Consider the following 117,511-nt stretch of genomic DNA (forward strand, 5'->3'; position numbering starts at 1 on the left):
TTATTCCTCTTTTTATTTTATTGTAGAATCAACTCTCGGCAGCGGCCAGTAGGGCGGCGGTGTGGTGCTTGCGTATGGGCGCCGTTCTCATCCCTATCACCTTCGCCGTCACTTCCCCTACCTCTTCATATCTTAAATCATTCTTGAGACAGACTGAAGACTTAAGTGCCAGCTTAAGTGACAAATTTAAAAAAAAAAAACATACTAACTAATTGCAACATAAACACTGACTTAATCAGTTTTAATTCGAAAAGATGCCAACGAAAGAAGAGAAGAAGTGGGCTGCTAGGGTGGAGAAAACAAGAGCTGCTCAGAAAGAAGCAAGCGCATCAACCTCTGAGCAAACGAATGATAAATGTACGGAGAAAGAGGATGAATACTATGAATGCTCAAGTCAAGTGTATTCACTGCACGTTATCACGCAGTGCGCCGTTACTGGTTGTATTATAAATATTGTAAATCGCCTTGGATATCTTGTAAGAGCCAATCTTAGAAAGTTAGTGCTTTAAGTTAATCTCTTGTTGGTGTAGCACTTTCTTCACCCTTTAGCCGTAGGATAGCGCCCTAAGTTCGTAAATTCTATTTCCCTGAGCGGATTTATGAAAATCCCCTTTAATTTAAATACGTGTTTTTAGAGGATAAATTAGAATCCCTTAACTAATACCTACTCCCCAGTAATAAGTTGCCAGCTGTTTCACAATTAGTAGCTTGTAATACAATGCACAATACAAATATGTTCCCAAAATATAACAAAATGTATTGACTAAATTGAAAAAATAAAATAAAACTATTTCTAGTTAAGTCCAATCAAAATTCCCACATATTACAGATTACAGAAATTAGAAAACTCACACAAATTGCAGTATTTTTACCCTTCACAACAAATACCAACAGGTTCAAGCAATGTACTTCATCCATCCATTATCCAACCCGCTATATCCTAACTACAGGGTCACGTGGGTCTGCTGGAGCCAATTCCAGCCAACACAGGGTGCAAGGTAGGAAACAAACCCTGGGCAGGGCGCCAGCCCACCGCAGGGCAATGTACTTAAACCTTACAAATGTACTTTCAACTGTTTGCTTTTACCAGCACATTAAACATCCCTCTGTTAAAGAAAACACAATAACCACATCTATAATATGAGCAAACTTAACTACTAAAACCTCACTTTAATGTAATAATTTTAGTGGCACACACCCACACACATACACAAGACAGAAGCCACCAAAATAAAAATAATATTAAACACAAACTCCCCTCATTGAAGGCCTGGTCGACGCTCGGGAACGTGGTGGCCAAAAACACTAAGGCCCGTTAACTCTAATGAGTCAACATAAAAGGACACAGTACTCCCAAATAAGCGGAGTGAACATCAGTGTCCATTGCCCACACTGTGGAAAAAATGATGTAGTCGTCCTGCAGGTAGGCTCACAGCAAAACACTGCAAGCAAAAAGGAGCTAGTCTGTCCAAATGGGGTGAAACTTGTTGTTTTTCCTCGTTGCGCTATCCAAAATATACCGTGCCTCTTCGCAGGCTAACTAAGCTAGTTTGCTTGCAATGCTAATCTCAACTCCTCCGCTTCTTCGACAATGGCTTCCTCCTGTCCTCACGTCCAACAGGTTCTCGCTTGTACACCACCCGGAGCTCAAAAGCATCTGCAACAACGTAAAACTCAAACTTTTGTTTTTTATTTAATCCTAGTACGAGCCCCGCCTGTCCTCTTGCCCACTCAATCACATTACAGAAACATTGACATAACTAAATAATTGTAATTATCCTTTTCCAAGGAACCAGTAAGCACTATTAAAGGGAATTTTACTTGAGCCTAGGGCTACATTAGTGTTTGCTAAATTTGAATAGAATGGAATTTTGTTTCATAGCTATTGTGAAAATGAACAGACTCGACACATTAAAAAAGGCTTGGGGCAGCCACCTGTATAATATTCCTGGCTGCAAAAGGGTTTTGAATATCACAGAGATGTTCACAATACTGAGTCCAAAACAGAACAGCTGAGGGTTTGCAAAGATGGCGGCTTTAAGGGATCAGACTAGAAGTGATGCGAGGGAACCGGAAGTGATGTTCTTCTGATGTCAGATTGTGCACCGGAAGTGACGTCGTTCTGGCCGCCAGAACCGGACGTGATGTCGTCAGCTCTGAATCACACAGGTTTTCTGGCAACTGGTCTGTAGAGATAACAGGAGAAGGTTTAGTGCACCCCGCCACCCCCTGACCTGGCGTGGAATTACCTTTTCTTGGTGGTCCACACAATGTCCTCCTACTCACACATGTGTGACACTAGATTATGGTATAGCCTTTACACTCTGTAGTTAATGTGAAATAGAACCTTCTTGGCTATATCTGTAATACAGTATGTTAATTAACTCTTTGAGGGCTGAACATTTTTCCCCAAACAAACGCAGTTTTCTGAAAAGCACACAATGCAATGGTTTCACACAGAAAATCAACATCAAAACATCTGTTGCTTCATGCTGTGGCTGCCAGTTCGCTGTCTGTTTTGGCTCATGGCAGGCTGGCTGTCATGTGGCAGGGGTGCGGTGTAATGTGATCTGGTTCATCCCGGCAGACATCGTAAGTGGCAGCCCACCGAGGTAAACACTACCATAGGCGCGTCAACTACACAAAAGCGTGTTCAGCACCACAAACAATTGGAGAGCAATCAGCTGATGCTGGTACCTCATTTTCATTTTTGATCCCCAGATCACTTACATCAAAATCGGAGCCAGACAAGTCAGATTCCAACTCGGAGATGATATGCCGAGTATTTTGCCAGGGCATTTGCATTGATCTCTCGTCAGATGTCAATGCCATTTTTGCCAACTGTTTGCTCTTCACTACTCATGTGAGCGCAGGGAGTCTCAGTCACACCAACCAAGCTAACCTTCCTCTCCAGCAAAGGGAGTCAAACTAAAATATAAATGGCAGGTTTTGTCACCGTTTACAGTTCACTATCACCCTAAACCCCTACAGTTGACAAAGGTCAACATCTGCCCTGAAAGAGTTAAGGAAAAAGAAACAACTAAGGGGCCTGAGTCAAGTTAATTAAAACTAAGGCAAAAGAAGTTAATTAGCAGCCAAAACTGGTCACTAATTAAGAAGATTGTTAGAATGAAAACCTGCAGCTACTGTGGCCCTCCAGGACCAGAGTTTGAGACCCCTGACCTAGGGCCTGCTTTTCTACTGTAACTAGGTTCTGCATTGCCATCTACTGGCTGGGAGATGTTATGTCCTCTGATGAGCCCTCCTTTGTCTCTTTCGTAGTCAGAGTCTATACAGAACCTTCCATATTGTCTGAAACAAAGGCATTTTTCCTTCATTTGCCCCTGTGCTCCCAATTTTAAATTTTGTAATCAAACAATCTACATGTAGAAATAACAGCTGTGACGCTAATACAGTATAGTACAGACAGATACTGGGGCAAGATTCTCAAAACGTTTTAGGTTTGAACCGCAATGAGCAATATGCCAGCGAGTTTACAATGGGAAAAAAAATAAATAAATAAAAATTTTACTTTAACAATATTTTTGGATTACCATCAGATTGTTGGTTTCGGTTTTTTTTTAATTCTTTTTCTTTGTTTCGGGGTCAAGCCTCGCGCGTAACATTCCATTTTTACCGACCGGTGTTTTAAAGGTAGCGCCGAAGCTAAACGGTAACAGGTGGCTGGGAAGGTCGAAAGACAGCTATAGGAGGAGTCCAGGTTGGATTAGTAGTGTACGTGTGCCGTAATGTTTTCGTTTGTATCTCAGTAACCTCGACTTTAGGTATAAATATTTTGTTGTTTAGTGTTTTATTATGTGTATTTTGTTGTCGGATATTTTGATTTTTTACCTTGACGCGGATGATTTCCCCGGCAGGCCCGAAATGGTATCTCCTTATGTTTAGGCAAACCGACCCTGTGCATTGAGAAGTCTTTATAAATACAGTTGTGGCCGCAAGAGGGCGAACGATCGTTCGGAGAGATTTGAGAAGAAGGGTGAGGTAGTGAGAGGCACGCCAGACTAAGAGGTGCCTGGTGGCTGAGCTGCTGGTTGATGTACAGGAGTGGGACCTGAGGACCAAAAAAGGCTCCTGAGATTTTTTTTTGAGGAGTTGTATTTTTGACCTGTACTGAAACCGTGTCCAGTTTTCTGTTATATGGAGTACATGGAGTTATGTTACATGGAGTAGAAGTAACTGTCCAGGAGTTAAGCAGGTTAGAAAATGACTGACGTGATAATTGCATTGCCCTAAACTCACAATGGCACTAAATTCTATATTTGCATAAAATTATTAAATTTGCATAAGGGAACGCCCCTACAGCAACGCTGCATATTTCACCTATTTACACACGGCGAGAAACTAAAATTTAACGATGGTTAGCAAAATAGATTGTCCTTGTGTTCTGAATGTTTTTTGTGGTTATGGAAGGTGATTTATGTGGAGTTTGTTTTTCATATATTAGTGAAATGTAGTACTGTACACTCTATATAAAGAAAAGCAACGTTTCCATCTGCACTTGACAACACGTGGAGTTGTGTTTCTTATACATGAAATGATTAGAATAATTGCCTGTTGATATTTTTTCTGAGTATAAGTGACGTTGTTAATCTCAGGCAGGTAAATGAACTGTTATATGGAAGTACCAGTAACGGCGTCGTGCAGTGAATACAATCGACTTGAGCATTCCACGTTTTCAGACTCTTTCTCTGTACGTTTAGCATTCATTTGTTCAGAGGTTGATGCGCTTGCTGCTTGGTGAGCAGCTCGTTTTCTCCACTCTTGCAGCCCGCTTCTCCTCATCTTCCGTCGGCATCTTTTAGCGTTAAAACTGATTAAGTCAGTTTTTTTGTTGCAATTACTTAGTACTGTACGTTTTTCTTAATTTTTCAATTAAGCTGGTACTTAAGTGTTCAATCTGCCTCAAGAATGGTTTAGCCGTACGCATGCGCCGCACGGCCGACCTGCTGCAGAAAGTTGATCCTACAATAAAATAAAAATAAAAAAATAATAATAAAAACCATCACCCCGAAAGCGGACAGCAGAGGTCACGTAGTAAATGTGTACCAAATTTCAGGTCAATAGGTGAAACGGTTTGCGAGTTACATGTGATTTAAAATCCTGGACAGACAAACGGACTGCCACGGTAGCGTATTATTTACGAAGATTTTGTTGTGCATCCTTTTATATCAGCAACTGTTTTTTTTTTCTCTTCTCTATCGCGGAATAATAAAATTAACTCTTTTTTTAACATATGCCTCTCTCATTACCCCCTCAGTCCTGGTCGGTCCCAAACTAGGCCATCTGCTTTAGCAGACGACTTGCGACAACAGCAGCAGTTTTTATACACGGCCTACCCTTGACTATTAATATTTTTAGGACATTAATAGATATTGTTTAATGTTCATGTTTGTTTAATTGCTTTATTAGTGAAGGCTTGAATGATCTTTCACCATTTACTGTTGCTTCTAAGATTTTGATCACTTTTGGAGTCTGTTGTTGCCAGTTTTCAAAACGAGGACAAGAGCTGTAACAATGAACGTCAACGAAGCCATTATGAGGCTGAAAAACGAGAATAAAACACTAAGAAACATCAGCCAAAATTAAAAATGATCAAAATCTATGAATCCTAAAGGATGTTGGCTCAGTATGGAAGTGCAAACAGCATGACTCATTGAAATGTTTATGAATGGGTAGAGAGGTGTAAAGCGGAAATAGCAAGTGTAACCGACAAAGCTTGAGCTGGCCGACTGTCAACTTAGCACACACAAGTCCATATTGACATGGTGAATGTCTTCATCAGGGAGGACCCCAGCAGATTATGTTGTCTGTTGTTGCTGCTCATTTGGATATCAGCTATAGATCTGCAGATGGCATAGTGCATGATGATTTGTGGTACTGTAAAGTTTGTTCAATATGGGGACCTAAAAAGCTTACTAATTTGCCCAACCAACACACTTCAGAGAATTTCAGCAGGTTTCACTCCTTCTGCCCAAAGAAATCTCACTATGGCACATTATTCAACGACGGTGCAGTCCTGCAGCGGAGCGTCCATGTTCATTTAATCTTGGCTTCAACTAGACTGATGGCAGAGTGCTGTGTATCACACCTTCAAACCACCCATAAGCCATCGTGAATGTGTTGTTGTCATATAAAAATCTGAGAATATGCACTTTATAATCTCATGTGAGCTGTTTGATTACAAATTTAAAATTGTCATGCTCGGGGCAAATCAAGAAAAAACGTGTCTTTGTCTCAAACATTATGGTGGGCAACCATATTTCCATATCAGAAGTTGTCAGATCAAGTTTACACATATCAGTTGCCCTGTGTGTGTTTCTATCTGGAGACTGTCGTCTTCCAGGGGAGATTTTGAAACTAAACTCTTTCGCTTGGTTTGTGAGGCAATATCTGCTAGGGACCGACAAACTAAATTTGCAAATTAAAACTTCAAATATTGCATCTCCTTATAAATACCAGAAGGATTATAACAGGGATTACACAAATTCCTAATGTGTACTGTCTTGTAACCGTAGCCTCCACAGCGTTATATTTACCCCCCCGAAAACCAGCTGAAAGTGCTGAATTTTTTTCTACAATAAAAAATGCAATTAAGCATAACAGAAACATGTAAATACCGAAACATCAACATAATCACAGTAGGAAAGGTTTGTCTAGTTTCCACTGTTGTACTGATGCACATTTAGTGCACATCCATCGTGTGATACATTCTGAAACAATCAGCAATGCATATACACTCTTAAAAATCAAGGTGCCAGACTGGTTATTTACAGCAGTACCATAGAGGAACCATTTTTGTTTCCCAAAAGACCCATCTAAATGAAGGTTCCAGAAAGAACCTTTATTTATTTAGATCCATAACAGGCTCCATACAGTGAACAGGTATAAATAGATGATAACAGACCTGTGAAATACCAACTAGTCCTGAATTTAAAAGAGAATTCCTGCATACAACCACACAGGCCAAGTTCGGGTTTTCTGAATCGGTTAGATAGCCTATCATACCGTAAAGATTTCAATTTGTTTTTCAGCATATTAGGAAGTTTTTCAAAGCACAAAGAGCCAGGTTCATAAGTGGAGAACGTTCCCAGAATTGAATGGTGTTTTCTCAAGCAGTAGTTCTACGTGTAATCACACAACCCAGTAAAGAACCATAAAATGGCATTAAAGAACCAGCATTTTGAAGAGTGTAGGCACTGTCTAAGCAGATGTCAAAAGATGCAATATTGTAGATGTACCCAAAGCTTGCTTCGCACATTATGTAGAACTTGATACTGAATTGTCCCGGTTAGGATCAAGCCTTTCTTTGAAACCCATGAGACTTTTGCCAGTACTTGTGTTACGATCAGGAATATACACCTTCTGTGTATTTTTGATGATCAGCAGATACATATCCCTCAGTTTGTACAATTTTGATGCTGGGTGACTGGCTTCATCATAGTCTTCATTATTAGGGAAATGTAGGTATTTCATAATGAGTGAAAAATTACATTGACTCATAACTTTGCCAAAAATAGGTGTCTGCAAACACCAGTTTGTTGCTCCATACTATCTCTGGATTGGTGTACTCACTATGCCTTACAGCAGGGGTGTCGAACTCCAGACCTGGAGAGCCGCAGTGGCTGCAGGTTTTCATTCTAACCCTTCTCCTAATCAGTTTTCACTGCTAATTAACTTCTTTTCCCTTCATTTTAATAGCCCTGATTGTAAGGAAGGGCGGCATGGTGGCGCAGTGGTAGTGCTGCTGCCTCACAGTTAGGAGACCTGGGTTCGCTTCCCGGGTCCTCCCTACATGGAGTTTGCATGTTCTCCCCGTGTCTGTGTGGGTTTCCTCCAGGCGCTCCAGTTTCCTCCTACAATCCAAAGACATGCAGGTTAGGTGGATTGGCGATTCTAAATTGTGCTGGGTGTGTTTATGTGTGTCCTGCCGTGGGTTGGCACCCTGCCCAGGATTGGTTCCTGTGTTGGCTGGGATTGGATCCAGCAGACCCCTGTGACCCTGTGTTCGGATTCAGTGGGTTAGAAAATGGATGGATGAATGATTTTAAGGATTCAGTCCTCTGAATTTATTCCTTTCTTCATTAAATGACAGAAATAGAAATGAGATGTGCAACGAGCCAACAGATGACCAGCTAAACTGAAATTTCAAACTCCAACCAATCCCTTAATGAGAAGCCCATTCTTGCTGTTAATTAAACTCGATGTGTAATTCCATGGCTTACTGCTGCTCTCACTCTCCCACTGCAGACATTTCCAAAACTTTTTGTTTTTTCTGACCTGTGAGATCAACCTTACAGAGACTTTCACCTTTATTTTCAGATATTGTATGATGGGCACAGATAAACTGATCATGTGGCGGCTTGTTTAGCACCTCATTATTGTCCATCCATCATCCAACCCGCTATATCCTAACTACAGGGTCACAGGGGTCTGCTGGAGCCTATCCCAGCCAACGCAGGGCGCACACACACACACACCAAGCACACACTAGAAGTTAACCTGGGTCTCCTAACTGCAAGGCAGCAGCACTACCCACTGCACCACCGTGCCACCCGTCTCACTATTGTTTGGCTGCTAATTAAGGAAAAAGAAACAACTAAGGGGCCTGAATCAAGTTAATTAAAACTTAAGGCAAAATAAGTTAATTAGCAGCAAAAACTGTTCACTAATGAAGAAGATGGTTAGAATGAAAACCTGCAGCTGGCCTTCTAGGACCGGAGTTTGACACCCATGTCTTACAGTATCAAGAGGTGAAAAAAAACCCACATTATCATCTGTAGTGACAGCCAGTGACTGTCTGCAACAAGTAAACAGTTTACTGTGACATTTCCGACACTGTTCAGCATTGCGGTTCAATTCAAAGACTATTTTCTCCCCCAGTGTGTCACTGATGAATCATAAAAAGTCCAGATAATCATGATCAACAGAGATTTTTTGTTTCAAAGCCATGACACCAAAGTACTGTATGCCATTCCTGATTTTGTTTGTTGGTGTGTAACACTAAGTATCAGTAGTGTTTACAAGAATCAGATGAAATTTTACACCTTCTTCGCAGCTTTTGATCAATAAGAAAAGAGGTGCTTTAAATTACAGGAAAATCAGAAAGTGATGAAGTAAAGTACTATTCAGAAATGAAGATTGAATAATTAAGAGCAGTACCAAAGTTGTCCACTAGATGGAGATAAAATTGTAAATAAAAATAAAACAAACATAAAAAAAAAAGAAAAAAAAAAGACTAAACATGAGACATTATCTTTGACGATGGGATGGCACTTTGCATTCACTCCCCTTGTCTGAATGAGTTGTTCTCTCAGGTAATTGGTGCAATTCTAGATGGTCCCAGTGTTTGTGTGAGAGTGAGCCATGCGATGGACTAGTGCCCTGACCAATGCTCGTTCCTCGCTTGTGCTTAGTGTGGTCAGCATAAGCTCGGGATACCGTCAACCTGAACGCTGAGCTGGATTACAGTACCAGTTAAACGTCTGGACATACCCAGAAATGATTGTATTTTTCATACAATTTAAGACCTTTTTATCAACATTCCATTAAATTGGTTAAAAATACAGTTGAGATATTTCTAGTGTTACTAATATCTATTACTGCTTGAAATAACTGATTTTAACTTTTTAATTCACGTGTCTGCAAAGCCCTATTTTCAGTAGTCAATCCTTCTTAATCTTCGTCTTCTTTCGGCTGCTCCCATTTGGGATCGCCACAGCGGAGCATCTTTTTCCATACCTTCCTGTCCTCTGCATCTACCTCTGTCAGAAGATGTGTCTGCAAAGCCCCATTTTCAGTAGTCACTCCTTCCTCATAATCAACATCATTTAGTCATGTTTAAATGCTCATTCATTATTAGAGAAACCTTTGAAATTGCATTAGCAATAGCCTTTGAAATGTACTGGCATTAGCAGGCTGAGGTTCAAAATGCCCGAAATTAAACAGTGTCCTCAAAAAAATTTTCACTTTTAGGGTGCTGCTGGGACAACTCCACACTGGGAGGACTGGGGGAGCAAGTATGGTCAGAGTGTTACCTCCCCCAAGACACTAGATGGCAACCCCCCTGGGCTGTACCAGTGCCTTGGACTCCCACAGGGCTACATGGGAGTTGGAGTTTGGTGCATCCCTGTTGAGATCCACAGGCGCCGCCAGGAGGTGCTGCAGCAGGAGCTGCTGAGCCCTTATGGGCAGTTTTTCCACCACACCCAGAAGTCATCAAGCACCTGGAGCACTTCTGGGTGCCTTATAAAAGGAGCCAGCAGCCACTACTCTGGGAGCCAGAGTTGGGAGGAGGAAGACAAAGCTTGACCATAGGAAAGAAAGAGAAAGGAGATAAACAGAAGAAAGAGAACTGTTTGTATGTTGCGCTCATGCTGGACTGTGTTTGAGCTTGTGGGAACATGGAAGGCATTGCCCACAAGGTAAAAAAAGAAAACGAAACATCAGTGTGTACCTTGAACTTGTGTCTCGCGCTTGTCTGTGTCAGGCTAAGCTGGCAGTGCCAGCTTGTTTTTTCTTAAAGAATGATGAGTATTCCTTGTGACAGATAAGACAAAAATCTGAAGATTTCATATAAAGGTGTCTGTTATTTTCTTGAGAGAAGAGGGAGAACGGGATCTAACTAGGACAGAAAAAGAAGAGGAAGGCCCAGATGGACAACTTCATAAGAGGATAAGGGCATTAGAGTAAGTAGTGTAAGGGTGGGAGTTGTTTTTTTTTTTGTTTTTTTTTTTTTTGGCATGTGAAATGTTTTTCATACTCAACTCCTAGTTTTTACATGGTGGACTGGGGGATTCCTCTTCCATTAAACCAAAAAAATGTATATCTGTAGAACCACTCCTTGTTATGAACTGGTGAATCTGCATAACAGGATTTCCAGAGGGGTTGTGATCTATCCATTTAGAAATATGCCTACAATCTAATCACTGGAGTGAAATGTATGACATTTTTTGTTGTGGGGAGGCAATCTATATAAAGTTTGATTGTGGCCCTTCAACCAAAGCTGTGATCAATGGCCCCCAGAGCTATATGTTGTTGTGGGGGGGAGATGCACTAAGAAAGATCCCATCCTGTGCAGATTTAGCGGGGACATGGCCTTGCCAGCCTTTCCTGAATTTAGCAAACCATCTGCTCACTGACTGTGGGGAGAGGTCCTACCAATCCCTCTTCCCAATACTTCTCCCCTGCACATGGCACTGATATCCATTTCTCCACAATTTCCTGCTTCGGGCAAGGCAGAGGTAGCTTATTTGCTTTCCTGTCTACATCAGCATGCCAGTTGTATGGAACTGCTGATCTGAAACTCACCTAAAAAAAACAGAAAAAAGAAAAACAAAATACTGCCACTCGGCACCACCATGCACCCGCTCCTTCTAAATGATCAGAGATCAGCAGAAAAGCAAATAATAAAGCGTGGCTTGAGTCTGACGGCTCTGCTTTTTTTTTTTTGGGGGGTGGGGGGGGTTTGTTTTTACATTCCACCCATGGCACACAAAGGCCAGCCCACCCCTTTTTGCGCTTGCTTTTGTAAAATGTAGCCAGCTGTAGGATGAAAAGACAGGGAGATCCTTTGTGTTTCCCAGCTTGATGCACATCAGCACAAAACCCGGAAAAGGAAAAGATTGAACACTCGCCACAGTGTGCCGACACAGCGACCAAGCCCTGTTACCTAAGCAGGGGACAACGGAGGGGTCACGCTGCTGCTGCTAGGCACTCCAGAAAAACCCATGATATCCAAGGGGAGATATTAAAGGGCACCTATTCCATTGTCATGAGGGGATATGGGGAAGAGACACATTGTGTTATTTATTTTGTATTTTATTCCAGAGAGGATTTATCAATGATATATTTGTTTTGCCCGTTTTATTGAAGAGATGACTTTCTGATGTATTGACTTTTTTCTTTTATCTTTTTGCTTTGGGTAGATCCGGCATTATATTCCATCTGCTAGTAGGAGGGATATTTAATTGTGTTCTATTACAGTTTTAAAAGATGTTGTAGGAAAAATTGAATACTTCATTTTCTTATTATCTGGGAGAGAATATTTGATACATGTCTTTAACCACATGATATTCCACTTTGATTTATCAGTTTGATTATAGGGCAAGTCAAGTCAAGGGGTGTTATTGTCTTATCGTCTATACACAGTGTTATAGCATACACTAGTATGAAATAACATTCTCCAGGACTGCAGTGCAACATATACATAAACACAGGACAAGTTCAAGACAAGTAATGAACTATATTATACTATAAATAGATAAGTAAGTAAATAAATGGTAACTAAATAGATTTAATAAATAAATAATAACAATAATACAAAAACAACAATAATAGCAAATGTAACAAATGTACTTCAGATAAGTAAACTACTAGGTGCAGATCTGAGACCTGGAGTGCAGCACAGATTTCAGAGTTCAGATAGCTGAGGGGTAGAAGCCGTTGCAGAACCTAGCAGAACAAGTTCAGATGCTATAGAACATCCTGCCAGATGGAAGTGGGACAAAGAGGGGAGGGAGTGGTCCTTCACGTATGAAACACTTGACACAGAGGTCCCAGTGATCTTTTCAGCTGTGCGCACTATCTGTCTTGGGACCAAGCAGTCAGACACCCTGCAATTTCCAAAGCAGATGGTGATGCAGCTGGTAAGAACGCCTTTTGAAGGAGCCCCTGTAGTATGTGGTGAGAATAGAGGTAGGTAGGCTTGTTGCCTTTCTCAGCCACTGAAGAAAAATGGAGGCACTGTTGCACCTTCTTAGCTATGGAGGTGGTGTTAATTGACCAAGTAAGGGCAGTTGCCAGGTGCACACCAAAGAATTTAGTGCTCTTGGCTAATTCCATCACAAAGCCCTCGATGGCCTTCGTGAAGTCAACAATTGTCTCTTTTGTCTTATCTATAAGACATATTGTTGCACTTACAACAGTCTGCCAATTACTGTATCTCCATTCTGTAAGCTGACTCTTACCCATTGTGTCATCAGCAAACTTAATGATGGTGTTAGAGCTGAACACAAGTGCAGGCGATTTCAAACAACTACCATTAAGTTCAGTACAATGTTTAAAGAAGTCTCTATGAACTGCAGAATTTCAACATAAGTCCTACAGGTAGCTCTTCCCATTGGAAATATCAAAGTACATGAGTCTACCATGAGAAAAAGGCTGCACAAACAATATCTGCACAAGAGGCGTGCTAGAAAAAAAAACTTTTGCTGTCCAGAAAGATTACTCAACTTTCTCAATGAACAACTACACAAAGACCAGAAGTTCTGGAACAATGAGCTCTGGGTAGACAAAGAAAAGACAGTGTCAGAATACATGTTTGGTGGAAACCAAAGACAACATTTGAACAGAAGAATCTGACGTCAAATCTAAAGCATTATTTTGGAAATGTTATGGACAGCTCACCATCATAGTGCCAAAAAGGGTGCTTGAGTATAATGTGAGACTATCTGTCGGAAGACTGAAGTTCAACCAAAAGTGGACTTTGAAACATGGCAATGACCCTAAACATAGCACACTACATGTACCAAATAATGGCTGAAAAGAAAGAAAAGTAGGGTTCTGGAGTGGCCAAATCAAAACCTGCATCTGAATCCCATTAAGACTGGGACTGAAAATGGGCTGTGCACTCAAGACACCCCTTAATCACCTCACATCTGAAAGAATTATGAATGGAGGTGTGGGGAAAAACTTTCAGGGGCTGCTAGGTAGTCAGAGTAAACACCATCTTGAGAGGACAATACCAGCTCTTTGAACTAAGGGTGGTCCAACTTATTCCGCCAATGGAAATTACATATCTGTTCATTTTTCATTGAATAAAGAATTGCAAAGTCAAAAAGTCCTTGTTTTCAGTTGCATCACTTTTATCTAAGGATATGGTTTAAATGAATGATTAAACTTTCATATGTTCACATATTTTAAAAAAGGAAAAAAACATTTCTTGAGGTGTATTTACCTTTTATATGACTTTATAATCTCTTTATCAATATGAACAGTACACAGATTCCATGCCTCTTGAGCTGTGAGGAAACAGTGCTAATCCCTGCACCACTGGGCCATCTGTCACCTACTACTTCAATTTATTCTTGTATAGTGCTCTTCTGTGGCAACAGGCTCGGACAGATTTATAGACATTAAACATTAATTTGTCTATCTATTTTTTGATTGAATGCTAAACCAAAAAGACAGGAAGTATAGCATAATGAATAAAATACTAAACGTTAAAACACAAAAGTACAGGTTCAATTTTCAACTCTGTATATGCAAACAGTGTGACCCTGAGAATGTTACTTAACTTGCCTGTGCTCCATCGGGAAAAGGGAAATAAACATTTGAAACATACCTTGATCTTGGAAGTTGCCTTGGGTATAAAAGTCAACCAAACAGATAGTAGCAATAATTAAAAAAAATATATATCATACAGTATTTACATATTGTATACATCTCTTTTTAACTGTACAGTAATGAACTAGTAATAAGTTGGGAAGAGTGTGGAGAAAACCGTCACAAATGGTGGCAGAAGTGGGGTAGCTTTTAGTTATATTGCCTTACTGGGTTTTGATCTTTGTGTTGTGTTTTTGTTATATTTTATATTCTTCCATTGCTAGGGTGCATTTTTATCCTGGTACTTCAGTTTTCATTCCGAATCCAAGACCTGGATGTTGGATTACCAGAGGTTTCTGAAATGACTCTGTGCGAGTTTTTTTTTTTTGACAGCATTGCCACTTGGCCACTTCTGTTGAAAGGCAGGTGCCTTGAAATCCCTGTAAAAGAGGGCTTTTATTTTCTTGCCAATTATATTGGTAGGCATTGAGCTGTAAATTACAGAACAACTGTTTCTGGGTGAATCTTGGGTTAACTCACAGGTTCAAAGCACTCCAAATGATTTTTATAATGTCATGCAAGTGGATAATACATTTAAAGCTGCTTCAGTCTGACTCAAATAAAATCTGCATAGCATCCACAGCATATATTAAACAGCAAAAATATTAATTGTAATTAATAAAATATACAGGGTATACCCTGAAAACATTATATCGAATATTTTATGTGATTTTTATACGTTTTTGGGTGCAGAATTAAAAAATGAAAGCCGTTTTTTTCCATCGTGCAACTTTTTTGAACATAACACATTTTAGTTGTCAATTATAGCTTTTCTATTTTTTTTTATCTCTTCCTACTGTATAATACAACACAATGGTTTAATCTCTTTAGAAGAAATAAAATCTTGCAGGAGTTTTATTAACTGCCTATGAGTCCCTGACTGTGTGAAATATCTACCACCCCTCCATGCAATTTTTTTTCAGTTTCAAGAAGTTTGTGGGTTTTCTTGCTTGTAATGTACATTTCAAAAGCCCCCATAAACTCAATGGGCTTAAAATTGGTGCTTGGACTAAGCTAGTCTATAACCCTTCATTGCTTTTTTGAGCCAATCTTGGATGAGGTGAATTTGCTAGTGTATTTCAGATCATTATATTGTTGAAAAGTTCATTACTGGTTTAGTTTCAACTCACAGCCAAATAGCCTCACATTCTCTTCAAGTACACTTTGATATGACGCATTCATAATTGACTCAATGACTGTAAGCTGTTCAGACCCGAAGGCAGCAAATATGCCCCAAACTGTAACATTTCCATCACCATGCTTCACAGGTTCTTCTTCTGAATTGCTGTCTTCAATCTGCGCCAGACTCGTCAGTGATACTGTGGCCAAACACCTCTATTTTTGATTTGTCTGTCCAAAGCACATTATTCCAGAAGGCCTGGTCTTTGACTAGATGTTCAAAGGCAAACTCTAGTCTTCATTCTAATGTTCTTTTTGGATAACAAAGTATTTTTCTTGGCATACCTTGCACAATACTTTGCTACCTGCAGATCCCCTGATGAAATTTTGGGGTTGTTGAAACCTTCTTTTTGTATCAGACAGTCAGCTCTTAGGTTGAATTTTCTGAGCTGCCCGGTCCTGGACAAATTACCAGTCGTTTGAAATTTACAGCACTTGTATGTGATTTTCCTTACAGTGAAATGATTGATTTCAGATAATTTGACAATCTTTTTCAATGACTTGCCAGAAGCATAGGCATCCACAACCTACTTTCTGAGGGCACAGAGCGCTCTTTTGAATTTGGTATGATGATATTACATATGTCAATAGCAAAGAGAACACCAGGCATATATATCTGCAGTTTATATGTAAGTCAGGGTCCATCTGCATACTCAGTAAGGAGGTCCTAATTATTGCCACCTAATCTGGAACACCTGACTCTAATGTGATGATTCTGAAGAGGTGACAAATGTAGTGACAGACTTACTTCTTCCATGTAAAAAAATCTGAATTTTGGTTAATTTGGATTATGAGGATGGAATACACCATCAAAGTATATCACCTTTATCTGTAGGCACTGTTTGCATGAAGATCTACTGTCCTCATGTTAAAATTTCCATTTTCAACAATTTATTTTTAAAAGAAAAATTATTTCAAAGGAAGACTGGGGTTAAACCAATACAAATAACACTATAGCAGAAATTATGTTCGGCTGAACATGATCCTAAAAAAAAAGACTTATTTATATACAAGGTTGAAACTATGCAGTAGATGCATTTACTATAATGTACAATCGGCGGCTACATACACTCACACCATGCACCGCTCTTTTTAATGCGTTGCTATAAAAGGGATAGACCTTACAGAAAAACGGGGCGAAACATCTTAACACTCTGCTTTAACGGCTACTTTACGAATGAAAGAAAGGTTGAGAGGGTCTGAAATGTGCAGAATCTTACGGTTTGATCTCCGAAATTCTGAATCTAGCGATGTGGACGCCAAGAGTCATTGTTCTGTGTTGGCTGTTTTCCAAAAGGCGCGGTACCCTTTAAGAAGGCGTGACCAAGCTGTTCATTTGACAGAAAATCTAACCAATCGTAGCAAGAGCCGAGTTGCAGTCGAGTATGGCTGTAGCCCGAAGGCCTATGCCGAAGGCATCGGAATTTGGGCGGGGTTCCAGACAATCAGTTTACAGACGACCAATAAGCTGCGAGGGAGGTCGTGCACGAACTAATCGGATGCAAGCATTTCTAGTCAGTCATTTTTTTAGGAAAGCAATCAGCTTTGAGAGTGACTCGTCAATCATTTTTTGCAAGTCTGAAGGTCAAAAAAAAACCCACACAGCGGCGGCTTTTCTTACAGGAGAGCGAGAGCGCGCGCGCGTGTACGCGAGGGGGGCAGGCAGAGCAGACACAGACCAAGCACTAAAATGGCCGACCAGCCCCGGAGAGGCTCCGCAGCGGTTTAAAAATATATAGCCAGCCTGCGCCGGACCCCCCAGAGCCGGGGATTTATTCGCAGCGCGTCTTCTGCACACTGTACGGGGGGTTTGGGGGAGGGGGGTAGGCTTTTTTATTTTATTTTTTATTATTTTTTATTTTTGGGGGGAGGGGGCGTGAAAACAATTTCTCCCCTCTCTCTCTCTCTCGCTCCTTTTCTGTCTGTCTCTCCTTTTTTGTGTTGCCTCGAATGCCTCATCTTGCTGGACTTTCGCACTGAAGCACTTTATCAATATTATTCCTGAGGTAAGTAAGTATCTTTAAAACTTGGTTTTAATGGCGAGTGTGTGGTTTACTGTATAATTAAATACAAGCATAGATGCAGTAAATTAAAAAAAAAAGTATTTGTGTGTCAGTAGGCTTGCAGCCTCGGAGTGCGTTTGCCTGTTGTCGTTCGCATTGCTATATTGCATATATAGAAACATTCAGCCGTCGTGTATTTGTGACCGTAGTTTTTATCTATTTATATGAGTATTCTTGGGGGCTCGATACATTTTTACTTAAGTGTTTTTACCGCTGACTTTATTTTGCGTATTGAAGGTGAATAGCTTGAACCTTCCCGTAGTTCGAAAGGTAGCCGCACACCGAAGTTCTTCACGCCCTTTCGGCTGTGAGCTGTCAGTCCAGAGCGGTGCGGAAGCGAGGCCTTGTTGTCGGTTGTGTTTGTTTACTGCGGTTGACGGGAGATCCTTTACAGTAGGTGACGGTTGTGCCTATCTACCTTTCGACACCTGGGTCGGAAATAAAACGTGCCGTACGAATAGGCGGGGAGGCTGGTGCAGATTTTATCCCCTCCTTTGCCCTCAGACGTTGGTGTTTACTTGTGGCCTAGGTCTGGCGGAAGCGCTACTGCTAGGGGCCTAGTAGGCCTGTAGCTGTTAGGGAGCCGTAGCTAGGAAACGCAAATTTCAAATTGTTAAACGGATGAACCCAAGGAAAGCCACACCCCGCAGTTATTCCTTTGCACACCTTTTGCCTATTCATTAAATATCCGTAGTCCTTAACAAGGGGGCGGACTGTGATGCTGAGTCATAAATTGTTTATTTGGATTTCCTTACGCGTCTGGCCAGGAGGTCATTATCTTGTGTTTCGGAAGTTTGTGTGTATGTGTTTTTGCATAAGATGAAATTGCCCCCGAATTCTAGTTTAGTGTACGTTCATTTAGGCAAATCCCTGAAACCTGTCTATAAAAATGTTACATCTAAAAGAATAACCGGTTTATGGTGCCATAGCCCAACGAAGCGTAATGCCGCTGCAGTGACACTTGGCTAGCCTTAATCTGGACGCGAGAAATGCGTCAGACTAGAGTCATGTGAGCGATCTAATATGTCTTGTAGTTACTAACTGATGTTTGTCTTCATAGAAACAACTTTCACAACGTCTTCTGGATCCGTAAGTCGTTTATCATGAGAAATTTATGTTGTTAGCGCCACAGGCGTGCGTTAAAATAAGACATTATTAGATTAATGATATGAAATTCATTAGACCCATGGGTTGCCATTGCAATTCTTTTAATTGCTTGGCCTTGCTCAAGCCAGAAACCAAACCTGGACCAAACATCATCCTAAGACTGCTACTCGCATTGAATAGATGTCTTTTGCCCTAGCATGCTGGTTTGTACTGAAATGGATAATAAACCAACTGTGTTGATTGACAAGACTGTGGTTTTATTTCAAAATAATCGCATCAACTGTCACGTGTGTGTGTGTGTATGTGTATGTGTATATATATATATATATATAATCTGCTCCCAAATCCAGTAAAGAAGATGGAAATGAGAAGATGAACTTAGAACTAATCATTATAGCAAAATAAGTAAATAATGCTAAGCTGGGCAACACATTGTATCTTTGCAGTTTTCTTTACAGCTTTTCCTGTTTTTGCACCCATGATCTGCCCTATACAGTGCCTCATTCTGCTGCTTTTCCTCAAACACTTCAGCTTGCAGCACAGACCAAATATCTTCCTCCCTGTACTACAAATTGAGGTCTCTGGAGTGATCCACCCGTAGAGGAGACCCTTCCTCTTAGGGGCACTCTGAGAGCCCTCTGACTGCCTATTATATGCAGACTGCTTGTTCTTCTCCCTACCATAGCTTAGTCACCAAAGCAGGCTAAGAATGCATGATGGGGAGCTCCACTGGATAAAGGACACTCGCTTCCTAACATAATCATGCTGTCTAACAAGTGTAATGGGGGTCATGCCTTGTGTTGTAAATGCTGAAGCAGTGAGAGAAATATGTCAAAGCTGTCTGTTGAGTACAGACTTTACCTGTAATCCCGTGCTTTTTTTGTATTTGTTCCTTTCCGCTAGGCATTTCAGTTTTAGGTGCTGAAAATAAACTGGATGTGCTGCCAATTTGAATGCCTATTGTCATTCAGCAAACTGTGTTTTACATTTATTTATTTAACATCTGATCATTAATATCCAAAATAACAACTGAATTAAAGTTATACTTTTTTTGCATTAGAGAAATGCATCCTATCTATGTCTTTGCATTATTTTCTTTAACTCAACTACTTAACTGTACCAATTGGTAGTTGAAAAAAACTTTTTTAATTTGAGTATCAATTTTAAAATGATAATTCAAATTAAATGGTTTATTTGGAAAAGTCGCTCAGCCCTAGGTTCTGTGTTTTTGAGTTTTCAATTGATGACTGGTTTGCTGGTAAATTGACAATAGTATTAAATGGAGCACCAAACCGGTCATACGAGGAAGGTTTAGAGCAGGATTTGTTTTCCACTGTAAGTTGTCCTTTCTTTGGAGCCATGCAGTTTAGTTTTAGAAATTATCAAGTAACTGCGTACAAACAAAACAAAAACAGGAAAAAAAATATAAATAATGCTGACTTAATCAAAAATACTAAATAATAGTTACAAGATTTTTTTTTTAACAAATTACCTTCATTTTCTTAATTTTTCTTGCCTTTTTGAGAATAAACTATAGGTCGCTGGATATTTTATACACTAAAATACTAAACATCTACAAATAATTAAAATACTTAAAGGCCAATAGTCTAGAGGTCAGTAAAAATATCTTAAGCAGCATACAAAAGATGCAGGACTGGCTGAAGATGAGACAAGATCTGCTGTGAACAACAATATCAATTATCTACCAACCTTCATTTTACAGGTAGCAGTCCAATTCATTGGTGCCTCAGGTATTCTACATAAAGAGCCAGGCTGCTTCAGTTTTCAATAAATGAGTACTAAGTATCCACCCCAATGCATAGTGTAACTATTTGCAACACTACATATTAAAGTTGGGAAGCAGATTTTTTTTCCCCTGTATAAAATTTCTATATACAGGATGCAGAATAAAGTCAGCACACATATTGCTTTTATGTCCCACAATTCTGTTTTTGACAGGTCTTAATGTTTTTCCAATGTCAGAGGTTGGGCAGTGGCAACCAAATGCATGTATTATCCCTTTACTGTTCTAATTAGAGCATTGTTTCAAAGTAATACAGATATAAATGTCTCTCTGATCAGCTTTTAGCACATTATAGCAACAGCTCCATATTAAACATGGAAAATGACCCAATTTGTAATATGTTAAAGGGTTAACAGAAGTGTAACAGTAAGTTTTTGATGCAAGTACATTAGGCTGTTCTTTGTCTACTATGACTGACAGTGTATTTGTTGGTTTATGCAGTTATTAATATAATTTATCTCACTGGTCAGAATGTTTTGATGTTTTGCTTTAATATTTAGCATGTCTTCTTCCTGTTCTGAACTTCTTTTTGTGATTTGAACCCAGCATACTAGTGCTGTGAAGGGTGTAGTGCTAAAAATAACACGAGACCTTAGACTTGTATTTTCTTGTTTGCGTGAGTCGTAGTGCCTAATAGTCAGGCATCCAAGGTGAGTGTTTCTTTAGCTCAGTTGGACCAGGTACTTACTGTTAGTTTGTGATGAGTGGTGTTAAAGCATTCACCCTTTGGTGACAATGCATGTCAGTACCAGAAGATTTTGAATGGAAAGGCATGCTGCCTCATCAGCATTATTAGCATCTTGGGTTAAAGAAATATGTTTTGAGTTCATTAAGCGATACCACTTGCTGATTGTTAATTATGGCAGAAGATCGGCTGAATCTTGTCCACAAATTTGACCACGACAGCATTATTTTCACATACACAATCAAGTAGGAACGTATAATACGTAAATAGAAATGTGATTTGCTCCTGGATGCAAAAGTCAAGGTTTGTGAGTAATTAAGCAAGAGTAGTAATCAGTACTTGCATTTAGAGATGAAAGATGTAATTAAACCAATACACACCAATAAATAGTTAAGTCGAAGAATTACATACACGTGTAAAAAAAAACCCACAGCATAGTTTAAAAAAAAAAAAGAAAAAAATTACTCATTACCCATATTCATGTTAGTTTCATAAACATTAAAATACAGTATGTATAAGATTATGAAATAGGGAAAAAATCAGTCTGAAATATTATGAGTAGATTCAAGAGTGAAGCTGAGACCCTTGGATAATGAATATACATTTGTGATTTTTCCTTTAATTTTCAAATTGCTGTTCCAGTCATTCAAAAGGTACCATTTTAGAATAATCAATGTGTATTTGACATATGATGTAATCTTTTTTTATTTGTCCTAAATCAGTGTAAAACAAACTGTTATATGACAACCAAGAGTAAAATTCAGTAAAAAAAAATTTCAAACCATTAAAAACTGTGTTCTGTCACTAACAGTCTACCCCATGTATTGCAGATTTGTAATCGTAAATCACATTAAAACCCCCACTTTCACCCAGGGCAGAGAGCTAATTAGTAATTAAAAAGATCCCCAATGTTTTTTATAACCTTTTATTAATTAAAACTATAGGAGTTTATCTAACTTAACTTTCTAATACTCGCCAAATTACTTATCAAAGACAGATAATTGAGTAATTTTCAAAATATTTGATATCTTTTACCCGAGGTGTACCTTATACACCTCTGCTTTGTATTCTCATATCCCCTTTAGTATGTTTCCGTAAAGCCTGTTTCTCAGACTATTGTCCTTGCGAGGTGCCTTGTTCTCCTCCTGACCACTTCTTGTCTTTAAAGACAACTATTAGAGTGCCTCTTGAGCCTTTGCTCCTGATTGTGTGTCTCACACTAACTCTTACTCTTTCGATCATGTCACAAAAGCCGAAGTGACCAATCGCATTGTTTGGAGGAACCGGACACACGCACAGGCAAGTTGCTTAAAGCTGTCTGTTGACTTTATTTATATTTTTTGTTGAAACTGGTTTCATCGGGGCAATATTTTTTTTCAAGTAGGTTTTTATTACCATTGCACCCACCCTGTCCTTTATTCACTTTCTGTCTGGTAATTGTCTTAGGTGAATTCAAAATCCTGTTTAATGCAGCACTTGCATAATATTTATAAACAACCTATGATATGCATACGTTTGACAGCTTAATTGTAATATTTAATGAATGTCTAAGTGCGGTTTTTTTTTTGTTTTTTGTTTGTGGGCTTCTTGGAAATTATATTTACCATTCTACTTTTTTGAAATTTTTTATATTGATATATTTAATTTGTAAGAGTATCATCAATAAAATACTTATTTGATATTTCATGGATCACATTCTAGCTGGGCTTTTTGCGATTTTTGCTGTGGGGGAAAATTAATTTGATCTGTGTTGGAATATACCAAAAATTGGTGTGACTAAACAGCTGGTGTAAATATAGCTGAGGAAGCTTGAAAACACTTGTCAGCATGAGTAGGTAAGAGTGCAGCTGAAATGAGAGAAGCTGCTGTACGTTAAAGCTTGGCAGGGTCCTTCTTTAGAGAGTGGAAGAACAGCTCTAATTTAGAAGAGAGAGAATGTGGTTCTGTAGAATTGTTTTAAATTATAAATTTGATGGTATTGTGTGAGCACATCTAGGTGCTTAGTTCCAGGGAGTAGGACCCCAAAACCTAAAAATATTCACAACAAATTCTGTAATAAGGCTTCAGGGCAGTAAAATTGGTGTCAGATCTTGATCGCCACACAGGCTTAGGTGGGGATATGCAGGGCAAAGTTGCATTCTAGCAGTGGGGTAAGTTACTGGCAATTATTTAATGATTATTTTAACAGAAAGCATTGTATTTTTTTCAGAAGAGGCATATTATTATAGTAACTCATTTACTTTTGTATTTTTATTTATGGTTTTATGTTTTAAAACAATATAAAGTACTATTTTCCCTGTAGCTTCCCTGAAATTTGGAATGTTAAGCATTCAAATCCCACATCTACCTTCCTTTCTAACCCATAAGTAAACGCACCTAGTGTGTAAAATACTTGCTGCAGCAAATAGCTGCTCTCTCTACAAGGATCCATATTGATTTTATGTGAAGTACAGGTGAATAGGTCATAGGAAGACAGTGTAGTAGAACAGCACATTAATATAGCAACATTAGATTTTAATGAGAACAAGTTAACACACACTATTAAGTTTATGGCTTGAGATTTCAAGTATAACTTTTTGAATACAGTTAATGAGATGCTTTTAAACAGCTTGAATAGAGATTTTGTAGTGCCACATAACTGCTTGTACATTCAAAGTGTAACTCATTTATTTCAATAATGTACTAGACCCAAGAGGTACAATATACATGTTACTCATTTTCTTGCCATGTGACCATGAGCAGGTTTATTAATTCTCTCATAGTTGCATGTCAGATAATTGGTGTAGATTAAACTACAGTCTGCAGTCACTATACTTGAGCCAGTTTGGTCACACACCAAGGTTTACCTTCTGCTAGTAATGTACGTTTTACCAAACCATATCCTGATATCCTTTGGCTCATGGCAGGAGACAGACCAGGACACTTCACCATTTAGTGCATCCTATTGCTCACTCATTCAAATAATCACATGGGGCCATTTTGAAATTGCTGGTTAATCCAACCCATTTTGGAGGATGCCAGTCCATGTACTGTCTGTGTATACTTTGCATATTTATATGTATTTATTTCTCTAAGCGCTGTTGTGTGTGTTCAAGTAATTTCAAAGTCTCTTAAGGAAGATTTCATCTTGGGATTGTGGGAACTATGCCAGTCGACATATCCAGTACAGTTTAAGTTAATAAAGTGAGGAATCACACTTTGCGATTATTGCTTTGATACTATTATAGAATTAGTTCAAAAATAAAAGTATTTGCTTCATGCATAACTAACATAGCGTGACAAACCACCCGCAAGTTAAAATAGTTTTAACTTGTGTTTTTCCATTGAGTGTTTGAATTGAAAGTGATAAATTAATTGCTTTTTAATGAAACACTATTAATATCTTTGATAAAGGAATGAAGTGAATACTCATCCTCTGTATGTAATGGACATGACTGCACTTTTTCCATTAAACCATATCCATTCTAACAAGTTTGTCTACACGGGAAGTAGGTGTCTGTCCTAGCTGCACTTGATAGTGGTACAGTCAGCAACAAGCTGTGGACAGTGTGCTGGTCTCGCATACATCTGTACTTGCCTATATGGGGCCACTTTAGTGTCATTAGCCTTATTTAGTGATTAAAAAGTTTTACATTGACCAATGAATAATGTGGCATAGCTCCTAATGCTGCTTTGAAACATGAGGCAGATTGCTTTGTGATACAATATCTAATGCAATAATGGAAAAAGGGAATCTCACAAACATGAATGTAGTTGCGGCTAAAAACTAATTGGCAAACACTAAATATGTGTCATTTGTTGGGTTATTAACGCCCAAAAAGTTTTTATTATTGTAACTAAAATGTGAAAAACTCCATGAGAGCACATGCAACCCATATTTGAAAGGTTCAGGAATGAATGGGATGCCGTCTAAAATTACGAGTAATTACTGCAGTTAATGTTAGTCCTGTTCAATGGCTAATTAAGATTAAGTCCATAGTCGTAAGCAGTAAGATATGCAAGGCACCTTAACACTAGAGCACTTTGTTTTAAAGGAAGTTTGAGATAACCTGCTTGCTTCACTTGCCCACCCCCGAGGATGGGCACCCGCTATCTTGCTGCTGAGCCACTTGAAGGCTATTGCAGCCTTCCTCCACTAGAGCAAATGATTGTATTTAAAGCAAGGGTATATAGAAGAGTATGCAGTGGAGCACGGGAGGAAAACGGTTTGGTCTTTATTGTAGTTCTTATAGAAAATCGGTTACTTGAGTAATTCACTATTGCTGTCTATTTTAAATACCAATGATTAAGAAATTGTAGTAAAAAGTAGAAGTAAAAAAGTAAAATTTAATAAAAAGTAAATAAAGTAAATAAAATGACGACATTGAAGTCCCGTCAAAAACAATATTATGAATTACTTTATCCTCAACGTTTTGTATTTGTGTTCCTGTGTTTGGGATATTTTTCTCTCTTTCGTTAACTGGACAGTTTTCTTTGTCCTTGATTTTTATTATATACAGCTCTCATTTTTTGACATTCTTTATCAGTTCTTGCCGTTCTTTTTCCTTCAAGGTGTAATATTAGAAGTTCTTGAATAGATCATTTGCTTTTCTGCCTTGCCATTATAACCAACTGCGTTGAAGGGAAAGTTACTAGTGAGAGTGTCACGGAGTGGTATGGAGAGAGGATGTGCGAAGTAGAAGTAATGAATGGGTGAGTGGTGCAGAGTAGAGTGGTCAAGGCTGAATAATGCAGACATAACAGAAAACATTTTTAATATAATCTAAAGAAAAAGTTGATTTCATAAAGGTAGCATCTGAGTTGGGATAAATACAGACGAAATAAAGAGAGAAAATTAAGGCATTTGGGTATTTATGACATTTGTTTTTATTAACTCATCTTTTCCGTTGTAAGCTTTAATTAAGTCTGATTTAACAGTTATGTTTTCACCATATACTAGTGCAAATATAAATTGCACAACAAATACTTCAAGCCCAACAGTGATTTTTCTAACAGAACTAATTTGGAAATTTTGTGTTAGTCCTCCTTAAAGAGTTTTTGCTAATAAAATATTGTAAATAATCATGGTTTGCACCCATATGTGGCAGGGATATAATAATGTTTGAATTTTTGTTTAATGTTAGTTTTAATATGCATTTTTCCTGTTACAGCCCAATAGTATTAGCAAATGACAAGTACTGTATATACACATGTTAAGGTAAATCACATTTTTCCATAATGACCATATCATGCTTTGTAAAGACCGTGTTAAAATTCCCCTAATTAATTGTTAATATTAAGGGACAATACAAAATTTACATTGTGTGGATGCAAACGTGCTATGCAGTGAACTGTGTCCAGGGTTAGTTGCTTCCTTGCACCTGATACTGCAGGGGAAGGCCCCCAGCCCCCTATCATTGAGGCCCTGAACTGGATTAAGCAGATTCACTTACTCCATCCATCCATTTTCCAACCCGCTGAATCCAAACACAGGGTCACGGGGGGTCTGCTGGAGCCAATCTCCGCCAACACAGGGCACAAGGCAGGAACCAATCCTGGGAAGGTTGCCAACCCACCGCAGGACACAATTACTCAATAGATTGGTCAAATACTTTAGTGCTTTTTTTTTTTTTAAATTGTAAATGATCATAGTGATGCAGATTTTTCTTGAGGTATATGTAGATTGCTTAGTGTATTTGATGGTTAAAACAAATTTTCAACAAATTCTTCAAATAAGGCAGTGTTGCAGCTTGGTGTCCTTTAAATGACATGTTTCAAGGCATTTGCACAACCTTCCCATTGAGATAATAATTATTGAGCTTTTATGCATACCGTAATTGCATTAGCAGTTTTGGTATCTTCTGTCACCAGTAATGCTAATCCTTACTGGCATTTGTGTGTGTTGAGGTCATCTAATGAACTGCATATATAGCATTTTGGGGTGTTTTTTCTGTTATGAAATTTATTTGGACTGTGATTGTTGGTTGTAGGCATCAGTGGGTTGAGCAGTGCTTTCATGCCCTGTAACGTTTTTGGCGATACAAAATCACATGGATCCCCTGGTGGAGACTAATGTATCAACAGCATTACCATTTGCCAAAGTTTCTCTTTTGGCTATGATAGCACTTTACATTGCTTTTATAAAAATCTAAAAAAAAAAAAAAATGCCTGAAATACAAAATACTCATATAAATGGGCATAATGTTTTGTTACTGTGATGAGCAGAGAAGTCTCTTAGTTGCAATGCTGATGGACAGGTTGACAGACGAGATTAGACAGGAGTTTCCGTGGACTATGATGTTTGCTGATGACATTGTGATCTGTAGCAATAGTAGGGAGCAGGTTGAGGAGACCCTGGAGAGGTGGAGATGTGCTCTAGAGAGGAGAGGAATGAAGGTCAGTAGGAACAAGACAGAATACATGTGTGTAAATGAGAAGGAGGTCTGTGGAATGATGAGGATACAAGGAGTAGAGTTGGCGAAGGTGGATGAGTTTAAATATTTGGGATCAACAGTACAGAGTAATCGGGATTATGGAAGAGAGGTGAAAAAGAGAGTGCAGGCAGGGTGGAATGGGTGGAGAAGAGTGTCGGGAGTGATTTGTGACCGACGGGTATCAGCAAGAGTGAAAGGGAAAGTCTGCAGGACGGTAGTGAGACCAGCTGTGTTATATGGGTTGGAAATGGTGGCACTGGCCAGAAAGCAGGAGACAGAACTGGAAGGTGGCAGAGTTAAAGATGCTAATATTTGCATTGGGTGTGACCGGGATCGATAGGATTAGAAATGAGTATATTAGAGGGTCGGCTCAAGTTGGACGGTTGGGAGACAAAGTCAGAGAGGCGAGATTGCGTTGGTTTGGACATGTGCAGATGAGAGATGCTAAGTTTATTGGGAGAAGGATGCTAATGATAGAGCTGCCAGGGAAAAGGAAAAGAGGAAGGCCTAAGAGAAGGTTTATGGATGTGGTGAGAGAGGACATGCAGATGATGGGTGTAACACAACAAGATGCAGAGGACAGAAAGATATGGAAGAAGATGATCTGCTGTGGTGTTCCCTAATGGGAGCAGCTAAAAAAAGAAGAATTGTGATGAGCAGACGTTAGAATTTATGTTTGAAGATTTACATAAAAAAGTATCCCAGAGACTGAGGCCTAGTTCACACTAACACAGATAATAAAACTTTTTTTTTTTTTTTTTTATTCATTTTGGCCTTTTATCCACATTTCGCATTTTCAACAACTGAAAAGATTATCTTTTACAAAAAATGATCTTCAAGTCGTATAATTGTAGAAAACCACAACTGCTGTGCTGGAGAGTAGATAGGGCAAACTGAGCATTTTTTTAAATGCTAATGTATGACTATCTTCTAATCTATCACAGACTTTTTGATGTGATCATTTTGTCTCTGATCACATCTTTATTAACTCTGCATTAGCTGATGGATACAGTGCCTGGAAATACTCAAATTTGTGTTAATTTTGGCAGAACTCCCAGTTAATATCTTCCATGGCTTGTGCTACCTATTATACCTGCTATAATAATTTTGTAACCTTTACAAGCAGTAGTACTTCATCTACCCAAGCAAAGAATTCTAGTTTGGAGCTCTTTGTTTTCTTAATGCTTTTAACATTTTGATTTACTTCACGTTTTCTTGTTTTCCCCAGTAGGAAAGATCGGTTTTAACATGTCAGTATAGATAAACATTCTTAATAAAAAAAAAAAAAAAAATGAAAACAATACCATAGCAGAAAAACTTTGATAATGAGCATCATTTTCAATTTTTTCTTTGCTAGTGTGGATTATGCATGAATGCCATTAATCTCTAATCTGGGCATTTGCCCATTCTTAACCTGTGGCAGAATGACAGTCTGTGTATGATTGCTGAGGTACAGTATGTAGAGTTGAATGACATTTGAAATAATTGGAAACATTGAAGTAATAGTAGAGCGTCTACTGCCAACAGTCTTCTGTTTGTAGTGTTATCATTTTAATACCATTTATTTTACTAAAGGTATTTGTGTTTAAAAAAAATAAATAAATATATGCACCAGGTTTTAGCCAGTAGTCCAAAATATTATCTTCAGGGCTGAGGAGTTTCAACATTGGACACCCTTGCAGCATTGGTACTGGCATTAAGGGAGAAATTGCCATCTGCAGTAAAACTGAATGGTGTGCTCCCCAGTTGTAGCTGTAATGTTGTTTTCTAATGGACCCAAGGTAATTTTTGTGGGCTATGTCTGGCAGGAGCTAGTCTGTACTAAAAGTATTAAATAAGAAGCTGATGTATCTCAGTGATTTTAAAGAGACTTTAGTCTGATTTAGTAGTTGTAAGCTATTGTGGCGTTCATGTTTGGTTTTGCAGTGCCAGTCATGCACCAAAGTGATACATTTTACAAATAAGAGTATTTACACATTCAGCATGCAAAGCTCAGAGAAAGAGATTGGATTCCTGCCCATAACATTTATCTTTAATCCAGCATTTCCCTTTTTGTTTTTGTTATGGCTCCAAGCCACCAGGGTGGGAGTACATTGTGACAGTGTGATCAGCATTGTTTTCTGTTGTAGTTAGTCAGATTTTTGACACAACTTTCTCTCTTGTCTCCTTAAAGTGCCCCTTAACCCCTAGGGCGGAGAGGATAGAGATTGGAGCAAGTGGAGTGGCTATAACTCCATAAGCGACTACATTCTTCTAACAAATTAGGATCATATTTAGTCTAAACACAGTAATTTATATTAATGTAAGATTTTAAGAAATACTACAGCAGTCAAGGATAGTTTGGGACTATGACAAAAATTGTGAAAGACGTGCTTGATTATTTAAAAAATAAAAAATGTAATTGGTGAGAATCATTCCCTGAATAAAATGTAAGCATGCTAACCTTTAAAACACAAGCAATCGTTTAATTAAGATTTTTATCTCCCCCTCAATGGTTTACTAATCCCTAACAGATCAAGTATTTAAGAAAACAACTGCAGAATGATAGGTCTCCTCATTAAGCAAAGTAAGATTGACTGTCTGTCTGGGTACATTTATTCTTGCTGAGCCAGATGTACGATACATACATCTTGATACAACCATGAATACATTTTGCTTAAATCTGGGTGGGCACAATAAGGCTGCTCACTGAGTGTCATTTCCAGCCCATTCACCACCTTGAAAAGGTGACATTCACGTTGGGGTGGTGGTGTTGATCTGCAAAGAGCTGTGTTGCTCTTGTTAACCTGATCTGACAGAGAGGAGGTTCCAATCATGATCAGCTGTCCAGAGTCTAAAAGACCCTGATTAAATATATAAATTTCTGTCATGAGCAGAGAGCTCATTGCATGTGTTTAAACATAAACATAACCTATCACAAGCATAAACCTTTCTCTCAAAAAAATCAGTGGCCAATTGGTAGAAGTGAATGCTTTGTTGCTGCAGGCGTAGAGTGCGCTCACTGGTGTTCAGTTATGACAGTAGTGTAGTAGTTGATGTAAGATTGAAGGAATTGGCAGCTGAGTTGGTAAAAATATGAATTACAAAAAATGTATTTTAAGTTGATGTGTAATACCCTGTGAAAAGGAGGTGAAAAGATCTGCTGTTAAGAAAACTGATATGAAGAGCCGCAGTTCATGCAGGTTTCAGTACTAAAAATCAACTAATGTGCCAAATGACACCAGCAAAAGCGCCCACCTTCTGATTGCATATTTAAATGAATAACGAATGGAAGGTAACCTGACTGTTACTTTGGAAATGCAAACATGCCATGCCAGAATTTACATAGCTGTAGCATTTTAAAACATAGAATATAGTTCGACCACAGTGCTTATCTAAGATCTTTGCTATTAGGCCATGTGTCTTTGTCTTTGTTTCAGTGCTCATTACAATGTACAAATTAATCATTAGACGTCTGTTCTCTTACTGAGATCTTGAATTGATAACTGACATTTTTGGCTTTTATTTTCACTCAGTGTAATGTGTTTTGCTCAGTTTCTTTTGCCCTCTACTTGAAACCCTGGTTGCGTAAAGTACACAAGCTGATGGGATCGAAGGCAGGTGTTTTACAAAGAAGCTCAATAGGCGTAGCCTTTGCAGCGGCAGATTTTGCTGCTATTCATTTCAAACTTTCTAATGGGCTATCATTTGAGACTCACATCTGGTCACATGAGTAGGGTACATGCAGCTGTGGCTCTATTAACAAGATCAGTTTGTGTTGCAGTAAATTTACTGAAATTAAAATATTACACAAACATATAAATATGAAGTTTTATAAAAGAGATTCTAAAAGTGGAAAAGCAAAACTAACATTACACAGCAAGGCATTTTTCACATTCTGCTGGTGTTTATTGTATTATTTGTTCCATTTCAAGCTTCACTGTGAGAGTATAATTTAGTGCACTCACGGCCTTTGAATAAAAGCTGTTTTTTAGCCTATTTGTCCGTGTTTTTATTGTCTTGAATCGTCTGCCCAAAGGCAGCAATTCAGACAGAGTGACCGGGGTGGGATGGATCTTTAATTATGCTCCAGGCCCTTTTCAGGCAATGGGAAATGTAAAGATCTTCTAAAGATGGGAGAATACTTCCAGTGATCTTCTGGGGAAATTGGTGACAACCCTCTGGAGCGCTTTCCTCTCAGATTTGGTGCAGCTAGAAAACCACGCACAGATGTAATAAGCCAATATGCCAGGGGTTCTCAGCGTCGGTCCTGGGGACCCCTGCGGCTGCAGGTTTTTTTTCCAACCAGATTCCTAATCGGTGACAACACCTTATAGCACTGATCTCATTTAATTAGCTGGTATTTTTTTTCTTTTATTCGACATTCATTAAAGCATAGCAGCATGATTTTTACATTTATAAGACATTTATAAATATTTCTGCTTTTGCTATAGATTTAAATGCTTAACTCTCTTTTTTTGTTGATTTCATTATACTTTGTCTTTTCTCTGTGCAGTTTTTCCCCCTTCATTGTAACTTAATAATGACAACTTAAAACGAGCAGAGCAGACACCCAGGCAAACACTGAATAATCAAAGGCTGCAACTACTTTAGAGTCAGACCCACTAATTAGTAAATAATGGATTAATTAAACAATTAGAACACCTAGAAAAGTAGAATGAAAATCAAGATGAGAATACTGTTAAAAAGAAAAAAAGTACATTATTCCTATATAACTGCTTGGTACATTTTTTTTTTTTTTTTCTTCTAAGCAAACTTAGTTTTCTAATTAATATATTTTTCCTTAAACACAGAACTTGGGAAATATCAGTTCACTTAATTAGCCCAGGAGTTCAATTAAAAACAGAAGCTGGTTGGAACAAAATCCTGCAGCAGCAGGGGGTCCCCAGGACCGACGTTGAGAACCCCTGCAATATGCTATCTATGGAGCAACAGTAGAAGTACTGTTTCCTGCAGAGGCATTAGCTCTCTTGGAAATGTGTTCTTTTAATATTGTGGCTTATTAAATAATTAAACAATATCATAATATACCAGAAAAGGTGATATCCCTCCCATAGTGATTACGGTACAAGAATCACATGAGACAAAATATCTTTTAGCTTACATTTACTGACGTTTTACGCAGTTCCAGACGGGGAGGCATATGGACAGACTTTATCCAGGTGGGAATCTGGATCAACACAGTCAGCCATTTTCTCCGTCCCTACGCTGGGAGGTTTTTCAACACACCTGGTGTCGACACAGCCTCGAAGGGTCTGGCCACTGTCCAGACCTTTTATATGGTTCTTGCTTCATTTGCTGGTCTTCTCGTTTCCAAACAAGGGCTGAATTCCTCTCCCACAAAATACAGAAATATCATAGTGCTTACATGTCGATTCTCATTCTCCCAAGAAGGAAAGAAGGTTTGTGCTTATAGAGGACAGAAATACCCTAACCTGTGTTTAAGCTGACTATACAAGCCTCCAGTTGTCTTTGGCTATCTAATCCAATGCTTGGTCAGCAATTCTAACTGCTGAGCCTCTGTGTGCCACAGTTAACATGCACATGTGAATAAAACTCATAACAGTATTGTCCAGATACAGTGACATAAAGAAAAATGTAGTATTACAAGTACATAAACAGTTTTTGGGTGAAATAGTTTTTCTTGATTTTCTTCAGGAAGTTAAATCTCTACTGTGCCTTTTTTACCAACTCTTTAGTGTTAACACTCCAATTCAGGTGGTCTTTTATGTGCACACCCAGGATATGAAAGTTTGAGACTCTCTCCACACAATGCCCTTCTAAAGTTGATGATCAGCTTCTTGGTTTTTGTTGTGTTGAGAACCAGATTGTGTTGTCTGCACCACCCAGACGACCGTTCCACTTTGTCCTGATAAGTGGACTTATTAACCTCACCCCCAACCCCCAGAGATGAGCCCCCTCCATGGTGGCATCATCTGCAATGGTGATGCTGTTGCTCACATGTGTAGAGGGTGAAGAGAAGGGGGCTCAGCACACAGCCCTATGGAGAACCAGAGCTGAGGAGATATGGGGGCCTACTCTTACCCTCTCCTAGCGATCAGAGAGGAACTCCTGAGGCAGATGGAATGGAACAATCCCAGATCTGTTAGTTTATTCACCAATTTATAAGGGAGGATGCTATCAAAATACTAAGCTAAAGTCTATAAAGAGCAGCCTAGTATAACTCCCCTGCTGCTCTAGGTGGGTTAGGACAGTATGGAGAGTTGGAGCTATGGCATCCTCTGTAGACCTGTTTGCCCTGTAAGTGTATTGGTGTGTGTCTAATATTGGTGGAAGGCTTGAAATGATGCAAGTTTGGACCAGTTTCTCAAAGCACTTCATGATCACAGGAGTACCTGGACGGTACTCATTTAGGCTGCTGGTGGTAGACGTTTTTGGCAGTGGAACTATAATAGAGGACTTAAGGCAGGGTGGAATGGTGAACTGGGATAAGGACTGGTTGAAGATCTTGATGAAGGCTCCAGCCAGCTGATCCACACTATCCAACAGCACTTGACCACAGACAGAATTAGGTCCAGCAGCCTTCCTCGGGTTCACTGTCCTCATTGTGTGCCTCACCTCATGCTCTTCCATCACAAGGATGTAACTGTTGTGGGCTGGTGTATGTAAGGTAGCTCTGGTGACTACCTCGAAGTGGGAAAAGAAGTGCTTTAGCTTCTTAGCCAGCGAATCATCACCTTCAGCAGCTGAGGGGTTGCTGGATTTCTAGTTGGGGAAGTGATGAACCCCCTGCCACAGCTACCTTGTATTGTTACTATAGAAGCAGTCCTCCTCTTGTAAACATCCTTAGCAGTTTTTTTTTTTTTTTTAAATGCCTTTTTTCAATTTGGCTCTAGCCGCGCTTATATTGTGCCCCATCACCAGACGTGAAAATGTTTTTTTTGTCCCTGATCAAGCGCTGGTGTACTTTTGTCATTCTGGGCTTCTGATCAGGATAGACCCGGACGCACTTGTCCATACTTGCCATGTATTAATGGATAAATATTTTTTTACATATTTTTTAAAGTATGTATTTTATGGTCACTGTACAATAATCCTACAGAATTTCATTGTTAATAAAAAAATGAACAATTAACACCTATAATCTATAGTTTCATTATACAAACAAATTTTAACATAGAACATAAAACTTCTATTTACCTGGTAATGCAGGAGATTAGTGTAAAAAGTTTTTAAAGGAATTAAAAAAAAAAAAAAAAATCTGAATCGCTTGTTCAAGTAACATAAAATCAGTGATCAGTATCGGCCTAAAAAATCCTGATCAGCGCATCCTTAATATTTTTCAACAATTTCATTGCTTGATCTTATCTTGCAATATTTGTGAGAACACCATATACATTTGCTTTCATGGAAAAACTGAGTAAAATGCTAACAATTTTAATGGCTGCAGCAAACCCAGGTGTGTCACAAATGGATGCTTAGAAGAATAGCAATTCTAAGCATAGCAGATTTCAATATATTAGCCAGGCATATTTATTCAGAATTGTATAACTGGAGTGAACATGTGTCAGATTCATAATGTCAACTCAGCAGTAAAATTCTGAGGCATTTTTGCCATTTTTTAACTAAGCTATTTTCGATACAGACTATAACACACATCCACAAAGCAGACAAAGCTTTTTATTGTACAACTATTGGCAAGAAGCTTCAAATTTGACAGTATTAGTTTGACACATTTGGCGCAACATAAACTATTCTCATAACAGTTCGCAAAGTCACCACAGCACAAATGTATTTGGTCACAGATCCCTGACAGTTTTCCATTGTTTTCACAAACTGCAAATGCTTAGGCTCATACTGCACAACTTTAAAAACATTTGGCATTGTATGGTGCACTTCTCATTTGACTCTAACAAGCTCTTAAAAACGGTTGGTATACTGTATTTATCAGTAAACTCAAAAAGTTACTCTCTTGCTCTGAACCAAGTTCATAAGATCCTAATAGTTAACTCCAGGCATTAAACATACTTAACATACTTAAGACTTATAATACTTTTAAAAGCTTTTTGTTGGAATTATTCAAGAAACATTCCTATATTGTAATATCATTGTTTGGAAAAATAATTATACCATGACTGATATACAATTAAAATTTTATCATTCATTCCTTCAACCGTCTACTTGCCCAAATAAAATACAGTACGTTCAACGCAGTAGTCTGTAACTGCTAACCAAGTCAAGCTGCTATTCACTGAAAACTTAGGTTGGCTTGAAGTAGACAGAAGTGCTGATAAAATCCTTCTAATATACTGCAAAACATGAAGTTTCCTTTGCAGTAGCTTCAGAGCAGGAGTCCTAAGCAAATTTTATGAAGGGCTGGTGAAATGTTAAAAACTGCACTTGTTTTCATCACCTGTCAGCAAAGCGTCATGCATTTGCTTATGGTGAGCGATAGTTAATCTCTTTGATAATAGTTTATGAATGGGTTAAATCAGCTAGCCAGTAGGCTGGCTTATGTTCGCATTGGTGATGACAATGAAGATGTCCTTATGAAAAGTTCTTAATGTGCACGGATTACACTAAACCTTCCCATATTAAAATGTACACAATTCATCCAGATCTTTATTTTAGTATATTGCTTATATTTTGACTAATTTCATATAATGAGAAAGAAAATCTGTTTAATAATTTAATACATTTGTAATTTTGCTTCTGTTTTTGTTGAAACTAAAGATGCTATGCACTACTATGATGAATGTAAACACTTTTTTTTTTGTCTTTCACAAAATATTCCAAATTGTTTTTAAAATGTTCTTAATTTCAGTTGGTGAGGGCAAAAAATTGCCTCTTAAATTATCTCCTACTCTGATTGCATATATTCCACTCCCACACACCAAAGAATGAAAGCAAACAATCAATGAGAATATGTGTAGTTTCTTGCATTATTCATTGGTCAAACATTTACATTCCCAGACAGATCGAATGTTATCGCATCAGAGTGATCTGCACCTGTAGTTCCAAACAAGAAAGAACATTTGGTCCAAATCCAAACTTAAATGCAACTATTAGTTTTTCCCTTTGCTTATGTTTGTACTTGTAGCCAGAGTAAAGAAGAGTGTCACATTTTAAAGAATGGCCTGTGTCAACTTGCATATTTATCAACCAGTTTAGTTAAGCTCATGTAGTTTTTGAAAGGTTGAAGTCTGTATTAAAGGTTAAGTTCATTTTGCTGTTGTGACTTTCACTCTGACATGCTACAATGCTTACTTAAGCCTCCCTTCTCCCCATCTTATGTTTAAACATTTTTAATATTGCTGGGTCTCCTTTCACTGGTTATAGAAAGGCTACAAGTGTGTTCTGATTTGAAAGAGGAAGTGTAGAGTTACAGCATCATGTAATGCAGGGAAAAGTGAAGCCAGCAGTTTGGTTTCGTGGATATAAATAGTAAGGCATAAAACACATGATTAGTAATGCCTCTGTGATTTAATTAATACTGCATGTTAGAGCTTCATACATTGGTGTAACAGTTTAGTTCTTGCCTTTTACTGAAGAATTTCATTACATTTGATGGTTGCCAATAACTTTGTATTTTGTTTGTCTTGCTCCTTCACACACTTTTGTTTTTTTTTTTTTTTTAAATAGGTTAGCGTAACTTACAGTCTATTCTGGCACATCATTATCTAGTGATCTCATTCACAAATACTATAGTCAGAACATTCACGTATTGTCATTTAGAATTACATTTAAAAATAAAAAAAAAAGTTGCATTTTTGTGGGTTGAAAGATGACTTTTATTAAATCTTATTCTGTAAAATGTGCAAAAAAACTGAAATTCAGAAGTGTAGAAAGTATGATAAAAATTATTATGATGAATTATAACAAAAATATGAACACACTGCACATGTGTGAGTTGCGTGAGTCCCAATTTCGGATTCCCAGAATCACTGTCAGTTTCACTGGCTGTTTATTTTACTGCCTAATGACAGATTCACTTCATCATCACTGCTGATGAGAGGTGTTTCTTACAAGACACCATTATAAGTCTAGGAGGAGACGCATTTTTACCATTGCTCAGGTAGCACTAGGGCCTGATGCTTACACAAGACATGCCTTCCTTTTGACTAACGCTTTTAGCACTGTTTTTACAGCCTAAGTGTTGTTCGGGACTAATGCTAAGCAGGTTAACCAGCCTCACTAGAATCTCGGATAACTGCTGTATGTAAATCTGTAGTGTTATGGTTATGTTTACAGTGGTCTTGCAACTAGGGTTATAAAAAGTATTGGTAAGATCAATTTTAACATTTTAAAATTACTTCAATACTCGGTTTTGATAATTTCAGTTCTACAACACATTACGAAATCATTTCCAGTTTGGTCTGACTTTTCAAAGTTGGGCTTTGTAGACTGTCAATTGGCATGGCTTAATTTGTAGGTGTTAATAAGATGTTATATTCAGCACCGTCTGAGTTTTCACCAGCATGATTAATTGATAAAGAGGGCAGCCAGAGTGGCGTCTGAAAATACTTTGACTTCATGACAAATGGGGACAGAAAGCTGCAAAACACATGCAAATCTGTATGCAAGATGTAAGATTTGGTACTACATAATATCAGCCAAACACATGAAAGACTCAAGTATCAGTACAAAACATTTTGAGAGGTATCTTATTTATACTTGTATAGATAACCTATAAATTGTTGCATTAAAAGTAAAGATGTGACATTTATTTTTTCAACAGGTTTTTTTTTTTTTTTTTGGTCAGGTAACCATTTAACAAATCATGATTGGGTTGTGCAGTTATTTTTACCTCCCAGGACAGTTCTATTTTGTGCTGTTCGTTCAGTACTATTTGGCAGTAGAGCACAGTCCCTACCTCAATTTTTATTCCCTTGCCGCGAAGTGTGCTGCCATAGTGTGTTACTTTTTTTTATTGTGGTTGATTTTAAAATTGTATTAAATCACATATACTGTATAATGTAAGGTGCTGTAATTTTTCAGTGCTCAGTTGTATAAATATTGTGCTTCAGAGTGTGTAATTAGTATGTCAGGACTCATTTGCCGGACAACTAAATAACACTTCACAGAAGAGCACATTAATAGGGTAGTCTGTCTTGGGGGGGCCGGGAGAATTGAAAGTTATAAAGACGTAGATTATTTGTGTGATTCTGTTTATGAAAAACCTTTAAGTGTGTGTGTTCAGAAAATCAACATACAAACATGTCACTGTTTTTCGTAGAAGGCCACAATGAATGTGTAAAGCTTGTTTTAATATTTCTAAGTATACGGTTTACAAAAGATTGCAATACTTGTTACAAATGTTTCTAAATGATGATTGAATGTTTCATATTTTAATGTTTTATACTTCGTATGTACTACCTTAGTAACAGTATTTTCATCAGTGGTTTAAAAAAAATAAATATTCACTGGATTTATCTTTACATTTTATTATTTGCAGAGCTTTATTATTGCCTTTTACAGAAGTTTGAACTAGTTGAAGTATTTTCTTTTAATGGCTAAAATTTCTTTGTTTCTGTCAATGTTAAAATTTGAATGATAAAGAATTGTAATTTTATTTTTTTTGAGTTACCATTTTCAATATCTAATACAGTATATAATGTATCAAATTTCAATAAAGTAGTATCTTATTAAAGTTTAACATTTTGATGATATGACAGCCCTACTTGGGACTTTTTTTTTTTTTAATAAGTTTTCATTATATTGGAAAGTATTAACTTCTTCCATATATCTGCATCCGGATAAATCCTGGTTATGTAAAAGTATGCTGCTGTTCATTTGCGTGATCCCGTCATTAAAATGCCCCCTTAATAATTTTGTTAAACTTGTTCCTTGATGAGCTTGATACTAATTCCATGGCTTGCAATAAGGGAGCCTTCCTCCTTTCAAGTCAAGCAGAAGATTGTTTAACTCGCATAGCATCATGTTTAACCAGCACACCTTGTGGAAACTGTACACAGTGTAGATGTGATTTCTGTTTGGAATTAATTTCACATGCAGCTAATTAATGTGCAGCTTGGTGTACATTTATTAATAGTGTGTCTCTTAAAAGGAAAATGTAACAGAAATGAGATTTGACTCATTTGTGTAAAGCCTTGGTGGATTTTTTTTGTATGAAATATGTGAATGTTAATGAAGATATCCAGTAAATTAAAATTGTTTGAGTAAAGTGAATACAGATAGCTATTCTGTTGTGATTTACTTTGTTGGGCGAAATTGCAGCAAAATTCACTCCTCTTAAAATACCTGTCATTTTTATGTCTCCTTTACCTGGATTCCAAGATAACATGCATTATATTCATAGTGGTTGTTTGAAGGTTTTCCTGCCGTTTAGAAATAGTTTGTCAAGAGGAGTGTACTCGTAAAGTTTTAGTCCCCTTTCTATGCTGACTTTCTCTGTTTTTGCCCATTGCCTCCAATATATTATTTGACAATTGAATCCAATAATTGAAAACCATATGATTCTTCAATTCAGACGGCCTACATCATATATGACTGAAAGCTAATTTAGGCATGCTCCGATCGTTGGCCGCTGATCTAAATTGACTGATTTTCACTAAAACACTCCATGATCTGTAATTTCACTGATCACAAAAAAACTATCTTTTCTGTACCTGCTTTTCTAAAATCTTAACAGTAGTTGTAGTGTTCCTTTACAAATGAGGTATTATGGTAATTGAGCCAGATGTGTGTGTGTGTTATTTTTCTCTCTCCAGCAAAATTCCTGGAGCGTCAACAGAGAGTGAGGGATGATTGGAGTATTAGCCATTGCATTAAAGAAAGTGGAGTAATACAAAAAAAAAAATTGGAGAAGTCATCTTGTGCAATTAGACAAATGGAAAGAAAAGCTACATTAATGAATTCAGACCTTTTTTATTTTGTTTTTTTAATTAAAATGGACACTTTCAGTTTGGACAGCAAGCATCTTTCAAATGCAGCAGCTTACATTTTTAATTGGAAAATGAAAAGATGAAAACAATTTTGAAATTGCCACTTAGTAAGCAATAGGCTTGTTAGCTTAACAGCAAAGTGCGTCTATTACTTAAACCTATTGTGCATGTTAGTCTTGTCGTCTTGATGAGCAACTTATGAACATTTGCAATAAAGAAAAAACATGCACCTATATAAATATAGTAAATGTGTACTTTAACAGTTTAAAAAAAAAAACCAAAAAACTGTAGTGCAATTATGTAAATAATTAAAACCTGTAAGTGCAAGTATATTTACATTTAAGCTGTGTTTAATTGCCAATATCAATTGACTGTGTGAGTGGAGAAAATATTTATACATACCCTCTTTTTTGTTAAAGAATTGGTGAAAACTACTTTTTTTTTTTTTTTAAATTAAGCCTTGTTTTAAATTAAATGATAGATGGATACTTTATTAATCCCCAAGGGGAAATTCACATACTCCAGCAGCAGCATACTGATAAAAACTATTAATTAAAGAGCAATAAAAACGTAGTGCAAGTTAAAAAAAAAAAAAATGCAAGGTGGCGAGTGTGAGGCAAGTATAACAGTCTATAATCTTGTGTAGTGTTAATGTTTACCACAACCCACCCCCGCCCCTAGGTGGAATTGAACAGTCGCATAGTGTGGGGGGAGGAACAATCTCCTCAGTCTGTCAATGGAGCAGGACGGAGACAGCAATCTGTTTCTGAAGCTGCTCCTCTGTCTGATGATGATACTGTTCAGTGGATGTATTGGATTCTTCATGATTGACAGGAGTCTGCTCAGCGCCCGTCTCTCTGCCACAAATGTCAAACTGTCCAGCTCCATGCCTACAATAGAGCCTGCCTTCCTCACCAGTTTGTCCAGGCGTGAGGTGTCCCTCTTCTTTATGGTGCCTCCCCACCACACCAGCGTGAAGAAAAGAGTGCTTGTCACAATATAACAGCTTTTAATTATGAGAAGCCTTTTCTTCAGTGCCATATGTGTTATGTATACATATTAGATAAAGTATGAATTTTAAGGAGATTTTATTTATTTTGGTATTTTTTCTGGTCGTTCAACAATGAGCCTACAGAATTTAATTTTGTTAATAAAAAATGAACAGTTAACTCATGTCTTTAGTTTAGTTATAAAAATACACTTTACTATAGTACATAAGGCTTCTATGCATTTGGTTATGCTGGCACTTAGTGTAAAACGATCAAGTAACATGAAGTTGGTGATAGGTATTAGCCTTAATAAACCTGATTGGAGCATCCCTGTCTAAGATTGTATTGGTTTGTGTTTTTTGATACAAGAATTCTATCAAAAGTAGTACCACTACTTTGTTTTTCTTCATGTGGCTAATAGTTGGGAAATTACAGATTTTAGCAACATTCTCTCTCTTAATAGCAGTTTGTTCAGGCTTTTTATGAAGCCTATGTTTTTCCTCACTATAAGAAACAAAAATCTCAGTTCATTTGCTTATAAATGATCTCACTATTTTAGTGCAGGGTTCAGCTTTCCCCTCTCCACACAGTTTGTTTTCTCCTTAATTATATAGGCTGTATGTACTTAAATAATACCTACTACCGTATGATGTCCTGTTAGAATGCTGGCATATGGTGCAACTGATAAGTTTTCTTATGGAACAGAATTCTAGAACATGACTTGTGTTTAGTTTGGCAAGTTTTATTATTACTTTTACTATTTATTGGAACTATTAAGTTGACCTAGGTTTTTTGCTCAGTTGTAGGTGGTAGTGAGTGACCTACTTCTATGTCATGCTCCTAAGACGCTTTCTGATCTTGGAGCATTTTTAAACAAACCTATATCCGGTTGTTTCTGAGCAGATGTGTTGAGCAGCCAGGTGATTTGCATATATATTAGTTTGGTAGCATATTTTAGGAAGTGGTTTTCTGTGATCACTTGAGAGTCTTCACACAAGCTTTTGTTTCACTGTTTTTTTTTTTTTTTTCCCCTCTCTGTGCATGAGACACTGGCTTTTGCTTTTGATCTAATGTAAATCTTTTGCTGCACTCTGTTTTATTTGCAATTAAGAGATATAGGTTGTTTTATACCAAATATGCTTATGGGAAGAATTTTATTTTGTTTATGCATTCAGTTTGTGACCAGAAATTATCTAGAAATAATGACAAGTGAGGCCGAATACCATTATTATAAAATCTAATAGATGGAGCCTTTAGTGTACTTTTTGCTGTGAGCATGACAAAAATCGGACAGGAAACATTCGTTATGCTCTCTCCTTTAATAATCCTGCTAAAAACTGGTTATAGTAACTTAAAAGCATTTAGCTCCTTTTGTTTCTCTTCTCAGAAGTTCTTTGTAAGTGAATTCTGACAATATGCCATTATTAACTGTTACCCATACTCCTCCCAATTCTACTAATGTTATAGTGACATTTAAAGTTTCCTGTGTGCGCTGTTTGTAATAGTTTCAGACTATAGGTAAATACAAGACTGAAAGCTTACAAAATTGAGTGTCAGACTATTTTGTAGAAATGTTTTATTTTAACTAATGTTGCTGTGTGTATATATAGATGATGATGCATCTTTAACCATGCTTAATCAGATTCTGGGCTGTGGATATGTTGATAATCTCATGTTGATTATTTCAGAAACCAGGTTCACTGCAAGTGCAAAGTGATGAAATCAAAGTAAAAGTGCAGCCATACACGCTGGCTCCTACCTGTAGTACTTGTATGAAACCCAGACATAATTGATTGTGATTATGTAATTGCAGTCATTAATAGATTCCCCCTTTCTCCAGTTATGCTTCATTTTTGCTAATACAGGGTAGAATACAGGTAGTCCCCAGGTAACGGACATCTGACCTACGACTTACGAACGGGGCTGCCGCTGTGAAGCATGTTCCTCAGTAACTGCTGCTCCGTCGTCTTTGGCCTGGGGACACTGCAAGCGGTGGTTGGATGGAGGTTGGGCGGGCTGCGCAGTGTGATATCCCTCAGGCAGCTCCCGTGCTCGCCCACCACACACGGATGCCCCGTTTCTTTTTCGGTTTGCAAACTTGATGCTGCAAGCGGTTACCCATTTGAGGTGAACGGGGGTAGCATTATGGTGTGCTTTGGATAGCTGCCTGTTGATGTTGATTGGATGGGATGGTGGGCAATTCACTACCCGCCTTTGGCCCCACCGTGTTCGTTCTTGGTTGGCGGACGCTTCAGGCAGCATACTGTAGTGGAGGTGACTGCGAGGGGTGCTGGTGATGAACTGCACATCGCAGCCCCCATTCATTCTCAATAGTAAGCCTGCTTGTACTGTTACATACATAGCAGACAATTGTCTCTTGTCAGTATATCAGAGGTGTTCACAACTGGTCCTCCATTCCTGCTGTGCAGAAGAGCTCATCTTAACCTTTTGTCTTCACCCTTCAATAATGTCTCTGAAACACAAATCTGATACAAGTGCTGGTGATATAGTAAAGAGGAGAAAAACCATCACCATTGAAAATAAAGTAGAAATAATAAAAAGGTCAGAGAGGTGAAACTCCATCATTCATTGGCAGAGCACTTACTGTAGTTAGTCGGTTCACAGTAGCATTTATTAAAATAATGTACCTGTTCCAACATGCATACTAATTCAACTTAAGTACAAACCTTCAATCCCTATCTCGTACGTGACCCGGGGCCTGTATAGGAAATATGCATATCTCTCTTTTTGATAAATCGAGGCTTTGCAAGTCTTTAATTTTTTTTTACAAAGTCCGCTGAGTAGACTAAATGCTTCATTGTAACAATCTTTAAGCATGATCAGTAATTTTTGTTAAATGTTTCCTTTTGTGTTTTACTATTTCTCTTCCTGTGAACTTCCCTTCATTTTATTTGACTAGTGCCAGCTGATTTCTTTTCCCCTGTAATCCAAGATAACAAAATAAGAAAACCCAATATATGCTTCTCTGTATAGTCTTTTTTATGCCAATCCTTTATAGCATGATGTGACGCTAAGCCAGTATATATGTGTGTGTGTGTGTGTGTGTATATATATATATATGTGTATATGTGTGTGTATGTATATGTGGTTAGGATATAAATATTGTTCATTCCTCTGAATGCTTTCGTGAGTTTATATTGACTCAACTTTACTTTTAAAGGACGTCCGAAAAATCACATGTACCAGCTGTTGGGTGGAGAGTAGCCTAACAACCCAGACCAGATATCACGGAGGTAGAAGAGTCACATGAGGCACATGCAAGTCTCTGATAAAGTCAGTGATGTGTTGGTTAGCTGACTGTCTTTTAAGGGTGGAACCAACAAAAGTTAATTTTCGGTTAAGCTCTATTGTTTCCATCAAGAATGAGGTTTCTGTGTGTGTGTGTGTGTGTGTTTTGGTTAGTTTCTAATCTTAATTTAATGAGGTTTTTCTCATATTGCTTCTGGTTCCATCATAAGTATTTGTAAATTATGTTCTTTCCTTGGGATTTATTTCCGTTCACCAATATTTTAAACTGATGCTTTGATTTTTGGACTTGATATTGTAAAAGCTTTAATTACTATGTTTTAAATAAATTTAAAGTTTTAATTAATTTTAATTAAGTTTTTCTTTATTCATTGTCATAACGATAACACCAGTAGTTATTGAAAGTTGAAAATAATCTTTATTCTGAGAAGTTTCTGCACTACAGTAAAAATATTTACCACTGTATTAAACACGTTCTGATTTTATTTCTGTGGTGTGTACATGTCTTCGCCGTTAGGGTCAAAGTTTCTTTACAGGTTCCTCAGAAGTCGTCTTAAAAATGTCCAAGAAACTATTAGTTATGAGCTTACAAATGAAGTTTTGTTGTGTCATTAGCCAACATTTTCAGTCATAATCCGCTTAATGCATACGTTCATTTTTGCAGTGCTGTATAAAGAACTTCTCAGAAGAGTATCAGTTTATGTTGACACTTTTTTATTTAAATATACTTAAGCATTAATTCAAGTTTCAGCAACATCCATTTTGGATGAAATATTCTTAAAGGATCCATACGCACTATATATCTAAAATTCAAGTAGTTTTATTTGCCTCTACTTATATAGTATGTATTGTCTTTTTTGCACAACAGAACAAACTAATTACAGTTCAGAAACCTTTTCTTAGTTTTCTTGCATTATTTAAAATCAGCTGGGAAAGAGAACATGTGGAAGAGTTCAGTGCATGCTCCAAACCAAGTTGGGCAGAGGCGCTCCACGACAAAGACTGTTTTCCCTCCTCATTAAACAGTCAGTCTGAATAGTTGAAAGAAGTTGGGCATTTGTTGTTCATTTTGTGCATAGCCAAAAGTGGTGACAGAAACTACAATTATGCTTATGCTTAAGCGAGATGTGCAAGCAAGAATTTAATTGTACTTTGTTCACTTCACTGGACTACTACTACTATTTATTGTGACAACCTCTTTCAAGACATAACTCTTAACAAGTTTATACTATACAGATGTTTCAGTCTTGCATGAAGATGGGAGCAGTAGAACTAGAAATCAGTACAGCTGTAAGAGCAGAAAATGTTTTCTCAGAAGCCTTAGCTGCTGTTAATAGAAGCTGCTTATTTCTGCAACATTTGCCTGTCTAGCAGCGAGCTGTGTGCTGCACCGCTCAATCCTTCTCTGCTAACCAGGCAATGTTCTTTGTCCTTTGGTTTACTTTATATGTGAAAAGAACTGTGTGTGTGAATTTTGCAATCTCATTGAAATTAACAATTTAGGAAGTGCATCTTTAGGCTACCCATCATAAAGCTCACTAGAAATCTCTTGCATTGGTAACAATATATTGTGCACTTAATGGTGGAATGCCGCAGCAATACCTAATCCTAATAAAGACTTCATGGTTTTCATGTTTTACCAAGGCCATAGCCAGCCATGGAGTAAAAGCTTTTATCACATGAGCTTGCTCCTGCCATTTCAGATGATCATCATCATTTTGGCTTTTACCTTAAATTATAAAAAATTAGTTCTTCCTTTTAAGGCAGTTTAAGCAGTAAAGTACTTTAGAAAAGACAGTTTCCTATTTTTTACAAGTGATATTCAAACATACCTTGTATTCTGTATTAATGAAAAGAGGTTTTGTATTAGTTCCAAAATATATATTTTTTTGTGTTTTAGTTTAAATGTTCAGAATTATTATGAAGGGTTCTAAGTTAAAGCTAATTCCTCTGAAAAGTGATGGTTCCACTTTTCCATCAACAGAAGCACAGGGTTACTCCTGCAGAAAAAAAGATATGACAAATACAAATAAAGGATTTTTGTTTTTAAATTAAATGCTTAGAGATAGTTGCATATATGATTCTACAGTTATTTTCTACATTAGGAAGTAATGAAATTCCCTGAGAGCCAAGATGATGTGCTTGCCCCTAATTTAATGCTTTGAAAATAACTTTTTGAATATGAATGGGAGGCATAGTCAGTATGGCCTTTGGAAGAGAGCTTATTGTTAGACTGTTTATGTTCTCTTCTAAGTTTTAAGTATTGCAGTGGTTTATTTTATTTTGATCTTGATTACACAACCATTGGCCAGTATATCCTTTGGGCTTTACAGCAATGGCTTGAAGCAAACACTGAAAAACCATTAAGATGACATTGCTTGAAGATAACAGAATTGTTTGTCCAAGCGACTTTAAAAGAGATAACAGATTAAAGAAGACTTGATTTGCAAAAATGGTACTGTGACTGCTACTTATGTGTAATAATGAGCACAGTTCACTTTGTTTCAGATGTGTTTGTAAAAGCAGCCATTTCTCAATATAATGTGATTTTAAAAAATGCATATGGGTGCCTAATTGTGGACAGCCCATTTGGAGAATGAAATGGATAATAATCATTTTGAACTCATTGGGTGCTCTGTTTTTATGGGCTCTTTTATGAAAATTTAAGACAAATGCTGGAAAAGGAACATCTCAAAGTATATGCTATCCAATAAATGACAGGCATTTGGGAAATTGGCATGCATGTATTTTGACAATAGGAAACTACTTTCTCAAACTGCAACTATATATATATATATATATAATATAACTGTTGTCCACAAAAGAAAACACCACCTGCTTGGATACAGTCAGTGTAGATGGGATTCTTCTTTTGGATAATAATATACCTATTAATCAGCACTGTTATACACATGGGAACAGGGAGGTTGCTTTTTTGGGGGGGGGTTCGGTATTCTGAACCTACTCAACACATTTTCATTAACCACATAACTAAAACTAAATGTTGATGGTTAATAATACCAGTGACCTGATTGGTCAGTATTTGCATTTTTATTTTCACTCAATGTGTTTTTGTCCCTCTGTTATAAATGGTGGATTTATTTATTTTCGGAAGATTGAGTTTAGGGCTATGCAATGTCTTAAGTGTTCATATCACCATTGCAAAAATAACCAATGTGTGATACCAACTCCTCTTTGTAGTTTGGGGTTGTTATTGAAATGCTAGCAGTTAGCTGATCTACCCATGTAACATATACATGGGGTGGTGGAGGAATAGTGTGTGAGTTTGGGGTGCAGGAGTTTTGTCTCGTTGATCATGATGCCCTATTGGTATGAAGCTCTCAAATTAGGGCACTCGCAGCCTTTGAGCAATAAAATGGTGCAGTGCTATTCGTTTCCCTGCACTCATTCAAATTTTGTGTGTGACGCACACAGGCTGATCAGGCTGCATTTATAAAGCTACAGCACATTCCAGCTAAAGTAGCATAGCACAGGAATATTGGATGCCTCCTGCTGTGAATTTAAATTTGAGTGCCCAACAGCTTTCTTCTGAGACATGCAATATTTTAAAAAAAGAAAAAAAGTGGTACTTCTAGATTTGATTGTTTACATTGCTATAATTGTAAACTGCTGTATTCTCTACTTGTAAATGCAGTGACCATTTTAAACAGCTTGTTATACAATTGGTATCAGATTTGCAGTTCTATAACACACAACAATTCTTACTGGAAGCAGTGCATGTTTGGTTCTGTTTCTTAAATGTAAAAGACCTCTGAATACTGATTAGATGAAAATTAATCCATACGTTTGTTTATGGCCTATTTTGGTACATTTGCTAAAGAGAGGCCACACTAAGCGCTTTAGCCTGTTTGTCAAGATTACTGGAGATCAGAATATGTATACACGCAACTTCTAGACTAAAAAGTGATTGCCTGATGCCTGAGGTGTCGTCTTCATTAGGGGACAATTAGTATAGCGGGATTGTTTTTCCAGGAGCTTGTTGATTATTTTAGTACTGAAGACTCCGGAACCGATACTGATTTAATGCCCATTTTCAATACCCATCCCATGTCTTAAAGGCAAAACCGATAATGTGAGGGGACTACCATGTATCCTGAAAAGTCCACAGTTGCAACAATTTCTGTAACCTGTTGTGTTTATACAGTGTGTGTGAGTATCTAGATCTGTGTGTATCTAAATCTATATTTATCTATATTTTCAGGTATTCATGATATACAGTTTCATCTGGAATACAAATCATTCCAGTCACTGTTTTCACTATGCTTTCTCCATATGCATGTCCAATGACCTATCTTTGTGTGATTTGTCCACAGCGAAAAACAGCCTGAACAAGAACAGTAGTTCATGGAAGACAAGAAAAGGAAGAAAGAAGAAAGAAAGAAAAAAGACGCTGGTCAGAAGGTGTGTATTAAACTTTGCCTTTTACTGTTTACAATGTGTGAGTAAAATAGTGAAGTTACGAAAAATGCAGTTAAATGTAGGTTTTTTCGTTTAAGTCATATAAAAGTTATCATCTCTGATTTGGTAGGAGAAACTGTGTTTCAGTTGGAGTTTCAAATTCTCTAGTGGCTGATATGTCCTGGTGCTGCAGCCTGGTAGGGTAGTGGTGCTTTGGGATTGGGTGCCCCCAGTTAAGATATGTATTCAGGTGTATGGAACTTAAGGACTTGAGAAAAAGTTAGGAAGTGTATACGTTACTAAAAATAAAACACTGTTATGGTGCAGTTGTACAAATGGAGATAGGAAAGGGGCACATTTTTTCAGGGATCTATGACTAACTTGATTTGTATCTGAGCTCACTTTCTATATTAAACTGATGCCATTCACCATTGTCTATCTTGCAGTTGCCTGTTTTGAGTTTTTGGGCACAATTTTAAATAAGAGGTTGGCAAAGCAGTAAAGTGGCAGACTGTATATGATGTTTGCTTTCAATATGTCTAATTCCAGGCTGTCTTGGGGGCTTAAAGGGGAAGTACTCATTGCACTTAAGTCAAGTGGAGTACACTTCTAGATATACCATGCGATTTTGCAGTATTTTACAGATCTGTTTTTGCATGTCACTTTCAGGGTCTGTGTATTTTGTATTTATGAATCATTAGTTTGTATCATCCTTTTGAAAACCTACAGTCTTCTACGCATTCATTCGCACTGTTTTGGGACAGTTTTTTTTACTCTGCATTTATGTTGCTTGGCTCTAAATAACAGATTTTAAACCAATTCCATGGCATTTTGAAAGTCATTCTTGCTTTTAATATCTTCAGCTTAGTGCTGTTTTTGCTAAAAATGTTAAACATCCATAGCCAGTAAGGAAAAACAGATTTCCAATTGTCATTTTCCTGCAATGAGTGCCTTAAGACCACAATTTAAGAGTAATTTCAGAGTCGGAAATGCTCATTTTTGTTGCCTGGGCCAAACCAGAATTTCATTAGTCGAATGTTGACTTGATAAACATTACCTAAAAAAGGAAAGATGCAGAATGAAAATATCCAGGCAACTTGTATTACAATTTTGCTTTAGTTGTAAAGTCAGGTAGTTTAGGTACTGTATCATTCCTTCACTGCCTGTTTCCTGCCCATTACTCTGCAGTATCCAGTATTGAAGAATTAGCTCAGATTCAGCACAGTGTACCACCAGCTGCATGTTTTTTGTTTTTTTGTTTTTTCTCTCCTACAGTCTAGCAGTGGAACTAACTATAGGAATAATTCATGTACTTTGCTTTGAAATTTTGCTTCTTATTGTTAACGTAGAAGTTTCCTGATAAATGTTCAGACTCGTTTATAGGTTTTGATTGCATTTAACATGTTTAAGCAATCACAGACGATTTTGTGTGCATTTCTATGGCTTACAGGTAGAAATCTATACAAAGCCTAATATGTCTCAGGCTTGTAATTCTGTTTAAAAAAAAACTGTTAAGCCTGACTGTGTTGGAATAAACTATTGTGATCCAATGTATAATGTTAAGCACAAATAATCCTTGGGACAGTGTTTACTACTGCCATCTAATGGATAAAACAACATTATGCTGCCAGAAAAGATCAGTCACTATTTCTGAGTGTTTTGCTGCCCTATTATAATTCAATATTTATAAGTGGGAGCCTTCAGCCAAAACACACAATACGTTGGAAATGAAAAGCTGTAAAGCCAATTTTAGATCAAGTTGAAACTGAACCATTGGTTAATAATGCAATAATAATGACAGTGTGAATTCCTCGTCATATGTTGACACAGATGGTAAAAAAGATGCATAGGGTGGTCCAGATCTAATTATGCAATTTTCATTACGTTATAACGGTATAACGTTTTATGTAGATGCTATTCAGTTGATTTAAACATACAGTCACAGTTGTGATTAGGCTGATCAGATCACATACTGAGGTGACAAAGAGAACAGCAGCAGTACCGAATTGATCAATGCAGCAGATGCTCCAACATCGTACAGAAGGTGCTGGCAGTTTTTATTGATTTTAGCTGTCAAATATGGCTGGAACACTTTGTAAAGCATTCATGAGATTTTAGCCTAAATACTGACTTGAATTGCTTACCTGAGATGGAGCCTCTTTGATGGCCTTTTCATTGAATATGTCCATGTTAACTTCCCTTGGCTATGTTGAAAATCACCATCTTGTGTGTTCTTAATTATAAAGCATTATAAAGATATACTTAGGCAGATAACCCAACTCCCTTCTTAGTTTCACATCCGATTTGCAGCTCTGTGATTGGACAAGCAATGCATTGTTGGAAAACTGACAAGGAGAAGTGATAAGAATTGTATACAATGATCCCTCGCTATATCGTGCTTCGACTTTCGTGGCTTCACTCTTATCGCGGATTTTAAATGTAAGCATATCTAAATATATATCACTGATTTTTCGGTGGATCGTGGATTTCTGCGGTAAGGGTCTTTTAATTTATGGTACATGCTTACTCAGTTGGTTTGCCCAGTTGATTTCATACAAGGGACGCTATTGGTGGATGGCTTAGAAGCTACCCAATCAGAGCATGTATTACGTATTAAATAAAACTCCTCAATGATATACGATATGCTTCCCATGTGGTGCTTGATTGTTTGCTTTTCTCTGTCTCTCTCACTCTCTGACATTTTCTGTGCCTGACGGAAGGGGTGTGAGCAGAGGGGCTGTTTGTACAGCGGCTATTTGCCTAGAGGATACGGACGCTCCTCTAAAAAATGCTGAAAGACTACCTTCACATTGCTTCCTTCTTTGCGGCCGCTTTATCACGGTGCTCGGCATACTTAAAAGCCCAACAGCACGTATTGATTTTTTGATTGTTTGCTTTTCTCTCGCTCTCTCTCTCTCTCTCTGACATTCTCTGCTCCTGACACGCATTCCTTTGAAGAGGAAGATATGTTTGCATTCTTTTAATTGTGAGAAAGAACTCTCATCTCTGTCTTGTCATGGAGCACATTTTAAACTTTTGACTAAAGGGTGTTATTTCATGTCTAGAGTGCTCTAATAATGTTAACAGTGTGGGAGAGTTTATAAGGGCTTAAAATATATAAAAATAACCATACAAACATATGGTTTCTATTTCGCGGATTTTCGCCTATCGTGGGGAGTTCTGGAACGTGACCCCCGTGATCGAGGAGGGATTACTGTATGCTGAAAGACCCATTATATGTGTTGGTAACCAAACAAGACTGCAATCCATCACTAAAGATCTGCATGTTTTGGTAGATATGTCTTACAACTATTATCACAGTCATGATCCAGTCATTGGCTGCCAACTGTTTCCTGACCCTGTGGTCAGGGCTGCCAGGAAAGGCATTTTATCCACCCTTATGCCAGCACTGGAAGAAGCTAGTATGAAAATGTATATTTTTACTAAGTTTATTCTAGACTTGAAATGCAAGAAAAAAGCAACAACAGGAATCAAAATGAATAAAAAGACACTGAACTTCTGCAGGGCAACTGCAACACAAGGTAGGAGAAGATGTGTGAATTGCAGCACAGAAACCACAGTCTTGTGTACAAAATGTCAGGTCTCTGTGTCTCGTGGTAAACAAATTGTCCTAAGGACTGGCATGAAAAATAATTTTGAAAATAGAGATTATGATTAATAGTTACAAATGTTTGCTTGTTGCTTCAGATTGATATAAAGTGTACATATGTGTGTGTATTTATTTATTTAGCTATCTCTGAAAAACTAAAACATTAACTGCTACCACAATATATGTTTTGAGAGATTGTTTAGGCACAAAAAACTAAATGCTTCTAAAAAGGCAGAGTATTTTTCCAAACAAGAAGGCACCTTGTGCCAAACAGTATAACTTTGCAATGCTATGGGATATGACATATAAAATTGTTACTGTGATGATGCCCGACAGATTTGGGCACAAACAAAATGATTCCAGGGTTGTCCATCATAAAATGTCTTGGTCATATACTGCAAAACCTTTATTTTTTGGAGAGAAATCCCTGAAGCATCCATTTTTATTTAATTTAATTCATGTTGGTGTATACAAAGAGTTTAATCATATAAATACTTTTAAAAAATTTCAAGTGTTGTACTCTCTTCTCTTCAGCTGTTTTGAGCTGCTTTATTATATAGCCAGTGTAATAGCCATTTATTTTTGGGTATGTTCTTTAGGTGCAATAATGCTAAAAACTCCTAGTGCACAAGGGGTTTGAAGGTTTTCAGTGCATGCCTCTTTGCTTTTTTTACTTCATCAGTTAATGTGTTTTTTTTTTTATATAAAGTACCCACTCATTAATTCATTTGAAATGAGGACTACTTCAGGTTCTAGGTGTCAATGTTTAAAAGATCTGTGATCCATACAAGCAAATCCAATTTTTTTTTCCTCAAAGACTGGTATAAAATTTTGTGCTGCCAGCCAAGCCAATGCACTGCAGACACAGAATGGCTTTCCAGGAATAGTTTCCCTGTAGCACATTGGTAGAAATGTTACTGTAATAGAATAATATTTTTAGCTAGTATTATTTCTTTATTCTTAACATCCTCACAAATCTGTTTTTAGTTGTGTAATTTTCAATGTAATATGTGATTTGTTTGTAGGTCTTTCCTTTAAGTAGAGAATTCTCATTCTGTCCACCTACTGATAGTGTTCTATCTCTCACTTACATTTGACATTAGCAGCAAATTCAAGCTTTCTTCTGACTTCTTTTATGGCATTATTATTAAACATGTGAAAAGGACTTGTGTGCCAGCCTGGAGTTGATTAATGCTTTCGAAATTACATGAATGTTTTAGTTTATAAGTTTGGCCTTTTTTCTTCACCTGTTAATGTCTTCTGAATAATTGTTGCATCATTAAAATGTTATATTTGTTACTTAGTGTAATTTTTTTTTTGTCTCTCTTTCCACCTTTTAGGTCACAGAACAAAAAACCAAAGGTAAGCGTACATTAATTTAGACCATTTAATTTTCTTTGCATGGTTTTATGCTTCTTGTTTCTGGTTAAAGATAGGTTATCCTCTGTATCCACTTGTCTCTGCTCTTCTGTTTGTCTTTCTTTTTTTGTGTTTTATTTTGTTTGCCATACTTTACCATCTCATGAATACACAGTAATTACAGTGGGTACAGAAAGTATTCAGACCCCCTTCAATTTTTCACTCTTTGTTATATTGCAGCCATTTGCTGAAATTATTTAAATTAATTTTTTTCCTCATTAATGTTCACACAACACCCCATATTGACAGACAAAAAAAAATTTTGAAATTGTTGCAGATTTATTAAAAAAGAAACTGAAATATCACATGGTCCTAAGTATTCAGATTCTTTGCTGTGACTCTCATATTTAACTCGGGTGCTTTCCATTTCTTCTGATCATCCTTGAGATCACCTTCATTTGAGTCCAGCTGTGTTTTGATTATACTGATTGGACTTGATTAGGAAAGCCACACACCTGTCTATATAAGACCTTACAGCTCACAATGCTTGTTAGAGCAAATGAGAATCATGAGGTCAAAGGAACTGCCTGAAGAGCTCAGAGACAGAATTGTGGCAAGGCACAGATCTGGCCAAGGTTACAAAAAAATTTCTGCTGCACTTAAGGTTCCCGAGAGCACAGTGGACTCCATAATCCTTAAATGGAAGACGTTTGGGACGACCAGAACCCTTCCTAGAGCTGGCCGTCCGGCCAAGCTGAGCTACCGGGGGAGAAGAGCCTTGGTGAGAGAGGTAAAGAAGAACCCAAAGATCACTTTGGCTGAGCTCCAGAGATGCAGTCAGGAGATGGGAGAAAGTTGTAGAAAGTCAACCATCACCGCAGCCCTCCACCAGTCAGAGCTTTATGGCAGAGTGGCCTGTCTGAAGCCTCTCCTCAGTGCAAGACACGTGACAGCCCACATGGAGTTTGTTAAAAGACACCTGAAGGACTCTGAGATGGTAAGAAATAAGATTCTCTGGTCTGATGAGACCAAGATAGAACTTTTTGGCCTTAATTCTAAGCGGTATGTGTGAAGACAACCAGGCACTGCTCATCACTTGTCCAATACAGTTCCCACAGTGAAGCATGGCGGTGGCAGCATCATGCTGTGGGGGTGTTTTTCAGCTGCAGGGACAGGACGACTGGTTGCAATTGAGGGAAAGATGAATGCGGCCATGTACAGGGATATCCTGGACAAAAACCTTCTCCAGGGTGCTAAGGACCTCAGACTGGGCCGAAGGTTTACCTTCCAACAAGACAATGACCCTAAGCACACAGCTAAAATAACGAAGGAGTGGCTTCACAACAACTCTGTGATTGTTCTTGAATGGCCCAACCAGAGCCCTGACTTAAACCCAATTGAGCATCTCTGGAGAGACCTAAAAATGGCTGTCCACCAACGTTTACCATCCAACCTGACAGAACTGGAGAGGATCTGCAAGGAGGAATGGCAGAGGATCCCCAAATCCAGGTGTGAAAAACTTGTTGCATCTTTCCCTAGAAGACTCATGGCTGTATTAGCTCAAAAGGGTGCTTCTACTAAATACTGAGCGAAGGGTCTGAATACTTAGGACCATGTTCTGCAACAATTTCAAAAATTCTTTTTTTTTGTCTGTTAATATGGGGTGCTGTGTGTACATTAATGAGGAAAAAAATTAATTAAAATGATTTTAGCAAATGGCTGCAATATAACAGTGAAAAATTGAAGGGGGTCTGAATACTTTCTGTACCCACTGTAGTTTACTTTGGAAGAATTTGATCCAAAGCCTTCAATTTCCCATCTACCAACAGCCTGGATATGAGAACCATCATCTTAATTTGGAGCTTCCATTTTTTCACTGAAGACGCAGTGTTTGCTTGCTGGAAATAACAGTACATCTACAAATGATAGCAATGCAGCCCTGAGGCCTTTAAGCAGAGCAGTATCTACCAGCTTCCCAGAACAGTGATGTCAAAAATGTACCCTTAGTTGGCTATCAATTTTTAAGATAAGAATATAATTGTACTTTATGCGTAGGAGTCCTACCAGCTAGGCTGTTTCAGTGTTTTAATAGCAAAGAAAGTGAGTAAATATGTTTAAAATGAATGATCTGAGAAAATGCCAACCAGTTTTCATCAGCAAGGAAGGCAAGGTTACTTAAAAGAGCATGTTAAGTCACTATGAACACGCAAAACAAATCAAAAGTCTGATGTACTTTTTAAACAAAGTGGTTATGTGGCTTTTTGATTCAAGTTAGGTTCATAAGTTAAAGTAAAAAGTAATTTACCTCTCACAAAACATTTAACATCGGAAAAAGTGATTTTTGTTGGGTCATCCTTTAAAATAAGGGAACTAAAAATGGGAAAGTTTAGTAAACAATTGGCCTACAAATGGCATTTGAATTTACTATCAGGTGTGGTAACCATCAGTTTACAGCTTTGTCCATTTTCATCCTACTGCTTATCGTTTCTTCTTTGATCTTTTGTTATGGTAGGTCTTAAATTTATTTGTTCAAAATGCAATTAAACTATACTGGGGAAATTGAATTTGTCATTATCTGTCCAGCAGAGTTCAAATGGACAGGCAGTGTATGAAGTCCACAAGGTATTAAGAGCACTTCAGAGTACTGTACAGCATTTAGTAAGACAAATGACAGTTTCTGTGAGCACTATATATTGGTGGCAGTGATTTGACTTTTACTGTTCTCTGTATTGCCACAATGTGCTTTTCTGATCCTGAGACTTCAATCACAACATTGTTGTCCCTCTAACTGTGCCATATTCTAAGTATCCTATAGTAGATTCCTTCCTATTGGTGTTTTTTTTTTCATTTTCTAGTAATCGAGTTGCATCAAATGTAGTGTCAAGTTGTGTTTTATAAAAGCGTATTTAATAGCAAACTATTAACAAATACTAGCAAAAGAGTAAAATGTTCAGAAGCAGGCTGCTCATCTGAGATACATTGTCCGTTTAAGAAGTGATGTTTTTGTTTTTAATCATATGTAGCTTATTGTAAATATCAAAATTTCCAAGTAGTGGACTTGTAGTTTTTTTAGCTGCAAGTGAATGACCATGTAAAGTCAGCATTGGAATATTGATTATAAAGTAGACACCAATCAATAGCTAATGAACAGAAGTAGTGCTGAAGCACCAAATTGATGATGTCAATAATACGTTATGCTGAAAATAGTTGACAACACATTTTGGTTTCATTTGGTTGCCTTACGTAATAGGTATGCCATTTCATTGTTCAAGAATAACATCAATCACATTTTGAGAAATGGCAGAGATGGAGACTGTAAATATGATTGAAAAGCTCTTCTCTGGACTATTTACAATTCTACTTGAGAGTTATTTGCTGTGTTTTAATGTATGCTTTTGAATGCAATCTTGTTATATTCTGCTCAATTTAAATGAATGTTTGTGACTGTTATTCCTATGAACACTATTTTTTAGAGCAATATCCTCTGGAGGTTGTTATTTATGTATTCAAGTTCCACACTACCTCATTGTTGATATTTGGCATTTGTTTCCCCTTTCTTTTCTGGGAATGAGAGAGCCACACGTGTGGTTGCAGTTCCACCAGAGGAGCCATGCACAAATTATCTCTTGTTTTCTCACATCTTCGGCTTATGTGACTGTGCATTTATAGAATTTTGTAGTATAGCTCCCAGGTTCCTTTTCACAGGCCAAGTGTGTCATTCAACATCAAGATTGAGAGTGTTGTGTTTTAGAAGTATATGTGTTTATTGTTTGTTTTACAACTTTAATGGTTTGTGATAATGGATATCCAGAGGGTGAACTTAAGATGTTTTTATAGGATTTCTTACCTGAGATGTGTCATTTGGAGTTGTATGTGGCTGGTGAGTGCCTGTTGCCATTGAGGCATATAAGAGCAGGGGACATGTGAAGAGAACCCAAGCCCAGTGTCACAAACACAGATGCATGCTGCTTGGAGCTTAAGTGTTCGTTTCTGCAGAACAGTGGGAGTTCTTATGTTTTTGAGCATGCTGGAAAGCTTATGTATCTTTCATTGTAATCCAAAGGTTTGTGTTCAGTGTCCCAGGTGAAATGCTATTGGTGACTGCCACACACTGAATTACTATATTGACAAACCTTGCATATAATTTTGTTCTAATGTGTACGATAAATTGACCCGTTCTACCTCCATCAAGAAGATATAATCCACACCTTCTGAAACGTTGCAGTTCTGTGAATTTAGCAGTAAGGACTTTTTCAATACCCTCTTAGAATGAATAAATACTAAAATTCTGAGCAGTACTACTATAGTTATTGATTTACATAGTAAGGAAGTAGTAAGGAAAAAATGCGGACAATTATATAAATGCAAGACCCAAAACTATATGCTAACATTATGATATATAAAGAAATACTGTCCATTTGAAAGTTTACCATCACCAGTATAAGTAGAGATGTTTGGCACAATGAGAGGTGTTACATAGTCTTATGACTGCAGGCAAAAAAAGAAACTGTAGCTCACTATGGTAGAATTGGCTCATGGGTAAAAGGACAACACCTTATGGAAAGAATTAGGAAAGTTTGCTATTATGGCCTCTGATTTTTGCCAACATCCTTTTCTTCTGCCAGTGACTCTGGGATCAATCCTGTACTGTACCTCACCTTTCTGTTAAGCAGTTATAAGACTCGGGATGTGTTTAGCATATTCGTGACACTGACAAAACCTTAAATTTAAAATAGAATAGTTTTTCCTTTAATAGTGATCAATTTTTAAAGGATGTGTTTAGCATACTCGTGACAATGACAAAACCTTAAATTTAAAATAGAATAGTTTTTCCTTTAATAGTGATCACTTTTTAAATTTATTAAGAATTTCTAACTTTTCAGACTACTTAGCATTTTATTTTACTGTCCTTTCATATGGAAAAACATGTATATTCTTATTTTTCTAAAGTGTTTTAATTTCCACCTACACCTCTAGAAGATGCATCTTCTCTGGATTTAAAGAGAAGAATGATGTGTTATTAATGCAATTTTTTCCTTTTCTTCCAATCCAGTGCCCGAGGTGACAAAGGCAAACCCCTCCCAGCCACCGGCCGCCAGCCTCATTGGCAGCAGCCCTGCGCCGCCCCCAACGGTGGCAACAATGCCAAGAGGGTGGCGCTGCCGAACGGACAGCCGCCTAGTGCCCCTGCCCAGCGCTACATGCCCAGGGAGGTGCCTCCGCGATTTCGCTGCCAGCAGGATCACAAGGTGCTGTTGAAACGGGGCCAGCCCCCTCCCCCGTCCTGCATGCTGCTCGGGAGTGGGGGGCCGGCCCCCCTCAGCCACCCACAGACTTCCTCTACAACCAACCCGGGGGATAATGGAAGTCCCACAGGTGAGTTCATTACTGGATTTATTTCTAGCTAAAATTCTGTTCTTTGGGTGTAGTTATATGGAGAAGGTACTGTATTTTCCTTTTTAAAGAGTTAAAGTCTAGGGTGTGCTTGCCAGTGCAGATTTGTGGACCGTCATGTTTCGGCACAGTATGGTCTGGGTACAAAAAACCAGGAAGGAGAGAGAGAGACATAAATACAGAGGAGGAATGGTGTGAAGAAATCTCAGGAAAAGAGTATGCAGTAGTAGAGAAACAAGCCATAAAAGAGGAAAAAGCAGCATACAGAAAGACAGCAACGGGAAATAGAAATGTGAAGAACAGCCCAGTGCCTTCAGCTGTATAACATGCAAAATTGGATATGCAGCTACACAGAAGACAGACCCGGGAGTTGCACTCTTGTGCTCTTTTTAGTAGAAATTAGTACTGCCAGTATCCAGAAGAACTTCACAGAATCCTTTAATATAGCATGTGCAAGAAAATGTCAGTAGAGGACAGTTGTGATTAATATAGATTAGGTGAAAGGTCATGTAGGCGACTTTTTTTTTTTTTTTTGCGCTACCCCTGAGTTTGTTTCTTTTTTTTAGATTCTAATTTGGGGGCTGCTTCCTCCTCTTCTGCTGCTGCTTCAAATTATGCAAATTCCACGTGGGGGCCAGCGGCTGCCTCCACTCAGTGCTGGGACAAAGTGATCGTAGACGGGTCAGACTTGGAGGAGTGGCCTAGCATTGCTGGGAAAGAGTTGGAAGGAGGCAGTGGGACAGTGCCATCACCGGCAGAGAGCAGCAGCAGTGGCGAGTGCAGCATCGGTATCAACCCCAGTGCCTCAGGAGCTCCCACACAGCCGTCGTCGGGACTGCAACAAGGGGCAGCAAATTCCAGTTCTGTGATGCAGAGCAATGAATGTACGCAAGGAAGCGGTAATGGGGGGGCCTGGAGCCTGATTACTGCTGGTGTGAATGGAGGAGGAGTGGCAGCCAAGTCCAAACCCACACAATCTTCCAGTCCTTCAGCAGCAGATGGGACTGCTGGTGGAAATAGTGGCACAAGCAGTTGGAAAGGCACTGGCAGTACCAACTTTAATCCAAATAGCAACCCATCAGCCTGGCCTGCACTAGTTCAGGATGGATGCTCAAGTGGAGGGTCAGTGCGAAAGGTAGGAGGTGAATTGGAAGAGGGAGTCTGCATTACCAGCAGTGGCCAGTCTGAGGCAAGGGCTGCTTCAGAATCCCCTCCTGCAGCAACATCATGTTTGAATCCCACCACAACCACCTCAGTTACCACACCTGCCCCGTCTTCGAGCATCAACTCGGCAAGCCATCTTCACCACCAGAACCCGTCCACACCGAGGGAGCAGCAGGAGAGTGAAGAGTTGATAGGCTGGGCAGCAAGCCAGGAGCCAGCTGCTGGACCAAAAAAAGGTGGCAACAATGGAGGCCCACTTCCAACTTCTTCCTCTTCCCGTAGTGATGAAGGTGGTAAAGGAGAGGTCAGTACAGCACTGGAGGACTCCTCTTGGAGATCCCATCAGCCAGCCCTTCAGAATAAAGGAGGGGGCACATCAAGGACTGATCCATGGGACAATTGGGGGAGCAGCAGTGGTGGCACTTCATGGGGCTATGGAAATCAGGACAATGGTGGTAATGGGGGAGGGAAAGGGGGTAAAGCCTGGGGCAGTGGAGGAGGGGAGGGGACAAAGACTGTGGCAGTTGCAGCAGCAGTAACTCAGGGAGTATGGGGCAGCACAGCATTGGGAGAGGACCTCTCAGTGGGGGAGTGGGGAACAGGTGGGGTCCCTGCAAGCAGCAGTTTGCCCCTTACTAATAGTAATACCAATCCAAGCACTACTGGAGCATGGGACAATCAAAAGGGACTGCAAATGGAAGGTGGCGGCCAAGGGAGTAACAACGCCTCTGGCTGGGGTCGTTCATCTGGCTCTGCTGGGAGTGAGACTGGGGGTCAGGGCAGCACTGGAAGCAACTCCCGGTCAGGGGGAGGAGGAGGTGGAGGTGGTAGTGGAGGTCATAATTCCTCTTCAGGGGGCCGCAATCGGGGGCACCACCAAAGGCCTATACAACATGACCCGGAAGCGGCCTTACAAAGCATGCTAAGCAGGACTGATTTGGATCCCCGAGTGCTGTCCAACTCGGGCTGGGGCCAAACCCAAATCAGGCAGAATGTGGCATGGGATTTAGATGAAAGTAGGGGGGGAGTTGCAAACCCTGTGAACAGCACAGCTGCTGGAGAAAACCGCAAAGTGGAGAACAATAATAGAGGGACCGAAGGGTGGGAAAGTAGTCACAGCACCCTAACTGCTAATCCTGCCAATCTTGGCACTGTTTCCGCCAATCCTGCTGCTGCTGCAAACAGTGGTCATGCTGCCACCACCACATGCTCATCGGTCGCCAACAGTGCAGCCATTCAAGCCAAGAACTCAGGGGGTAATGGAGGAGGCTGGGGGGGAGAGCCTCTTCCCCCAGGCCAAAGCAGCGGGCAGCCCAAGACTTCTGGCTGGGGTGATGCAGAATGGAGGGAGCGAAGTGTGGGTGGAGGGCCGGGAATGAACAGCTGCCAGGGTGGCTGGGGGGACTATAACAAGCCATCTCCTACAGGAACTTCAAGCTGGGGTCCTCCTGGCCATTCTGGTCCTGGGCGAGGTAATTCTGAAGACAAGAATGTACCAGCATCCCCACCAAGTTCATCATTCAGCTGGAAGGAAGGCAGCAAAGAAGGGGGCTGGGGAAGGCAAGGGGGTAGCAACAACAGTGCCACCCCCAGTTGGACAATAGCAAATAAAAATGACAATGGCTGGGGAGAACCAGAACCTGTGGTTAACAAACCAGGATGGAGGACTGGAGGTGAGGGAAAGACTGGCCTGCCTTTGGGTGTAGCAGCTGCAGAGATGGGCAGCTGGGGTGGGGGTGTAAGTGGTGGGCCTGGGCCTGGGCCTGGTACAACCTCGGGTCCCAGCTGCTGGGATGAACCTACAGGGAGAGGAGGGTGGGGGGAATCAGGAGGGAAGCAGGGTGGATGCAGTAGCTGGGGCAAACAGCCACTATCACAGACGTCTTCGCAACACCAGGATTCGTCAATCCAGGGTTCATGGGGTCAACCATCTGGTGGACGTTCGCTCCCACCTCCACAGTCTTGGACTTCTGGACCTCTCCCCCCATCAGGTCATATTGATGATGAGCCAAGTGGTTGGGAAGAGCCATCTCCCCAGTCCATCAGTCGAAAAATGGACATTGATGATGGAACATCAGCCTGGGGGGACCCAAGCAGCTACAATTACAAGAACGTCAACCTGTGGGACAAGAACAGCGCATCTTTAGCAGCCCAGCCACCACCATCTCAGCAGCCGCCACCACCAGTGGCATCATCCATGCAGCAACCAGCTTCACAGCCAAGTGGAGCTGGCCAGCCACCTCCTCGGGATGTTATTGCAGGTCCCTCATCGGTTGGAAAGACTCCTGGCTCAGGTAGGTGAAGCACTTATCCTGTTTTATGCTGCATGTTTTCAAGTTAGAATTACCAACAACAATGGCTTCTAGTGGGTCTGGTTGGTGTGGATGAAAGCATAAGCAGCCTGTTGATGTCGGGGCACATAGGAAGTAATTACAGTATCCTGTAGTCCTTGATCATTAAGCCCATGTTAAAAAAGAAAACAAAAAAGTTGGTCGTGTGAAGTTTTTCCTGTTTTTTGCTGTGTTTCACTTTCTTTTTCCAGTAGGTGTTTGGAATTTATCTTGTTAGGTGAAACTAGCAGAAGACTTTAACCTTTGTTTGGACTTGAGACCTTATAATTAGAAAGCACCTTGGTATAGTGTTCACTATAGAGGAACTGTATCAAATAAGTTTGTTTACTTTAATATCTTATCCCTCTTTCTTTCCAGTATGGAACAGCTCTTCTTCCTCTGGCCCTCCAGTTGACAATGGCACAGCTGCCTGGGGAAAACCTACGGACACTAGCTCCACCTGGGGAGATCCAGAAGATACTGGGAAAGCAGCAAGTGGCTGGGGAAACCCTTCTCCAAACCCTGCCAACCCCGTTAAACCTGGTAAGTGCTCACACGTGAACATTGTTGGCTATCAAAACCAGAACATCAATGTAAATGTTAAAGCCCTCCCTTTTAAATTCATTGTAATATTGATGCTGTATGTTTTTATGGCTTACTGTATTATTAGACAAGTATTGCTCTAATATTACTCTAAATTCAAAAGGTTTCTAGATTTTGCAACTTGGGTTGAATGCAACTTATTTAAATTACATAGTGTTTTGTCCGTGCTGATTTGTTGCACCCTGTGATGTAATCTTGCATACCAGGTCTCTGAGAAAAAAGTATCTTTTATTTCAGTACTTTATTGGTAATTTTGAGACTTGTAACAGTGTTTGTAATTAGCTTTGTGTAAACACTCAATTTTGTACTGATTATTGGTAAATATCAGTCTTATGAAGATTTTCATATTGATGTCTTGTCTGTTACAGACATTGTTTTTGAAGTACAATGTTTTCTAGTCGGTGGATCTGAAATATATGGAAGAATACAGTAGAACCACCTGTGTAGTATTGTACCCAACCTTTACCAGTCACATATCATTTTACTTAAAATTGTATTTTTACAGAGCTCCTAAAGGGACATGAGCCCCCCAAACAAAAAAAAAATCTTATTTCATTGGCCATAGTTGCATCTGCGTTTTCTTATTTTACCAAATACCCTCTTGATACTGCAGCAGATGAAACAGATTTTTCAAAAGGCAAGTTTCTGTGAGAGATTTGGCCACTATAGCAGGAGTCATCATTGTGTACTGCATAGATGTTTGGTAAGCTATGAATGATACACCCACCGCAATTAAGGCATAAGGTGAAGCTAGGTTTTTTTTTATTTAAACAAAAATGTATTGCATTTTTTTTAAGTTTGAGTATGGATGGTATTTCCTTATGGTCTATCTTGAAAGGGAGTGCTATCCAACCAGCTAGGAAGATGAAGAAATGTAATTTGGTTATTTATGAATAACTCAGTGCAGAGATAAATTCAACAATACAACATTTTCCACAAAGAACCCTCAAAACTTAAAAGCAATTTGTTGAATGTAGTCTATCTATAAAAATGTATAGTATAGTTGCAAGTATGTGTTGAGTAAACCTGTATCTAACATCCGTTTTGGAAAATAAAATTTGGAAAAACCCAGCTCCACCATTGTAGGAGCTTCTTTAATTTATGATATTGGTTATGTAAAGGAATATCTGGAGAATTTTTTACCAAAATGATACTGTCTAAGAAATCTTAATAGACCACTCTCCAGAACAAACCTATAGGTACTTTTAGAGCTACTTGTTAATGAAAGCTGATATGAGACTTGTGAGAAAAAAAAATAACTCCATGGTTCCAGTTTTTTCTGGAGACTTTTTTTTAAACGCCACTTGATCTGTGTAAACAGAATTGGAAGAAAATATGGAAGAATTGAGGACTAACCTTGAATCTAACTTTGTTATTAGTCAATATTGGAAGTCATAATTATTTTTGAGTTGAGTTGCAACTCTGCTACCCTTAAATAAGAAAAGTATATATCAAAAAATAGTACCATACCCACCAAATACCAGTCTTTATAATTGTTTGAGGCACAAAACTAAGAATGGAAAAAAAACAATTATTGATGACAGTGTTAACGAAGGCTTTTGTGTTATTTTTATTTATTTTGTTCCTTTCTATTAAAAGGTTCGAAATCTATGCAAGAGAGCTGGGGTGAGAGTGAAAGTTCAGTGACAGCAACCCGTCATCCCAGCTGGGAAGAGGATGAAGATGGTGGTGTGTGGAACAGTGCAGGTTCTCAAGGCAGCAATTCCTCTTACAATTCATCTGGCTGGAGCCAGGGAGGAAACAAAAAGGCCAATCCTAAGGTATTTGCATCTTGTGTGGCCATGTTTTATAGAGCTTTCATGCCTCTTGTAAGTCAGCCAAGCACAAAAGCATCTCTGTATTTGAAATCTTCAAGTCATTGTGACTAGTAATGAGCGAACATTACCGATTTTGCATTGCCATGGGTTTCCCGAAATCATGGAAACGTTCACAGCATTCACCGAACTTGGTGAAATGCAATAAATTCATTGGGGAAGGTCTAACTGAATTAGATTTGACTGTATTATATTGGTGAAATCATCTTTGAAGTGTACCTGAGGGCTAGGAACACATCTTCCAATTATACTGGAACGATTATTGTGGCCAAAAAAGTGACCTGAGCTGTGCAGCAGCAGTACAACAGCAACATTTATTTATATAGCACATTTTCATACAAAAAGTAGCTCAAAGTGTTTTACATACTGAAGAAAAGAAAAATAAAAGACAAAATAAGAAATTAAATAAGACATTAGCTAACATAGAAAAGGAGTAAGGTCTGATGGTCAGGCTGTACAGAATAAACAAAAAAAAAAAAAAAACTCCAGATGGCTGGAGAAAAAAATTAAATCTTCAGGGGTTGCAGGCCATGGGACCTCCCAGTCCCCTCTAGGCATTCTACCTAACATAAATTAAATAGTCCTCTTTGTAGTTGGGGTTCTCACGGAGTCACTTGATGTTGATGGTCAAACAGACTTCTGGCTTTTAACCCATCCATCATTGTTGGAACATTACAGTGCTTTGAGTACGCGCCACCACCAAAAGGACACCGGAAAAGGAAACAAGAGAGGGTAGAGGTTAGTACAGATTTTAGAGCCACCATGAATAGTTATTATAAGAAGTTGGATATACAGAGTATCAGGATTTTAATTACAGTGAAGTTATTTGAAGGCCATGTTAAAGTAATGTGTTTTCAGCAGTTTTTTTAAAGTACTACACTGTATTAGCCTGGTGAATTCCTATTGGCAGGCTATTCCAGATTTTAGGTGCATAACAGCAGAAGGCCGCCTCAGCACTTCTTTAAAGTTTTGTTCTTGGAATTCTAAGGAGACACTCATTTGAGGATCTGAGGTTACGATTTGGAATATAAGGTGTCAGACATTTCGATATATAAGATGGGGCGAGATTATTTAAGGCTTTATAAACCATAAGCAGAATTTTAAAGTCAATTCTGAATGACACAGGTAACCAGTGTAGTGACATCAAAACTGGAGAGATGTGCTCAGGTTTTCTTTTTCTAGTTAGGATTCTAGCAGCTGCATTCTGCACTAGTTGGAAACGATTTATTTCTTTTTTGGGTAGTCCTGAGAGGAGTGCGTTACAGTAATCTAGTGGACTGAAAACAAAGGCGTGAACTAATTTCTCAGCATCTTTCAATGATATGAGGTCTAACTTTTGCTATGTTAAGTGAGAAAATGCTGTCCTATTGATCTGATTTAATATGCGATTTAAAATTTGGATTACAGTCAACAGTTACCCCTAAGCTTTTTACCTCCGTCTTGACTGTTAATCCTAATGTATCCAGTTTATTTCTAATAGCCTCATTGTATCCATTATTGCCAGTCACGAAGATTTCAGTTTTCTCTTTATTTAACTTGAGAAAGTTACTATTCATCCATTCTGAGATACAAGTCAGATATTGTGTTAGTGAATCAAGAGAATCGGGGTCATCGGGTGCGATTGATAAATACAGCTGTGTGTCATCAGCATAGCTGTGGTAGCTCACATTGTGTCCTGAGATAATCTGACCTAACGGAAGCATTTAGATTGACCAACCACTGTGCCTCCATGAGGTCAAAGAAGAAAACGCAATCAGACAAATAGAACTATATATATATATCTATATATATATATCTATATATATATATCTATATATATATATATATATCTATATATATATATATATATATATATATATATATATATATATATATCTATATATATATATATATCTATATATATATCTATATATCTATATCTATATCTATAAATATATAAATAATACGGTAATCCCTCCTCGATCTCGGGGGTTGCGTTCCAGAACCCCTTGCGATAGATGAAAATCCGCGAAGTAGAAACCATATGTTTGTGTAGTTATTTTTATATATTTTAAGCCCTTATAAACTCTCCCACACTGTTAACATTATTAGAGCCCTCTAGACATGAAATAACACCCTTTAGTCAAAAGTTTAAACTGTGCTCCATGACAAGACAGAGATGACAGTTCTTTCTCACAATTAAAAGAATGCAAATAGATCTCTTCAGGAGCAGAGAATTTCAGAGAGAGAGAGCGCTCGCAAAGAAAAGCAAACAATCAAAAAATCAATACGTGTGCTTTTAAGTTTGCAGCGGCATTTTTGAGAGTAGCGTCGGTATCTTCTAAGCAAACAGCCCCTCTGCTCACATCTCCTCCGTTAGGCGCAGAGAACGTCCGAGAGAGAGCGAGATTAAAGCAAACCATCAAAAAATAAGTGTGCTTTTCGAAGCACCACGATAAAGCGGCATTTCTTAGAGGTGTGTCTGTATTCACTAGGCAAACAGCTTCTGTGCAAACAGCACCTCTGCTCACAGCCCTCCGTCAGGCGCAGAGAATGTCAGAGAGGGTGAGATAGAGGCAGAGACGAGCAAACAATCGAGCACCTCATGGGAAGCATATCTTCTAGCATTGAGGAGTTTTAGTTAATATGTAATACATGCTCTGATTGGGTAGCTTCTAAGCCATCCGCCAATAGCGTCCCTTGAATGAAATCAACAGGGCAAACAAACTGAGGAAGCATGTACCATAAGTTAAAAGACCCATTGTCTGCAGAAATCCGCGAACCAGCAAAAAATCTGTGATGTATATTTAGGTGTGCTTACATTTAAAATCCGCGATAGAGTGAAGCATGAAAGTCGGTCGATATAGCGAGGATTACTGTGTGTGTGTGTATATATATATATATATATATATATATATATATATATATATATATATATATATATATATATATATATATATATATATATATATATATATATATATATATATATATATATATATATATATATATATATATATATATATATATATATATATATATATATATATATATATATATATATATATATATATATATATATATATACTATGTAGAATTATTAGGCAAGTTGTATTTTTGAGGATTAATTTTAATATGGAACAAACACAGTGCTATCAGTCAATCCAAAATGTTAATAAACCTGAAACCTGAATGTTTCTAACGGAAATGTGAGTGTGAACATCATCAGGGGAATACATATGTGCACAATTATTAGGCAACTATTAGTGTGCAGATTTATTATGCAACTAAAGGAAAAATGAAAATTTTCCCATCTCACTTGTTTATTTTCATCTGTTATAGTGAGAATAATAAACAAACACCTCAAAATTTACAAATAAACATCTCTGACATTTCAAAAAAATAAATCAATCAATCAATGACCAATATAGCCACCCTTCTTTCCAATAACAGTCATAAGCCTTTCCATTCATGGAGTCTGTCAGTTTCTTGATCTGTTGACGATCAGCTTTTGTGGAGCAGTGACTACAGCCTCCCAGACACTCTTCAGAGAGGTGTATTGTTTTTCTCCCCGTAAATCTAGCGTTTAAGAAGTGCCCACAAGTTCTCGATAGGGTTTAGGTCAGATGAGGAAGGGGGCCATGTCATTATTCCTTCATCTTTAAGGCCTTTACTGGCTGGCCACGCAGTGAGAACTTGATGCAAGTGATGGAGCATTGGCCTGCATAAAAATCATGGTCTTTTCCTGTATCACTGTTTGAAGAAAGTGTCTTGAAAAACTGGCAGTAGGTTTGGGAGTTGATTTTGAGTTCATCTTCAATGCAAAAGGTCCAACTAGCTCATCTTTAAAAATACCAGCTCATACCAGTACCCCACCTCCACGTTGGAGTGGAGCTCTGTGCCCATTATTGATCCACAGGTCCATCCATCTGGTCCATCAAGAGTCACTCTCATCTCATCGGTCCATAAAACCTTTGAAAAAAATCTGTCTTCAGATATTTCTTGGCCCAGTTTTGACGTTTCAACTTATGTTTCTTGTTCAGTGGTGGTTGGGTTTCAGCCCTCCTTACCTTGGCCATGTCTTTGAGCACTGAACACCTTGTACTTCTGGGCACTCCAGGTAGGTTGCAGCTCTGGAATATGAAAGTACTGGAGGATAATGGGTTCCTGGTAGCTTCACGTTTGATTCTTCTCAAATCTTTGGCAGCTAATTTGCGTCTTTTGTTCTCAACACGTTTCTTGCGACCCTGTTGACTATTTGCAACAAAATGTTTGATGGTTCTGTGATCACACACCAATATCTTAGCAATTCCAAAAGTGCTGCATCCCTCTGAAAGACTTTTTACAATTTTGACTTTTCAGAGTCAGTTAAATCTCTTTTTGGCCCATTTTGCCTGAGGAAAACTAGCTGCCTAATAATTCTGCACACCTTGATATAGGGTGTTGATCTCCTTAGGCCACACCCTCCCTCATTACACAAATACACATCACCTGGCGTGCTTAAATCCAATAAGCATTCAAGTTAATACAGCTTGGAGTTGGAATATACGCATTAAAAATGATGATAAGGTCAAAATACTCACTTGCCTAATTGTGCACACAGTGTATATATGTATGTGTGTGTGTGTGTGTGTGTGTGTGTGTGTATGTATATATACAGTGGAGGAAATAATTATTTGACCCCTCACTGATTTTGTAAGTTTGTCCAATGACAAAGAAATGAAAAGTCTCAGAACAGTATCATTTCAATGGTAGGTTTATTTCAACAGTGGCAGATTGCACATCAAAAGGAAAATCGAAAAAATAACTTTAAATAAAAGATAGAAATTGATTTGCATTTCATTGAGGGAAATAAGTTTTTGAACCCCTACCAACCATTAAGAGTTCTGGCTCCCACAGAGTGGTTAGACACTTCTACTCAATTAGTCACCCTCATTAAGGACACCTGTCTTAACTAGTCACCTGTATAAAAGACACCTGTCCACAGAATCAATCAATCAAGCAGACTCCACACTCTACAACATGGGAAAGACCAAAGAGCTGTCCAAGGATGTCAGAGACAAAATTGTAGACCTGCACAAGGCTGGAATGGGCTACAAAACCATTAGCAAGAAGCTGGGAGAGAAGGTGACAACTGTTGGTGCGATTGTTCGAAAATGGAAGGAGCACAAAATGACCATCAATCGACCTCGCTCTGGGGCTCCACGCAAGATCTCACCTCGTGGGGTGTCAATGGTTCTGAGTAAGGTGAAAAAGAATCCTAGAACTACACGGGAGGAGTTAGTTAATGACCTCAAATTAGCAGGGACCACAGTCACCAAGAAAACCATTGGAAACACATTACACGCAATGGATTAAAATCCTGCAGGGCTCGCAAGTCCCCTGCTCAAGAAGGCACATGTGCAGGCCCGTCTGAAGTTTGCCAATGAACACCTGAATGATTCAGAGAGTGACTGGGAGAAGGTGCTGTGGTCTGATGAGACCAAAATAGAGCTCTTTGGCATTAACTCAACTCGCTGTGTTTGGAGGAAGAAAAATGCTGCCTATGACCCCCAAAACACCGTCCAGCATGGGGGTGGAAACATTTTGCTTTGGGGGTGTTTTTCTGCTAAGGGCACAGGACAACTTAATCGCATTAACGGGAAAATGGACGGAGCCATGTATCGTGAAATCCTGAGCGACAATCTCCTTCCCTCTGCCAGGAAACTGAAAATGGGTGGTGGATGGGTGTTCCAGCACGACAATGACCCAAAACATACAGCAAAGGCAACAAAGGAGTGGCTCAAGAAGAAGCACATTAAGGTCATGGAGTGGCCTAGTCAGTCTCCGGACCTTAATCCAATAGAAAACCTATGGAGGGAGCTCAAGCTCAGAGTAGCACAGAGACAGCCTCGAAACCTTAGGGATTTAGAGATGATCTGCAAAGAGGAGTGGACCAACATTCCTCCTAAAATGTGCACAAACTTGGTCATCAATTACAAGAAACGTTTGACCTCTGTGCTTGCAAACAAGGGTTTTCCACTAAGTATTAAGTCTTTTTTGTTAGAGGGTTCAAAACTTATTTCCCTCAATGAAATGCAAATCAATTTCTATCTTTTATTTAAAGTTATTTTTCGATTTTCCTTTTGATGTGCAATCTGCCACTGTTGAAATAAACCTACCATTGAAATGATACTGTTCTGAGACTTTTCATTTCTTTGTCATTGGACAAACTTACAAAATCAGTGAGGGGTCAAATAATTATTTCCTCCACTGTATGTATATATATATGTGTATATATGTATGTATATATATATATATATATATATATATGTATATGTATGTATATATATATATATATATATATATATATATATGTATATATATATATATATATATATATATATATATATATATATATATATATATATATGTATATATATATATATATATATATATATATATGTATATATATATATATGTGTATATATATATATATATATATATATATATATGTATATATGTGTATATATATATGTATATATGTGTATGTGTCTGTTTATAAACCAGCCAAATTTTTAGTTTAAAAAAAAAAAGTGAAGAACAAGGGTGAGCACAATAATGGTTCGGCGAAATTCACTGATCAACACTTAATTGTGGCATGTAAAGTAGCATCATAGTGGTAGGAATGAGCATTGAGTAGTCTTGGATGTGATGCCAGTTACCTCAAAGTTACAGGTACTGGCAATATTAAACAAACTTTATTTAACATGAATACCTTTAGGTAATCATTTACTAAATAAAATAACACTTTAACTTTTTTCATTTGTCTAATTTTATACAAACACTTTTTAGGTTTATAGCACTTTATCTCACCCTCCCCCTAACCCCAACAACAACATTAGTCAACATGTTGTACGGGTTTCTTAGGCTGGTATGGTTGTGGGTATTGTAATACTCGTTTAATCTTTTTAGATTTTTTTTAATTTTTTTTACTTTAAAATTTTGTGAATAGGTAAAATTAAATGTATATAAATTTTACTAAATGAAAAACTTTTCTTTGTGCAGGGATCTTTAAAAGGAGGAGGTGGTAGTGAACCATGGATGAACTCTTTATCCAAACAGTTCTCAAATATGGGACTACTGGTAAGGCAAAATGACGAGAGTCATTACCATACTCATTAAGTGTCCTGCTATCCTTTACTGGAAGATGAATAAAGAAGCTAAACTAATTTCGTTTTTTGGTAAATTGTGTTAATTTTCCCTATTGAGCTCTAAATTAGCAGTCAGATCCCTCACAAAGGAACTTGAATATTACCAATATTCTATGCAGAATGTTGGATTGAATATTCCAACAGCTGCTCGCCAGTTTCTTTAGAATTTGCACTGTTATGTTAGAATTATTCATTCATGTTCATAATCCTGTATGTGCTGTGGTGAGTGACTCAGATATTCACTGCTTGTCACAAGAATGTGCATAGCTGATTTATACCAAATTAAGAACAATCTAGAAAATATTTCACCTTTGAAGTTGTCTCTTTTTTTGTTCTAACAGCTCTGCTGTTTTCAAACGTATACCTTGTTTATAGTTGTATCCCTTTTATATTTCCATGTTTTTGGACCAGAGTCATTGTCATATTCGAAAAGACACTTAAAAATTTTCTGATTGTTTATTCCACAACTATATTGATTGCCTAGCTCATTAAAATCTAGTGAGCCGTATGCATTGAGCAATAAACATCAGTAACACAGAAAAGGAACTATTAAGGAGGAAAGGTCAAGATGGTTTCCCTACTTTCCACTACTTCAGCAACAGTTTTTCACCATTGTGGCAGCAACTGTGCATTTGTATTAATGACAAAATATGCTCAAGGATAGTATCAGGCATTTCTTTATTGGCAGTTATCACACTATAAAAAAACATTTCAGGTCAGTGCTATTTATCCTGGACAATCTTACCAAAGAATGAGCAAATAATAAAAATTTGTGACGTGAGCAAATGAACCAAAGTTTAGAGGTCAAGCTTTATTATCATGCCATCCATATACTGCATTCCTGCATACATTGGCATGAAATAGTATTCTCCAGGACTGTGTTGCAAAATATACATTAAAATAGGACAAGAGCTGAACTCGGTATAAAATATTGTGACAAGATTTGAAGAAGGTTAGCCATGTAAGAGCAGGTGAAGTAGTGTAACATGAAATAGACATAAAGGAGACGAGCGACTGAATAGACGAAATGAATATTTTCAGTATGCCATTTGTTGAAAGTTCAACTTTATTAAAATGTTTTTACTTGGTACATAGTAAAAGTAATGTTATCAATGCACTTTGTGGGTTACACCTTCTTTCTGATATTTTTCCTTTTCATTTTTTTAAAACATTGTAGCTCACAGTGAATGGTTTATTTAAGAAAAATCTTGTCAAGTAAATTGACCTAACCCCATTGGCAGATTTTGTTGATAAATAATATAGTAGGTTTTACATTAGCAAATTTAATCAGCCAGTGGATAAGCAAGATTTCTTCAATTAAGATAAATACAAATTTCTTGACAAGTTAATAAATTTTATGATAAGAAAAACAAAATGTAATGAATGGATTGACAAGCCTTTCACTTGCTTAGATTTAATTTTTTGCAGTGCTGTCATTCAGCTCATGGGTTAATGCACTATACAGAACAAGTCAAGTCTCTAAACTTATCTTTTTGATTGATCATACCCTAATCTTTAATTTAGAATTGGTATTGATTTTATATACTTACATGGATATTTTTGAGGGTGACCCAATAATATAAATTGAATTTGTTTATTTTGTAACCAATTCAGTGAATTTTTATGGACAATATTATAAATATCTATTTATTTCAGCAGACCCAAGCTGATGATCCCACTGGCAATAAGATGGATGTATCAGTTGGTAAGTTATTACTTCTGTGTAACTCTTTTCTGTCACCTCTCTGCAGTGGTTAGTTTAGCTTTGTGATTGGAAGAAAAATGGTAGTGTTGTTTTAGCAAAGGCACAGTTTCTTTGTTTGCATATCTCTGTTCAGAGAAATTTTTTAGTTCTTGAGTAATAAATGAAAGATTTTAATATTGAACATTATATTATCTAGTTAAGTAGTCTTAAAATGTCAGTGTTTTTTTAATGAAATATATTGAGTGTCGCGTATAAAGCACTGTGTGTGCATCCTTCATTTCCTTTGCCCAGCATAACTGAATAGTTTTAAGTGGGTGGTGGCAACCTTGTCATGCCTTTTGATCCAACAGTGGCAGTTTCTGTGCTGGGTATGTTACATTCACCCTATCCTTGTTGTTGTGATTCCAGGAAATACCACTAGTAGACTGGTATGTAAATTACCAAGTAGTGCAGTAGGGAATAGCACTTTAGATATCTTCAGATCTTGAGTTAATGTTATCTTGATGATCTGCTTGAATAGGATGGGCAGACGTGTTAGGCTGAATTTCCTTTTCTGATCACAATTGTTCTAATGTCCTTCTAAAGTCATATTTTTATTTGTACACTGTGGCTACCTTTATAGATAGAGCCTATCAGAAGAGGCAGTGTTGCTAGGCACCTGCCATATAACTGTAGATTGAGCAGATCGTAGCAAAAATGCACTGCACTTTTCTCTTTGCTGTTGCCACTGTCTGTCAGTTATTCTTGTCCTGTTGCCACTGTCATGAGTAGTTACTTGGCTCACACTGCTGTTTGTGTGGTGAGTTCTGCTTTGAATCTTTTGCAGTATTAAAAGATTGGGTGTGTTGTAAGGTAACCTGGTTCAGGCAGTGTGACCACATACATGCCCTTTTGGAAGAGATTACCAGAATTTTAGCATTACGGAAAGATGGATGAATGCATCACATGCCTGAAGGTGGAGCACTCCTGGTCATCAGTGAAGAAATAAAACATTTTCTATTGCTAGCAATCTCATAGAAGTATTTTTGTTTGATTGATTTTATTTTAGGCCCACTGCAGGATAAGAAACTGGACACAGACAAGCGAGGGATGAACTTAGGCGACTACAATGGAGAGCCAAGGAAGGGCAGACAGGTCTTCCGCCAGCCCAATCCCAAAGACATAGGACCGGTTGACCCCGGAACCTACTATGATAAGGTGAGTGGCTGCACTCAAGGGTGCAGTTTCTCTTGGTCTGTTCCTCAACTCACATTTTCAACACTTTTATCTGCTCAGTTCTTTTAACCTGTCCAGTTTTCCAACCCCTCAGATGTTTTTGTGGTACATAAACATTTTGTGCAAAGCATTAATGGCTTACTCTCTTATATTAATTGCAGAAATACATCTTTTAGTATTATAGCAGCTTTGCCTTTAGTGTTTGCAGAGACTCCTGACTCTACTTGCTATCTCACATCTTCACACAGTTTTCCAATATATCTAAGTGGAGAAACCGTTGGAAACCTATTGATATCAAGATTGCCCAGTTTTGCTTTAGTACAACTTGAAATTTGCTGTATAATGGTGTTGGTGTTTTCTCTCATCCCCACCAAAAAAGAAAACAATGTCTAATGATAACTAACTTTTGCTCTTCATTTCTTCACTGGGCCTTTCTGTTGTCTTTTTCTTGATTGTCATTTGTTCACTAATTTGTGCTGATTGGCTGCTTTCTCTCTGCTATATTGTCAGCTGACCTTGCCTTTCTCCAATCAGGATGGGTGCCTTGGGGAAGACAGCCCCTGCTCCCCTTTTTCCCCTCCCCCCAGCTTCAAGCACTCCCCATCGGGGGGCTCAGGACTTGGGTTCAACCCCCAGCACTACAGCTCTGCAGTTCGACAAGTAAGGGACCTGCTTTTCTTTGCATTGCTAAGATTCAGCTTTGGCTCTGCTGCTTCAAGACCTTGTTCACCCTCCAATGCAACTTTCTCCCAAATATAAGTCAAAGCATTTAAATGCCATTTTAGCTCCACTACAATAGTAGTAAAAGATGCCAATATAGACTTATCAGTCATATTTGTACAATTTGCCAGATTTTTTTTTTTGTGGGGAAACAATTTTCTGATATGTTCTTATAAATCTTATAAATGTATACCTTTTATAGGTGTAATTTGTGTTTTAATTGCTCACTGAATTTATCTATACTTTTTTAAAAAATTTTATTTTACTTGCCGATTTACTCCGTAATTCATTCTGACAAATATTCATTAATCTAATTGTTGATTTTATAACTTTGTTTTATTCTTGTGTATAATTCTTAAACATATTTGTTGTAATGAACCCATTTTTTAATTAGTTAAGTCAATTACACAACTGTTAATTCTGATTTTGTGTTTGTGTGAACCTTTAATGAAGTTAGTTGTTTCTATAATTAATTTTGAAGCCGTCTTAAAATTGACTTGGCACCTCCTACACTAGCAGCTCTTTCACTTAGTATAAGGCAGGCAAAAGTTTTGTTTTGCCAACTGTTCAGATGTCTTTTTTTCCCCCAGCCTCTTACAGCTGGTTGTGGAGAATTTTTTTTTTAGCAATTTTTTAAAACTGAAAGAGTTTGTTATTCTTTCAGGTTATGATAGAGAAATAGTTATAAAAAAACAAAGTGTTGAGGTTTGCAGAATGATAATGATGTGGAAGGAGCAGTAAAGGGTTTTTTTTTTTTTTTAAATGGATTCTCAAAGCTTATGTTTGATTTCCGACAATGTGCAGGCTTATTTTTATTTGTTTTTTCTCCCAAAATACATCTTTGTGTTCCTACAGGGTGGCAATCATGGGATGTTTGGTAGCGGAATGACACAATCACGAGGTGTGCATCCAGCAACGGTGCCCACAATGAATTCCCCTGGTCTACGAAACCAAGTGCCTACACAGTTTCTGTCCCCTCAGGTATGTCTATTTTTTAGTAGTTATTGACATCAAGATGCAGAAATTTCTTTCTTTGGAGTTATGATTAAGACCATGATTAGGAAAGATTTTATGTAGTATTTGCCTATACGATACTATAAGAATGGAGATAACTGTTCATATGTATAAATATTAGGCAGTCAGTGGTACACACATACTGTTGTGTAATATCCACTTTGAGAAATCTTGTTATAAATTGTACAATGGGAAATGCAAGCTATCCTCTTCCATTCCAGTTAGGGAAGTGTTTGTGTAAGTCACCCATCAGTACATACCAGCACTTTTATTTTAGAGCTCTAGCACAGGTAATTAGATCTAGGCATCCTGCATGACTTGGTACATTGCACAGATGCAGAAGCCAATAAAAATTACTGTAGGCCAGGACAGCCAGTATTCCATGCAGATGGTGAAAGAAAAATCATGTAGTTTCTTTTAGGATCTAGGGATTTCTACTTCGTTCACAAAGGAAAATGGCTTATTACTCCATGTAAACACTTTTGGTGTACTCAGTATTCTAAACATGATTATGCCTTGCATTATAAATTTCAGCATCTTGCTAGAACAAAATACTTTTTTTTTATTTTATTTATCTTAACTCAGATTTGTCAGTATGTGAAAAATAAGTATGCAGTTGCAAGAAACATTTGTGAACCTTTTGGAATTACTTGTATTGCTGCAGTTTTAATTTTTTAAATTAAAAAGTGTCCTCTGATCTTTATCTAAGCCACAATAATAAACATAAACTAATCTCTCTATTATAAAAAAAAAATCATGGGAGAGAGACTAGGGAGACACTTAAAGACCTGTGAGACGAAAGAGATTGGCCATGGAGCGTCTCGCGAGGACCTTAAACATGAGACTTTGTGCCAAGAGATTGACCCAGGACCGTCTCGCGGGAATGTAGAACATGAGGTTCTTGCAAGATACACCCTACTTAACAACCAATATCAAATATGACCATGGGCAGCAAAACACTCTATCGTGTAGAGGCTTTGAGCACACACAGATCCAGGCCTCTCAGCACATATAAAGTGTATAAGGACAATACGTTGTGGATGAAACGTTGACGACTAAGTGAAGAAAGAGCAGCGCGAAGAAAAGAGACTCAAAAGTGTTGGAGAGCAAAACAATCCAAAAAAAAAAAAAGAATAATCAAGGAGCAAAATCAGTAAAAAATGGTTAAGTAGTAATAAGCCTGGTACAAGTGGAATTGAAAAAAATGCACATCCAATAAGGCTCAGAATTAAAAGACAAGGAGTAACAGAAAGTAGAACTTCATAAAGACGTTCATAAACGTGGGCGCTATACACATGCAGGGCAGGTTGGAGATTATGAAAGCAGTGGAATTCACAAAGCTCAAAAAAAAGTTGATGTGATACAAATGCAGAGAAAGTTAAAGATATGAAAGCAGGAAAATTATAAAGTATCAAAAAAAAAAAGAAAGTAAAGATTGCAGTAGCGCAAACAAACGGAAATTATTACTCTAAAAAGGGAAAAAAATCACCACGGACCAGGTGTCATTGAAAACAGTAGCAGGACAAAGCGAGGTCAGAAATAAGACAGAGTATAAAACAAAGTAAAACATCATAAAGATGTTAAAGAACAAGGGGGCCAAACGTATGCAGAGCAGATTAGAAATAATGAAAACACTGGATTTCAAAAGACTCCAAAAAAAAAAAAAAAAAGTAGGCGCGATACACATGCATACAGAATATGAAAGCAGAAAAAAGTGTTAAAATAAAAAGAAAGTTAAGATTGTATTAGTGCAAACAAAGAGAAATTATTACTTGGAGAAATAACAACAACAACATTTATTTCTATAGCACATTTTCATACAAACAGTAGCTCAAAGTGCTTTACATAATAAAGAATAGAAAAATAAAAGACACAGTAAGAAAGCAAAATAAGTCAACATTAATTAATATAGAATAAGAGTAAGGTCCAATGACCAGGGGGGACAGAAAAAACAAAACAAAAAAAAAAAACTCCAGACGGCTGAGAAAAAAAATAAAATCTGTAGGGATTCCAGACCGTTTATTGAGGTGGTCATTTAACTGCATAATGGCTGCCTTCTCCAGAACTTTACTTAAGAAAGGCAGGTTAGAGATGGGTCTAAAATTTTCAAGAGCCGAGGGGTCAAGATTATGTTTCTTAAGAAGGGGTTTAACTACAGCAGTCTTAAGACAGTCTGGGAAGACCCCCGTATCTAATGACGAATTTACTATGTCAAGAACATGATCAATTAGCACGCCCGATACTTCTTTGAAAAACCTTGTTGGTATTGGGTCAGGGACGCAGATGGAGGGTTTTAATTGAGATATTATTTTTTGTAAATCGGGTAAATCTATCCTAGTGAAAGAGTTTTAATTTGTTTATAGCAGAATGCTGGGGTTTAGGAGAATCTTTAGTGTTGGAGGGATATACTATGTTATTTCTAATATCATTAATTTTTTGATTGAAAAATACAGCGATAGCCTCACAGGTTTTACTGGAAGTACTTAGGAGGTATTACTTTGAGTTACCTGGGTTTAGTAGGCGATCAATTGTAGAAAATAAGACTCTGGGATTACTAGCATTGTTATTTATAATCTTAGAGAAATAGTAGCGCCTCTCAAGACGGGCAGTGTTATTGTATTCTGTTATTTTAATTTTTAATATTTCATAGTGGATATTAAGTTTAGTCTTCCTCCATTTACGCTCTGCGGCATGTTCTCTTTAAATCAGACACTCTTTGGGTCTTCCATGGTATAACAGTGCAACTATGTCAACAACAGCTCTCACTTTAGTATTAAATCTTTCCACCTTACTATTTACATTATCCTCGCTATTATAGTTGGCACTATAAATGGACTGATTGCTTAGAGTGTTTGTAAGTTTTAAAGCTGCTGCTGAGTCAAAGAAGCGTTTTTTTAACAATATGCTTCTCATGGGTGTGTTTTATCATTATTTCTATATTAAAAAGTAGAAGAAAATGGTCTGCTGGACCGATACCAATTATCTGCTTTATATCAACTTTCAGTCCTTTAGTAATCACTAAGTCTAACGTATGACCTGCTTTGTGTGTAGGCTGATTTACGAGCTGCCTCAAATCAAAAGAATCCAGGAGGATCATAAATTCTTTTACTTTTAGATCACACTGATTATATGAAAATTAAAGTCGCCAACTATTAGGAGTGTGGCATAGTTAGTAATTAAAATTGACATTAAGTCAAAGAATTCCTCAAAAAAAGACGCGTTGAATTTTGGAGGTCTATACACGGATAATACTAGAACTTGAGAATCTCCGTGGATAATAACGGCGAGATACTCAACGGACTTGAACTTACCAAAACTGACATCTTTACATTTTAACCGGCTTGAGTAAATGTTTGCCAAGCCACCCCCGCTTTTTCCCTGGCGGTCTGCACGAGTAAAACTGTAATCTGGAGGCGCAGATTCGATTAAAACAGCCGCGCCGTCTGAGTTAAGCCACGTTTCACTTAGTGCAATAAAATTTATTTTTTTATCACTAATAAGATCGTTGATAAAAAACGTGAAAAGGTGAATAGAGATTGAATATATGGACATAGGTGATATGTTAGAAGTATGTAAATATTGTAAGGCTTTGAAGTTTAAGTCAGAGAATTTCAAAACTGGAGTTTACCTCACATGCATTTATTGGTTACTTTGCAAAAAAAAATTAACAGCTGATGATGTAGATCAGTGTTTCCCAAACTCGGTCCTGGGGACCCCCTGTGGCTGCAGGTTTTTGTTCCAACCAGCTTCTGTTTCTAATTGAACTCCTGGGCTAATTAAGTGAACTGATATTTCCCAAGTTCTGTGTTTGGGGAGGATTATAGAAATTTGAAAACTAAGTTTGCTAAAAAATATATATCTTAAAATGTACCAAGCAGTTATATAGGAATAATGTATTTTTTTTTCATTTTAACAAAATCCTTATTTTGATTTTCATTCTACTTTTCTAGGTGTTCTAATTGTTTAATTATTTACTAATTAGTGGGTCTGACTCTAAAGTAGTTGCAGCCTTTGAATATTCAGTGTGTTGTTTGCCAGCGTGTCTCATCTGCTCATCTGAAATTGTCATTATTAAGATTCAACGAAGGGGGAAAACAGAGAAAGGGCAACATATACTGAAATCAACAAAAGAGAGTTAAGCATTTATAACAAAAGCAGAAATATTTATAAATGTTACATAAATATGAAAATCACGCTGCTATGCTTTTCTGAATGTCGAAAAAAAGAAAAAAAATACCAGCTAATTAAATGAGCTCAGTGCTATCAGGTGTTGTCACTGATTAAGAATCTGGTTGGAACAAAAACCTGCAGCCACAGGGGGTCCCCAGGACAGAGTTTGGGAAACACTGATGTAGATGGTTTTGTCTGTGCTAAAATTCCAAACGGAGAAACCTATCCTGAATTATGGTACAAAGTCAATAAACTCATGTCTCGCAGACCTCATTTAAAAGTTTCAGCATGTTGGGACTCGAAAGATTCCAAATATTGTTTTTAACGAAGTTCTGAAATAAAAGTGATAGTAATGAAATAGCAACAATTCAAAGAAAAAAAAAATCTTAAAAGTGTGTATCCGGAAAACCAAACACAGGGTTGGCGAGGGAAGCAAGCAGGGGGCGAAGCCGCCTAGTAGTATATAAAAAAAAAAAATGCACTACTATAGTAATTGTTATTACTAAACTCATTGTTTACATTCTTTTACAGTCTGGAATGTCAGTGCTTAAACATCTAGGCTAATAGCTTCTCTGTAATCTAATTAGAGTTGGATGTTTCAAACAGTGTAATAGTGTTGGATGTGCACTCTCCTATACAAAAGCACACCAAGTTTTGTCACTGAGTCATACAGAACAAGAATTAAAAGTTTTCACTGCAAATACTTGTCAAAATTTTAAATACCTATGAATCATGTACAAGAACCAGACATTTTGTCTTTAAAAAAAAAAACAGTAATGCACATTAGAGATCATAAATTCAGAAGTTGACTAAAGCTGTTATGTTAAACAAGTTCTAGTCATAGAGTATGCCAGACTTGCTAAATCCAGTTACTGATCTTGTCACCAGACCTTTTCAGTTTACAAAACTGAAAATCTCATGGCATGTCAAATTTAATGACTGTGTGTCAAGGTTCCAACAAAGTTTTGCTTACCCCTTTTTCTCTCAGCCAGTAGCATGCAGCCTGACAGAGCTGGTGCTGTACGAAGGGGTAACAAGTATTGTGAGTTCATACACAATCTCATCCCTTTGTTGTGTTTCCCCCTATTCCATTGTGTTATGTAAAACAGAAACTTTTCTTCTGTTTTTAGGGTCCAGAACAACAATGTTCCTTATTTTTCGTAGTTCCATATTCTTCGTTCTGGATGAGCAGTTATTGGTTGTCTGATCTTGTGTACCCCAAGCCCACCCCTATGATTAATGACAAATTTTTTGAAACAAGTTACAGACTAGTTGGAGTGAGTTGCTGAGTTGCCAGATTCTTTGACCAGCTTCATGGGGAGCGTGCCACTGACTACATGTGACTCAGTAAGATTGTTCATGAAGGCAGCAGCTGACTATTGCTGGACAAAAGTGACATAGGTCTAAATGAGCCAGTTGGACTGAATGATGTTCTCTGTTCAAGTGTCTTATTCTTATTTGAGTCAATAAATATATAATATGTGACTTAATTTTGGAATATAGTCTGTCAGGTTAATATTTAAAATTAATACTTCCATTGGAACTTTTTAAAACTTAATTTAAATGGTATTTCAAGCTTTTAGTCTAGTAGGGATGGTCAGATGTTTTTGAGTCTTACTATGAATTCTCAATTTACTCTTTCTCTATAGATTTAATTTCTCCAGATATGGCCACTATATGAATACCAATAATTCCCCCAAACTGAAGGGCTGCTTCTGTAGAACAGTTTCTAATTATGACATTTTGCTTCTGTAGAACAGTTTCTAATTATGACATCAGCATAGCCACTTTATAATGGATATTGATATTGTAGGGGGTAATTAAATGTGTTTGCCAGCAAGACTGTTTTGTGTGGCATTGAAAAACTTTTTGAATGTTATAATGTAGTTAATGTTTTATGTTATTTTGAAAAATTTAAGTTTTTGATTTGACTTTTTCTCAATAGGTCAAGATCAATGTTTTGATCATTCCTCATTTTTCTGTAATGGGGATAAGGAGCAGGTCTATCATTGCTACAGCTTGGAATGATTAATCACTGTTGTATTCTCCTCCCCGCCCAGGTCTCTGCCTCCATGTTGAAACAGCTTCCCCCAAACAGTGGCCTGAACCCTGGGCTTTTCAATGTGGCCCCACAGCTTTCACCTTTGTCTCAGTTGTCACCTCAACAATTAGCCATGCTCAGCCAGCTTCCCCAGATTCACCAGTTCCAGTTGGTGAGTATTACAATACTGCAGATCCTAATTAATTTAGTGAGTTTAAATATAACAATATTTTTTAAATGCATAGGCCTACCAGCTGCTTCTCCAGCAGCAGCAGCAGCAGCAGCAGCAACAGCAGCAGCAACAGCAGCAGCAGCTCCTTCAAAACCAGAGAAAATTCCCCCAAAGTGTGAGACAACAGCCAGACCCGCAACAGGTGAGTATGGTAAACTTTGTTATTGTAGTCTTCATGCAAAACACATGTGCATTGCTCATCTGTAGTTGTTAGCTGCCTATACATGTGTTCAAGATGCCTGTTGTTTAAGTCAGTTTTGGTGTTTACACATTGGGTGCAGGCATGAAAATCATTTATGATACAATTTAAAAAGGCTACTGTTGACTTTTTAATAGATCGCTAAGAATGTTGCAGGGACTTTATAAGTAACATACAACCTTTAGTATTCATTTGAAAGGTTATGCTATAACACTGACTGCAGTCACTTAGATCTCTTAAAATGGCAATTGTTGAATACTGATTGATAGGTATTTTCATTCTGTTAAGTTACTTTGTCTGTGCTGTATTTTAAGGAATATTTTTTTGAGTTTGATTTCGTTCTTTCTACTGTTTTCCCTTTCACTAAAAAGTTGGCAAGAATGATGAATGTCCTCCAGCAGCAACAGCGACAGCAGCAACAGCCTACTGGGGTTTTAAAGCACTCGCCCTCTCATCTGTCTAAGCAACACCAAGACAATCTGGTGCACTCAGGTCTGGGTGGAGGGATATCAGACTTGCACGCCAAAGGACAGATACCTGGGTACCCTGGTGAGTTTTGTATTGTGTATTTTGTAGCTTAAGTATGTTACACTCTGCGGTTGTATAAGATTATTTTTAGGTGCAGTAAGATATTTAAACCGATAATGATATTGATATGTGACCAGCAAAGATGGCTTCTTACCAGTATTGTTTGTGTGTTTAACTATTAGTTTTCTTAGGAAAATCATGAGTGAAAAGAGCCATTTTCATTTAGATTTATTTGTTTAGCAAATGCTCCACTCTTTTAAAAGCTGTTAGACTGGGGTTTTCAGAAATCCTGGTTTCTGTAGATCATAAGTGCTTAAACAGGAGACAAATGATCATACACCTCCAAATGATCAAGGTCATTCAAGCAGTTGCTGTAGCATACAGAGACAAATATTACATTTGTTTTAAATTGAAACATTTCTACTGAATAAATGTCATACTTAACCAAAGAACTATGTTAGTTTTCAAGTGAAAATCTCCTGTATGCTTAAGAGTAGGCTGTGAAGACAATGGGGAAAGGTAGCAATTCAAGCAATATGACATTTAATTAAAAAAATGTAAACTTCAGGTATATTTGTAAGTAAAGAAATTAATTTATACATCTTCTAGAAAAGTATTCCTAATTGTCCGTAGTGCTGGGGACTTAAGAATGCTTGTATAGTTTGTCATTTTTGGGCTCATGTAATTGTGTAGCAAATTGTTATTGTTTTAGCTCGATTCATGTTACTGTCTGTGAATTCGTAGTTACAGTGGGAAGGGTTTTCAACTTAAGACAGTCTTCTTACGGCTGGTCCCTTTAGCGGGTCAGGTTGTTCCATATCTTCCTGTCCTCTGCATCTTGCTCTGTCACACCCACCACCTTCATGTCCTCTCTCACCACATCAATAAACCTCCTATTAGGCCTTCCCCTTTTCCTCTTGCCCAGCAGCTTCATCCTTGGCACATGTCAAAAAACATACATAATCTTTCCTTTCTGGCTTTGTCTCCATACCGTCCAACCTGAGCTGACCCTCTAACGTACTAGTTCCTAATCCTGTCCGTCTTTGTCACACCTAATGCAAATCATAACATCTTTAACTGTACCTCCTCCAGCTCTGTCTCTGTTTTTTTGAGAGTGCCACTGTCTCCAAACCATTTAACATAGCTGGTCTCACTACCATCTTGTAGACCTTTCCTTTCATTCTTGCTGGTACCCATCTGTCACAAATCACTCCTGACACTCTTCTCCACCCTGCCTCCACTCTCTTCTTCACCTCTCTTCCACACTCCCTTTTACTTTGTACTATTGATCCCAGGTATTTAAACTCATCCACCTTCGCAAATTCTACTCACTGCATCCTCACCATTCCTCTGACCTCCCTTTCATTCACACCCATGTATTCTGTCTTAGTCCTACTGATCTTCATTCCTCTCCTCTAGATCATTTCGACCACCACTCCAGGGTCTCCTCAACATGCTTTTACACTCGTTACAGATCACAATGTCATCAGCAAACATCATAGTTCTCGGGGATTCCTGACTAATGTGGTCTGTCAACTTGTCTATCACCATTCCAAATAAGAAAGGGCTCAGAGACAGTCCCTGATGTAATCCCACCTTAAATGCATCCATCACAACTACTGCATACATCACTATTGTCGCACTTCTCTTGTACATATCCTGTACCACTCTAATAATACTTCTCTGATCTACCTCTCATGCAGCTAATAATATGCTTTATCTTTAGCCATCACTACCTCTCTCTTCACCTTATGCCTTATCACCTTGCACCTTGTCTACTTTCTATATCTCTCTGACTATCCCACTTCGCCAACCTCCTTCTCTGTATACTCTCCTGGACCTTCACATTCCATTCTTTGCACTCTTTCCTCTGTCCAGATGTCACTCAAAGCACCCTTCTAGCTGTCTCCTTAACCACTTCTGTAGTTCCCCAGCTATTTGGTAACTCTTAATTGCCACCTTGTGCCTGTCTTGCTTCCTCCCGGAACTCCATTTTACATTCTTCTTTTTCAACTTCCACTATATGATCCTTGGCTCTGTCCTAACTCTCCTCTCTCTTCCTGCTCTCCAACATCATCTGATAAACCACTATCCTATGCTGTCTAACTATGCTTTCCACTTCCACTACTTTGCAGCCTCCAATCTCCTTCAGACTGACCCTCCTGCATAGGATATAATCTACCTGTGAGCATCTCACCTGGACTGGCGAGCTTTGTTGGGCTGAATGGCCTGTTCTCGTTTAGAGTGTTCTGATCTAATCTTCCTCTAATCTAGTACTTCACTCTGTGTTCCTCCCTCTTCTTAAAATACTTATTCACCAAAGCAATGTCCATCTTTTTCGTAAAAAAAACCCACTACCATCTGACCTTCTTCATTCCTCTCCTTTACACTATACCTACCCATCATCTCCTCATCCTTTCACCAACATGTGCATGCAGCGGGGTGCTTTCTCCACAACTTCGTCAGCCTCACTCTAGAAATCTTTCTCATTCATTGCATACCCAACTTGTGGAGTATATGCACTAACAACTTTCATCACACCTTCAACTTCAAGCTTCGTAATCAACAGTCTGTTTAATACTCTACTCCCCTCCAAAACACTCTTGACATACTGTTCTTTCAGGATAACCATTTTCTAATTTCTCCTCACATCCAATACAATTGGAGTTACTCCACTTCTGTCTGGTCTCTTGCACACACAATATATCAACCTTCTCTCAATCATATTGACTGTCTCTCCCTTTACCATCTGCTAAAATACTGCAAAAATTCAAAGTTCCTGTCCTCATTTTCTTTCTCTTAACCTTCCTCCTTTCCACCTGCTTCTGGACCCGCCTTCCCCATATTCTTCATTTGTCAACAGTAGCCCAAATTCCCCTAGCACCCTGTTGGCTAACAGTATTCGTGACAAACATTAAACCTGGGCCTCGACCAATCTGATATGGACTAGCTTAGAAGAGATGACATTTTTAGGTCCATTTATTATAGGATGTATCTTGTTACACTATTTTAACTATACTTTGTCTTTTCAAGGTTTTGGTTCCAACGTCAATATTGGAAGTTTAGACTTTCCTTCCATGGTGGGAGGTGGGAATAAGGATGCAGGATCCCAACAGTCTCGTTTTAAGCAGTGGACATCTATGATGGATGGCTTATCTCCAGCTGCGTCCCCTCCAGAACCCACTCTGCACAAGAATGGTAAGACCCATCTAATGGCAGACAAAGGTCTGGTAAAGCAGGATCTGTATAATTGACAGACAGGATTTGGGATTTCTTTTAAACCTTCAGGTTTTTTTCATCCTCATTGTTCTAGTGTTGTTTTAATATGTTGAGATTTTCTCATTTTCAGGCAGTGGGATTAGAAGTGAATTGATTTTCTGTAGTGCAGACTTATTATAAGCATAAAAGCAGGAAGAGCTGATCTTAATCTTGAAACAAGTATTGTTTATTTTACATAGTATACTAGGAAGAAAAAGTTGTAATTATCTGGAGCCTGACATTGGGATCTTAAATTGTAAAACATACACATATTTTATACAATTATTTGTTTTAATATATTGATTGACATTGTGTTACACTTTGGTTAGACATGTAATAAAGATTTTCACATATGCTAAGTCTCCCTGAAGTTTACCAGTTTATTAACACGTGTGGGAAATTTGTGAATAAAACTAGAGTCAAATGCATATTTAAGAAATTGCTTCGTAGAATCTTTTTTGAAGAGTATCTGAAAAAGTTTTTCTTAAACAAGATGCTTTGTGTATAATCCAAGGCGGAAAAGACAATCTACTAGGGAGGCCCTGATCAGGTTTTTAGTGCCACTACCTTTCTCTTATTCATTGTCATTAGAATTGATTGATTTTTTTTAAGCCACTTATTTACATTAATTTCCACCATGACTAGATATTTAATCTTCATGCCTCATCCTGGGATCATAAAATAACATTTTTTAATAAAATAAATGTCCCTTAGTGTTTTGTGTACATGTTTTATTAGGAAAAAAAATAATCTGAAATGGATATACATTTGACGTATTTTAAATGACATTATCAAAAATCCTAAAGCAAAATAATTCTCCTCCCAATTACTACCCACAATTCTAATACTTCAACTGTATCAGTATTCTTTTTCCATTCAGTTGTAGGTGTTGCAGCATACAGGCCAGCTTTCTTCCACTCTAAGTTGAGCCTGGCAATACATTTGTCAACCTTTTGTTTCTATGCACAGGACAACTTCTTAGATTTATGATTCTCTGCTTATTCCACTTCAACATTTTAATCCTCTTCTCCTAAACCTGGCTCCTCACTATTTAATGGCTGCCTGGTAAAAAAAACTACACATAAATTTGACGTCCTTAAAGTAGCAGCACTACAGCTTTTCGTTACTGTAATGCTTAGAAAAACGGAGCATAAAAACATTTAATACCTATTGCCTAACTTGGAGATCTCCAACCATTTACTTTGTAATGAAACATTGGCTCATTTTGAATGGCTTCAAATTTATCTGAGTATCCCTAGAGTTTACTACCTGGTATGACCATGTATTACTACACCCTGTTGAAGGGAACTGATACAGTGGAGTATAACAGCATATTTTGGTAGTTAAATTATAGACTTGTAGGAGACAATTCTTTGGATTTTGTTTTTGTGGAGTTATATCTGTTGGAATGTAAATGCATTGCAGTCTATTAATACTTGAAACTGTTGTGAAATGAGCAAGAATGCTTATTCCCCAAAGGCTAATTAACATGGAACCTTCATCAGTATTTGATAACGAGCCAGTTTTTTTTTTGTTTTTTTTAATGTTTTCAGCTTTTTGTGTATGACATAATGTTTTGGTATGAAGAAAACATGTAAATAAATGGTCTACTAATATGTACCGTTTATAGAAATGTATGTGAATATAGTCCACAGACAAATGCACAGTTGTATGTATTTAAATAGCATATTTATAATTATAGGCTGACAGCCCTTTTACATAAATAAAACGCCTGCTTTATAAGGAATCACCAACAACTGAGGTTGAACAATGCACTGGTAAGTACAGGGTGAGGCAGAAAGGACGGATGTTTTTTACAAAATCACAAAATTGTTAATTTTTTCTTACAAAGAAATTTATTGAAAGATTTGAGTTCATATTGAAATAGCATTTGACAATTTGTAAGGATGGAAATACAGGTCTAAATGCAAAATATGCCTTACCGAATGATTACTGAGGACAAGTTCAGAAGAATGCTTCCGAGCAGAATTACTTGGACTGCGCAGCAGGGCTAGTCGTACGTTTTCCACATTTTCAGGGTACGTGCCGTTCTTGTAGCCCCCGGCGGTCTTTTGTTCATTAGTGTACCTCATGCACGAAGTGCTTTAACCCAACGTAGGACAGTGTTACGAGTGGGAACAGCTTTATTTCTGTGGATATTGAAATGGTAACAAAACTCACGCTGAACTGCGGTAATAGATTGGTTGTTCTTGACAAAACAGTCATACGCAAAAACATGGTGTTCTATCTTTCACGGCTCCATGGCTTCAACTAAAAAGAAAATAAAAAATGCTAAGACTTTGCGAACCTAACGCCACCTACCGCACATCTGTCACTCCACCTAGTGGTGAGTTCCAGCCATTTTAGAGACGTCCGTCCTTTCTGCCTCACCCTGTATTAAGAACCATAACTATGTTCTGGAAACTTGTGGAATAAGAAATCCAGATCAACTAAACTCTTTCCAATGAAACCTTTCAAATGTGGAAGATTTTTGCTTTGCCGTGTTGCATTAAGCAATTTTACCTGTTGAAATACTGCTGTATTTTGTAAGTATATCATAAGACTTAATACAGAAGTGGGCAAATATAGGTTTACAATTGTGACTACGCTATACATTGCATTTATTCTTGTATTTATTTTTGTATTTGTCTACTTATTATTAAAGTGTGTTTGAGTGTAGAAATCAAAACCTGCTCGTTTGTGAACAACTGTAAACCTACATTTGACCACCTCTGTATATTGTAAATCATTAAAAAATCTTAAATGTTTTTGCGTTGTTGATTGGACCTATAATGGCCATCCATTCCCAGATTTCCTTTAGCGGCTGAAGCATGTGAGAGTCCCTCCTTCCATTCTCACCACCTTCTACCAGGGCACTATTGAGAGTGTCCTGACAAGCTACATTACTTCCTGGTGTGGAAATTACAGTGTGTCTAATAGGAAGACTCGGCAACATGTGGTTGGGATGGCTGAGAGGGTTTTGGGGTCTCCCCTCCATTGAGGACATCTTTAAGTATAGATTCAAGAAGAAAACCCTCTGCTTTGAGAGACTCCTTACACCCCTCTTAGAGACTGTCTCCATAAAATCAAGAACAGCCAGAATGTGCACTTTTTCTGGTCTTGAGTAACACAATTTCATTCCACTGTATTTTAGGCATGGCTGGAATGTAACAGTTATTTAATAGAAGAAGAAAAAAAAATCTGTGGTGTTCATAGTTGCAGAGTGTTTATGCATGTTTCATAACCACTACACCCTTTATTTAACACTAGCTGTGAAAGCGTCCTAGAAACTATTGAAATCGTCAGAAAAAAATTGAAATGTAGAGATGTCAGGTAATTGAAAAGAAACCACTCTGGGCATCTTTCTCCTAAGAGGATTCATTTTGTTAACATGCTTGCCTCACTTGTATATTAGCAGCAGGAGGAAAAGTAAAAGGGAGACCGTTTTGCCGATGTGCTCACCTCGATTCTGTATTAGCGGCAAAGCGAGTGACTTTCTTTGGAGGTTTCATTTTGCCAATGTGCTGGCCTCGCTTGCATATCCTTAGAGGTGGAGCTCTCTTACCCCGACTCCACCTCTCAGTTCCAGGCCAGACACACACACTTACACGCGTAGACTGATATATACAATGAGTCTATTACAGACAGACACACACACGCATTTACACGTGTAGACGTTTATATACAATATGAGTCTATTAGTGTGTACTTTGACCCACGGTATTTTTGGGTCTTGTGCATATGAGTAAAGTCCCAATAAATTCCTTCAGTGTTTGTTCTGAGGGGTACTTTGGTTCTGAGTGTAATAAAAACTATTTCATTGGATTATAGGTTTATGGAATTTATACTATGCAAATACTACGTCAGAAGCATATTTACTTGCATGCACTAGCCAAAATGTTGTTTGGTGCCATGATTAGTGAGTATAGCTGCTTTATTTTGAAACTTCTGTCTGTCCTATCTGAAATAACTACCTTACCTTGGAACTCTGGTTTTACTCACCTGAAAAAAAGCAGAACATATTTGTCATTAAAAAGAAAATACAAGAAAATGTATATTTGCTGATCTTTACATTTTACTTAATTACTAGTCCACTGCTGTCCTAGTATTTAGACTACTATAGTGTGAAACAATTTCAAAATTGGTGTATTACTGAGTAGGTCTGTTGTTTTTATCTTCTTCCAATAACTGGTACAGCTGTGTCCTAGTAAAACTCTAGTACATGTAAAGTGATGAGTTGGTGTTTACTCCTTCAGATATAACACAGTTCAATAAATGTCAAGCAAGCCATGCTTGGACATTTTCAAATCTATATGCACATGACCGTAGTACTTTCTTGAACGTAATTATGATTTCTGTAAACAAATGGCACCTCACATCTGTAATATGTGCGATTTGATCTCCATTTTGTTATAAGGAGAAGATAGAAATGGCTGGCAGTCAGTCATCATCCAACCCGCTATATCCTAACACAGGGTCATGGGGGATCTGCTGGAGCCAATCCCAGCCAGCACAGGGTGCAAGGCATAAACAAATCCACAGGCAGGGCGCACACACACTAGGGACAATTTAGGATCACCAGTGCACCTAATCTGCATGTCTTTGGACTATGGGAGGAAACCGGAGCACAAGGAGGGAGAACATGCAAACTCCACGCAGGGAGGACCCAGGAAGCGAACCCAGGTCTCCTTACTGCGAGGCAGTTCCCAGAGACATTCTACTGAGTAAATTGCATGATGAGAACTAGCAGAACAGTCAAGTGTCTAAAATTATAAAGGAAATAAAGAGAATGCCAGGTGTTACTATAACATCTCTTTCAACAAAAAATTAGGGAATGCTTGTGGGGAATGTGGAAAATGTAGGGATTCATTTCTCTCAAATGATGAGAAATGGTTCTTTCCAAAGAAAACTATGTTGATGGAGCTGGGGATCAGGTAGGATAGCTCAGGTCAACAGCAGAAAATTATATTGTGTGTATTATTCCAAAACCAGCAATCCCAACACTCGCCAGTTTAGTATAACAAGAGTCTAAATATACAGTATTGTTCACATGTTTTTGTTCCTTTTTAAAACATTTTAAAGAAATGTGGTCTCCCCTGATGAAATTATTTTTCGTTGCTATACTCAGATAGCAAATTTAGTTTTTTTTTCTTTTTTGACTCCTTCTGCTGCTTTACCTGTGATATACTTAAAGTTAATCTTTTCCTGGTATTGACTACAAAATATAACAAAAGGGGTTTTGTATAAGTAGCGACCACATATAAAAATGGGAAAAGCTAAGGAAGAAGATAAATAGTATTCACAAAAGCAAGTGACTTTTTGAGTGCCAAGGAAGGGAGTTAGACTTGTCAAACAAATTAGGAATGATGGGTTTGATATGTGGACTGCAGCAAGTTCCTCCTTGCTTGCTTTAATATTTCATTTTCTTTTTTAAAATAAGGGTTGATTCTAGCATCTCTTTCTGAGGGAGTGTTTTGTTTACCTGCCAATTTCACGTTTTAAGAAGTAGTTCACTAAGTTAGCCTGGATTAGATTTTTTTCCCCAATCAATAGTGCTGTCCTTCAGGGGAATAATAGCAGTTGGGGTGATTGGTTAGTAAGGCTGTTGCTGCATACAGTGTGTTCTGTTTATGGCACAGGGGCTGTGGTACCACCAGTGAAGGTACGGGTAGATTCTCCATTCTCCCAGTACGAGATGAGTTCTGATGCCCTTAGTGGCCATGGAGTCTCTTCAGGTGACAGCTGGTTACCACCTAGATCTTCTGCCAACAAGATGGGAAGCAAAAGCAGCAATCCAAGCTGGCCACCAGGTAAGTACATTTCTGTACTACTCGTTCTAAATTTTTGACCACTGCAATTTCCACCCAATCCGAATGAATAAAATACTTTAGTGGTAGATGGAAAGATGCTATTTTTGCATGCATCTTTCAAATACCAATATTTTATGCTTCATGGTATCAATGCAGACAAACAATTCATATAAAAACAGCACAGTGATGGTGTCCTTGCAATTTTTTTTATTTTATTGACTTTTATTAAAAGCATGTAACATTCCATACAGTAAAACTTTGAGTAGAAAAGAGGGGGGAAAATCTTTTCCCCAAAATACATGCTTATTCTAAAATGTTATTAGATCCTGCTAGGTTTTAAAGTTTTGAACAGATCTAAGTGAGAATTAGATTTTTTTCCCATTTCAAATGGTATATAACCTCAGTTATGTACTACCCATTACACTATACAGTTACTTATTAACCTAAGAGGTGAGCTAAGCTTCTTCCAGTGGAGCAAGATAAGTCTATGTGCTAATAGTGAAGTAAGGGCAATTGTGGTTGGTTTGTCCTTCTCTACTTTAAGCCTATCTTGGAGTACACCAAACACAGCTGTTAGTGGATTCGTAGAGATTGTGACACCAAGACTGTCTGAAATGCATTTAAAGATTTTAGTCCAGTATGATGTTAATTTGATGCATGCCTAAAACATATGGCCCAATGAGGCTGGAGCTTGATTGGAGTGTTCACAGGTTGGATCTTCTCTGAAATGTAGAGAGATCCTTTTCCTACTGCACTCTGTGATCTTTGAAAGGAAGGGACTTTAAGATGTTTTTATATATTATATAAATGCTCTTAAGTCCTCAAGACTGATGACTATTTCTTTTGGAATAGAAGTAGGTTGGAGGTGAGTAAAATTGGGCAGATTCTGTTTTGGCAAAGTTTCATATTTGGATATAGTGGAAAAATTGTTTTGATGGGAAGCTAAATTTTCAGTGTAATTGTTCATAGGATGCAAAAATATTATCTATGTACAAATTTCTACGTGATTGAATCTTGTACAATTTCCAGACATTAAAAACTAAAGTTTGACAGGGTGGAAAAAGGTGGTTATCATGCAGAGGTTCTACAGATAAAAGTTTCTCTGTCTAGAAGTACTTCCTACATTGGTTCCATATTCTGAGTCAATGAAGCACAATTGGGTTGTTTGTATACTGGCAGTAATTTTTATTTACTAAGGCACAAAGCAAGAAATGTAGAAAAGTACTGCAGGATTTTATTTCTACACAAGCCTGTGTGTGTTCATCTATTTGTGTCTATGTCCAGGTTTTTTTAGCTTGTATATTTGCCACACAGAAATGAAATTGAAAGTTAGGTAGAATCATGCACCTTATACTGTAGGTATTTGTAGGGTCGCCCTTTGGATGCGTTGATATTTTGAATTCCAAGTAAATGAGATTATGATTGAATCTAATTTCTTAAATTACTTGTTAATGTATATGGGGATGCTTTGAAATAGAAAAGGCCTGGGAAGGATATTCATCTTGACAGTTTTAATTATCCCTGCTAAAGTGAGATGGAGGGTAGACCTTGCTTAAGCTTTTCCATGAAGACAGCAAAATTTTCTTCAAAAAAAGTTTTATGTTTACTTGGGATGTTTCCCACTAGGTATTTAAACTGATCTGCAATGATAAAAGAGAAGATGTCCAATCCAGTATCGTGTGCTAGATAGTTAACTGGAAAGCATACACTTTTATTCAAATTAAATATGAATCCAGATATCTTTTGATTAATTTCTGCTAGCACTTTATAGTGTATTGTACAATACAAATAGTTTTTCATAATAGTTGACAAGAGGTAGGTTAGGCCTGCATGCGTAGCCTACCTGATAGTGTAAACAGCGATATCAGCTGACGAAAAACAATGGTAACAAAAATTTACTTTCTGTTTATTGTATAAATACACAAGAAATTTGTAACAATAACTTTTAAAAAGCATTTTCTTATGTACAAATAGCTGTACAGGTACATGTTTGCTGTAGGTGTTAATGGTTGGGGATTACATTGTGTTTGATGGGGCCTAGGCTGAATTAGATGTGCTCAGAACAGAACTCTTTTGCATGTAGGGAACCTACTGTGTGTGTGTGTTTGATATATATATATATATATATATATATATATATATATATATATATATATATATATATATATATATATATATATATATATATATATATATATATATATATAATATACACACACACACACACACACACTCGCACATACATACAGTGGGTACGGAAAGTATTCAGACCCCCTTCAATTTTTCACTCTTTGCAGCCATTTGCTAAAATCGTTTAAATTATTTTTTTCCCTCATTAATGTACACACAGCACCCCATATTGACAGACAAAAAAATCATTTTTGAAATTGTTGCAGATTTATTAAAAAGAAAAACTGAAATATCACATGGTCCCAAGTATTCAGACCCTTTGCTCAGTATTTAGTAGAAGCACCCTTTTGAGCTAATACAGCCATGAGTCTTCTTGGAAAAGATGCAACAAGTTTTTCACACCTGCATTTGGGGATCCTCTGCCATTCCTCCTTGCAAATCCTCTCCAGTTCTGTCAGGTTGGATGGTAAACGCGTTGGTGGACAGACATTTTAGGTCTCTCCAGAGATGCTCAATTGGGTTTAAGTCAGGGCTCTGGCTGGGCCATTCAAGAACAGTCACAGAGTTGTTGTGAAGCCACTCCTTCGTTATTTTAGCTGTGTGCTTAGGGTCATTGTCTTGTTGGAAGGTAAACCTTCGGTCCAGTCTGAGGTCCTTAGCACTCTGGAGAAGGCTTTTGTCCAGGATATCCCTGTACTTGGTCGCATTCATCTTTTCCTCGATTGCAGCCAGTCGTCCTGTCCCTGCAGCTGAAAAACACCCCCACAGCATGATGCTGCCACTGCCATGCTTCACTGTGGGAACTGTATTGGACAAGTGATGGGCAGTGCCTGGTTGTCTTCACACATACTGCTTAGAATTAAGGCCAGAACGTTCTATCTTGGTCTCATCAGAGAATCTTATTTCTCACAATCTTGGAGTCCTTCGGGTGTCTTTTAGCAAACTCCATGCGAGCTGTCATGTGTCTTGCACTGAGGAGAGGCTTCAGACAGGCCACTCTGCCATAAAGCCCTGACTGGTGGAGGGCTGCAGCGATGGTGGACTTTCTACAACTTTCTCCCATCTCCTGACTGTGTTGTGTATGTGTATATGTGTTGTATATATATATATATATATATATATATATATATATATATATATATATATATATATATATATATATATATATATATATATATATATATATATATATATATATATATATACACACATACATACAGTAATCCCTCCTCGATCACGGGCGTTGCGTTCCAGAACCCCTCGAGATAGGTGAAAATCCGCGATGTAGAAACCATATGTTTGTATGGTTATTTTTATATATTTTAAGCCATTCTAAACTCTCCCACACTGTTAACATTATTAGAGCCCTCTAGACATGAAATAACACCCTTTAGTCAAAAGTTTAAACTGTGCTCCATGACAAGACAGAGATGACAGTTCTTTCTCACAATTAAAAGAATGCAAAAATCTTCTCTTCAAAGGAGCGCCGTCAGGAGCAGAGAATGTTGGAGAGAGAGAGAGCGAAATAAAAGCAAAAAATCAATACGAGAGGAGCGTCCGTATCCTCTAGGCAAACAGCCCCTCTGCTCACACCCCCTCCGTCAGGCGCAGAGAATGTCAAGAGAGGGTGAGAGAGAGAGAAAAGCAAACAATCAAGCACCACGCGGGAAGCATATCTTATATCATTGAGGAGTTGTAGTTAATATGTAATACATGCTCTGATTGGGTAGCTTCTAAGCCATCTGCCAATAGCGTCCCTTGTATGAAATCAACTGGGCAAACAAACTGAGGAAGCATGTACCATAAGTTAAAAGACCCATTGTCCGCAGAAATCCGCGAACCAGCGAAAAATCCGTGATATATATTTAGATATGCTTACATTTAAAATCCGCGATAGAGTGAATCCGCGAAAGTCGAAGCGCCATATAGCGAGGGATTACTGTGTATATATATGTATGTATGTATGTATCTGTATTTATTTTATTTTGATTGATACAGATATATAAAATGTGTATGTGTCCGGAATGTGTCTAGGCAATGAAACTACATTTGGAGACGCACACAACTGGTAGCACTTTGACTGTACTTGACTGAGTTCATTTTATTATTATATTTTGACTTCTGTACACAATGTTCATAAGTAGCACACAACAGTTCTACATTGAGACAGAAACAGAAGTTTCTTGGTAATGTTATTAGACAATACTCACTAATCATGAAGCTGGAGAGTGGAGCATTTTACTATAGTCTTTAAAGTACTGATAAAAACATTCATAGGTCAATTAACCATAGCATAGTGTTCATCTGCTTTTCCACTTAGCACAAGGAAACTAGACTAATGGTGTTATTGAACATGTTTTTATATATAAATTATAAGCAAAGACACTAAATGAGGTGTCTGTACATTAAGCTCAGACAACTATGTTTTAATTTAGTACATTTCTGTCATGTGCCTGCTGTTATACAAAAGCCTGTTTGGTATAAGCAAAACATAACAATGTTGAAAATGTTTTAATATCATCCCTTTGACATTAAAATTTGTTGTTTGTGGTGTTTTATTTAAATACCATGGACAGTTATTCATGGACTTCATCCTACTCTTGCATAAGGGAATTAACTTGGGTTTGAAAAAGAGGTTGCATGGTGTCCTGATCTTTGTCTTAAACTTACTAGAGGCAATGATAAAGCTATTACAGCTTTTTTTTGTTTAAATTAGTGAATCGCATATTGAAATAGAGAGAAGTATGTTAAAATGGAAGAAAAGACTCACTTCTTTATATGATGTAGTCATTGGGACTGCTTTTAGATAGTACATGGAGAAGATTTTAAGAAAATGTAGATAAAAAAGGTTAATGGAGTAAATGGTATTTAACTGTAACACTACTTGTGTGTTGGTTTCCACATCATGAGTAGGCTAGTCAGGTTGTAGAATTATTATGGAATTGTGAGCCTAAACATTTTTTGGTAATTGATTTTGTGCACTGGTAAGCACATTTTTTGCTTAACACTGCAGATTTACTGGTATTCCTCCATTACCTAACCTACTATGTTTTATAGTGTTCTCATTTTGGAACAAAAATGTGTCTACAGGTTTTTGCATTTGGTTTGACTTGAACCAGTTTATAATTTGATCAGTGATGTCCTTGGTCTTAGCAATGGTTTTTCCTTTTTTTGTTTTAAAAGGATCTTCAGCTTAGTAGCTTCTAACTTCCATAAAGCTGATCATTTTAAAGAGAAGAATTTAAAATGGAGTAAGCTAAAGGTGAAAAGTTGCATACATAAGTGTGTTTCCTCACACTTGTTGGAATTAAGTGTACTGGTTCTTGTGTATTCTAAAACATTCACCTTTCGACTAATTTGTCTTCGGAACTTTTCCAAACATATAAGATTATCATGGTAGTCTTTGGCAGACTTCAGTTAAACTCTGTTCCTTTTGGAAAGTATTTGCTAACTATGTCATATCTTTCTTTCCGTACCACAGTAAACATTTTTTTCTCTTTAGTGGAGCAGTAATTATTAGAGGTTTGTGGATTCTTGTTTACAAAAAAGGTCTTTCTATGATATGATTTAAAGTTTGTCAGTTTATTTTAGTCATACTGGCCAGGCAAAAATAGAAACATTTTTCACTTGTACACTTAATGTCCAGTTTTCATCTTTATGTATTTTACTTCTCTTCAGCCACGGGCATAATTTCCTCTTATTATGACATGATTTGTCAAGAGGTACAAAATCAGTTTTCGTTTAAACTTCTGGGAAGGCAGCGAACAGTCACCCAAGTGTCATTTCTTTGCTTAGAATATCAGAGAAGTTAATATATCCTTTTAATAGGGATCCTTATAAGTTTATAGATTTGTTCTAGAGTGGTATTTCAGTAAATTTTGGAATTGTAAAAATTGCAGCTCTCAATTTGAGTTCTTTGTATTAATTGTTTAATTGAGTCTCTATTTAAGGATTTAGATATCTTATTAAATATTAAGTTGACTCAATACCTGAATACTGGTCATTCTTAAGGACTTGTGAACTTTATGACCATTATAATGTTTCATTGATCTACAGCAGAAGCACTCAGTCAGCCAAAAAACTAACCATTTTATCTGCGAGTTTATTATTTGTTGTTTTGAATTATAAAAACCATGCTTCATTAAATCTGTCTTCATATTTAAGTTATACTTTACGTCAAAATTATTTTGCAGTGTTATTTTCAAATACAGTCCATTGTTTTTCTTTGTCAGTATCTTCAGCATAATTCTTTTGTACATTAGCATACATGGCTTTTTATCAAAATTATGAAAATATTATGTATGTCTATCAGTTTTGCATATGAAGGCACTATACTTAAGCAGCCTTCTCGCACATTTCCATAAAATGGTTCTGTATGGTGGTACATATGTAAGCCTACTTCAACCTGTTTGTATAGGCTCCACAAATTTTTGGTTTCTGATTGTAGAGTTTCAACCTGGGGTCCCTTGGAAAGGAATCCAGAGCATTGATCCGGAATCTGACCCTTACATGACTCCTGGGAGTGTCTTGGGTGGTACAGGAGGGTCCCCCGTCGTTGATACTGACCACCAGCTTCTACGTGACAATGCAGGTATGCTGCATGGTCGAGTCCATTTTATGTTGTTAACTTTGCTTGCTTTGTTAAGTTGAGATTGGGGTTGTTCAGCATTTTTCTGTAATATTATTAATGTATTTTAATTTCTTTTGGAGATCTTGATTCTCAAACAAAGAATGAACTCTTGCTTTTGCCATTGGGTTTCCTTTATTACTGAAATGCATTCTGTCATCTTGCATTCCTGTTGCTTTAATGTTTTATTCTTCTGTGTCATTTATTGATGGCTTTAAAAAATCATATGCATTATTTTGCTAGAAAGAAAATATAAGTACAGATTTTCTCTGCAACCCAAATAATAATTACTAAGTAATATAGCATTGCTAAAAAAAAAACCCCGGCATTCCAACACTTTTATAAGCGCACTGACTAACAGGGTGATTATAACACTGCTATGGAACTATGCATTTCTGGTTCAGCATTGGGCTTAACCATGGAAGGTGGTCTGCTGATTTCTTTTTCTCTCTATAATCTTGTTTCTTGCACTCTCCTTTTTTTTTTTTTTTTTTTTTCTCTCTTGGTTTTTGCTCTTTCAGGGTCTAACCCCTCTCTCAACACCCCACTGCCTTCACCCGGTGCCTGGCCTTTCAGCAGTGCCTCCGACAGCTCCTTCACAAATGTGCACAACCCTTCAGGTAAAGATTTGCATTGCTGTGTCCACTGGGACATTTTGTGACAGGTTTTACCTCTTTACTTTCAAAGCTGTTAGTGTTGTACTTTTTCCCTGCTTTGCTCAACAAATATCCAATAGTCTGTATTCTTCTGTAACTTTAAACTTCTTACAAGCCAAATTTTAAAATTGCATTGTTCTTGAAAGTTATACGTTGAATTGTTGAATGTTGTTTGACTGATGATTTTTTCCTCTTTGAAAGTGGTGTGCACTTTTGGTCCTGCCATACCACAATAATATATAGGGTGGTCCAGATCTAATTATGCAACTTTTAATGCAATGTAGGAAAACAATACAAGACAAAAGAATTGTTCGAAATATCTTGTAATAAACGAAAATGGACTTGCATTGAATTAATTCACTGATTTTCCATGTAATGTCCCACTTGACCTCTATTCAGTTGGAAACAGGCTTGGAGTAATAAACTTAAGTTATAGCGTAATGAAAATTGCATAATTAGATCTGGACCACCCTGTACAATGCAGGTCAATGTTTTTTTTAAAAAAAAAAAATCTCAAATTACACCAAATACATGGAGAAGGAAGAACCAATAAACTAGAATAAGGCATGCTATAAGCATTCCCTTTTTTTATGAAAATCCTGTGCTGTGGACTCTTCTTCCTGAAGTGGAGCTATCTATTGTGAAGCCATTTTTTATCTTCTGTTTGGGCCACTTTCAGCCATGTATTTAATATTTGAGGAGATGAAACCACAGTAAAAGGAGATGAGTGGAGCATCCATCGAATCTTGTTGGTCACCTGGGGCCTCATGCAGAACACACTGTGTAGAATTCGCACTATAACATGACGTAAGCACAAAAGCTGAAATGTGCTTACGCATAGAAAAATCCAGATGCAGGAATCTGTGCGTACTCCCAACTTACGCGTTCTTCCGCTCCATAAATCCCAGTCAGCGTGAAAAGTAATTCTCGTGCACATGCGTGCTGTCCCGCACAAACTCCTCCCAGAATTATGCCTCTTTAAATACGCAAATCAATATAAATAGCCCTTTAAGCGCAGCGTTCCATGAAAATACAATGAGAAAAGCACAGGGGAAAATAGAAGAATTTCAGCCAATACCAAGTGGAGGCAAAGGAAAAACATAAGATTTGTTGTTTTAAACTGTGGAATAAACAACAAAAGGAAGGTGATCGAGTGACATAGCGTTTCGGAGAAATTCGAAAGCTCAAGTTCACAAAGTCACACAGTGCCAAAATAAAAAAAGAAGTCGCATATCAAAGTCGCCATGAAAAGGCGAGTTGTAGCCCACCGTCTGAGCTTATCAGGGTACAGACAAAAAGAACATAAGCACACAGTGGGGGTGGGGGGAGCACGAAATGTCAACTTTAATCTCGAAATTTCCACGTTAATCACATAGTTTATTTTGTCATTAAAGTAGAAGATCATAAACTTCATCTTAAATTCATTTCATTTACTAGTTTCTCAAATCCCATCGTAACTAAAGTAGCACATTAAATGCTTTGTTTTGTATTTGATCTTCAATGTGCTCTGTGTGTGTGAATCACTACGTGCTTCCGTTCTTTCTCCGATAGGACACAGAATCCATTACATTTGTGATATTACAGCTCTCTGAATAATTAAAATACTGAGATGTATATTTGGTATCATTTTCATGATGATTGGAATGTAAGCATGTTATTAAACATGGAAACACGATGGTGCAGTGATTGTTCATGTCTCACACAAGATGCTGCTGCACCATTGTGCGACCGTCGATGAAATAATTTATTATAGCAGTACTGTCTCTTTCAAACATATTAACCTTAAATTCCTGTTGTTACTTTTCTTTCCCCAAATGCCCAATCGCCAGACAGTCAGCTCTGTAATAGACTTTAAGCCATCTGTAAGCTTATAACGACGATTCTTCAAAACTTTTAAGGAACATTGAAATCTCTTCATAGTACGTGTTTAATTATTCTAGCCATCTATCCTTCCAGTGTCGCGCCAGCCTCAGCAAGTATCATGAACTTGCTAGCGATGCGGCACCGTGTCCTCACATGTTTAATTATTAACAATACAGATTATTTAAATGAAGTTAAGTTTTATCTGTATAATCAACATGTTTTGCTGCATTTCACCTTACAAATGATATCGTCATCATATGTAAATACACGTTTTATAACGTCTCGCAGGTTGTGTAATATTATAACTGTTGTGCAAGTTTACAGTGGGGTAATTGTACTAAGTACAAACAGTTCTACAAGGAGCACTTGATTGAGTGTGTTTATAGCTCTTGGGATGAAACTGTTTCTGAACCATGAGATCCATACAGGAAAGGCTTTGAAACGTTTTGCCGTGACTGAGACAGCGTGTGCTTGATGCTGTATACCGATAACTCTCTTTCCGATCAGCTGCTGCTGTGATTCCCCACTCTGATACAGTGATATAAATACTCCGAGTGGTGCAGTAAGAGTAATATTGAAAAAGATGATCCACTGTGGCAACTCTTAAAGGGAGAAGCTGAAAGAAGAAAAAGAAGATGGTGCAGTGAGAGTAACAACGCTAAAGCAGTTATGGTATTTGGAATACTATGGCTATTCCCTGGGCCATTGTATTGTTACAGGTAATCTACAATCAGATGCATTACACTAATAAACAATATGCAGTTAGTTTCTGTGTATTTATAAAGCCGCGTCAGAAATGTGGTTCTAAGAAATAAAGAGTAACCACAAAGGAACAGTAGCACTTTTTTGACGCTGGATGCCGCCAGTCTGCAAAATCGAACAGAGAATTTGCACACGACAGGGTATGAGGTACCGTGGAAAAGTGCGTGGCTTTACGCCAAGTGTAGCTTTTATACATCGCGATTTGAACGTGGAAACGTTCTTATGCAACATTTCTGTGCGTATGCACCGTTTATGCATGAGGCCCCTGGACTCCATAGTATTCTAGAAGATCATTATCTGTTTTCTCCTGGATAGAATGAGTTTTTTTACTTCACTAGTAATTTATTTCTGTTGCCTTTGCAAAGCACTATTTATTTTACAGTACATACACAGTGCTTCCAGTGTATCCCTACACCGACATGCCAGTTTATCATTTTGCCAGTATGTGTATGTATGTATATATCTCATAAATAAGCAAGAAAATATCTGTCCCGATGTTCTTCACAATACAGTTACCAAGTGAGAGGAAGAGTAAATATTCAAAGCTACAGTTTTGGTGGTGGTTTTAAAAAAAAAAATAAAAAAAAAAATGCGTGAACATGATTTGAAAAAAATAAGGAAAACCCAAAAACAGTAAATTCTAATTTAATTCAGAATAAAATTATATATCAAGGTTTCTAACCAGAATCCATTTTCATTCTATGTGTACCTATGATTTCAAGTGAACTGCCTTTCCATTTCAAACGACTTCAATTTCCAGTATGTCTTGCATTTGCACTGTCCATAAATAAAGCGTAAGGACTATTACTTGAAGTTACCGGAGTTTACCTCAAAGAACCATGCTTTTCACACAGCCAGCTGTACGTCTCCAGTTCCAGAGCAAGATCAGGAAAGAATTTATGCGTTCTTGCTCCTAATGGAAAAACATGCATCATAAGGCACTCAAAATGATTCATAGCAACATAATCCATTATTCCTTAATAATGGCTAATGACAGTTTGACTTTGAACAATATTGAAATAATAAATTAATTGGAAATGGAAACAGTTTCACATTTTTCCAAAATAGCCTTATCTGGCTTTGTCCTTATCCTCTGCCACCTTTTCCATTATTTCACTAATTTTCCTATGAATTAGGTAAATATAATAATGTTACAGTCACACCTTGCACCTTCAGTCCCAGTTATGGAGCAAAATGTTGTGCATGTACTGTAAGAGTGTACAGTAGTCTCTGACAATTTAATGAAATTCAAATGCTGCCAAATATGTATTATATGAATCTGGACATTAAGGGAAAATCCATTTTTATCTATTGGTTTTAACTATTAATGAGCATTAGCTTTTAGCTGGTTTCCTTTAAAAGGTAGGGTAAGAATGCTCAGAATGTGTTAGATTAACTTCCAGTTCCTAAACATAAACCTGGGAAGTGGCTGAACTGACTGTTCACAGCTAATAGGTTGAGTGACATCTAAGTAACTTTTTTTTTGTTACTCCACCTTTTGGTTTTTATATTCTCTTCAAACTTGAGTATTCATTCTTAATTAATAAATCTCTGTTCTCTGTACATTGTCTCTTCCATTTTAGCTTTTCATGTTAATTAACTTATTGTTATCTCCATATTTAGCAAAGTACAATGAGTACAAGTCTAGCTGGCCACCTGATCCTATTGGCCACAACAAGCTTTGGAAGGCTTCACGCAACACTACACCGCTGCCTCGCCCTCCCCCTGGATTGACCAACCAGAAGCCATCATCTGTGTCTCCATGGCCTTCAGGTGCCCCTCGAGTGAACAGAGGATGGGGAGGTGTGGGACAGGATAGTAGATATGTCGGAGGTAAGAAGAAAGCATGGTTCATTGAAACTGATTTACCTTGGGAGCTGTATTCACTCCAAGGATGCTGGAAAACTACAACTTTGCAACTAATTGATACTTTTGTGTTTATAGGCTCAGCTGCCTGGAGTGACAGTGGGGTACGGGGGAGCTGCTGGTTGGTGCTTAGTAACCTCACTCCGCAGGTAATAAAGCTTAGATTTGCTTAGGTCATTAAATCAATAGTTGTATGCCCTTATCCCACTTTATATGAAGGCAAAGAGGTTTTCCCAAGCAGCCATAAAGTGTGCGTTGTTTATTACTCCTAAATCCTTCCCCATAAGGTTTAGGCAAAATTTTAGTCCACAGGTCAGGATATGTAACTGAAACATTTTATTCTTCGCTGTACAATAGTGTTCTTTTCAGATTTAGTGCACTACCTAAAAAACAATCTAATTAAAATTTATGCAATTCATTTGCAAATGGTTATAGAAGGGTTAGTTTGTTGCTGGTTATTTCAAATAATACCTGTTGCAAACTTTTGTGTGCAATGCAAAGAAATGGAGAAAGACATCTAAAAAGAAGTATAAAATTCTGTAAGACATCAGACATTCTACAAGATAAAAATTACGTTAAAGCAAAATTTTGGCAATGCTGAAACAAGCTGTAGCTGTGAAGAGTCAGGCTATATTCTTCACAATCTTCGATATATGGTATCTTCCGCTGTAGTAAATAAGACTAAATATTAGGCCTCAAATTTGAATCAGTTTTCTTTGTACCATGCCTGTGCTTTTTCTCACGTTAAAATGAAGTTAATCTGGGTGACTGACATTACACATTACCAACATACTGTAAATTGATCCTCAACAAGAGATTGAATCATTTGCCATTGTAAAATCCCCGAGTTCCATAATACTATAGATTCACTGAAGGTACATTTTCATGTTAAGTCCAAGTTAGAAAGGTGCAGGGGAAAAATATTTCACGTCTTGGTGATTGTACCTGAAATCACAACTCTTTCTGCTTTGTATGAAGCCTTTTATGGACAGTTTGTTGTGACATTAAATAAAGCTAGTAGATAAAACACCGCCTTACACTGAATGTGGATGAGAGTGCTGGTCCTTGAATTTGATTTCTGATTTAAAAGTATTGTTTGTGCTTATGCAGTGTTGCTGTTTCAGTGGAACTACCAAAAATGCAAAAGACTGAGTGGGTATTAATACAAGTGTCTGATTTATTTGTGTCCAGATTGATGGCTCTACCTTGAGGACAATCTGCATGCAGCATGGCCCCCTACTGACATTCCACCTGAACTTGACACAGGGCAGTGCTCTGATTCGCTACAGCAGCAAGCAGGAGGCCATCAAGGCTCAGACAGCATTGCATGGGTATGGATTGTTGACTTAATTTTCTTATAATTGTGAAGGTGGGAAAAGGGCATGGCCTAATTGTCCACTTTCTGCCTTAAGTCAAGTACTTACACTGGAGGTTGATCCAGCTTTATAATCACAAGTGATACCAGGTTTTTATCCCCTTTCTGAGTGCATATATGAGTAATCTGCTACCACTCTTAATTATTTAACTGAAGAGCAAAGCGAACCATTTTTGTTTATTTCTGTGTACATATTTGTTAGTTTGTGAACCCTTTTGAGTTTTTCTGGATTCCTATGTAAATGGCTCAAAAATACAATCCCTTTTTTATGCAAGTCATAGTAACATACAGATAACACACGTAATTGTTTATTGTCACATTATTTTTTGAACATGAGATTTAAATATTTATGGTTAGTATTAGATAAAGAATGTGAACTTTTAAATTTAAGGGGTGAAACCTCCTTTAGAAGCAGTGTTTATATAGGGTATTTTGGCATATTTTTCACTGAATTTGTGGAATGTTGTACGATCAGAAGCTAACCGTTTATATACAACAGCATTTAGTTAGTTTGAGCTTAAAACTGCCTGACTGTTGTAAAATTCTGATAAAACCCTACCCCACCTCATTGCAGCCACTCTGTCTGATTATTTTTATTCATCCCTGACGTGGTGGTCACTGACAGATGCCCTGTTTTCATGTGGCATTTTCTGTTACAGTTTGGACTTCACAGTTTCCTCAATGACTATAAACTGCCTAAATATTAACGCATCCCCATAATGGTCATGCAAAGCTGGCATGAGATTTTCAAGTTTCTGTACAGTCCTTTTTTTAAACTAAAATACTGTGTAGGATTTTACTTGAAAATAGAAAAAGGAGCAGAGAGCTCAAATAATATGCATTCACATAAAATATATGAACATAATGGATTATTTCAGTAATAATAAAACTTATTGCAAATGGATATTAGCTGGTATATACAAAAAGCAAATAATACCATTTTGTATTTTTTTTTTATCGATTTTGATTAAAATTTAGCAGCTATAAAACAATAACAATTATTCTGTTTGTGACTCATTGAATTTTAAATTTGTGAAATAGATCATTTTTTACATTTATTAAAGAGCCCCATTTTTCCTGTTTTTGTTTTATAATCAGGGGTAATTTATTTTATGACTCTTGTAACAGTATAAGATAGATGAACAGGTAGATATAAAGAGGTTGATGTATAGTTTGCTTTACACAGACATCATCTCTCCCATATGTAACCTGTTTCTCTGGTTTGGGAATTTTACTCGTATTTCACTTGTTCAGTGCAAGCTTTTTCATTCACATTGAATCACTTTTGTGGGCAATTAATTGTTATAGCATGGACTTCCCAAGTACAACAGTACATGGATGGTTTTGAAAGACTTCTAGTTCAAAACTTGTCTGCACTGGGGAAAGGGGTCACTCATTCGCCTGTTTTCTAATATCCTGTAGATAACCACCACTTTATGATTATCATAGTACCATTGCCAAAAATGTATTAATGCTCACTATTTGAAACAGTCTTACCAAAAAAAAATATATATATTTATTGAGAAGCCTTGTTATTTTTCTCCGTAAATGTATTAATAAAACCTCCGTAGTATTACAATTAAAGTAACTTTTCTTTTAAATCTAGCAATAATTGTACCGTATATATCAGTTAGAAATTTCAAATACAGTTCTACTAATATATTCACATTGTACTGTTTATTAATTTAGAAATACTTTACTAGCAAATTGCTTTTTGATAATATAATCTGTAAATCCATAGTAAACCATCTGTTACTGAAGACCTTGATCATGGTGTTTGTAGCAAAATACATATAATTCTACTGTTCTGTTAATTTTTGCATTAACCTAGCATATTCCTATAAGATCCATCTATATATAATTTTAGATCAGGAGCTTAGTAGTGCATAAGAAGTCACAGGTTCATGTCTGTGAAGATTAAGGCCTACATACACATTTATTTTATTTATTTATATAAATTAAAAATATATATATATATATATATATATACTTCTGAAAGTGCATAAATAACATTTTTGAGCAAAATTGTTAGCATCTGTAAAGCTTTGCTGTATGTATGTGTGTATATTTATTTATTTTATTTTATTTTTAAAGGTGTGTGCTGGGCAACACTACCATTCTAGCAGAGTTTGTGAGCGAGGAGGAGGTCAGTCGCTATTTTGCACATTCCCAGTCTGGAGTAGCGGGAGGGGCTCAGACCACCGTGGCAGCTTCGGTGGCCCCTGGGTCAGGCAGTGGAATTAACAGTGGCGGAGGAAGCAATGTACCATCAACGGTAGGAAGTGGAGCAGGAGGAGGTGGTGGCAGCAGTGGATGGCAAAGCCTGGATACTGGTTCCAGCCCAGGAGATCCCACTGGAAGTGGAGCTGGTGCCAACCTAAATCTCTTCAGTCAGTGGAGCAGTGCAGCAGGCAGTAGCAGCGTGGGAGCCACTGGGAGCCTCATGGACGTGCCTCGCCAGTCTCTTTGGGGGGGCAGTTCAGGATACCCCTCCAGTTTATGGGGTGCCCCAAGCATTGAGGACAGCCACCAGATAAGCAGCCCATCTCCACTCCTTCCAGGGGATCTTTTGGGAGGAGGCTCTGACTCAATTTAAAAATACGAACAGCAATTTTTTTTCTTTTTTGGGGGAGGAGAGGAGGAAAAAAACTTTCAACTCTGACCTCGTTCAAACCATTTTTTGTGTATGTGTGAGTGAGTGTGTGTGTGTGTGTGTGTTCTGAAACAACAGCACTAATAACTTGATATTTTAAGTTTTTTTGGGGGGGTTAATGTATTTTTTTTTTTTCTTTTCAACTTGCAATAAAGAAATGTTTTAAGGGGGGCTTAAGCCAAAATTGGAGAGGTTTGTGAGGGGCAGGAATGGGGAGGTGAAGTTTTTGGCATTGTAAGCACATAGATGCACCCATATTGAAAACAAAAAAAAAATTATGTACCATCAGCATTTTTGGGCCTCATTTTTAATACATTTGACCAGGGGAATAAATACCAAATTAATGCGAAAGAATAAATTTAACATATCAAGTTCTAAGTATACTTGAACCAAGATCTCAACCAGTGAGAAGCGTTACATTACCCTCCCACATCTCCCTTAAGAAAAGAAAAATTAATGTTCTTTTCTGCTAAGTGCATACATGCATGTTTCTTTGGGTTGGTTGTGGGGGGGAGGGGGGGTGGTGGTGTGTGTGCTGCAGTTTTGATGATGTGCTGTATACTGAGAAAAAAAGACCTCTAATATATGTGTAAAAATTCAATATAGATGTCTATCAATTTAATATTCTTTGCACTGGGTGGGTTCAGCTTTCTGTGGTTTATACAGAATTGGCAGGATTTCACTTTTTTCTTTTTCCTTTTATCAAAGTGTTTGAAAACTTTTTGGATTATGAAAAATAGGGAGGAAGTAAAACTGCAATTTGAGGAAGTGCTGGGTGGAGGTCATAGTAGAGGGAGGTAACACAGAGCAAGGTCTCATGCAAAGAAGTAGAAAACATTTTGTTAGGCTAATGTCAACTCAGATTCCTTTGCTTAGGTGCAAATGCCACAAAAAAGGATCTCTTTTGAATATTGTGTGCAAGAGTTGTTTTTTTTTTGTTTTTTTTTTTGTTTTTTCTCTCCTGGTAGCTTTATTAATATCCAATATTTCACTAGTTTTGTTTGTTTCAGATACAGTGTTAGTGTCACTTTTATTTTTTCCTCTCTTGTGTCCATTGTCATATTCTTAAAGCATCTGGCTGCTTCTTTGGCTCACTCCGTCAGTCCTAAGTCTCTGCAAACCCATCCTTCAAACCCATACCTCACAGAGCTGACCGTGGCCATTTCTTTTCAGTGAAACTAGGGTCACTTGAATCTGACTGCTACAATTGTCAGAAATGTGTCCCTTTGGTGTGTTCCCTTTTTAAAAAGACTTGAATGTGATGTCTAATAACCATTTATATATTGAGTTTTTCCATGAATGTCACTTTGATGGATTCAGAAAACTAGGAAGTATCAGTACTTTTCTGAAGGTTTACACTATGGAGTTTGGCAGTATACTAATTGAGGGTTACCTGGGATGCCACTTTTTACCTTTTTTTTTGTGCTAGGTTTTACCTTTTGCTCATAACAGTGCAAAGTGTCTCTCTCCCATCCTTCCCCACCTTATTTTTCCACTGTCTAGTTTGTGGTATACACACAGCTAGCTGTGCAGTACCTTTGATGGTGTGTCTGCAGTATTATCAGGACAGGAAGCCAGTAATTTTTGGTCTTTTTTTTTTTGTGCCCAGCAAAATTCAGATGTTTACAAAAGTGGAATTTGGGGGTGGGGGGGTGACGGGAGATCAGCAAGCAAGACAAGACTAAATATTTAATCCTTGGGGGGGTGGAATCAATCCACAAAACACAACACTTACTGAATTGTAGATGCGTAACAAATTAAAGGATTAAAATGGAGGGAATGTAGAATGATAACTTTTGTTCTGCTTATCGGGATCCTGTTTACTGATTTCAAGGTGTTTTGTTGTAGTGGATTCCAAATCTCCAAACATCCAGGATGGGATGTGTTTTGTACAGATCATGATTTCATGAGTGATTCCCATGCTTGTAAAAACATCCTTCACACATCTGTCACCTTTTCTCCCAGTGACTGCTTGCTATAGATTAAAAATACAAAATGTGTGATACATGCTGATGTGTAACAGAGGTGTCCTTGCTTGTCCCTGCAGCTGCCTTTTGGCATTTACCCCCATGAATCGTCATCACTTAAGCACATCAAAGCTTTTGCTGTGGGTATTGGAGTAGGTTTTGTGCACTTTTTTTTTTTTTTTTAATTATTTATTTAATACATTGTTTTCTTAACCAAACCCAAGCCCCAACTGCCGACCCGCCCGGCCCTCCAACAAAAGTAGGTTTCAAGTACCCACAATTGCCACTGTTGTGTGAAGTGTTTGTAACTCTTCTGTTAGTACATTTATATGGATGGTAAAGTGGTATACATGTTGCTTGTGAGTCAGTGGATTAGGGGTGCTGCTTTGTTTTTCCATTTTTAAACTGATAAAGACTGTGATTTGTGTTCCAAAGAAGTTTGCAATTTTTTATTTTATTTTATTTTTTTTTTTGAAGTTATGGAAAAATTGGCGTACCCTTCGGTGTTTTAGTTTTTGGATACTGTATATGTTTAGGGCTTTTTGGGGATCAGGTTTGTGTTTTATTTTTGTCACGATGTGTAGTGTTTCACGTGACTTGCAGTGTTACATTAATCCAGAAGTGAACAATAGATACATTTTTGGGAATTGTGTTTTTAATGTGAAAACGTGGGGTGGGCTAAGCTGCAGGTCAGAATGTAAACTTTCTTTTCTGCAGAATTCCCAAACCATTTGCTTTGTGCTGGACACACACCATTTTGTCAAAACTGTGGTAAGGTCCTTGTGTGCACTACTTTGAATGGAAAAAAAAAATACAGCAGAGCTGATCATTTTTGAATTTAGCACTGACGGCTGATCTAAATTGAAGTTTTTTTTTTTTTTTTGTTGTTTCTTTCACTTTCTGCTCCCATGAATGTATTTTTGACATGAAAACTATTAATTTATTTCCCTCTCCCTGCCTTGTGCCCCCCACCCCATTTGCCAAGTCTGAGGAAACTTTTTTTTTTTTCTCCTCGCTTTCTTCTTAAATGTTTGGTGTATGCTGATCAGTGTTTATTTTTGAACTTGCTGCCCTTCTCAGTGTGTGTGTTTGTGTTTTTTTTGTTTTGTTTAAGCATGTTTTATTTTATAATGTGGCATTTTCAAAAGACCCAGTGTTTACTTTCTCTTCCCCTCCTGCCCATTAGCTTTATAACTTGGGTCTTATGCAAAGAAGGACTGTGTGTTGATGTCTGTATTTCTCAATTATAATTGCCACCAGTGGTGGACAGGACTTTGGAAACAGACGAGACTCTACTTGGGAGTACGTTCATCCAGCCTCTTTCCTGCAGCCAAGAAGAGATGCACCCTCGTCTCCCAAACTGAATTTTTGTTGAGTTTTTTTCTTTCATTGCTCCACACTGGTACCTCATCTGACTGCCTACCCTTCCTCCTGCTTGCTGTCAGAAAGGAAGCCCTGAACAACAACGAGAGTAAGAAAACATCCCACCCCCACCCCAAAACGCCCCACCACCAGGCTCCTGGAGGCCTCTAAACTCTGCACATCTTGGTTGTGAATTTAAAGTGATGATCAAAGTAAGCGGGGACTGGCACCTGTTGGCACACGTGCTTTAAGCACCCAGTAAGACTCATTTTGTGGCCACATACCAATATTTGGGATGATGAACCATGACGCCTTTCAAATAGATACTCTTTACATGCTAAAATTAATCCCAAAAAAAAGAAAGAAAAAACTTTGAGCTTCAGTCTCCTTCCTACACTTTCCTGGGCCAAAGCATCTTGGAATACAATCTGAATACAATTAAGACTTGTGATATGAAGCTGTTGGTTGGATTTTATTTTTGTGCTCAAAGTCTTATTCTCTGGGTTCATTTTTGACTATGGGTTTCTGGTTTTGATAATTTTATTCCCCCACCAAAAAAAAAAAAACCTCTGAAAGAGACCGGATGCTTTTGGCTGCAGCGCTTTAAGAGCGCAAGGAGAACATTTTGCTACAAGTGAAAGATTTTACTGGTTACCTGATCATGGTTCTTATGTAAACAAGCCTATCATTTAGCATTGCAAGGGAGTTTTTACTTCTGATTCTCTCCACCCCACCTCACCCACCCCCCCAAAAAAAAAAAACTTTCACCCCATTTCCCTTGGGGGGTGGGGGTTTGTGTTTTAAATCAAGAAGGTTAAAGGGTGATTGTGACTGATTAGTAATTAAGTTCAATGACAAACCAGCACGCTGCATGATGGAGGTGGGACAATTGGTTGAACTCCACCTTTTCCTTTTTTTTTTTTCTTTTAATTATAATTTTACAGGGTATTGTCATGTACTTTAAATTTGACATTCATAACAGATTTGGGGAAAGTCTTTGGTCAAGAAGTTTTTTTTTTTTTTTAAAGAGGGATGTATATCCATATTGTATTAGAAGAGCTTTGCTTATTTACATGTTTTTGCCTAAAGGTCTAGTTTACAAAGTTACTAAAGCTTTGCGGCAAACACCAGCCTACATGGTGGTGACTGCTGAAACCTTTTTAACCTTACTGAAAGCAACAGTCACGTGTTTCAAACACGTACGAAAATAATTCTACAAGGTAAGGCCAACAGAGGCAAAATGCACGCCCTTTCAGCGTTATCCTCCTCCTGAGAAGGTGAAAGGGGAAGCCTCCGTCTGGCAGAATATGACTTTTGTCTGTATTAATATGCAAATGTGAATTTATAATGTTGCAAGATGTGTTACACTTTTTAAGGGGAACTAAATTCCTACAAATGTCTATCATTTTGTAAAATTCTAGACAACAGCATAAAAAAAAAAAAAAAAAACTATGCAGCCATCTGGGGCAATTATATTATTATTATTTTTTTTTTCTTCAATCCAAAACGCTGCTGATTTTTGTGCCTGAGCCTCAAAGAAAGAAGCAAATAATAAAAAAAAAAAAAAAAAAAATTGGCTCTTTCACTGGCAGACTTCTGTTAGGAGAATGTTGGTGTTTTTTGGTCATGTGCCTCAAATTTGTGTTTGTTTTTATTTTATTTATTTATATAAAAATAAATAAAATAAAAGATTTGTTCTGTGGGGCGGGGTGTTTGTGCACACTTGGGAGCTTCCCAGGTGTGAAGTCTCCCATATGTTTGGAATGTGGGGTTAGGGGCTTACTAGGTACGGATATCAGCTGTGTTACCTGCAGCATTCACTTGAGCTTTCTCCATTTTTATTATGCATGCTTGTTTAATATAAGAAAAAAAAAAGTCTAATGAATGCTTTTTTGTTTAACCATGTTTTGTCTTCCCCCCCACCCTCCCGCCCACACCGATTTGTGGGAATGTGGGTCAGTGTATGTATCTGTGTCATGTGAACACTTTTTAGCTGATTGGAGGGGAAGAACTGTGGGGCTAAGAGACTGAAGAAGCCTTCCTCTAGAGCAGGTTTTCTACATTTATTTCACAGAAAGTAATCCGTATTTTTGTATGTCTGGTTAGGGGCTTAGACTCTGCTGCACTAATGCCATATGTTGGATCAATTTGAGCATAGAAGTAAAACCCCTCCGAGCAAACATGGCAGGTATTTTACTAAATTTGCAGTACTTGAAGTTTTGAATTCCCTGAAAATGGAAGGTACCCTGGTGGTCTGTTTACGTGTGAAAGCGCAACACGAATGAGCAAAGTGTTGCTTTTTAACCTGCATTGCTTTGCTGGTGAGGTGCCACTGTTTGACTGTTTTTTGGGGATATTTTTCACGGTGCTGTAAACTTCACAGTACCTGCAGATTCCCGTCACACCATTGTGTCTTGTTTCCTACCTGCATTATCAGAATTGTGAAACTGTAGTTGCTAAATTCATGTTACTGTTTTAAGAAATAAGATAAAAAAGGTTACTAATTTCAAGGGAGGGAAAAAAAAAAACACTGGCCATCCATTGTGCCAGAGGGTCCTGTGGGCCTCCTTGGTTTAGCTTTCTGAAATTGTCTGTTTTGTCTGACGGAACCTTTTTTTTTTTTTTTTTTTTCCTCTCGGATTGATTTATTCTTGCCTTGTTTTGACGTGTATTTGGGTGCTTTCAGGTTGAGTTGCATTTTAGGTCAGAAACCACATTCACTCACACACGCACACTCTTTTAAAAAAAACTTGCTAAACTATAAACTGCAGTCTGAACCAAGTGGCATTTAGAGTTTGTGGATTTTTGAACCAGCGCTGTTTGGTGGAGTTGCATTGTTAAAGCCTTCCAGTGACTTGTGTTGTAGGTTAGGGCTGAGGTTTGGGTCTTCGTACTTGAAAAGCGCCCCGCAGACTCCCTTGCCATTAATCACTGCTGCCACTGGCAACTGACTTGAATTGCTTGACTTTCTCAGTGCTTTGATCGAATACATTCCCTCACTGGATGCTGGACGCCTCCAGCCCTTATATTTCTAGTGTGCTGCGATTGGCAGGCTGGGAAGATGGTGAATTCCCGCTCCACGACTGGCAAACTAGGCTCCCTACCTCGTGTTTTAACTGAAAGGGGAGTTGAGCATTTGTTCTACATGCACACACATATATATATATATATGTATATCTGTATATCTGAGATATATATATACTAAATCTCATTTTGTTGTAACTCTGCACAATCCTGAGAGTGGAACAGCACTGTGTCTCTGTGTCTTAAAAATGTATCGACTTTATTACTACTTTTATCCATGGAAGCTTTTTCACGTTGTAATCACACTTGGAGGAGTTGCCAGAGTTTTGCAGATCAACAGTGTTGGAATGACCATTTTGAACTCTAGTGTTGTGCCCTCAACCGTCAATCCCTAACAAACCAAAAAACAAAACAAAAATCTCCTTTTTCATATTACAGTACCCCAGCTTTAGAGTTTTCATGAAGAAGAGGATTTGCCATTGTAGAAAATAGATGACTGTTAACGAGCTGCCCGCAGCTTCAGTCTGCCTAATTTGGGGGGGTTAGGGGATGATGGTTGTAGGTTGTCAAAAAGTAATAAAAAGGTACAAAAGGAAGCAGCGTTTGTCACGTTGAACTGATTCCCTGTTGAGGCCTGACGCCCAGTTGGTTGGAGGCCTTACTTTTTGGGGGTCGCCTTCCCCATTTTCAGTCTCAATATGTAACAGGATACCCTCCAACGGTTGGCACAAGGGCTGTGTCCATGTGCTTTTTTTTTTTTGTTGTTGGTGGGAGTGGGGTGTTTGTGTACTTCAAGAGAGCATCAGCTTGTCACTTAGTTGAGCAGATTGCAATGTTCAGCTTGCAGTGTATCCATGACCTTTGTGAAGGACTAAGTGGTCACAGTTTTGGGTTTCAGAGTTTAAAGCCATAGTTGGCCATGAATATTTGAATAGCTGATGCTTTTGCAAAAAATAAATTTAAAAAGTTAATTTAAAAAAAGGAAAAAAAAAAAACTTTAGGTAGAAATACGCCAGGTTCTGCACTAACATGCGGGTTTATCCAGCGCAGCCCTTTAACAATGCAGTGATAATGTGTCAGGCTCCCAAAGGGTGCAGCCGTATTAGCGCTGCTCCCTGTCCCCCCAAACAATTCCTGTTAACTTTGAACTTTTTTTGTATGATCCTATTGGGCTGCTGGAAGTCTGGCACAGAGGAAAGTTTAAAAAATAATAATTAAAAAATAAAAAAAAAAATGATAAAGGTTTGCACATTTCACAGTTTAGCTAAAAAGGGAACGAGTCCCTGTCTGTTATCACTGCTGGGTGGTAATTCATTACAGAAAAAAGAGAAAACAAATCACTGGCTTTTGGGGGATTGAGGGTGGATGGGGAGGGGATGTTTAAGAAAAAATAAAAAAGTAGAACTCTAGTGTTCAAATAAGCTGAATTTAATAAGGATTTAAAAAAAAAAAAAAAAAAAGACTCTTATTGCATTTGTGTATTTTTTGCCATGGAAGGTACTGTATTTCTTATGCTGGATTATAAATAATTAAAATAAAGTTGACATTTTATCAGTGTGTGTGTGTAAACTGATTTAGGAGTTAATAATACAGAGGATTTATGTCTTTGTCCTTTTTTTTTTCCTTTGAAAATAAATCCAAGATGTCCTAAATGCATATATATATACTGAAT

The 117,511-nt window shown here is 37.8% G+C and overlaps 1 protein-coding gene across 1 annotated transcript; it reads left to right on the plus strand.

The window, feature by feature from the left end:
• Positions 1–17,464: 17,464 nt before the first annotated feature.
• LOC120536756 (trinucleotide repeat-containing gene 6B protein-like) lies at positions 17,465–117,243 on the plus strand. Its single transcript, XM_039765241.1, is given in 24 exon segments — positions 17,465–17,588; positions 49,111–49,198; positions 54,146–54,167; positions 59,218–59,289; positions 59,292–59,540; positions 60,125–63,016; positions 63,431–63,595; positions 65,255–65,436; positions 72,517–72,594; positions 74,319–74,367; positions 75,416–75,564; positions 76,093–76,242; positions 77,158–77,283; positions 83,547–83,699; positions 83,773–83,901; positions 84,330–84,507; positions 87,520–87,684; positions 93,384–93,554; positions 100,132–100,275; positions 100,833–100,931; positions 105,216–105,425; positions 105,537–105,607; positions 106,650–106,789; positions 108,928–117,243. Coding segments are annotated over 23 exon segments (6,153 nt in total). The 5' UTR covers positions 17,465–17,588; positions 49,111–49,141; the 3' UTR covers positions 109,430–117,243.
• The last annotated feature ends 268 nt before the right edge of the window (positions 117,244–117,511 follow it).

This window comes from Polypterus senegalus, chromosome 10 (assembly GCF_016835505.1).
Source record: "Polypterus senegalus isolate Bchr_013 chromosome 10, ASM1683550v1, whole genome shotgun sequence".
NCBI classification, from domain to species: Eukaryota; Metazoa; Chordata; class Cladistia; order Polypteriformes; family Polypteridae; genus Polypterus; species Polypterus senegalus.